At 35.8% G+C, this 137105-nt stretch overlaps 5 protein-coding genes and 1 pseudogene across 8 annotated transcripts; 3 read left to right on the top strand and 3 right to left on the bottom strand.

Moving 5' to 3' along the window:
- Nucleotides 1-11110: 11110 nt before the first annotated feature.
- On the bottom strand, nt 11111-30966 carry LOC121408371 (annotated as a pseudogene).
- A 7698-nt stretch (nt 30967-38664) lies between these two features.
- On the top strand, nt 38665-39240 carry LOC121406861. The gene has a single exon (XM_041597731.1). The coding sequence runs from the start codon at nt 38665-38667 to the stop codon at nt 39238-39240; it is 576 nt and encodes a 191-aa protein (XP_041453665.1).
- Nucleotides 39241-49716: 10476 nt separating this feature from the next.
- On the top strand, nt 49717-53171 carry LOC121408370 (protein CutA homolog). Its single transcript, XM_041599828.1, has 3 exons — nt 49717-49753; nt 49888-49986; nt 52878-53171. The coding sequence occupies exons 2-3, from the start codon at nt 49892-49894 to the stop codon at nt 53131-53133; spliced, it is 351 nt and encodes a 116-aa protein (XP_041455762.1). The 5' UTR covers nt 49717-49753; nt 49888-49891; the 3' UTR covers nt 53134-53171.
- A 6789-nt stretch (nt 53172-59960) lies between these two features.
- On the bottom strand, nt 59961-79467 carry LOC121408369 (anaphase-promoting complex subunit 7-like). The gene is made up of 15 exons (XM_041599827.1): nt 79307-79467; nt 75040-75162; nt 73976-74149; nt 72788-72903; nt 72170-72283; nt 71507-71594; nt 70811-70906; nt 69539-69627; nt 68814-68931; nt 67632-67773; nt 66469-66614; nt 64538-64650; nt 61743-61859; nt 61157-61325; nt 59961-60580 (listed from the first exon to the last, which is right to left on the bottom strand). Exons 1-15 carry the CDS (start codon nt 79376-79378, stop codon nt 60569-60571), a joined length of 1689 nt encoding a protein of 562 aa, XP_041455761.1. The 5' UTR covers nt 79379-79467; the 3' UTR covers nt 59961-60568.
- Nucleotides 79468-79783: 316 nt separating this feature from the next.
- LOC121408368 (mitochondrial RNA pseudouridine synthase Rpusd4-like) lies at nt 79784-90147 on the top strand. Its single transcript, XM_041599826.1, has 8 exons — nt 79784-79841; nt 82481-82904; nt 83711-83806; nt 84534-84578; nt 85354-85559; nt 86419-86656; nt 88038-88135; nt 88979-90147. Exons 2-8 carry the CDS (start codon nt 82529-82531, stop codon nt 89168-89170), a joined length of 1251 nt encoding a protein of 416 aa, XP_041455760.1. The 5' UTR covers nt 79784-79841; nt 82481-82528; the 3' UTR covers nt 89171-90147.
- An 11-nt stretch (nt 90148-90158) lies between these two features.
- On the bottom strand, nt 90159-136849 carry LOC121408367 (LIM domain kinase 1-like). Of its 4 annotated transcripts, none has more exons than XM_041599822.1 (16): nt 136734-136849; nt 133036-133141; nt 124669-124804; nt 112967-113076; nt 111536-111748; nt 108112-108205; nt 106698-106978; nt 101085-101235; nt 99962-100048; nt 98988-99075; nt 98179-98222; nt 97323-97382; nt 96804-96869; nt 96030-96204; nt 95347-95557; nt 90159-94486 (listed from the first exon to the last, which is right to left on the bottom strand). In XM_041599822.1, exons 1-16 carry the CDS (start codon nt 136747-136749, stop codon nt 94354-94356), a joined length of 1971 nt encoding a protein of 656 aa, XP_041455756.1. In that variant the 5' UTR covers nt 136750-136849; the 3' UTR covers nt 90159-94353. The 4 variants fall into 4 exon arrangements, with proteins under 4 accessions (XP_041455756.1, XP_041455757.1, XP_041455758.1 ...); XM_041599823.1 differs by having other exon boundaries at nt 133036-133138; XM_041599824.1 differs by lacking the exons at nt 133036-133141; nt 136734-136849 and adding an exon at nt 126538-127262.
- Between the last annotated feature and the right edge of the window lie 256 nt (nt 136850-137105).

Here is a 137105-nt window from a genome sequence, read left to right as displayed (position 1 = left end):
ACTGGCTCGTTCATTAACCTATTTTGTTAAAAATAAGCAAAACTTTGAAATGTCATAACTTTCTTATTTTACATCCGATTTTGATGAATTTTCAGCATTGTGCATGTCTTATATTTTTCTCTATTGATTCAAATCAACATTTTTCTGAGGTGGACTTGACCTTTATAAGTCACCATGGGTAAAATGATATTTACAACTTTAGAAATTCATAACTTATTGTTTGTCCGATATTGTTCAAACTTTCACCCATCAACTTGTCTGATTTTTTCTTTTCCTCTTAAAGCAAGTTTTCATTTGGTTTGGATTTCCCTGTAAATGCTAGCATGTAGTAAGTTTTATCTCTCACTTTTTCAGAGTCATGTTGATATCTCAAAGGAAATATGATCCTTCACATGTATGTATTATTCGTGCAATCCTAGCACATAGCAGTGTACTTATTTGTTCTCAGTTGAAAGATTATTGATATATATTTTTTTTATTTGGGAACCTCGAATTGAAATGGATTGCAAGTTTCTTCCACCGCCTCTACTATATACGTATAAATGAAGGGGAATCCATGTTGATGAATGTTTTGAAAGTATTCATTATGTATCGCAGTTTTTTTTAAGTACAACCTTTTGATAGATTGGATTTGACCTGTCATTTCTCTGCACAACATTATCACTCCTTTGGTTGTTGAGGATTAATCAATACGGACTGGTCTTACATGTATTTTGACCATCTTAGTCTGGGATTGTATTTTGTAATCTGCGTGTGGTATTATTGGTAGAACTATTACAACCAAGAACAGACTCCATAATCTTTGTAATAAAGGGTCAGAACATGATTTTTAAAACTTTATTTTGACTGAAATGTAAATATGATTTCTTCCACCTGAATTATACTGTGCTTCCATTTTTCGTTGCAAATGGTGCCTATAACAAAGTATGTGTGTGTACTGGTTAGGGCACAAAATTATGTTACTCCCGCAAAATCTTTTATAGATAAATGCAAAATATGTTTCTTTATGATTTACTTTGATAAATTTCCATCCCCTTAATATACCTTGAAGCATTTCATCAACATTTGTCATCTGACAGGTTGTCAGATCTGACAACTTTGCTCTAATTGGATTGCTGAGAAGCATTGTTCCTGTGGCAACTGCCAGATAAACATCGACATGTAGCCCCCCCCCCCTCCCCTTCCCCTGGAAACCTTCGCTGGTAGGTAGGGCATTGGCAAAAATTAAAAATAAAAAAAATTGACAAGAAAGGGGACATTAAGAGTTTCGACAACCACGCTTGATTTATTGAGAATTAGATATACTACGTTGTTTAGATCTAAAACACTTGTTTAAAACTTGATGACTAAGTTTTAAGGCCACAGCACACCTTACGACTGTTCGCGATCCGATTTTGGAACAAATCGCATTTTGCCCATTTTCTGAAAATGTAAATGGAACATATCATTTTATATGAGGATAAAATTAATTGAAAGATTGCAAGCCTTTATTTTGGAGTAAAGGCCAAATTAGTTTTCTAAATCGTAGCCAATCGTACGACTGCTATGTCGTCATTACGACTAGGTATTAAAATTCGCTTTTATTCTAAGAAAGACGATAGCATAGTCACAGATTTGAACATAAGTATTCGTACGATGATTTAGAACATTACATGTACAGTAAGATATTCCAAGTCTCAATGTTAGCATCAAATTCTACTACATTTTATCATGAAATTGGGTCGCTGACCAATCGTAAAGTGTGCGATCGCCTATAATTGGAGTAAACAGCGTATAAAAATACTGTGTAGGTTCTTTATGAAGAGTGAATCTAAATTCTATAAGCAAATTTCAACAGTTGAAATGTCCATAAAATTTTGTTAATATGATCTTTGGATTCTTAAATCATACTGACAATTGATCGCCTTACTGGAGATGTTTCGTTTGATACATCAAAATATTTCCTGCTATGGTAACTTAATTAGAAAACGGTTGATTAAAAAGTTTTCAGGCGAAATGAATTATGAAAACTGAACATTGTTTGATTTATTATTCATATCTACTATTTTGCTGGACTTGTATCTCCTTTGGTCGTTTGTATTACATGTGATTAAGACGTAACATTCTAATTTCAGATCTGTTATTTTTTGAGCCACAATGTCTTCTCCCACCATTTCTTATGTTGTTTAGTATCGCTCTTATGAATACGAATGAAACACTATGGCCCGTATTCTGAAGTCGGGTTTAACTTAAACTCAGGTTTAAAGTAGTGGTTTAAGTATGGCGAGCCAATAATATTGTTACATAAATCACTAACAGTAGAGATATCATACTTCAGCTCATTTGGCTCTCAAATCATCCATAATTGTCTCGGAAGTATAAAAAGATTATTGGCTTCACCATCGATGAATCAGGAAAGAGCACAGTAAACATAAGAAACATACAACAAATATAATACTTTTGGCTTCCCATACTTAAACCACAACTTTAAACCTGAGTTTAACTTAAACCCAACTTCAGAATACGGGCCTATAAGTATAGTTTATGTTTGCAATCTCTCCTCTGCATGACACCAAGCTATTTTTTTTTGGGGGGGGTGGATAACTTGAATCTCCAATTTGGTCGATAAGAATTCAGTGCATTATGTACTTAGTTTCACCCGTTTTCCTTTTGACGCAAAAAAATTGTTTGTTATCCAGTATGATATATTGAATGACAAACAAATAAATTCTTATTAACACCGGAGGCAAAGTCTAGGTGCCACAATCAATTTTGAAATTATATAAATTGCTATGGATGTTTGCTTATGCCATACGATGCAATGAATCATTCCAAGATGACAATGAAACGATCCCACTTTTATATTTCAAAAAAGTGCTGAAATTATTCTTTATGGAAAGTAAGCTCATTATATGGGAGAGCTCGGTAAATGTAATTTGAATTGAATAAAAATTCTCATTCAATTTCCAGTTTTAATGAATGAATGGTCACTATTGGTTCAACAATATCGTGAAATTTTGTACACTCTACTTAACAGCGAGATATTTCAAATTATACATTATGATATCGAGATATGTATGTGCTAAACTTTGTAATACAGTCGTATAGACCATTTTATTTCATCAAAGAAACAAGGGGTGTCTGTGATTTTAGGATTTTATATATTCAGTACTTATGCAAATTTAAGCGTAAATGATTGATGTAATTCATTCATAAAATGTTTATTTGTAAAGCGGTAATTTGCTTTTATAAAGATATGATGATTAAATCTGTAACGGTTAATATTATTTTGAAAAGATATATGCCTATATAGAGATTATCAACAATATTGTGTCAGTTCTCAGTTCAGAAGGTTCCATGCCGAAAAAGTGTATGTTGTGAACTTGAAAATGATTTGTGCGTAGTTGACTTTGTTCGCGTCGGGTTTGGTGTACATGACTGTGATTGCTTCAAAAGGGATTATCCACGCTGAAAATGATTGGAGTTAAAGGAGAATTAAACCTTTGGAACAAGATAGCTTGTGTGAAAATAGAAAAAATCAAAGAAACAGATCAACGAACGTTTGAGAAAAATCGGACAAATAATGAGAAAGTTGGTAGTCCTTTTTCCGTGTCTATCCAGTAGTACTTTAATACTACCACAAAACAAATTGAAGTTCCTATTTTGTTTGGACAGTGAGTTGAAAAGTGTTGTGAAAACTGCTGATTTTTCTAGCATGGAATCGCCCTTTGATGAAACCCCTTTTTATAGGAACCTCGCATTATTTTTTGAAGCGCGGAAAAGAGAAGTGTCACATTTTCTCACCTCACTGGATATGTAAACATTTTGACTTTCATTGCTATTTCAATCAAAAATTATATGCTAACCCATGCAGGCGTGTGTACCTGTCTTGCGAATTTATATGCTATTTCTTTTCACAGTGAACCATTTTATGTTCTAAGTGAAACTATCAAACCCGTCTATTTCTTTCTTCAATTATATGGAATGAAGCTGGAATAGAAAAAAGAAATGTACTTCTAAAGACTTGTACCATTTTGAAAACAATTATCTGCGACTGATGTACCTCAGAATACCCCCCCCCCCCTCCTCATTGATGGTGGTGTCGTTTACCTCTAGCAGGCCTGCCAACTACTCCTTTTTAAAAAGGAGTTACTCCTTTTTTGAAATTTTAATATCCATTATATCATAGGGAAAGAAAATTCCTCCTTTTTTTGTCCATATATTATGTACAGTCATCTATGGGAAATATGCTGTGACTCCTATTTTTGTAAATGAATCACTCCTATTTTGTATGTTTACAGGTTGGTAGGCCTGCTCTAGCATGTCTAGTGTCAGATGAGGTATTTATAGTCAGACTTGACATTAAATGCACGTATTGAAAACGACAAATAATGCATGAAATTCAGAGTGAGTTTGAGAATATACATATTCTCACCGGTAGAGATTTTTAAAGGCCATTAGATTAATCGAATAAAACCTCTGGAACAAGATAGCTTGTGAGAAAACAGAAAAATCAAAGAAACAGATCAACGAACGTTTGAGAAAAAATCGGACAAATAATGAGAAAGTTATGGGCATTTGAATATTGCTATCACTAATGCTATGGAGATCCTCAAATTGGCAATGCGAAAAAGATGTGTGATGTCACGTGAACAACTCTCCCCATTACTTTAGTATGTATTTCACTTAAATTCCCTCTTTTATCACATATATGAGTAGATCATGTGTAATTTCTAGAGGAGGACATGTAATGCAGATTTTGTAAAGAATACACCATGGATAAAGAGTTTGTATCACAATAAGAAAAAAGTAGAAAGAGACTTTTTGAGGGTATTTTATAGTCCATCAAAGGGAAAGTTGTTCACATGTGACATCACGAATCCTTGTCGCATTGCCAATAGGAGGATCTCCATAGCATTAGTGATTACAATAGTCAAATGCTCATAACTTTGTCATTATTTGTCCGATTTTTCTCAAGTTTTCTTTGTTCTTATTCTTTGATTTTTCTGTTTCGACACTAGCCTACTTGTTCCAAAGGTTTCATTCCCCTATCTTTCAAACTCAGATTTTCCGATAGTACAATTCAAAAGACCTTCACAATAATGATACGTCCTGCGTTTGTCTATAAAATTACATTGTTCTCGGTTGACGAGATTCCTATACTGACACAAAGGTCGTCACTTTTTCTTTCTTTAAAAAATACATCGCATAGCTTTTCAAGCGATTGTGTGCGTGTGTTTGAAGAGAGGGCACTGTAAAAATAGTGGATAAAAATGAGAGTAATCATGTGTCCAAAAAAAGGGGGGGGGGGGGGATTGGGGATATGTTATAGTTTGGGCAGTATTTTAACTATCGGGAAGCATATTGTCCAGTAATTAGGTTAAAAAATTAAGCAGCAATTACATTAGAATGGGCGATATTTTCATCACACGGATAAATAAAAATGCCCAAAAGAAATGCCCTATATGCAGTTGGACAGTGTCACATAAATATCCTCATGGATAATTTTTTACCCAATATTTTAGAGTGGGGGTGTACTGGGGGACAGAGGCGTCGATCCCGGGGGGGCAGGGGGCGATCGCCCCACCAATGAAAATATTGGGGGGGCAAACATATCGTTTTATCAGCAAGCGAGATTGAAATACACAACTCGTTCTTCATCTAAAATCGTGCTCAAAATGTCTGCTTTTCAGATTGGAATATAAAAAATTTTAGCTCGCGCTTCGCGCTCGCATCATTTTCCATAGCAAAACCCAAACTTTCATGATTAAATAGGTGAATAGTATGTCCCGTTTTCCAGTTTTTTAACCCCAAAAGAACTCCCACTTCGATTTGCAATAATCTTTTGTTGGATATATATCTTGTTCTTTATTAAAAACGTCCATTAAACTCAATTTTTTTCAGATCGAAATATCAAGATTTCCAGCTCGCGCTTCGCGGTCGCATTTAGTTTTTTTAGATACCCATCTTAATCATTGGTACCAAAAATGTTTAGAATATCAAGCTTTCAGGTCAGAATATAAAGAAATTTCAGCTCGCGCTTCGCGCTCGCATTTAATTTGTTGGTGAGATGTGTGTATATATGATATATATACACATATATTTGTGGTTGTGTGTGTGTGTGTGTTGCGAGTTTGTTTTGTGTGATCGAGCGCCTTTAGAAAGTTGATTCTTGTTTTGCCCCCCCCCCCATTCTGAAAAATGGATCAACGCCCCTGCTGGGGGAAAACAAAGAAAGTGAGAACAGAGGGAGAGCTACTCTTTTTATTCCGCATTTTTAACCAACTATAGAAATAATCATAACAGGGATAACATTATTAGCTTTATTACACCGAAAAATGGCGACCAATCTGCTACCTTATCGTATTGTGGAGTAAGCTTAATATTATTGTAGAATAAGCCAGTTCGTAGTTCCTTTCTGCGCATGATCAAAAGATTCTACGCATGATCAGAAGAAGGTCATTTGTACTAAAGTGACATGGTGCTTTAAAATCTAATGAGATAAGCACCAACTTTGATGTCTCGATTATTCATATATTCTTTTGAATTGTCGTTTTCATTTACATCCACAAAAAACAACAATGCTTCCACGAACAACTGGTATTTCACAGTTTGCAAATACATTGTGCAATATGCAAAGATTATGCATTTAAAGTAGGAATGCAACAAATGCCTTCATTAAGTGTTCATTTTTTGCGCTATTCTAGTCACCTGGTCTATTCAATTTCTTCATCCTGCTATGTAAGGCAAGCTTACGTAATATCTTGCTTTGATAATCTGCCTATCATGATGAAAGAAATGAAAGGTCATTTGACCAAAATTGTCCATGAAGTAACTACGAACTGGTCTATAGAGAAAATAGTGTAAACAAAACTTCTTTGATGAAATAGACCTTTCGTGACCTTTATTCATGTTATTTATAGTGGTGTACGCTTATTTTTCGCTTTCTCTCAATTTGTTAATTATTACTGTGTGCGACATTTCGAATAACCCCCATCACTATAGGGTTAGGGGAAGGGATGGGGTGAGAAAGGGGGCTGGTGACACCCCAATGATTTTCCAATGATAAATTGGAAGAAACAAGAGTGAAAATCAGTAGTTGAGGATAGAAGGGCATGAAATATATGACGAAATTCATACATATTTACAGAAAATAGTCTATTCTAGTTAGATCGCATATCAATTCTACTTTTCATTCGGTGATAATCTAACCCCTTCCCGTATACCATGACCTGCCCTCGTCAGATTCCCTTCCCAAGATGAGATATTACCATATGAAAATTAATATAATTATGGGGGCTTCTTTTTCTTGCTAAGATCAGATTCTAGTTTTCCCCTGTATTTTTAGCACAAAGTTGTTACAATCACACCTGGGGCCCGTAACACAAAGCTTAGCAATGATCGTAGAACATTTTTCTAGAATTGATTCAATTGGCTACAGGGTACAATCAACCGTAAAAGATCAAGCGTACGATCAATCGATACCTTGTATTCTTAAATGTCTACGAATAGCCGCCATGTTACATTAAAATATTTTATTAAGTAGCTAAACACTGTAAAGGTTATTTTCTGCGTCATTTCTATATATATTATTATTAATATTGAATGGTTTGTTTCAAATATTCACTAAAAATAGCAGAACAAAGGCTGAATTAAATTCAGTTTACAAATGGTATATACAGACATAAAAAAAATATACAACTTAGAATAAAATAGGCAAATATCAAAATGAAATTATTCTACAAAATAATTGTACATAAATATAAAAGTAATTGAAATACCCAGCATATGAGAAGGAAGCCTGAGAGGTACAATAAAGTACATGTATAGTGAGAACATGTTAGAAAGCAAGACAAAATGAAATAAGATGAAGAGAGGGAGACAGGAACAAAGTTAAAGAGATTGGGTATTTAACAAAGATGGAAGAAAATATCGGAAATAGTAATTATAATGCAACAGATGAAAAACTAATGAAGAAACAAATCATATTGGGATACATGTTTCTAAGTCAGTGCAAAAGGAATTCAGAACAGTTCAACAATTACGGAAAATGACATCTTGAGTAACATCATTTAGCATTGTTTGACATTCAAGTACTGTTTATGGAGGAAATAAGTATGAAATTATCCAGGTAGGTATGTTTTGTCATGAAATAATATTTTGTCATAAAGGAGTATTTGGATTAAAAAAGAAGTTCACGAGTAGTTTTATTAAAAGAGGATACATAAAACAGGTTAGTTCTTGGAGATAATTATTTTTATTTACCTATGTATTAATCAAAATAAACAAAATATGAATATCAAATGGACGTTCCAATAAAAAAAAATTGGGAACAGTCAATGGAAGCATTCAGTTGGTTGTGTAAATGATTATAAATTATTCAATAGATTTACAAGATAAGGTCTGCTATTTGCCAAATGTTATTTTATTTACAGATTATATTTATCGATGAATCGATTTGAATCATTTTGTTAATCAAACATAAAATAGAAATTCGATTTTTGTTGGGATTATTTTCATGTAAGTTTTAATAATGTTCCACGGGGCGGGCTTATATGTTTTTGATCACGTATTGTGTCATTAAGGTGAACAACAATAAACCAATACAAAAAAATACCAACACAAAGACAGACACTATATAGTTTGAAATGTTCATGTCACCTGAAACCGCATTTATTGGTTACATGTATAAGATTTTTATTAGCTTTCCATAGCCCTCTTTTACTGTTAACAAATATAAAACTAAAATTTTGCCTAGTAGGCCTACACAATTAGACTCTATACATCAGCAATACATGATGTACTAAATTCGCTCATAAGATTTCTCAAAGAATATGTAAATTGAAGGATGTGCACAACGATGCTCTTTCAGGCAGCCAGCTAAATTCTTACGTGCAGCATACCTTTCAAATAGACTTGGGATTTCAATCAAGCAGACCCGTATACGCACAAAATAATAAAACAAAAACCCGTGTTGTAAATACAGTAAGAAGACTTAAATGTTAGTTTCATTCAGCTGATACATTTAGTCACTGTGAAATATTGAGTCAGTTTCCCTTATTTCATTTCTGTTCTGGTAGGAAATCAACACACACCCACCACACAAAAACTACGCACACCCTCTCCACTCTCTCTCTCACACCCCACACACACCATCGCGCGCCAGTACATTCGCACATTTCGATTGTCACATGACATGTATATACGTGGCGAGTTACTTTTCCTAATTCGCAAAGATTGTTCTCGAATGCATCTAAATCTAAAACGGATTAATTCCGACATAAAAAACACAACTACAAAGCAAGCACCATCAAATCCATGTAGAAAAGCAAAAGAGCTGCTTTTTACAATACAAATTAAAACATAACTTTCTTTCAAAATCAGCAAGGTTATATGATACAAATAAACAATATCAAGATTGTCATTCCTTGGAAAGCTTTCACGAAATGAATATAAGATTTTTTTTACGAATTAACATAATGCCCATTCTTTTGATGGATCTGATTTTGATCATTGTTTGCTTTACTGATTGATTGATCATTCTTTTTATCAAACAATCTACTGATATCATTGGCTAAGCGTCCACCATTTTGACATCAAAATATTTACAAATCAAAAGACACATGATCAGATTGTCACATTGGAAGAAAGTGGGCGGAAATCGAAAGGTGGGGGGGGGGGGCAGGGGCTGGAAAATTTGACAAGCAAAAAAAAGCATCCAAAATGTAAAGTCATTTTGCCCCCCCCCCCAGGGTTTTCAACCAAAATGTAGTCATTTAGTATGAAAAAATGTATCATTTCAATTGTGAATGATGTATTTTACTCCTTCATAATAACAGATCAAAAATAGTAGGGGGGTATTTGATACTGTCCCCCTATTATTACTGGTAGGGGGCGCTTCCCCCGGGGATTTCCGCCCATGGCTGGCATATAAGTCTTCAGAAGCAATGTAGCATTAAAAATAATCGAAGATAAAATGGAGTTATCTCCCAACTTAATTGGAAATGAAATTGATTGTATTTTTAGTGGTATGATCTACCTCTTTTTATATAGGTCATACTCCGTGAAATGAGAGGTACATGCACACTCAGCACTCAAATATAACTGAACTGTCTTCTGCAAGCCCGTATCTTTCAAAATATTGAAAACAAATCAAAATTTGCTGCCTTCAAATCATGATAACGGGGACATTTTAACCACCTTTTGAATTCATGAAGATCATGATATGATAATTACTCAACTTTTCATTTGTATTGTGTTGCCCTCCATCTCCCCTGTGCATTATAGACATCTTCCGTTACAAAGTTAATTGAGAAATGTTAAAACACGACAGGGAAATGTGGATTAAAAGCACCGCATTGAAATACTCGTTTCATTTCAAAATCTTCCTGGAAGCAAACAGCTGCCAACAAAACTAATTGGGGTACTGCAATAATGCACCGTGTCCCCGATGCTGTTCAACCTTTCAATACAGATACGATACAGAGCAAAGTTGGCGACACTGAAGTTGCTTGTGGCATGTATTGAATATGTTGTGTGAGGACGATGTTTGAAGAAAGCTCTATGTACATGTAAAAGCAAACTTGATGGGTCTTTACACATTCCTCATCATGATGGCTGTAATTTTTTTTCAAAATTAATGCATGTCAATGAAAAAAACGGCAATGGATTAATTCTAAGGCAAAACAAGCATACACAGAAATATACAATTAACCACCATCAGATCCATATAAAAATATAAGATTACAAATATCTTAAAATTATAGCAAGCAATGCTATATTGTCTTTACAAAGAAGAGTAATTTCTTGGAAGATATCACGAAATGAATTTAAGACTTTATTACAAATTACTATAATGCCCATGCTTTTGATGCACTTTATTGATTAATTTTTGATTGATCCATATTTCCGTCCCTTTAGACGACTTATAACATTTTCTAAGTGTCCAACAGACATGACATAGAACAATTGAAATTATTGATGAATCAAAGATAAATGAACAGCTTGTCACATTTATTTTATAGAGCAGAAAAGGAGGTTGGCCCTTACTTCATTAGTAAATTAAATGAATGAAAAGAACATATGTTTTTCTGTGACTTGGACATTTTTTTAATTTTCCTTTTTTTTTGGGGGGGGGGTTAGGTTTTCTCCCCTTGTACTTAAGATCAGAGTCAAACGCACTCATTTAGCTATCAAATATTACTGCAGTCAACAAGTTCGTATCTTTCAACATTAGAAATCTGATTAAAATTGAAATCAGTACGTCTTTAAACACTTTTTCATTTCTTTCATGTCGGGAGGATACCGTAAAGCATTAATTAATGCAATAAATTTGATTTTATAATCATGCAATCTTTATTTCATAGATTTGAAATTATTCGATCTATATTTTGAATATAGGCCTATCGTTAAAACTAAAATATCAAAAAGATTCTATCCAAAAAAAAAAGATTGATTTATAAGATTCTCATTCCATCACATCGGTAAACTCGATTCGATAGTGATTCCGGGTCTACTAGCAATCTCCTACTTATTCAGATAATTGGAACAGATCTACACCATCTTCGCCACTAGTCGGCTATATAACTGACTCAGACTGCAACTTCACTTTTGTCGCCAATCCCACTCGCAACATCTGTATCCGATTTATCAACACCGTTAACCGCGTGAGGTAAATCAGCTGATGACGGTATCCTGAAAAGTCAAAACGATAAGGGGTACGTTAGAAATACGATGATTCAACAACCCTGCCCCACCCCCCCCCCCCCAGCAAAAAAAGAAGAAATATATATGTAATAGAAATAAGGAATGAAAATAAATAAAGATAAAAGTTAAAAAAACATTACAATGAAAAATAAGGAATAAATGAAGTGATGCAAAAATGTGAAATGAAATAAACAGATTAAAGTATTCAAATGGGTGATGGGAGGAAGAGACAGTTTGCTTCAAGGCAATGATGATAATAATTAGAAGTTAATACGCTGAAAGCGCGATAACAACAAATGCACTGGCTTACAGAAAGGGGGTGTTTAGGAGTTCTGGCCTCAAAAAGTTCCACGCTCAACATGCCCGAAGGGAAAAAGGAAAAGAAATATAAAATGAAAGAAAATTATAGGAAACAGAGAAATATAATCATTTGTTAAATATCATATCACGAAATAAGATCTTTGTTGTAACTAGGCGAAAATTTTCGCTCATTTACAACTTTTTCAAAATGTTGCACAAACACGCCTTGCTGTGCTCCCTCAAACTTTCTGCTCTGACCCGATAAAATTATTTCAGACGCACACGTTAGCACTTCGGGTGGACTTTGGGCATGGGTGGCCCAGGGGGACGCGTCCCCCTATCAAAAATAGTAGGGGGGACACAATATCAAATGTCCCGCCTACTATTTTTGGTCTTTTATGATGGAGAAAACTACATCACTTCACAATCGAAATGATACATGTGTTTTGGACTAAATAACCTTACATTTTGGGTGAAAAACCCTTTTTTTTTCCTGCTTTTCAAATTTTCTAGGCCCTTGTCCCCCTACCTTTGGGGACAGATTTCCGCCCATGACTTTGGAGACGGCCCAGATGGGTTCAGAATGAGGATAATGGTGATTAAAGAAACAAAAGCCCCAAAGATTACAACAAAAAATCTCAAAATGCAATTCTTAAAACCTTCACTTACTTTCCAAAGTGCAATTCTTAAAACCTTCACTTACTTTCCAAAGTTCTCGCTATCTTGGACGGTCTCCGGTAGTTTTTTGCCCCTAGTCTCGGGTAGAAAGATACACAATAAGCCGGATAGGACTGTGCAGGTACCGAATATGAGAAGTGGAGCATGGATCCAGTAGTCGGCTGTTAAGAGCACCATAGGGGATAAGATGTTAGCAATGCGCCCTGTCATTGAACACATTCCCAAACCAACGGCCCTGCATGGAGAGAGAAAATAACAATTTCGAAGATTTTTAAATGGTTGAAGAAACGTAATTTAGAATCCCAAAGTAATCCCAGTAATTTCGAAGATTTCTTTGATATAGCGTGCTTATTCACTCGGTCATTTAATACTTAGGATACCTTATCTCCAAACTAATTTTCATTTATTTCCCTCCAACACTGCAAAAATTTCGGTGTTACACCAGCGAAATATTGAACCGATGTTGTTTTGATACTATTGGTGTCACCTATCTGGTGTTCCAAAAAGAAAAAAGGTGTTGTTTTACACTTTTCTGGTGTGGACATAGGCCTATATAGATTCCGGGCTGGTGTTAAATCAACACCAGAGTTTTGCTGTGTAACAAATTGTAAATACGATCAACAAAATCGTTATAGTTGACATATATTCAGACCAATTTCCGCTTTTTGTATTATGCGTTACTTTTGTTAAATCTACACCTAATACTTTGTATATAATTCTATATTTGCTGCTGAACTTGGAGAAGGAAATATCAATAAATACCAATCATATTTGTGATTAGGTTACGGGGGTAGACAACAATGTTGGGTTCCGTTTCTTTCTTGGACGGACATAATTATTGATAAGACCTTTATCCCGGGGAAATACTATAGGTTTCCAATATAAAAATTGAATTTATTAAATAACTTGGTAACTTGCATATTATATTGTCTATTCACCTCAATGTGGTTGGGTATAGTTCTATGGTGAAGAGATAGATAAGAGCGAATGCAGCAGAGATTCCAAATTTCCCAATAAAAGCGACTCCAGCTCTGGAAGGACCACTCGCTTTTTAAAATGAGAAATGACGAACAAAACTAGATAAGCATTGATAAAGCGATAATAAATAACACAACCCCAAAATATGAATTTGTAGAGAAGCCATCTAATACATGCATGATAATATCGTTCAATCGAATCTTTTGCCGAAAACTGGCTAGCGAGGCCGAAGAATTCCCACTGCATAAATGAAATTTATGGGATATTTTATATAATGAATTAATAAACCAGCACGGAAGTAGATGCTCCGTGTTCCTATATATTTTTCGAAATCTTTAAGTTAATCATATATACCTTTAAAAAAAAGACCTTCATTCCACCAGGGCGAATTAGTCCCCTACTTCTCTAATAGTTCCTACCATCAAGACCGTTTGTGAGAACGGTTCATTATTACGAAACTTTAAAAATAACAATGTACTACTCCGAAAGTTCGAAATCGAAGTAAGGTTTGTACATTCAATTGTTTTCGTTTAAAAACATCATTTTCAGACCATCCAACCTCCAGATTAAAGAACTATTTTCAGAGTAACAAACATCACTGAATATCGGTGCAAGTTTCGGAGTATAACGAACCTATAATGAATAAACGAGCTTACAAGGAGACCCCTATTATGTTTATCTATTGTATTAGCTTACGTATGAAGATAGTCAGAAGGCATGCTAGCCCTCCAGTCAACAGTGTGATGACCGTGCTTTTCTTCCTGCCAAACCAATGGTGCTCCGCGATGAAGATGGATAAGGCGTATGCAGGGATCTCAATGGCGGCAGACACGAAGAACGAAAGGTACACATTGATACCAAGGTTGGATGTACTCAAGTTTAAACCGTGATAGACGACGGCACACACTGACCTAGCGGTGTACATAAAGGAATGTTCATATAGGGATAATAATCATAATATAATAATAACAATTCTAATAATAACAATATTAATAATAACCGTCATATTTCCCTAGGGAGACTGTTTTCCAAGTGGGCCTTGTTTAACATGATAAATATCAGTATAACCCTGCTTTATCTGGGATGCCAAGGCGCTTTAAAGCATTCTAGGATTTTCGTCCTACCTTGTACCTTGCCAGTCACCTCATCCATCACCTGGGTTGAGTGTAGCAAAATGTGGGTAAGTTTTTTTGATGAAGGAATCTTACCCCACCCCCACATGCACAGACTGAAAGATGAGAGTCATAACACTAGACGCCCCTACATGATTGCAACTTTTTGTTCACGGTTTACTGTTAAAGACTTCTTGAAGGAACAAAAGTATTATTATAGGAAGATAAAATTCATTGTATTTTACAATCTTCTTTCCTTTAGCTAAAGAAATGGGGGATTTTTGTTGAAGAGGTTAAGTTAATGATGGTTGAGACTTGAAGCTGAATAAGGGCAATCTTAAATAATAAGAGATTACTCTAATACTGAATTGTCGAAGCACTATAAGTGATTAACACGACATGGTGTCAGGGTAGCTGTATAACAAGCCATCCAATGTACGAGGCGAGGGAGATATACCCGACAGATTTTGTCCCTTTTCCCATTATCACTGAATAATAATGGAAGGTTATCGTCGAAGTTCTCTACTTATTTTCTTCCTATTGCCAACTCACTGCTAATCAGGATCATTACCCTTCCATTCAATGACAAGGTAAGCTCCCACCAAAAAACCAGGCTATTAATTTGTGGCGAATTTAATATTTTTTCTAAAGGGCACATTCTATAGCGCTCATGTCAGAAAGGGCAAAGTTTGTGAATAGCCCTTTGTCAGGGCCGGGACAATTATATCTACTTCATAAAAGGAAGGTAACAGAATAGGAGGAAATTCTGTTCTCGTAATTCTCAATATCTCTACAAAAAATTCATAACACGAAAGTTCTAACATGTCAAGTTGGGCCTATTCGTATAGAATTTTTCTTTATCATTCTCACGGAATAGTATGAAGTTCACAGTTTCGTTATTAACGAGACTGAAGATGTTGTTCGGCATTACAATATAATGATTTTTAAGTACAAAATGATAATATCTATATAAATATATACATTCAAACTCATTACCATGCATACATCATGATGAATGTGCGTCGGCGCAGACTAGGATGGCGGAATATCTCTGTGAAATTCGGCTTCCGTTCTTTGCTATCTGTCTCGGCCTTTAACTGTATATCACGACAAAATTACCCAGAAAAGTTATTGAAGTCATTCAAAAGAAAGGAAAAGGGAATTAGATCAAGTCGACCTGAACATCCTATTGTCATCATGCACTAAATCTCGCCATGACGCGCCCAGCTTCTTTGCAATAAATAGCCCATTGCAACCCGTTTGTGTGCCGTCTTATATCTTTCTTCCTGTCAATTTCTTTCTCTCCTTCCTTCATTATCGTCCTTTCCCTCTTTATGATTTCATTCAAAATTTTCCTTCTCTCTCTTCCTCTGATTGCAGGGAAATCATTCTATATTGTAGAGCTATAAACAATGCAAACTTAGATTTAGTAATTTAATGACTTCTACATCGTACTGAACCGGCATTCCAATCTGAAGATATAGAGTTTTTTCTGGATTTCTTCCTTGTGGCTTCCCACCCTTCTTCTCTCCCTATTTCCCCCTCTTCTCCTCATCTTCCCTCCTGTCCATGTCTGCTTTACTTTGATCTTATTCACATATCACGAATTCATTTTCTGCGCAAAAAAGAAGAATTACCGGTAATAGTAATCGTCAATGTTATGTACATTCACGTTAATCTTATACCGATATTATTTCTCTTTTTTGCGCGAAAAGAAACATCTAACAGAATTAATCATCAACGTTATGTAGGCCTACATGTACATTCAAGTTAAGCTTAAGCGGATTTGGTAAGGGTATATAACGTGATTAGAATCAAGAAACTAACATTCTAAAATATGAAAATGTTTAGTCCTCATTAAAAGTTGGAGGAGTTTGTATATATTGTTAATTGGTTCGATAACGTTTAGATTGTTGGATTCAGCTTTCTGCAAGGTTGGATATACCATTTTGAAAAGGGTTGTCACTCCTCCAACCTTTGATTTAATATTTCAGTTTTTAGAATATGTAGCACTCTAGTATTCAAATTGTTCTTGAAGCCATACGCGCGCGCAATGATATTTCTCAAGTTGCATGCCATGGAGAGTGCACTGTATTCATCTTACGTTTTGATTGGCATCTTCAAGTTCGTCGAGGAAATCTTCTGGAAGCTGGACCTTGTTAACCCTGGCAGCGTGTTCGATGATCTTCTTCGCTTTCTCATTCTCCCCTTGGCTTAATAACCAGCGAGGTGACTCTGGGAGGAAACTGATCAAGGATTGATTTTGGGGGCGTGGTTAGAATTAAGGTAGTTGATGAGGACATTATGGTTGGTGGGTGTGGCTGATATCCTGGTGGTCATTGGCGTACCTAGGATTTTCGAAGGGGGGGGGGGAATTTTTTATTTCGTCCGCGAAAAAATTGACAAGCAAAAAAATAATAAATTAAAGGTCTTCAGGTTCAAAAGAGAGGGTAGACGTCTGTTTTTATTGCATTTTTACATTACAAATTATTAATTTGGTTTCTCAATTCTCAAAGGGGGGGGGGATGTCCTGGATCAGTTTTGACTCGTCGGGGATGGGGGCAGGGATACGTCCCCTGCGTGAGTTGTCAGTATGCCCCCCCCCCGGTTAGGTACGCTAGTGCTGATGGTCATGGAACCATATCTCCAAATGGCTTGCAAGAGATGAAATGAATATGTTATACGCACTAAGGGTTTATCAGATTCACTTGGAATACAAACGGTTGGTCTTCCATCAATGTGGTTTGGTCGACACTCCACTTGATTGAATATTTACGTATGTCTTCCAATAATGTCCAAACATCGTTACATTTTGGCGTGAGCCACAGTTGATACCCCGCAACCCTGCAAATTATTTGTGCATGCGTTCTAGCATGAAAAATTCTTTTTCGTTTTGATCTAAGAAATTTCATTTTTAGCATATATCAATGAAAGAACATCTCGTTCATGATTATTTAGTGGTCAACTCTTATTTTTTTTTACAAATTGATTTCGGTTAAACTGGTATTTCGAGTTTTGAGTTAGGTGTTCATCTATTTGGTATCGATGACAGCCCGGGAAAGGTATGAGACAGGTGAACATTATTTAAAGTAACTCACTATAAGAAGATAAACCAAACGAATAGAGGTGTAACCATGGTGATATGAAGTATCCGCCAGTCTCGAATAAAGAAAGCTATTCCAGCGAACAGGACGTATGCAATTGCATATGGAAAATTGATGAACAAGCCTGAAATATTGCGTTTCGAAATGCCCACAAACTCGGTCCCTGTAAGGTTAAAGTATCATCATTCTTTTTAAATTAGATAATTACATGATGGAGAATATATCGAAAATGTAAGCCTTACTTGAGTCTCATTTGCCGTTTACTCGTAATTTAATTCAATTCAATTCTTTATTCCATTTCCATTCAAAACCTTATACAAAGTAATATAAATCAGATACAACTTTAATATGCAGATGAACATTCTTACTTCGTTAAAAAATGAATGAATGAATAAAATGACGGACTCATGATATTCATATACTGCCTGCCTGTCTCGTGGGCTGTTTACTCGTAATATCGAAATATTGGGCCATTATTAACCGATGTCGGTCTCATGTGAGCATTTACAGTCTTATATGTATACTCGCGGTTCTTCGGTTTCGTTATATAGTTTGGATCATATTTTGTTACCGATTTTTACATTCGCCCTTTTTCAATCCTTTCAATCAACACTGTTAAAAAACCCTGATTTTACAGAAAAATAAAAGAAGATTTTGCAGAAAGCAATACCAGAATCATTCTTTAAATTCATGAAACAGGAATTTTTCTGCAATTTAACAGAACAGGTCTGTTAGAAAAAGGGGAAAAGAGTGTTTTATTAAAGGAAATTTGTAAGATTCCATACACCAAATACCAATTTCCTGTAAGATTACGCAATCTGGTAAGATTACAGGTGCTCTCGAGACTCTGCTGCAGGAACTTATTTTATTTTAAAGATAAATTTTCTAACAGTGAAGGTATGAAAACAAGCTACACGATAATAAGTTCGCTGAGCTGAATGATCGTGAAGATATTCGCACGATATACAGAGAGCAATGTTTGTTAAATTCAGTTTAAATTGTATTTTACCTTCCGTTGCAAGTCCAATAAATCATGTTCTCACCCTTCCAGATTTTCTTTGGTGTAATAGCGTATTTATTTTAGTATCTTACCCGGGATCTTACCTAGAACAAAAGCGAGGAGATACATTCCCATTTGGTTCATGCCTTCGCAGAATCTCATCAAGGCGAAAACCCAATAGTTGTGAGCCAATACAAGACCATAGCCAGAGACGATCCGAAAGACGAGAGTAAATATGAGCATTCGGTGTCTCCCAAACCTATAAAAAAAAATCATAAATAAACATAGCAACAAACATTTAACAATCACGACTGTCGATCATGCCAATAGGCATGAAAAAAAATGGGGCGGGAAGACTATCAGTAGTTCTAAAACTTCATTCAAATAAAAAATGACAACCTATGAAAATTTGAAGTAAAGGTACCAAACCTACCTTTGATTTAAGGCAATTCCATGGCGCACAGATGAGAGAGAGAGGGGGGGGGGACACCCCAAAAAATAATTTTTACGAACAAGAAAAAGGACCCCAAAAATATGTAATGATCTGTCACAAACTTCGATTTTCAAAATTCCAACATGTTTTTTTGCAGCTCGCTTCCTTTGCTAGCATCTTTTTAGAAATTTGTACCAGAAGAAATGGCTTATCAATGGGGGGGGGGGGGGGCTCATTACGCCACTGCGGCGAATAAATTCATTGAAATTCGAAGCCTTCCATTTTTTTTTGGAAGAAAGGGTAACATTAATCTTATAAGCTTAATTTGTGTCATTTTTCCTAAGATTAAACAAAATGTTCTTGAAATGAGGATCGATAAAATGGCCGTGTTATGCCTGCGTCCAAGTCCCCCCCCCACACACACACACGATCATCCCCCTTTCTAACTATCCTTACCCATCTCCCATTCTCTCTATTTCTATTAAACCCCTCTCCCTCCCACCCACTGACCCCTCCCCTCATATACCTGTCTCCTAGCGAACCATATAAGACGCTTCCAACCAAGTAACCTCCGTAATAGAAAGACTGTGGAAACTGGACATACTTCGCGTCAGCACACACCAAATCCATCTATGATAAACAAAGGATAAAATAAAAACATTATCAAGAAGTTTTTCGCCTTTTTTTTCTTTACTTCGGAATGATTATGATTAACGCTTCGTTTACATTAATATTTTTTTGCCACGATCATTGCATAAGAGATTAGTCTACGATTTTTTTTTGTCTACATAATTTTAGCCATGGAATAAACCCATGAAGGTCATCTCCAATGGAACTGCGGGGAATCGAATGGGGCCTGTTGCGGAAAGAGTTGCAATCAGTCGCAACTCTAAAAATCATGCGTAACTTGATTTTCAACAAATCAACAGCGCGCATTTGGGACTTACGATTGATTTTTTGAATTGCGTTTAAACGCAACCCTTGATGCAACGGACCCCAGGTGGGTGTTTCATAAAACTGTTCGTAAGTTAAGAGCGACTTTAAGAACGACTGGTAAACCTTTCTTACGCGCTTAACCAAATCGCCAATGCAAATGCAAATCAAATCATATACCATTTACCGCAAGAAAGGATCACCAGTCGTTCTTAAAATTGCTCTTAACTTACGAACAGCTTTATGAAACACCCACCTGGGTTACTAGACGGACACCAGACCGACTACAGGGCACGCATTCCCCTTTTATGGCCGAAAACATGTTAAGGAACACAAAACCTTTTTTGCATACGAATTATTTAATTTCCTTACCAAAATACACTGTTGCCTGTTAAGGGTGCATAAATTATGTTAAAATCAATAAAGTAGTGTTTTGTTTCACTTAAATAACATATACTGATGTATACAGTTGTTATTTTTTCACCGATGTTGTCTTTAAGCCGGTCAAATACGACTCTAACGCTTTCAATTATGTTTGCAATTCCGAAGTAACTTGTCTTTACCTCTTGGACGAAGGTCCTTGTATATTGGCTTCGGTCATACTCCCAGCCTGCATCACAAGGTATCACATCCGGTTGATCAGTATCTCTTCCAAACCCCTGGGTCAATGGGTTGTATCCAGGTGTGGCTCTAGAAGAAGCCACCGAAACACCAGGGTAATCGGATATGTTATACCTGTTCAACAAAATGGAAATAATGATCATAAACACGTAAACCCGTATTCTGATAATAGGTTTCACTTAAACTCAGGTTTAAAGTTGTGGTTTAAGTATGGATAGCTAATTGTTACATGAATCAATAACGGTAGAGATATCATATTTCAGCTCATTTGGCTTTCAGATCATTCATATTTGTCTAGGAAGTATAATACCTATAAGCGATACTTCTATGGAATGCTTGGTTTCATAACATTTCTTCCATATTCACATTTTTTTGTATTTCCTTATATAATATTCTTCCCATTTTGTGATTCATTTGATTTTTTGACAACTTTTGGCAGCAGAATAAGAATAGTTTTCTATTAATAGTGAATGAGCTGACAACTTGCATTCCGTTAAAGCGTGGGCTAATTAAGTTAACTGCTTTATCTAAACCACTGCTTTTAGGTACCACCCATGGAAAATAAATTAATATGATTTCATGTTCCTATACAGGTCGAAACACTATTATAGACTAACAGCCTATGAACGAAAGTCCGACCGCACGGCCACGACCTTGCAGCAGACGATGAGACTCTCACACACGCTCTCAAATACGCAAACCCAAGAACAAAACACACACACACAAAAAAAAATACGCATAAAAAATGAAGCAATAACAAATTACCGATCTTGATCGGATAGAAGAGAAGGATTTTTTAAGTAATGGAGAGAAAGAATGTCTAGAAAATTAAACGTTTATATGAGCTTGATCACACCTGATAAATTTCACGATGTATCAACCTCAAATCTTCAAAAACAACTATATAATGGAATAAAAAATCTTTCTTTTTCGATTATTTCAAAATTTTAAATTAAACTTTCTTTAGCGTCAAAATTATGTATTGTCAGCTTTCACAAAATATGACAAAGTACCATTTCTCGATGAAGGACACGCCTCGAAAAGCAAACTGCCCCTTGAACTGAATCTGATTTATTCAAAAGACATAACAGGTGGGTGTTTCATACAGCTGCTCGTAAAGTTACGAACGACTTTACGCACGACTGGAACATGTTCTTAGGTCATAACTCAATTACATAGGGATATCGCAGAGCAAAAGAAAGGATCACCAGTCGTTTGTAAAGTCATTCGTATCTTACGAACAGCTTTATGAAACACCCACCAGGAAAGATATGGACATGGACAGTCAGTAGCGGACCGTGACCCGGAGGAGACAAAGCAGGGGGGGGGCACTGCTTTGTTTGTGAACAATGCTGTGCCCCCCAATGCTTTGTCTCCTCCGAGTCACGGTCCGCCACTGTGGACAGTGTAACGTCAGACTTTGCTCCAGTCGCTATAACCTTTCTCAAGATTCTTGAAATAGTAATAGCTACATGTATATACGAGTATTAGATAAGGAGATATCGGAAAATGGAAAGCTCGTAAAAAGTTTTACATGACATATAACCGGGGAGTTCAAGACCCAGCCGAATCAGACATGCTAATATGTTTGGTGTTCAACGATTTTTTTAAAGGGACAGAATTAAGCAACTTCGATCTGGCGCCGCTCAGTGGCCCCCGGGCCCTCGATCAATTGGACAAACTGAATTTTTGGAGGATTTCTATTTTGAAAAATAAAATATTGATTTTCATTTCATTTTCGTTCATTTCTTCAAACCTAATTATATCTGACCTTTTTATTATATGTCTTATTGAGACAATATCCAGTTACACGACTTATCCAAATCATCAATACACACATCTTTTCGCCCCAAAGGTGAAGACTTCTGCAACTACATGCCTACGCATAAAATCGCGTATTTCTCTCTCTTTTCTTTTGGAACTTATTGACATGATTAGAATCTTCTCCTACAAGAGCCACTCTCACACACGCATCCTTCGCGGATGAAAATCTGGTCGGCATGTTAATTCGAGGCAATAAGTATAAATTGACACCGTGCATGAATCCCCCTATTGGGAAGAATTTTTCCACTAACCTTGCACATTTTTGGAACTCTGTGCTACTTTTATTTGCATCTGTCAATGGAATGTTAAACATCTTCTTTGTGTCGAGATCACACGGTGCTCCATACTCCTCCTCGCAAAGTGTGTCATTCCACCATGGCACCTAATAATAAACAATGTCAGAAAGAAAGGGGTAGTATGGAAAATAAAGAAAGTGTATTGCGTGAAAGGTGGGGGGGGGGGAGGGGGGGGAGAGAGGGAGGGAAGGAGAGAGAGAGATAAAGAGTGATAGGGGGTGCATTGGGAGGGAGGGACAAATGATTAGGTTAACATGTAAATAACACACAAAAAACATTAATATGAAATATAGGATAAAGCACCCTCTATTGCATTACATTTTCATGTATTTGAAACAAATCTTCTTTTTATACTCGTCTGGCGTAATGAGCCAAAAAAAATGAAGGGCCAGATATGGCATACATAAGGCAAAATTTATTAAAAGTTGCATGCGAGAGAAGCGAGTTTTGTGCTTCTATTTCAAATACTTAATAGCAGACTTAATAAAATTAAAAGTATGACAAATATTGATTTTCTCTTTTATTCTTTTCTAAAACAAACAACCATATTTTGTATCAAAAGTAAACAGCTGGAAATAGTCATCGTACTAAGATGTGGAAATACTTATTTCATATTGCATTTTGATGACATTTCTATCACAAAAATATATATTTCACGACCTGTTTTTTTTAGGTCGGTACAATATAGCCAACAAATAAAAACCAGCCATTCAGCTATCATGAGATACGTGTCGTATCCAAAAAAGTGCTGAGGATATCCTTTTCAGATTAATATTTAATAATACTGTAGAATGGAAAAGTCTGATAATGTTTCTCAGGATTTCCCTTTCCGACACTCTCAATATAAATGCATTAATTTCTCACTGAGTGAGGAAAAGGTGAAAGATGTAAAAATGTTGAAACATAATTTCATGTGGGTTAAATGCATGCCCTATTCGATGGGGGATGCTACATGGCTTGACATCATGACAACGTATTCCATTTTGCGTCATCCTGTTCAACATGTTCGTTTCCCTCGCAATTTGTGTATATGATCATTAAATAAAAACGCGTTCTTGTGACTGGCAAAATTGAGGAGCACCAAGAGGCAATCATCGAACAGTATCCAGAATTGACAAAAGGCCCCCTCTCGTTACAGTTGCAGATGTTCAACCCCGGTGTTCAACTAAAACACGATAGGTAGTACTATGTCTATGATGCCAAGGGGGCGTTTCATGAAAGGACTTGTCGGACATTTTATCCGACAAGTCCCATTTTATCCGACAGTTACCATAGTAACAGTACCTCTCAGCCAATCAACGTCAGAGAAAGAAGTCAGATCTGACAACTTGTCGGCTGAAAATGTTGATGAAACACTCCCCTGAAGATGCATTCAGAGGTGCAAGCCCTTTTCCCACAGGTCGAGGCTCTTCTGAGACTATTGTTGGTTTGTCAGATCAAGCACGTGTGAAAGGAGCTTTTCTGCTCTTCGACGACTGAAGTCATGGCTTCGGAGCTCGATGACTCAAACACGCCTCAACTGCGTTGCAATGTGCCACACCCATCGAACAATCCTAGACAGTCTGAACATACAGGAACTCTGCGAGGAATTGCAATGAGGTCTGACATGAGGCGAAATATTTTCGGACAAAAATGAGACTACCTGAAATAGATGTTGTTCTATTTCACCCTTTTTGTTATTCAATCCCAGAAAATTTAAAGAAAAAGAAAAATGCCTTTGCGTTTCTCTAGTGTATAGGCTAATCACTTCATTTATTTGCCTGGTTATACACACTTTACCGATGTATGTCATGGTAGTATTGTTATATATTAAGTTTGGCATTCAGTAAACCTTTGAACAAGAAAATATACCAAAAGGAAGATGTGCACAAAACGAAAGTCACCCCTTCTTGTATATCCAAATACCTTGACTTGAACGATAAGTTTTGGTCAATAATATTTTGCAGGAGAGCATTGATATCCTCATTAACTATGTGGAAATGAGGTGCATAAATTCATGAAAGAGTGAGCCTATATCAAATGCAAAAATTTCACTTCTATATAAAAAGTCATAATGGTCGTTTGGTGATCAGTAGCTCATATGTATGGTGCTTTTGTTGTATGCGGTTGGATGTAATTAACCCGGGGTAATTAATAATAATCATTTTATCATGTGACCCCATCAGATACCTCTCATGAAAATATTGAGATTCAGTGAGCTCAATATGATATGATCATATTTTTACAATCTTTTAATAAGTGAAATCAATTAATTGTTTCAGAAAGAATAATCATTCATTTCTCTCTAAAGCGTATCTTCGGATATGAATATCGAATGTTTTTTTTCCCATGTTATTCTTGTTATTGTTATGGACTTGAATAACTAAACTTGATTGATTTTTTTCTTATTTTGGCAAAAAGAAATCTCTTTTGAGTTGGAAAGGGATGACAGTTTTGCATTCTATATGAGCACACTCATGTGGTACGTTAATTTCATATTTACATATATATTAGCTGATATTACACACTGATGGTTCAAGAAAATGTTGGAGAAATATCATAACATGACAGTTGAGTTTTGATTATAAAGCATTTAAAAAATATTAAAATCCAGGGTAAAAATCATCAAGTACAGTACACTGCAACAATAAAGGAATTTCCAAGAATACCATGCATATCAACCACTCCCAAATGTCCTAACTTGTGATTTTAGTGGGGGTATATAATGTTGAAAGATCCCCATCCACAAGAACATTTGTATCAACCATCCCCAACCAAGAACACCGATCGACACCCATGGACAAAGGAAGGAATGTGATTCTAGAATGTAGGCCTACACAAACCAATCTCAAACTAGATGACCTGCGTTTTTTGGAAGAACTAAGGAATTTCTCATACTTGAATTATTAGTACCTTTTGAAATGAATTCATAATTATGTCCAATGCAGATTGTTGAAATCGAACAATTACACCCCTTAGTGACAGATATGAAACCAATAGATATTCATTTCAGTAGTATTTCTTCCTTTGGAAATCATCTCTAGAGGTCACATAGCACCTAGCCTGTATTATACAAGGCCATGACGTTTATATTAAACGCCTACCGACTGAAAACAAAGACTAAAGAGTTGCAAAAAGCCGGATGGGTGCGAGCATCATGATGAGAGCGACTGATGTCGCTCGCCGTCGCGCTCACTCGGGATCTTCGCCATTGGTCCTATTTTTTCAACTGAATAATCCTTTATAAAAGCAAATATAAGAATCCCCAGGAGGAGCGCTCGGAAAAACCTCGAAAATTGTCTATATTAGTCGCGGTCGAGAGTACGAGTGGCCGGGACCCGGGACAGTAGATTCTACCTGTAGTAGTACTTCCACATCTTAGTACGATAGCAATTACGGTCATCGGAGCAATCCACTCCATGCACATCTAGCACACTCGGCATACCATACACTGTTTTTAAAAAAACCTGATTTTACAGAATAAAGAAAGATTTTGCAAAAAGCAATAACAGAATCATTCTGTAAATTTATAAAACAGGATTTTTTCTGCAATTTAACAGAACAGTTCTGTTTTAAAAGGGGAAAATGGTGTTTTATTAAAGGAAATTTGTAAGGTTCCATACACCTAATACAAATTTCCTGTAAGATTGCGCAATCTGGTAAGATTACAGGTGTTCTCGAGACTCTGCTGCAGGAATTTCTTTTATTTTAAGGATAAATTTTCTAACAGTGTACCTTTCATACATAGTGCATGTCACGAGGCCTTGTCAAAAGGCCATACATCTCACCGGACAATGCAAATAGGCTGAAAAGGCTATTTAGGAAACTAGGAGGCCTGTCCATCTCAAACAATTCCGAAAGAATCAATCAAAAGTGGCTATAGTGTACCGTCCTTTGTAATTTACCATGTTTACTACCAAAAAATATTATGCAAATACATGGTTAACCAAGCTTCCGAATCTATTTACTTGCATTTACTCCTTAAGAAGGATAAGTCCTGCGCGTATTAATATTGTATCATTTCCTATAATGAGCAGATTTACCAATAAAAATGAAAAAAAAATCATTTATGGGCCTAATGAAATACACAGTGCTTGTTTGTAAAAATTAAGGCAATTACTGTAATTGGGATTCAAAATGAATGAATATTCAGCGATTGGGCGCTTGGCATTGGCAGAAGTCCCAAGTCAGTCCAGCTAGATTCCCCGATGTGACTGATATACCTTTCAGGCTTCGTCGTTATTCAAAAGACGTCATCGTAATTATAATTTGTAAAGAAAACATGATAATTTTCCTCTAAAAATACAATAGAAGAGTAGGAGGAGAAAGCACTTAGATCTCCCTAAATACTTTTTTAAAACCCAAATTGCGATCGAGTGTGCTCACAACTGCCTTATCAGTGGCGGACCGTGACCTGGAGGAGGATGGGAAGGCATGGGCGACCGATTGAATTCTCGTGTTTTTTTTTTTTTTTTTTTTTTTTTGGGGGGGGGGCGGTCAATTACTGTTAAAATGTCATGAAAACAAAAAATTCCGAGCAGGTTTCTGCTATCATTAAACCATTAAGGTCCATGAATTAACTAAAGAATCAACACGAGCGCAAAGCGCAAGCTTAAGCATACTGACCAAGGGCCCGTTGCATAAAACTTTTTACCTGAGAAAACTCAGGTTGTTTTTACCGGAGTTTTTGCCCTGTGTTAAAGTCAATGGCAGAAATCAGACTAACCTTAGTTTTCAGTTTTTACCGGAGTTTTCTGAGGTAAAAAGTTTTATGCAACAGACCCCAGAAAACGAACCTGTTAAGGACTGCATTTAGTGACCTCTTTAGGATACATTATTATTTTACCAATCGAATAATGCTAGCGCAAAGCGCGAGCTGAAAAATTGTAATATTCCAGCCTGAAAATTCATCTAAAATGTATACTTTAAAAACAGTATTTTGAAAATAGGGAATTTCCCATTTTGAAAAAAAACCAATAGCGCCTCCCTGTTATTTATTACTGGGGTGCAAGTGCCCCCTGCCCCCGGCGGAGGGGGGGGGGCAAAGCCAAAAAGGTGAACTTATTTGCATTTTGGTGTAAACAGATATTTTCACCATGAGATTATCATCTACGTAAAGTTGCTTTGTCGTAATTAAGTTGAGCAAAGTTTTTTTTTAATTGATTTTTGGTTGATAAGGTTTGGAAAAAAATCAAATCTGAAGTTGTAAAACTCGCTTTTTGGTAAATAATTATGGACCTAATTACTGTTTAAAGGGCATCCTTGTGAGATATTGCGGGCAAATCTCGTGCTCAAACTTTGGAAATTTCTTGTAGGCCTAATAAGACATAATAATAATGGCAATAATAGTAATAATGATAATAATAATAACACTAATGTTGGTATTATCTACCAAGGGAAGCCACAGTACCACTTCAGTTCTGAAGACTGTTCTCCCAGTGGGCCCTGCTATTACCCCGGCTTTAGCTGGACTGCCTATAGGCGCCCAAAGGAAGGCATTTGATTAATTTCTTCCTACTGGGTACCCATTCACCTCACCCGGGTTGAGAGCAGCACAGTGTGGATAAATTTCTTGAAGGAAATCACGCCATTGCTGGGATTCGTACCTACGACCCTCTGTTTCATAGTCAGAAGACTAATCCACTTGTTTACAACGCCCCAAATAAAAAGTAAACAATCCGAGCATTTTTTGGAATCTTGAAAAAAGGATTAACATTGTTAACACTAAATAGGCGTAACGATCAATAAAATGTTGTTAACATTTATATCCGTTATCACCATTTTTATCGAAATCAAGCGTATGCTTGATCCAGCCGCCTATTCTTAATGCAACACATGTTTGGCCACAACACATGCATGTATTATCGTCCGTTATTTTATTATTGCATAATATCATGTTATCTTGTAAGGACAACATGCAGTTATTTTACCAAAATGAATTAATTTCATTTTCGGAAAAAAACGAACCTTATTTGATTTTCGGATTAACGAACCTTATTTCATTTTTGGACTAACGAACCTTCGGAATTACGAACCTCATTTCCTTTTCGGATTAACGAACCTTCGAAATTACGAACCTCATTTCGTTTTCGGATTAACGAACCTTCGAAATTACGAACCTCATTTTGTTTTCGGATTAACGAACCTTCGGAATTACGAACCTCATTTTGTTTTCGGATGAAGAACCTTCGGAAGTACTATCCTCATTTCGTTTTCGGATTAACGAACCTTCGGAAAAACCAACCTTCGGAATAACGAAGCTTCGGAATTACGAACTTATGCGGAAATTCAAGCGCAAGTCCCAAATACGGGTGCTTCATTGGCTGAAGATTAAGTTGCGAAAGATTTTTTTGAGTTGCGTTTGATTGCAACTCTTTCTGCAACGAACGCCTGAACACCCCGCCCCCTGCCCTCTACCCGCCTTCCACATCTCTCTTCTACTCCCTCTCTCCTCCTCCCTCGATCCCATCCTTTATATCTTTTCTACTCCCCGCCAGCTCTGTTTCCCCTCAAGCATTTGGTTTAAAATCTTAAGTTTCACAAAACCTCTGCAAAGATGTCCATAGCGACGTAAATAGTTCTTCTCTTTTGCACTCCATTGTCCCACATGATCTGAATATACAGAGGAATTTATCCTTGATAAAATAACAAAGGATGCCATTCAGTCTCTTGTATGAAAATAATTCATCCTATGAGTTTGTATATTCAATATATTGAGGTGTTTTTTATCAATCATTTCAACATGAAAGGAATACAATTGATTTTGAAAAGCTTATTCATCTGGTTTGCAATGGGTCTTTGCTTGAATGGTTCTTTAAACCATAGGTCCATGGTTAAACCGGTCTCTTACTGTTCTGGTTATGGCTGTGAAAAGCTTGATGTATATGCTCTCTTTATAGCATAGCTTGACACAGTAAGCCGTATAGGTCATACTCAACGCCGTGGGATTACATTGTCATGTACAATATCAAATCCTCCAATTTGTAGATTATTCCATCAGAAAACTAAAATGTGATGACTTAAAAAAAAGCATCTTGAACATGTTAGAAGTGTAGCATTACCCAAAAGGACCAAAATGCAAGCATTTTCCCATCAGATTCCCGAAATAGCTATATGTTGTGGAGATTTGTGAATTCTTAAAGATACTTGATAAATTTTCAAATCGAGCCCCACTACCAAAACTATTGGACAATTTGAGCGTCAAAACTGCCATCATCATGTAGATAACAAACTTGTGTTAGCAACATGAGAAAAATATAGTAATGAATGATCTACGTCTGTTATTAAATTTAAAGCATGTATTTATATGATTCAAGAAGAATAGACGCTTCCCTACATGAATTCAATACAGAATTAATTCACCATAAAGGATGAGAAAATAATTATGCGAGGCCTTCATTAACTATATACACACACCATGTTTTTCATGTCAGTGATTTTTATGTGTATTTTAATAAAGGGGACATGGGCAGAAATCACAGGGGGACATGTCCCCCTACTCCAAATAGTAGGAGGGGGGCACAATATCAAATGTACCCCTATGTGGTCTTTTATGATGGTAAGAAATACTTCATTCAAAATCGACATAAAACGTGCATTTTAGGATAAGATGAAAATACTATTTTGGGATGATAACCTTTTTTTTTGCTTGTCAAATTTTCCAGCCCCTTGTCCCCCTAACTTTAGGGAGAGATTTCTGTCCCTGAATGGGGATAAAGATGAAATGATTTAAGACAAAAAATAATAATTACCTGACACCAATGGTCAGACCGACCCATCGCGAAAATTTGGATGAGGGTAGCCCATGAGGAAGGTATGGCGAACAGACAGACTAGGGCGTAGGTTCTTCGCTGGTAAGGGCCGAACTCCCGAGGACATGGAGAATGTCGTCAAACTTCATCCTTGCAAGGTATACTTCAGAACGAACCTCTAGACAGGGTTGGAAGCAGCTAACTAAATGAGAGCTAGCTGCAATGCCGCGTTTGTGTTACGAATGCGTTACCAGCAGCTCAATGAATAAGAGTCGTTGTTCTTATCTGTGACCCGGTTCAAGCCGTGCCACACAATACATCACACTGTAGCTAAGGCGAGGCCCCATAGAAAATGGACTAAACCTTGTTTTTTTTTATGTATACATCTTTTTTTAAATGGTTTATTGTCAATTCGAGGGTTGCCGATTCCGAATCTGAATGGTGCATAGAGATATCTCTATGGAATGATGCCACTCGCGTAACCTTCGGAATTTTAAGGCGCAGATTGGCAAAAATCGAATATGGCCGTCAAAAATATGCAAATTGCTCATTGAAGTCATAAAAGAACTGATCATTTGACGATGAAATGAGTGTAATTACGTAGGCCTATGTTGCAGGAGTAAAATACTGTCTGTAAGCAAGATTTTTGACAAAATATTTATGTTCTTGATAAGCAAAATGGCCGCCATAGACCCTGTATATTCCATAGGCCTATATTAATAATGTGAAGGGGGGGGGGGGTAATAATGATAATGATAAGAGCACTAACTTGAGTGCATGTGATTAATTGTGATCTATGAGTGGACCTCTGCCATAGAGATGTATATACATCTCTATGACCTCTGCCTGAAAACAATCATTATATTGGCAAAATATGTCATTTCTTATATAATGATAAAAATGTATTTTTATATTCAAAGTGCGACTTCCATAAAACTTTGCGGCGGCCGCAGAAAATCTGCGGTGGCCGCAGGGTCGACGTACGGCGGATCCTACTTTTCACAGGCCGTAGGGGTGGCCGTAGAATTTTAACTCGGAGTTATAACATTTTTTCTTTTCTACACTCGCCGTAGAAATTAGACTAGCCGTAGGCATGGCGTAGAACGGTCTACAGCGACCGTACGTCGAGCGTACGGTGGCCGTGCGGCTGCATGCCCTCGTGTTCTTCTTCCCTCCTTTCCCCTTCTCCTTATTGTGCTATCTGCTCGGGAGCCACCAGGCGCGTATTTAGAATTTTGCACCTCGGGGACCCGACCTATGATTTTGGCCCATATGCATGTGTACTTTTCAAAAAAAAAACGACCTTTCCTCGTCAGGCAAACAGGTGCCTTAAATGCATGTTGAATTATCTTATTTCATAATCACATGAAAAGGGCAACTGCAGTCCATCTTTTTAATGATGACTTAATAAAAAGCAAACTGTCCATGAATACGATGTAATACCACTTTTTTAAAAGAACAAATGTGACCAGGAAGCACAGATATTGCCCTTTCACCAGCGGCTAACATGACGTTATTATCATTCTCATTATTATTATTATTATCATGGGGAGTTAAATGCTGATTTTTGTTGTTGTTTCCTAAGGTGTAGTTCTTACTTAAGACTAACGCGTTTATTAACATCTTAAATTTATTCATACAAACAAGTTAACATGGATAAAGGAGATTTATTTCATAAGTCCAAATAAACAATGCGAACGCGATTTTGATAGCTTGTGTATAGACCTGAAAATAGAATATTCTGAAAAGTTTTGTAAGCATAAGCAGGATGGGTATCTATCTGTCAGGGCGAGCTGAAAATTGTCTATGTTCCCGAATACCCAAAGTTTGGAAATTCTAAGCATTATTGGTAATCATGAACAGGATGGGCACTTAAGAATTATTCGATGCGAGCGCGAAGCACGAGTTGAACTTTTTTTATATTCCGCTGGCAAAACTAGACATCCTACGCAATTTAAGTAATCATTGACAGGATGTCCATCTAACTAATCATTCGATGCGAGCGCGAATGACCCCAAAGGTCGCCCCCCTTCCTAGGTCGAACATTACTGATCGTATAATATTCAGATCAGTGTCAAACATTAATTTGGCGACCACCCCCTTCCTAGGTCGAACATCAATTTGGCGCCCCCGCACTTTTATTACCCCCCCCCTTTTCTCTTCTCTCCTTTTCTCCTCTTCTTGTTTCCTTCTCTCTTTTTCTTTTTTTCTTCTTTCCCCCTCCTTTTTATCTCCCTTTTGTCAAATGGCTCAACTTGCCCCATATATGGGGTAAGTTGTGCTCCCCTCTGGGGTAAGTTGAGCCACAAAAACTATGTACAAGATCTATGCGGGAAGAACCAGCATGTCATTTTTTATTTAAAGTCTTTCACTTGCTAATTCGCTGTAAATACTAACATCCTCTATAAGTAAAAGAACTGTCATGTGCATTTGTTCCTTTCTGCCTGCATATCAATGACTTATTAAGGTTTGTTTGTTTTTCTTGTTATACATTACCATAAGAATGACCATGGCTCAACTTGCCCCATGTTGGTTGGCTCAACTTACCCCATTCCGAACTTCATGCAATATTTTCACATCCGCATATTTTCATATGCATCCATCTTGTATAAGACCATGACAAGAATGAGAATCTATACCTGGATTAACAATATTGTTCTTATTTCTTTATTATATTTAAAGACGTGTATGTGTAAAAAGCAATGATCTATTTCACACCCTTTTTTACTTTTTTGGCTGAAATTTGTATTTTTCCCTCTAAAGTACTTTTTGTTACAAAGTCGAAAACAATGTGGTGGAGTTAAGGGTTATGTAATGGGTCATCAATACACGACACCACCATAATGTCTGACTCATTCATTATTGGCCTGGGGGTGGTGGCTCAACTTGCCCCTATGCTCAACTTACCCCGCCTTGTCCTATAACATGCAACGTATAATTGACTGACCTCATGCACGGGGGAAAAGTTCATTGCCCGGAGTTCATTGACGACCTGTAGGATCTAGTGTTGAGATCTCCACATCACATCCCTCTCCGGGGGCGGATCCAGCATTCGCCGATTGATTTTTTTTTTTTTTTTATACCTAAATGGAAATTCTATGCACTTTTTTATTTTTTTAAGCTAAACAAAATAAGTAAACTACTAAGCAATAAATGATTCGAGCGGAAGGCGCAAGTTGATTTATTTGACATTTTGACGTAAATGGAAATACAAAGCACTTTTTTAAACTAAAACAGAATAGGTATATATTTCGCCTCAAATTTATTATGTTTGATCATGGACCAATAGGTCCATGGTTTGATCTATCCATTCACTACGTATCGCTACAGAGCGCATGGCTATGAGTAAACAACTTTTTTAGGCTTAGGCGGCGATTTGTGCATGGTAAGAGAGATAAGAACGCGTTAAGAAGATTTTCAGAATACCGAATTGCAATGATTAATAGCGTCTTCTTATCTCAGTGAGATAAGATAAAAGATAAGAACAAAGATAAGAACGTTTTCAGAATACCACCCCTGGCCACACCGCTCGAGCGTTGTTGGAGCGGTCGTGGAGCGGTAGGGAGAGAGGGTCGAATTTCGTTCACAAAATTGGGGGGAAATCGAAAACAAAATAAAAACAATCGAAATCGAAAATGGTGAACGTTAGCCAGCGGGGATGATTTTTTCTATCCGCTCCACGACCGCTCCAACAACTCTCGGGCGGTGTGACCAGGTCTTAAGGTGCAATTTTCGGAATAGGGCTTTCACATACGGCTCTTTCTCCCGTTATAATATCATGGAGCTAAGGGAATCGAGTGACAACGAAATGCAAATCTATCCCATAGCTTCCGATTTCTAAATAAGTACAAAGGAATGTAGCCTTTGGTGGCGACCTGTGATGCGAGAAAAATACAAGTGCATTGTGTTGAAAATAGATAACAGGGAATATTTCAAACTTTTTAATCATAACAATGTGGATATTAAACACGTGACGAAATATATCTCAAACCCTACGGTCCTGTAATTGGGTGAAATGTTATATGATAACCGGGATGATTAAACAGTTTCAAAATGTGACTAAAACCCACAGAATTTGACAATTTTATCAATATTTCCACACACTTAACGCACGTTACAAAAAAAGATTAGTTTGAGGGAATATATTTATTTTCGATTTTGTTTTCAACTTGCAGATGAAATTGGCAATGATATTATTCACAGCTCAAATCGATGGAAACCTTCAACTGGGGCCGATTGCACGAAAGGGTCTTTGCAAGGACCGTCTTTCGTGTCGCCCATTTATTATGATGCGCCATGTGAAACGCATTTCAAATTATTTATCTGCAAACATATTTTATTCGTCCGTTAAAATAAAAAAAATTTATTTTTATTAAATGATGTGATATCTCATGAAATTGTATAAAATTTGATTCAAAAGCAAGCTTAGGAAATTTATTTGTTTATCATAAATTTCAGAAATACCCCGCTTATAGCGCATCATAAAAGATGGGCGACACGAAAGACGGTCCTTGGAAAGACACTTTCGTGCAATCGGCCCTGATCACTAGGTGTTTGTGACTTCTTTGTTTGGCACATATTTGGGCCTCAATAGTTATGTCAGGAAAAGTTGTTACACATAAACTGGATGCAGATAGAACCGGAGATAGAATTGGAAAGCTGCGTCAAATGGGCAGGAAATAGGATGCAAAAATCACTTAAAAGCTGCGTATCCATTAATTCAAACTTAGGAAAAATATGACATCTCTATCATCTCTATGTGATAGAAGTGAAGAAAATAAAATGCGTAATCTGATGAAAAGCAATCATATCACCAAGTTTAGTTCTGTTTACAAAACTATCAGTGGAATCACTTCTTACACATTATGACCAATGGTCAACAGCACAATGACCCGAATTCACAAAAGTGATTTCGTTTTATAAACCACCTTTGTGAATCGGAAAATCAACAAAACCCACGGTTGAAACCATAGTTTCTGCAGAAACCACCTTTGTGAATTCGGGCCAATAATCTAGCTTATTTTCGAAGCCCTACTCATGTGTACCTCAAGTGTAAATGCATGCACCTTGCTTTTCTGTGAGGGACAGCGGAACGGCTTTGAAGGGGGGGGGGGGGCTGTAAACATCACAGTCAGATGGAAATTTTACGTGTAGTATACACGGTTTGGGAAAAATTTGGGAGAGGGGTGGGGCCGGGCTGAAGCCTCCACCAATGGGGTTCGCGGCCCCTGTATGTTTTGCACTTGCAATTTATTGGTATACGATTTGTCAATTCCACTTTTTGGTCCGGTCGGGGAGTTTAAAAACTTGAATGTTAGTAAAAAGATTTATAACAGAATAAGATAATAGAACAAGGGTAATTTAGTATACAGAAGGGTTTGAAGATATACTACAGTGCGTATCAAAAAAGTTTACACTTTGAAAAAGCCCTGGGGATTAAAACAATATACAACATGTGAGTAAATTTTCACATATAATCTTGAGTTTGGGTCTCATCTATCCAATGAAAGCAAAAGTTTTGGCAGAATGTTAAACTTGAGTGAGCACTGTCCATTTTTGTAAAGCTTGCAGAAATCTGTTTGCGCAGAAATGCTCGTTTTCACGCTGTGTCAAGGGGAAAGGGCGAAATCAAACTTACCCTGGAAACATTTCTCACACATTTCCCTTGCACTTTTAGTCAATTGAAATAAAACGGATACATTCAAGCATTTTGTAACAATTTTGCCACCCAAATTGAAATTTCAACACTTAGTAACCACAACCTTTACCCTTTTTGTGCCAGCTGGATATGAGGACATAACTGAATCTGAACAAAAGTTTATATCAGACATCTCCAGCATTTTTTCACTAAGTTTTTATCATTTAAAGTGGGTTTACATTTCATTTTTCGTTTGATACTTGTTTCTTCACACTTTTTCCAAGCTTGACAATGATTAACAAAATAAAAATCAAGCCAAAGCCATTTCATGTAAATCACAGCTCAATGTAAAGGAAATATCGTCACGATGGCCTTGGTGTTTGGGGGAGCGGTGTGGGACTCAAAGCACTCTTCGAAGTGTTTTGGGCAAGGAAAAAAGTTTAAAAAGGTAAAAGATATCTTCAAATCAATTTTAGTAGCTAAATTCCACGTGTTCTTTATGATTAAGGTCTACTTTTATTCGCATAACTATTTCAAAGTTCTGCGCAAATCATTTTTCAGTAACTTTTCAAAAGTAAGTGGTGTTCACTCAAGCGGATGATGTGTTAACAAACTAATACACAGTAAAACTTCTGCATGAAAGAAATAAAGAGAGGAAGAGAGCGAGAGAGAGGAAGGGATCATAAGTTGAGACAAAAACAACCCAGAAGGAAAAACCAGTTCCACTGGACCAGTTAGACCAGTATAATTTTAACTGGTAACTCTGGAAATTGGAACATCGGTTTACTGGTCTAACTGGTCATACTGGTCCAGTTAAAATTTTACTGGTCCAGTTAAAAATTAAACTGGTCTTGAAGTACTGGAATTTTATACTGGTCTTGTTTCTGGTGGTTGTTACTGGTCTCACTGGTCTTCATACTGGTCTAACTGGTCTTCAAACTGGTCGAACTGGTCCTCGTACTGGTCTTACTGGATCAGTTTATTACATGCATTTGGTTTGTTATATACCATGGCCAGTGAAATGTGATGGAAAAGATAGTTAGTAAATTAATCTTTCTGCTGTTATTTTGAATGTGATGTATGAAATTACACATTTTCATTGTGAATTAGTTCACACACTTATTTTGAAGGTTTTCAAACAACAATGAGTGCTATTGCAAGGATATTCCATTATAAATCCTGATTTTTCTTTAAAAAACAGGAAATATGCAAATGAGGTAAACCACGTGATCAGCATCATCAGAATTATTGGTATTACTGGGGCCCGTTGCAGAAAGAGTTGCAATCAATCGCAACTCTGAAAATCATGCGCAACTTGATTGTCAACCAATCAACAGCGCGCATTTGGGACTTGCGATTGATTTTTTGACTTGCGTTTAAACGCAACTCTTTCTGCAACGGGCCCCTGGTCTTGACCAGTTCAATTTCAAACAATGAATTACTTTAGAGTTGACTATATATCATGGGAATACACCTTGCTTTGATCTTAATCATAATAAGAGGAAATAATTATTTTAATGTTAATATCAATACTTGATAATTATGATAATATTAATAAAAATAATTACAATATCAATAACAATAATAACAGTAATAAGAATGATTACAACAATGATCATAATAATCATAATAATAATAATTGTGATAATCATAAGAGCAATGATGATAACAATGATAAATGATAACGATAATAAGTTTCTCTGAATTGCAAGATTCATTTTTCATAATTTGTATCAATGGTCTGATAGAGGTTGGAGAGGTCGGACGTGTTTTAAAAGTGCTCTGACATTTTGTGCAATTTTACCGTGTTTCCTGACATTTTGTGAAAAAGTTTTATATGGTTGCATCAGAAACTGGATAGTGAATATCAAGGATATACTCATTTTTCATTTGGATTACTTATTTGGATACTATCAAACATTTTTAACTTGAAATTTTGATCATTTTGGAGAAGAAAGTGTCAATAGACTTCTAAAACTAGCATCATTTACGCGTCATTGCCTAGCAACTCATCATTAAACGCATACTGGCTTGGATGGAACGCATGACTGGTATCTCTTTGCGCAACCATTCTTTGTGCGCTTAATTCTGATTGTTTCATGTAATTGTGACGTCACGATGTCTGGGAAGAGAAAGTCGTCGAAAAACAACTCTGGTGATATAAGAGACGAATGAAAACTATCTTCTATCACTGATCAAGAATGAGCTAGGGAAACTTTCCAATTCCTTGAATGCTAAGTTGACCGTCTTGGAACAGTCGATCGACAGTATACGAGAGGGACAAAGTAGTATTGTCAACTCGCTGTCGTTCCTCAACGAGAAATTTGAGGAAATGAAGTTGAAGGCCGAGAAGATAGAAAAGGAAAACAGAGAACTGAAGGAACAAAACATCTGTCTTCAGAAGAGATTCAGTGAGTTGACCTTCCAGCTTAACGAACTTGACCAGTACCACAGAAGAGTCAACTTGGAGGTGGCAGGTGTACCAGAACGACAGGGCGAGGTTCCTGAAAGGATCGTACTTAATATCGCGAAACACATCAGCCCTGAGCTTGCAGCATCCGACTTCGATGTGGTTCATCGGCTGGGTTCCAAACGCCAAGCTGATAACAAAGCCCGCCCAATCATCGTGCGATTCACCACAAGACGAGCTCGGAACATCATGTACGATGGGAGAAGGAAGCTGAAGACTCTCTCCACAAAGGATCTTGGATACAACAGCGATGGCAAGATCTACCTCAATGAAAACTTGATCGCTTCCACTAAGGAGCTAATGAAAGATGTCAACAAGGCCCGCCGAGATGCCGGATACAAGTTCTTGTGGACCCAGAATGGCCGAATCTATGTAAGGAAGGATGAGAAGTGTCAACCCATCATCATTCATTCCAGAGAGGACTTTTCTAAGCTGTAGAAGGACTATCCATGTTTTTCCATTTTCCAGTATTCTTTTTATTTCTTATGAAATTCACGTCACAAAATTTTTCGCATCGATCAATTTTGTGTTATTTTCCGTGGTATATTTTGCATTCTTTCACTGCCCTTTCAATAATGTTTCAATACCAGACATTTCATGGAGGTCATTTTACTTATTTTTGTGTGCAAATATTCTTCATCGACCGTTAATAATTGTATCAAATAATCTTTATTTTGTTAACTATTACAACTGCAGTATTTTTCAAACTCGAATTTGGGGTCATGACGGTATCAAATCTAAAAGATGCTTTATATGCTCAGCTTACAAAGATTTTGATTTAAAATGGCAATATATTCTATTTAATAATGGTGGATAATATGCGTGATTTCCCATTTTATCATCTGAATAATGATGATTTCTTATTACTAAATCATCCAAGTCAGGATAAAAGTAATATTATCTCAAATCATCATACTCCATTTGATAGATTTTCTACTGATATTCTTACAAATAATTTTGATGAACTTCAAGTTGAATTCGATATTCATGATAAAGCATACAATCTTTCCTCTTCTCCATATTATACAGAAAATTCATTCAAAGACTATGCTAAATTGATTGGAGAAGATGATGTTTTTATTTTGCATTTGAATATAAGAAGCGCTAACCAAAACTTCGAGAAATTACGATTATTATTAGAAAATACACAATTTGCCAATCCCCCAATCATTGCTCTTACTGAAACTTGGTTCACGGAAACACCTAATTCCTTATGCACCATCCCGAATTATGATATTGTTATAAACAATAGGAAAAATAAAATTGGAGGTGGACTAGCATTATATATTCCGTCTTCATTTGATTATGCAATTAGACATGAATTTGAATATATGAATGATATCATCGAATCCTTATTTGTAGAAGTAAAACTTCAAAAAGATAAGAAAACTCTAATAGGTGTCATCTACAGACCTCCTCAAACTTCTTGTATAGAAGATTTTTTACTTGCTACTAATGAACTTTTGCAAAACGGAGAATTGATAAATAACAATTGTATCATCACTGGTGATTTCAATATTAATCTCTTGACCAGTAATCACTCTGCAACAAACGATTTCCTTGAATTAATGTTAACTTCTACTTTTTTGCCGATTATTTCTAGACCAACCCGTATTACTGATCATTCTGCTACGCTTATAGATAATATATTCTGTAACTCTCACCCTCTTCCGAAAGCTGGCATTGTAACGACAGACATATCCGATCATTTTCTTATTTTTACCCATATCCAAACAATGCAATCACTCGCAAAAATGGAAAAGAAATATAGGATCTGTCGCAACTTTAGTGACAAAAATATTGAACGCCTCCAAGAAGATTTAAGCTCTGTTGATTGGTCTGACGTTTATAACTCGAAAGAGAATGTCGATGACTCATTTGACATATTTTTGAAATATTTCAATGATTGCTTAGATTCTTGTGTTCCTTTAAAGAAATATCGAAATTATACGACTATAAACGTGTTCCAAAGCTACCATGGGTTTCAAAAATGATATTAAGGTCTATCAATCGGAAAAATAATCTCTATGTTTCTTATATATCAAATCCAAATGATGTTTCACGGAATAGATACACGTCTTATAAAAATACCTTAACAACTACTCTCCGAATAGCAAAAAAGAGGTTTTATTCAGAAAAATTACAATCATATAAAAACGACCTTAAAAATACATGGAAAACAATAAATGGGGCTCTAAACAAAATTAACAAATCTAGTGCTGTTAATAAATTATGTGTAGATGGAAATATGGTTGAAGATACTCATTCTATAGCAAATGAATTTAATTCATATTTCTCTCAAATTGGACCAAAGTTAGCTGGAAATATTATCCCTGTAGAAAATTCGTTTAAGGACTTTTTGGACAAACAAAATGATAATTCAATATTTCTTACTCCAGTTCATAGAGAAGAATTACTTGAGATTGTATTTAATTTGAAAGCAGGAAAGACACCCGGATATGATGGCATTACAAATAAAGTATTGAAAAACATTATACATTCTCTTGCTGATCCCCTGCTTCATATATTTAATTTATCATTGCAGCTTGGCCAGGTCCCAAAGAAGATGAAAATAGCTAAAGTTATACCCATTTTCAAGAAGGGGGACCAATTAATTACTAGTAATTATCGCCCAATATCTTTGTTAACTTCGTTCTCAAAAATTCTTGAAAGGATCATTTATAAAAGGACAGTTGCTTTCCTTAAGAAATATAGTATTATATGTGATAATCAATTTGGTTTTAGAGAAAAACATAATACAACTCATGCTATATTGACATTAATAAATAAAATATCTACTTCTTTTGATAATTCTGATCATACTGTAGGATTATTCCTTGACTTCTCAAAAGCGTTTGACACAATAGATCATGAAATACTGTTATGTAAGCTATCAAATTACGGTATCAGAGGGACAGCTTTACAATGGTTTAGGAGTTATCTTACTGATAGAATTCAGTTTGTTACAGTAAATGAATCAGAATCTCCAACAAGGCCAGTTTCCTGTGGAATTCCACAAGGTAGTATTCTTGGCCCCTTGTTATTTATACTTTATGTTAATGATATGAAAAATTCATCTCATGTTCTCTCATTTATTCTCTTTGCTGATGATTCCAATATTTTCTATACACACCATGATCCACATGTACTTGTGAGCACTATGAATACAGAATTTAAAAAAGTAACAAACTGGATTAAAGCCAACAAATTGTCACTGAATCTGCAAAAAACTAATTATATGCTTTTTAGTCATTCATTGAAACATCTACCGCATCAAATACTTTTAGATAATACTGAAATCAAAGAAGTGCAAACAACAAAATTTTTAAGTCTTACTATTGATAACAAGCTTACGTGGAATGCTCATATCAACAATACTTGCAAAACTCTGTCAAGAAATATTGGAGTCATCAATAAGCTTAAATACGTTCTACCAGCACAGGCGCTATCCATGTTGTATTGTGCATTAATTCTACCATATCTTAATTATGGAATTCTGGCATGGGGTAATGCCTCTCAAACGAGACTGAATAAAGTCTTGCTACTTCAGAAAAAAGTACTGAGAATAATATGCAATATGTCCTTTAGAGCTCATACGGATGAATTGTTTCGTCAGAAACGTATCCTTAAAATCAATGACCTGTACCGCTTGCAACTATTCCAATTTATGTATCAGCTAGATAGAAATAGTTTACCTAATGTCCTACAAAAGAAATTTATGAGAAACAATACTTTACATTCATATAATACGAGACAATCAAATGACTATCACTTACCTAAAAGTAAAACAGTATTTTCTAGCAAAACTGTATTTTTCACAGGACCAAAACTCTGGAATTCTCTGGACAGAGAAATGAAAGAGGCAGCTAATCTTATACGATTTAAATTACTCATCAAAAAATTTCTCCTGAATTCTTATTGATTCAATCTAATATTTGTGAACTTCATACTTATCCACGGTAGTATTGAATATTTTTTTAAGTCAATATTTAATTTTGTATATAGTGTAAATACATTTGTGTTACAGTGTTTACATCTATATAATTTTATAGAATTTTGCTGATTATTTTACTCTTACCCTTGTATAAAGTTTTGATAGGGGGTCTACATTTTACAAGCTCTGCTTTTTAGTAGGCCCCTCCACTTTTTTCATTTCATTGCTACGTTTCAATCCTGCATATGTTATGCATTTTTTTTTCATTGTAAACATGATTACGAAATGTACTTTGATGATTGTGGAATATGAATATATCAATAAATAAATAAATAAATAAAGACTTGAAAGTCATTGGACCAATAACCAGAATGCAATTGTTTGAACTGGGGGGGTATTCTGAAAAGTCTCGTAAGTTTCCACTTAAATATCCTTTTAAGTTACCCATTTAATGGAGCGCTAATGTACCTCCAAATTCGTATTCTGAAAACTCTATTAGCGCTCAATTAAGTCCCTTTAGGCCACTCCCCAACTGAGCCCAATTAGCCAATCAAATGCGCTCTTACAACGTAAAATTTTCTCCTAGCGCGCAGTGTCTCTTCACTTTGCTGCCTTGCAGCGCAGCGCCCGGCTGCTGCAGGTGCACTGCACCTCGATCTTGATACAAAGATTTTTTTGCTGAAAAATAATGCTTAAGCATTTGCATCGGAGATTAGAGGTTCGTTATATTGTTGAAATTAACTGTTGTCTTTTCACTTTCTCTCTCATTTATTTTACCTTTGTGCTTTTCTCCTTTTTTTTCGAACGCGTTCTGATTTTCACAACCCCCTATTTGAATCCATTCGTAGCTTTCTTTCTTTTTCTTTTTTTTTACAATATTTTACTTGCCTCTGTCTCGGGCCATGATAGTGGGGGGGGGGTTCTTCTTTAATTTAATTCCTACTTATTTTAAAAACTACTTTCATTTATATGAGAAATCTTCTCCAACAAAATTTGAATAAACATATGATATTTTAAAAATCAAACAAGCATAATTTTAAAAAAGCCGAAATTTTATTGAAATTTTATGTGCAAACGTTATGACATTTATAGGTTTTTATAGGTGGGGAAAACGATGGCATCACTCACTATTTTTTTCTTTTGTATTTTATTCTACATTTGTTTAAATACTAAAGGGGGCTATGCTTATTTTTTCAATGTCAGAAACAAGGTTTAATTCATCCCTGCACATTGCTGCATCTACCGTGATTTGGCAATTTCATTATTGTCAAAAACAGTGTAAAAAAACAAAATAGTTCATGATGCTAATAATAAAAGAAAATGTAGAAAAAATAGTCATATTTTCCCTCATAAGTCATGTAAGTACACAAATATTTCTGTCTCCTTTCCTCCCCTTTTCTAATTTATTCATTACCAAATATAGTCCCTAGGCTATATTTCTTCTTTTACTTGTTTCTATACTTTCTTCTTTTACTTGTTTTTATACAACCCCTTTTTACCCTTTATTCTATTCCCTTTTTACCTCTCTCCTTTATTCTCTTCCTTCCTCCTAGTATTAAACCGATTTGATGATATTCATACGAAATGAAAGCCACATTTAGCAAGATATGATGAGACTTAATGGACCTCTTATCACACTTATCTTTCCCCACTGGAAAGTCCGCTAATTGAGCGCTATGAGACTTTTCAGAATACCAAAAGTCTCGTAACTACTCAATTAAGTCTTCGCGCGGTCATAACGCGTACTATTGCAAGTGCGCGCAACGCAACCCTGCCAAATAAGGAAAGGGGCACTTAAGTGACTTTTCAGAATACCAAAATGCTAATTGAGCGCTAATTGACCGCTAATTGAGCTTTCAGAATACCGCCCCTGGTCTCCAGTTCATTTTTACTGGTCCAGTTAAAAATCAATTGGTCCAGTACACATATACTGGAAACCAGTAAAAATCTACTGGAAACCATTTATTGGACCAGTAACACCAGTTTAATGAAAAACAATTTAACTGGAATACTAATTGCTTCAACTGGAATGCAATTGTTGGAACTGGTCTCCAGTTGATTTTTACTGGTCCAGTTAAAAATCAACTGGCCCAGTAAAAATATACTGGAAACCAGTAAAATTATACTGGAAACCAGTAAAAAAAAATTACTGGTTTAACTGGTTTTTCCTTCTGGGAAACTTTGCAAACATTCAATTTGCATGTGTTCTCCGACATCTAATTTAGAGCAGCTGGGAAAGACAGAGGGATCATGGTTCGAAGCACCCCTCCCCAGGATGCAATTGATGGGCAGGGGGGGGGCTACTATTCTTTGGTACAGAAGGGAACTTATGGAAGAGGGTCTTTCGTGGTATATCATGAGAGACATTTCAGATTTGGCACACCCAAAACATGGAGTTTATATCTTGCATGTGTGTGTGTTGGGAACGAGGTCGGGGGGAGCAAGGGCGCCGGAAGCGGGGGGGGGGGGGGGGGGGGGGCAGGGGGGCACTTGCCCCCCCCAAATAAAATTTTGGGGGGCAAAACGAGATTTTGCCCCCCAACGTGCCCCCCTGAAAGATGAAAAATGATAAATTATTTAAGGACAAAAGTAAATGAAGGCACTTTTCTGCATGAAAATTGTCATTTCCATTGTCAAAAATGAAAAAATTTTGCCCCTGACGGGGCAAATACATAGTAAATATAGCAAATATCATAGTAAGCCTCGCGTCTTTTGACGAACAGTTCCTCTGTGAAACATAGCTTTGATAAGCCCCTTTTCCATCTTATTACAGTGTGATAACGTTTAACCTTTTAATGAATCCATTTCAGACTAAAAGCGAATGGCAAATTGATAGTGGTCCACCAATGATTAGGTTTATAATTCTATGATGCTGGCTGTGTCGTCTAACAAACGCGCGGTCGCCCAGAAACGCTCAGACCGGACCCGATATAACTAACGCGCGTAAACACTAGTAATGTTACTCGAGCAAGATATGGAATCTATGTCATAGCTATCAAGCCCAGAAACCATAACATCTCGAGAAACTCGTTTCAATTATTTCATTTTCAACTAAATTTAAATTTAGTTAATACAGTGATAACAAGAAAGCGGTGTTGGAACGCGTCTGCCCGTCGAAGTCGAACCAAAGATCGTAGGTTCGAGTCCACCCTGGGCGGATGACTGAAGTCAGTGCGTTACATGAACAAAATAAAATCATCTGTGAAAGTGTCTTCTTGACCAGAAGATATTATCCGAGATATGAATAAAAATGTAAATAATATAAAAGAAAAAATAAGCGTTACAGTAGTGCTCTACTATAAAAAAAATCTTAAGATATTTTCACAGCCCCGTATTTCCTCTATTCCTTTTCATTGGCATGATTGGAAGGCGTTTTGTCTGATACTATTTCAGCTCATATATAGCACTTATGTATTTTAGATTCCAAAACTTATTCCCATTACCTGTTACTAGTCAGATCGAGATGGCAGCTATGTTCTCTGGTTCATCCCAGCTTTTGTTATTCATGGACGTTTGCAAAAATAAAAAAAAAAAACCCGGGAGTGGGTGGGGCTGCAAGACCTAAATTTTCGAAGAAACGTATGAGCGAGGGGATTTGTGACGGGGGAGCTTTTGGGCATTTTCTAGAATGAAATTGAAGGATTTCGTGCACACTTTTGGTGAATTTTTTGAATTTTGCCCTCTCGATCGGCGGCCCCCGGCTGCGTACGGTCATGTTTGAAATCTTAAAGTCTTTAAAAGGCCTATATTACACTGGTTTGAAACAATTTCGTTTGCAATAAGGCTCGTAATTTGCTGGAACTGCGACCCTGGTCACGAAGAAACACCAGGCTGGGTCAGGAGGGCCGGCCGGCCGGAGGAAACAGAAGGAGCAAAAAGAACTCCAAGACTGTTTAATTCTCAAGAAATTTATTTTTGAATGCACTTAGAAACGCAATTTTTATACTCCATTTTACACAAAATCCTTACCGTGGGGGGGGGGGGGGGTCCATAGCCTCTCCCCCTCGATCGCTTCGGTATCTCACGTTGTCAAAAATATTGTGCCCCCTTCGGGATTTTGCCCCCCCAAAACTGAAAGTGTTCCGGCGCGCCTGGGGGGAGGGGGGCAGCCCCGAGGGAGCTGCCCCCCTTCTTTCTTCTTTCAGGACTGTGCATGTAGGCTTACCTAAAACAAAAGGGGATCAGGTAAATTTTGTAGTTTGGTGCTCTCAGTGGCTAATATCAAGGGCTATACTTGAGTGACATCGCAAGAGAAAGCTTTATAATCTTTATATATTTGTTTTTAAGCAAAAAAAAAGCCTTTAAATGGGAGGACCTTCAGACCTGAGGAACGTTTAATCAACATTTTTGTCGGACAAATTGTCAGATCTGACAACTTTCCCTGATTTTTAGTGGATGAGATCAAAGATACTACTTATGAGATGCACTGTTACTATGGTAACTGTCGGATAAAACGTCCGACAAGTCCTTTCATGTAACGCTGCCCTGTTGTGATGCACGAAGTAGAGTAGCATTAACTTCTAAGGCTAATTTGTACTAGTTTTGTATATAGGGTAAGAGAAATTATGAGGATAGATTTTTAAAATGATGGTGTTGGGACGGATCTGAGTATTTTGGAGGATTTGGTGGAGAAAATGTTATGTTTCTTTCTAAAAGCAAAGACAAATCAAACACACCAATCAATCAGACTAGGAAAAAAAGGGAAAAAACTAAACAAGCAACAACAAGCACGGCGACTCAAACATCCCAACTTTTTAGCTATACGTGATCATTCAAGAAAAATAAGCACTTGACAAAATAATTACGGTTCGATGACTTCAATTTATAATTAAAATGATTCGAATGCTTTCTTTGACAATTTTACAGAGTGTTTACAACTCAAAGAAATGCCTGTATGATTTATCCAATAAATTGAAGACAGTACAAGTTATGTCGAATATTCAAAGAAATATATAGGAGCTCTATCAGTTTAAAACAGAGTAATTGATTAAGTGACAAAATAGGATATAAACTCCAAACTAGGCCAAAGCGTTGAGAAGTTGACTGTCTACAAAAGTTGGTGTCTACTTGGCGAATTGAGTTGTTCGACCTGAACTTGGAATGATGAAATACGTAGCTAGGCCTGCCGTTTACATCGGAGAGTGGAAACGAGATGAATCATCGATATCAGGACAAAACTCGTCAATGGTGAGGGTCTCAGTGGAACCTGACAATTATCAAAATAAAACAAACGGTGTCCTAATACACTTATCGTCGTCGAATACAGATAAACGACCTCAAAAAGTGTAACATCTCATAAAAATGACAATGAGAATTGTCTATTTAGCAACAATTCTAAGAAAATTACAAGTACATCATGTAAAACTAGGCTATATGCCTTTAAGAAATTCGACAAGAATGACTTTCATAATGTCAAGGTCGAATAGCAATGTTCACTAGTACATTGGAAAACTCTCTAAAATACCAACAAGTGAAGATCGCTTAAATACTAAGCTGTCTACAATGACATAATAAATCAACCTTAATAATTTCAAAGATCTATATATTTTTTTTTTGCTTATGATATTCGACATTTCATGTGGATGAAACTTTATACAAAAATAAAGTCTACAAACGTACTCAGCATAATTTCTTCAATACAAATACTTTGTCAAGAAATTAGTTATATCAAATCTCTTTTCTCTTTTTACTAGAAACGTTATTATAAATATCAGAGTACATACCCGATAAATATCAGGAAAAAGACGTAGGTAAAAAGTCAGCTAAAACAGGAGTCCATTTTTCCTCTACAAAAAGACCAGCCCAGACAGCATCGGTGAGGTACGCTGTTTGGGAGCTAAGCCGACGATCTCGGGGATCGAGATATTGGTTCAAATCCCCATAGAGAAAGATGTAACCAAAATTGAACACTGACGACTCTACTGAAGTATCAGCAACCGGGCTTTTTTTTAAGAGTCCCGTATCGTCAATTAAGAACGCACGAAACGCCCTTACAGGGCGAGATCTAATTGGTCATTTTGCGTAACCAAGAAAAACATGATTTACATATTATTACTAAGTTCGTGTCTCTTAGGGTTCAAGACGTATTGGAAATGCTTTCTTTTGAAAATTCACCTGCTGTTCGGAAATACTGTCTTTAAAATCAACAGGTGGATATTTCTTTACGTCCAACTAAAAAAGCTAAATTGCTTTTGATTCTTTTTTTTACACAGTATCACATAAACGAGATAAACGTTTTTTTTTACACAGTATCCCAAGAACGTATTTCAGGCTTCTTTGATATCCTAAAATAAACTCAGAAATTGTCACTACAATGGGTTTGAGTTTTAAAGGTCGTGGATATATATAGCCACATCGATTTATGTCTAGGGGCACAACATTGCGTGAGTAAATTTCTAGCATAAATTTCTAACTTGCGAAATTTTTCGTGTTTTCTAATTGTGACCGATTCGACATAATATTAATAAAAGAATAATAAAAAAAGAAAAATAATATCATATTTCATTATGATGCCTTTCTCATTTCCCCTTTTTCATTTTATTTAGTTATTTTATTTCTTGGTAGGTGACGGAATCTTCTGCGGGTGGGGGAGCTCTGTACTGCGGTGACTATGGGCGGACCTGGGAATTTGGTCGATCCCAGGTACCGTTATCCCAGGGGCGCGGCAGCGTTGAGCCTTATGGAACGCCGCAATTAAATGAAACAAAGTGGGAATTTTTTTATTTTATTTTTATTTTTTTTTATTTATGTCAGTTTATCTCCCAGAGAGTAGTACATATAAATTCTTTCCCTAATACTTTGGTATTATTCATTGTACCGTATGGTAGACCTACTTCTAAATAATAACACTGTGGTACATTTTACCACAGTGTTGAAGCATTCCATTCTTTGAACGCATGCCGGATCGGATTGAAGGCTCGCACGTCGATCGATTTGGGGCGGCTGCGCTGGCGCCAGCTACGCCTATACGGCCGGCGGCCGGAGGCGGTATTACTCGCTTGATGGTATTTGGCCATGGTGAGATATACTGCGACCATATTTCCAATTTTGATTGGCTTAACAAGTTTCGTGTGTATTTCCCTGATGTTTCGAAGTGTATTCAAGATATTACTCCCATTTAGATTGAATTCTGTTCTCTTATCAACATCAAGGAAAATGGCAAGCAGCGAGTCGAGTACGGAGATCGCGAGCAAGTTGACTGCTGCATTTGTGACAGTCCCTGACAAAGAAGTTGGTGAAAAATTAGCCTCGTGAGTACGGTACACTCGTCCAGTAGTTGTAATATATAAGCCTAGAATCTAATTATGAATGCGAGGAAACCTTGCACCCAGTGTGGGAGTGTGGGTCTTATCAAGTCAACTTGAACTATCCTGGGCATTATCGTGATATAGGGAACCACCGTTCACTTCATACAGCAGCGCTTTATTCAGTCAATCACACGCACGGTTCTCTATTTCCACCTCCATTCACTTTGTACACAATTCACAAGTGCGCGTACACAAATCTACGAGTGGTTCTTAAAACCACGATTTGGCCCTATCCTGAGACTAAACCACTGTTTAATTAATGCGTGTAGGCCTATGTGTATTTCAATTTTCATTTCACTCTAACTTTAAGTTTTATTTTTTACACTTGGCAAAATTTTAAGTTTAACAGTTTATCATCCAAACCTTTGGCAAATCACCACATGATGTGGATTTCAAGAGGACTGATTCGCCTTCTTAAACTGTTCAAACTGTTCTCTGCTCTGGGAAGCGATTAGACCAAAAGCTTCAGTCTCTGTATTTTGGTTGTTCCGCTGAACTGCGTTGGCTCACTCACCAACACACAGGGATAGTAAAATGTCAGAAATTGTTGAATAACTCCCCAGAAACGACGGTTATACCTGTCTAGGAAGCGATTTGAATTGTGAAAGACCCTGTCCCCGCCCTGTCCATCAGACCATGAATTGGTAAAAACCATTTGTTCAAGTACCACCCTGCGTATGATGAATCTCCAAAATATCGCATTTGTAACCAAATTATTTCCATACCTACAGTTGTGATTTATTTTTCATTAGTAACTTGGGGGATCAATAATTATTTGTCTCACCTGCATAGCAGAGTGAGACCACAGGTGCCGCTTAAAATTCTGACGGTGACAATGAAATCTTGACAAAGCCAGTTTTTGTCTCACCTGCGAAGCAAAGTGAGACTATAGGCGCCGCTTTTCCGGCGGCGGCGGCGTCAACATCAAATCTTAACCTGAGGTTAAGTTTTTGAAATGACGTCATAACTTAGAAAGTATATGGACCTAGTTAATAAAACTTGGCCATAAGGTTAATCAAGTATTACTGAACATCCTATTAGAGTTTCATGTCACATGACCAAGGTCAAAGGTCATTTAGGGTCAATGTACTTAGACCATGTTGGAGGAATCAACATCGAAATCTTAACCTGAGGTTAAGTTTTTGAAATGTCATCATAACTTAGAAAATATATGAACCTAGTTCATGAAACTTGGACATAAGGTTAATCAAGTATCACTGAACATCCTGCATGAGTTTCACGTCACATGACCAAGGTCAAAGGTCAATGAACTTTGGCCGAATTGGGTGTATCTGTTGAATTCCCATCATAACTTTGAAAGTTTATGGATCTGATTCATGAAACTTGGACATAATAGTAATCAAGCATCACTGAAAATTTTGTGCAAGTTTCAGGTCTCATGATTAAGGTCAAAGGTCATTTAGGGTCAATGAACTTTGGCCGAATCGGAGTATCTGTTGAATTACCATCATAACTTTGAAAGTTTATTGGTCTAGTTCATTAAACTTGGACATTAGAGTAATCAAGTATCACTGATCATCCTGTGCGCATTTCAGGTCACATGACCAAGGTCAAAGGTCAATGAACTTTGGCCGAATTGGGTGTATCTGTTGAATTACCATCATAACTTTGAAAGTTTATGGATCTGATTCATGAAATTTGTACATAAGAGTAATCAAGTATCACTGAACATCCTGTTCGAGTTTCAGGTCACATGATCAAGGTCAAAGGTCATGTAAGGTCAATGAACTTTGGCAATGTTGGGGTTTTTTGTTAAATAACCATCATATCTCTGTAAGTTTGTTGGTCTAGTTCATAAAAAGTGGACATAAGAGTAACCATGTATCACTGAACATCTTGTGCGAGTTAGAGTAGTATTCAAAGTAAGCACTGCTGCTATATTGAACCGCGTGATGCAGGTGAGACGGCCAGAGGCATTCCACTTGTTTAAATTTATATTGCTTTTGATTAAATTAGTCAGATACTTTGTAATGATATATCATTTTGAATAGGGAGAATTTGAGCAAATATTGAAAATTATATTTTAACAATATCAGTATTTGATTCTTACAATAGGAGCATTTGATTTTCCATTCTCTTAGGTAACCTAGCCAAAGCATGTCATTACTGTTTGTTGTGTTCAGTCTACATCCTTAGAAGACAAGTCCACACCAACAAAAAGGTTGATTTGAAAAAAAGAGAAAAATCCAACCAGCAAAACACTGAAAATTTCATCAAAATCGAATGTAGAAAATTTCACAAAACAGTTATATGCGCATCCTAGTCGGTATGCAAATTGGTAGACAGATGACATCACCCACTCACTATTTCTTTTGTATTTTATCATATGAAATATTCTAAATTTCTCCTCCTTGTCAAGTGAAACAAAGTTTTATTTCTCCCTTAACATGTGGATTTACCATTATTTTAGCAGTTTATGGTTAAGTTAAGTTGGTCCTTATTGTCAAATCTGTAAAAATTGAAATATTGTATTATTCAAACAATAAAAAAAAAGAAATAGTGAGTGATGGACATCATCGACCCGCAATTACATATCGCTGAGTTGTGCATTAAACTGTTTCGTGAAAAATAAGCAAAACTTAAAAATGTCATAACTTATTTTACATCCGATATCAATAAAATTTGCAGCGTTATGGATGCTTGATTTTTCTCTATCGATGCAAATTCAACAATTTTCTGGGGTGGACTTGACCTTTAATAATTCACGCTGATTTATACTGCATGCTCATAATATCCTTGCTATATTTCTAAACTTTTTGTTGTTTGTCACATCATTTTTTTAGAAAATTTGATATCTTCTCTTTTTTTTACAGAGATATTGTTAAACAGAAGTTGGCAGCATGTGTCAACATGATACCAGGTTTGACGTCTGTCTATGAATGGGACGGAAAGATCGAGAAAGACCAAGAAGTGTTATTAATGATCAAGACTAGGAGGTCAAAGATCGATGAACTCTCAGAATATATGCGAAAGAACCACCCTTATGATGTTGCAGAGGTCATCAGTCTTCCCATCGAAAATGGAAACCTGCCTTATTTGCAGTGGGTAACTAAATCTGTACCAGAATGAGATGATATCTTTCGATATCAGGATATTCAGGTTCAACAGTTAAGTGAACAAAGGAGTCCCATTGATCAGCAGGAAATTTCGATGTATGTGAGCTTTTTAACTGAAAAGAGCAGATGGAAAATGATTAAGAGATACATACTGAAATAAGGAAGAATTCAACAGATTTTTCTGCATTATTGTTTACTCTTGACACAACAACAACCATTGACCCAGTCAAGCTCTGAGATTGACGTTGATTTGATTCATAATAAACTCTTGAAAGATAAACTCCCTCATGAGTCAGTTGTAGATTTGGGATGTAATTTCTGTGAAATGTTTACCTGGCCAAAATACTGCTATTCACCTTAAGTCAATGGGCAGCTGTTTTGCGAAAGCGCATAACAATGCTTGACCCTAATAACCATGCTCCAGTATCACCCATCTAAAGCTGCCCATTTGACGTAAGATTCTAAATAAATAGCCCAGAATCCAGGTTTGACTCTATAGCAGGACAGTGAAAATTCACGTAGACACTAGTGTACTTTGAATTTGTCAATTTCTTTTAAAAGAAAGACAAGTTGGTTGTAGAAGTACGTGTAGGTAAACATGTATTTTTAATTCAATCTAACTTGTAAAAAGCACCAGCTGAAGATGTGAATTATTCACATAGTTTGTTAATGCTTGATAAATAAAATTCTCAATATTCATGCCTAAATAGTTGCCAAGAATCAAATTGATGTAGTATAACAGATCAAATGAAGTTATATTTTTCAAGAAGAAAAATATAATGAAGAATCACACTCTTTCCACTGCTTTATGAAAGGGGGAGAAGGGCATATGGTAGGGATATTAGTTGTGATCTAGCACTCCTTGGAATTGAGTTCACATTAAAGGCAGATATTGTAGTTGCATCCTTACACTAGGTTCAGTGAAAAATTGTGCTTACATACATGTATGTATTCTGAAAAGTTATATTTATTATAGGTGATAAAAATGTAAGCAAAGTTGTTGAATTGGGAATGAAAATCACTTGACAGGTCGTATAATAAGCCATTTCGTAGTTCCATTATTAACAGAAGGTCATTGGTACTAAAGTGGCACAGCAGTTTGATATTTAATGAGATAAGCACCAACTTTTGAGGTCTTGATTATTGTTCTATTTTGAATTGTGTTTTTCATTAGATCCACAAAAAAACAATACGTCCACTAGTACTGAACTGGTATTCCACAATTGGCCAAGTAAATTGTTATAGAAGTAATAACATGCTAATGCATTCAAAGTAGAAATGCTGCCTTCATAGGCCGGTATTCTGAAGTCGGGTTTAACTTAAACTCAGGTTTAAAGTTGTGGTTTAAGTATGGACAGCCTATTGTTCCATAATCACTAACAGTAGAGATATCATCCTTTCGGATCATTCGGCTCTAAAATCATTCATAATTGTGTAGGAAGTATAAATAGATGATTGTCTTCACCATCAATGAATCAGGAAAGAGCACAGTAAATATAAGAAACATACAACTTAATGAAAATTATACTTTTGGCTCACCATACTTAAACCACAACTTAAAACCTGAGTTTAAGTTAAACCCGACATCAGAATTCGGGCCACAGTGTTCATTCATGGTGTGCTATTCTAGTCACCTGGATTATTCAATTTCTTCATCCTGCTATGTAAGGCATGCTTACATATTATCTTGCTTAGAAATGAAAGGTCATTTGAACAAAGTAGCCCATGAAGTATCTTGGAAATGTTATATTAACCCAAATAACTGTTCCAGAACAAGACTAGAGTATTTTAGTTTTCATTTGTAGGAGGTAATATTAGAAGAGTTGAAAATTGCAGGTTTTAAAGAGGCTGTGATTTAGTTTTTGAGAAAAAAAATTTACCCAAACAGTTGGTGGCAGTGAATATATTGGATATTATAAGCAATGGTAAGGTCATTTATTTGTATTTAGGATTAACTTCTTGCAAGTTTTGGCCAGCCTTTGGAGAAATTCAATTATTTTATGTACTTACACACAAGAGTTTAGGGAAAGAAACAGGAAAGACATATTCTTAATCCAAAGATCTGGATTTTATTCATACTTTTTATTTCAACTTTGCCATAAAATGTGTTATATACATAGAAATTTACAGCTTTGACATACATGGATATTGAACTAGCTCATTGTGGGAGACTACAGTAGATAACAACCAATGCATGTATATTTACACACCAGTAATAAAGCATTTTAGTAGAAATGGGGAAATTCATCTGAAAGTTAAGGAATTAAAAGATGAGGCTCTATGAAATCAATGACTAATTTTACCTTTATTTTCACTCATAACATTCTACTCTTGATTTGTCTCAGACAAGGGCAGATGCCAACAGGTGGGTTTAATAAAGATGTCTGAAAGTTAAGATTTACGTAATGCACGATGTTATTGGATGATTAAATTCGTTATGAATCCTGTGGATCAAGGTTGAAATCTATTAACATTTGAATGCAATGTTACAATGTATTTTTCAAAATAAGCACAAAGAACAAGTAACAAGACATGTGAAGAGTGCCATTTTCTTACAAACTGCTTAATTATGAAACAATCTTTGGGCATATATCTTCCAAATTCCATGAAAAATGCACAATAATGTTAAAGTATATGGCATTGTACAAGTTGACAAAAATTGTAATTAACTTGTCAAACTTTACTGTTGTAATCATTTAAGATACATATTGGCACATCACATTTATTTCTTTCTTTCATAATTTCTTAATGTATTTTGTTATTAAGCTTTACAGAAGACCATTTCATGAAAGCTGTCTGTAATTCAGTTTAATAGCAACTGTGGGAGCATAATGCGTGTCAGCCTGTTATGGAAACGCCAAACAAATGATCTCATACCACTTATTGCCATGTATAAAAATCATTTATATAGCATTTATTTACTTCGTAATTGCTGACAAACTTTCAAGAAAGAAACTCTTAAACTACACATATTAAAGTGTTGTGAACGTATAATTCAATTTCAGGGGATTCTCTTGCATTACATATGATGTGGGTGGTGCTAGTGGTGGTGACTTCTGTACCGATTGCAATTGATGAGGACAGTGATGGTTCTCATACCGTACTCATGGATTGTGGTGATGTTCATAACTGCAATAATGATGATCCTATTGTTAGTGATGATGATTGTGGTGGTGATGATGGTTGCATTGGCAGAGATGTTGTATTGGCGATGATGATGCTGTAGATGATGCTTGTGATGATGGACCTATTGGTAGTGATGATAATGAGGATGTCACCACCATGATGATAGTGGTGGTGATTGTCCAATCGGTAGTGATGATGATGATGATGATTTGTGATGAAGGTCCTAATGATATATCTTTTTTGATGATTGTGAACATAATGAATTATGACAGTTCTGGTTGTGGGGATACTTATTTTAATGCTAACCAAACCTCTTCAAACCCTTTGAACTATGTCTTTCATTAAGATGTAAATAATCGTATTATTACTATCAAATATTATTTTCATCATTATAATAATAGCAATATAATTAATGAATATTGTCAATATCAAATTTGTAAATCAAAATAGAGGAAGAGAATTTTCATGAAATGGTGCTCTGGGCCCCACCTTACAAAGAGTTGTGATTCATCAGGTCAATCTCAACATTTCGGTAATGCACCCATCCTTTTGCAAACAGACAGGAGCCTGCAAAATGGGGACGTCTGCATTAGTATGCAAAGTTGCCAACCTGAAAAAGAACATTTCAGTATTTCTTAAGTTGAAAATCAGTATTTCGGTGAGGAAATCAGACAACACATAAAACTGAATCTTTAGAAATCAGTATTTTACATTAAACTATCAGTATTTTTCTCACTTTTCAGTACTAAATACTGAAAATCAGTACTACTTGGCAGCTCTGATGTATGCATCACATCAATAAAATGCATTTTGGTTCTTAGCATCGCTGACTTGCCAGAACTATTCCAGAACAAGACTAGAGTATTATAGTTTTCATTTGTAGGAGGTAATATTAGAAGAGTTGAAAATGCAGGTTTTAAAGAGGCTGTGATTTAGTTTTTGAGAAAAAAGTTTACCCATCACATCAATAAAATGCATTTTGGTTCTTAGCATCGCTAAGTTTTTGAGAAAAAATTTTACCCATCACATCAATAAAATGCATTTTGGTTCTTAGCATCGCTGACTTGCCATGGTTGTGACTTATTGGCAACTCTGAGTATGCATCACATGAATAAAATGCATTTTGGTTCTTAGCATCGCTGGCTTGCCATGGTTGCTACTTATCAGATCAATCACAGTGACGATTCGTAACATGGACCCTGATAATGTAATGCAGTCAAACCAGTCTTAGTGGTTACATCAGTGGTTATAGTGAAAACAGTAAATTGCCAATTTGTCCACTCACCACTTGGTCTACCTTCATTTAGTCTACTGCCATTCCATCCAACATTTCGTCTAACAACCATTTGGTCCAATAACCATTTGGTCCAATCATCACTTTGTCTAATCACCATTTTGTCCAATAACCAGTTTGTCTAATACCCATTTTGTTTTCATTCATTTTGCATTATTAACACTTTACATTAACCCTAAAAAGACTGGGGGGCTGATTCAGCCCCCCCCTCGACATTTTTCGCGATAAATCTGCCGCGCGAAATTTTTTGACCGCGTCGCTCACAGACTTTTTAATTTCAAGTCTCGCGCAACTTTTGAGACCAAAATTGTGACCCCCGGATACGCGGTTCCAAAATTACGCAACATTTCGTAAGTGCATGCAGACCCAAAATTACTCAAAAACGTGAATTTTTGTACAAATCCAATGCAAATAGTGTTCTTAGCCAAAATTCATAAATGTATCACTATTTTTCCTTTTACTGCTTAAAATCAATTTATTTTATCTTGTTTATGGTCAAAATAAAGTCCCCGACAATTTCCATTGAAAAAACAATAAAAAACAAAAAGTCGAAAAACAAAGAAATACATAAGAAAATAAATGTGATTTTGAATTTTTTTTAAAATCAATTTGATCAGATGCCTATCTAGATTATGTGAAATAAAAATTAGCATTTCAGGGGCATTTATTTAATTAGAGCAAACTTATGATTCTACGAATAAATTAGCATAATTAATGAGACATGAGTTTTTTTGCAGAATTTGATGTTATAGTTTTGTAGATAATGTAGATAAGGTAACGCGTGTGCCAATTTTCGTCGCGATCGCGCGATCAACGGCCGAGATCATAAGGGGGGGGCTGACAACCAGTCTTCTTAGGCGTCGAAATAGCCCAGTCTATTTAGGGTTAAACCAAATGGTATATGGACCAACTGGTTATTAGACGGATTGGCATTAGACTAAATGAAAATGGACCATGTAATGAGTTGATGAACTGAAGATTGACCAAATGGTAATAGACGAGTTGGCAATTGGAAGAATTGGCATTAGACAAATTGGAAATAAACTGAAAACCTGTCTCTAGTGGCCACTTTTTCTGTTTCCTCTAGGTGGCTTTTCAAGAGACAGGTTTGACTGCATATTTACAGTGCTGCTCAGAAGTTAGTGAACCCCACCACAAAATTAAAGTGATGCTCCGGGCTGATAATAATTTGATTTAAACAGATAAAGAAAAATCAGACAAATAAAACACTGAAAATACTTATCTAAATCGGACAACGAAAAACAAAGTTATGGCATTTTGACGAATTGAAATATTCAGGAGAAATATCCCCACTTGTTCTTTTGAATTTTATTACATAAAATTGTATTTTGTATTATTCAATTTTTTTTACCAAGAGCTGAAAAAATTGGGTTGACAATGGATTTAGTCCATTGGATAATCATTGTTGCAACTTATTTCATTATAGAGGAGATAAATCATTCACACATGTATGAAAAAAAATGGAGCAATTATGATTTCATGTAATAACAAGAGAAAGAGGACAGTGGGGATGTGACATCATCAGCCCACCTAATGAATATTCATGATGACGTGCATAGACTCTATGGCCCGTATTCTGAAGTCAGGTTTAACTTAAACCATGGTCTAACTCTGTGCTTAAATTATGGGAAGCCAAACGTTTCAAACTTTGGTTTACAGTGATTTCTTCTCATGTTTACTGTGGTCTTTAATAATTCTTTAATGGTGAAGATAACTCAAACTTATCCTTCCAAGGCAGTTAATAATGTTTTGGGAGTCAAATGAGCTGATACATTGGCTTTCCATAGTTAAACTACAACTTTAAGCCAGAGTTTGATTTAAACCCAAGTTCAGAATACGGGCATATAACTATTTTCACAAAAATAATGCTAAACGTTAAAATTTAATAACTTCATTATTGGTTATCCGATTTTGCTGAAATTTTCAGCATTTTGCTCTGAATTTTACAGTATATATTCAGATATAAATGTTTCCAACCCGGAGGACCCCTTTGAAGCATTCAGGTTCTGCCAAGTTTTAGATATTTGATTGTGAAGTCAAGTGATAAAATATATTCAATAAAGTTTGTTTCCCTGAGCATGCCGAACATTTTAATGATGTTGTCTACATTCAGGACTCGGCATGAAGGAGTGCATTTTGTAATGGGGTTCACTAACTTTTTGAGCACAACTGTATATCATTGTAAACTAGAACTATACCATGACTACAAGTTGCAGAGGACACAATGGGTGATTTCAAATTCAGTGTTGACCTTTTGGTGTTGGTGTTGGGTCAATTTTTGCACGATTATAACACCAAACATAAAATGACGATGGTCCCGAAAAGTCACTCACTAGTTGTTGAGATGTCAATAATGTGATCTGGATCAGTTTTACAAACTCTGAATAAGTTTTGGAGCTAGGGGAAGCAATCGAAATTTCAACACTAACACCAACACCAAGGTCAACACCGAACTTGAAATCACCCAATGGGAATTCATTCTCAGGTTCAATAACACCAGTAGGGGGACTTTTCGATTTTAACATTGACTAGGGGACTGATAGCCAAGTACCTGAACGTCACTCAGAATAGCTTCCTTTTTGTCTCCACGGTATAGAAAATTGTTAGCAACATGATACACCATATGCGCAAGTACTTGCTGCCTGTCCATTATTTTGTCTAGCGAAGGATTGGGGAAAGCCGTGTCATCATGAGCAGGTGATATATCAGGCAATGTCAATCAGTCAAGTCTGGGCATGCTCAATGTATTGCATTGCTTCTCTCCAATGACTCTTGTCTGCATCGATCACAAAGCAGACCACTATGGTGTATTTACGTAGCAGTTCAATGGTGAACATGTAACTTGAAGAAAAGTCCCTCAAAGTACTTTAATCACTTGGTCCATGTCTTTTCACTGAAATATAAACACTACCAGCATCCTTGACCATTAATGTCTGATGTTTGAACTTCGGTAGAAAAGATGGCTTCCACTACAGCTCCCTCTCTGATTACAGCAGCATGACTCACATCAGCTTAACCACTGCAAAACAAGAGAAAGACATGATAGAATCAAGGCTCTCATTCAGAAATTTTTTGTGACTTTTCTATTATCATTTGTCTTTAGTCAATAAGATGATTTTAAATTCTCTTGAAATTTGGTTCACAGTTTGCTTTACAGGTAGGTGTAGCTATGAAAGATATATATTTCATGAGGGGCATTTGAAAATCTTTTATAATCAAATCGAGGATTCCTTGGACTAAAACTTCACTTTTGCATTCAAGCACCTACACACACTTAAACACAATGGGAATTCCAGTTACCGGTACCCGCATTTATAACAGAAACCCTTTGTCATTTATTGCTAAGCTTACAGGTGTGTGGGCATCTGAGCCTATTGCCAAGTGGCTGTTACATTTCATTCCTCTAAGACAAAAGCAATAACCTCATCAGAATTCATTGAAAGAACATCACACAATTCATAGGCATATTTTTATCCATTGAAAGTAATATAACTGCTGATCACAGGATTTTTTTGCCATAACCACTGAATTCTATCCCTTTAAAAACAAAACACAAAAAAGTAACAAAGAAAGATAAAAGACTGATGTGACTCACCTCATTGTCTACCCATGATCCTTCAGGGTCACTGTTTTCATACTCCCCTACATCCTCCCCACTCTCCTCTATAGCATCCATATCATCTTCAGCTGTTGCTTCTAGACTATCGCTTGACTTCTCAACCTTGTGCATCCCTTGCATCGCTTTGTCATTGCTGGGATCCATACTGAAAAAGAATTGGAAATTGAAATGATAAACTGCTACTTGATTTGAACTAAAAAGCAATTAATAATAACCACCTCTTTAATTTCTTCCTTCCTTGAGTGGTCTTTAAAACAAACTCAACTAAACTCAATTTCTGGAAAAGGTTTCACTGGACTTTGTGGAAAAATTATGGTGTAGTGGTTGTCTTTGAATCAGAGGGTCATAGGTTCAAAACCCTACACCATGCGTTCATTTCCTTCAAGAAATTTATCCACATTGACTGTACGTGACCCACGTACGGTAAATGGGAACTCAGTAGGATTAAAAACTTGAAGGCTTCAGCACCTACAATAATAGCAGACAAGCTATGTAATGACAATATATTGTCCAGCCCCATAGATACTGCACTATTTAAATGAATATTGTTGATAGTATTTACCTGAGTGCTATACTATACTGATCAAGTGCTTCCTGTGGTTCACTATTGAGTGCTAGACAATCGCCTAACATCTGATGAAGCTGACTTGTACTCTGCTGCTCAAGCTGCTTGCGAATTCTGAAAAATAACAACAGTAAAGAACGGTTAATTGACACCTGATATACTCCCACTGGCTTGCATACTGAAGCTGAGTTCAGTTTAACTCAGACCATGGTCTAACTCAGTGCTACAATTCTGGGAAGCCAAACGTCAAAATTTGTTAACATGGTATATTTCTTATGTTCACTGTGCTCTTTCCTAATTCTTTAATAGTGAAGACAACAATCTTATTTACCCTTTCCAGTCGGTTAAGAAATGAGCTGATTCGTTGAACCTCTAGTGTCAGAGATTTTTGTTGACAATTGGCTGTCTAAAGTTATACCACAACTTTAGACCAGAGTTTAAATCAAACCAGACTTCAGAATATGGGCCACTTTGCCTACTTTGATTAGGACAAAGACAGGATGAATGGACGGATTGCCTCTGCCAACCATCTTCAGTGGGCAAAGGCATAACTAGTACTGCTTTCAAATCAACGATCCTGCCCGATCTACCTATGAATTTTTCATAGGCAGACTTCACACAGCAGTTGCTGTGTTACCCTTATGGTATTGATAGAGTAAAATGAATATCTTATTACTAGTACTGCATTATATCACACATGGATGATGTTTGGGGAAAGGGGAGAGCGATCTTTTAAACATTTGAATGAAACTAACTAGATGGATTCTCGACTGCACACGTATGCCCCCATCATTGCCACACCAAGAATATACCACTCATCTAACTTTTAAAATAAACAAATAGTGAAATCTGATACCCCAAAACTAATCAAATCATTGCCACTCTTATCAAAATACTTAGATCCAGGTTGAAGTTGATCTGTCAAAACATTTTTTAGTTATAATGAGATAAAAAACAGGACAGATGGACAACCCATAAACATAATGGCCCGTATTCTGAAGTCAGGTTTAACTTAGACCATGGTCTACATGTAACTCTATGCTAAAACTATGGGAAGCCTAGTGTCAAAATTGTTATTAAGTTATATGTTTCTTATGTTTGCTGTGCTCTTTCCTGATTCATCGAAGGTGAAGACAATCATCTATTTATACTTCCTAGACTATCACGAATGATTTAAGAGCCAATATGAGCTGAAATATGATACCTCTACCATTAGTGAATTATGTAACAATTGGCTTTCCATACTTAAACTACAACGTTAAACCTGATTTAAAGTTAAACCCAATTCAGAATACGGACCAATGCCTCCTGCAACCACCTACAGTCGGTAGAGACATACAACCCAGACCTATTACAATGTCTTATCTGACAATTCATGAGAAAAATGTTCAATAGTGAAAATGAGAAAAAATGAGTAATTGCATTATTCATGTAATAGTTCTCTACACATGAACAAAAAAAATAAACAAAAGATGATTACAAATCCATACACATCTACATACAATGAACCAAATGGATAAAAAAAACAAGTGGAATGCCTCTGGCCGTCTCACCTGCATCACGCGGTTCAATATAGCAGCAGTGCTGACTTTGAATACTACTCTAACTCGCACAAGATGTTCAGTGATACATGGTTACTCTTATGTCCACTTTTTATGAACTAGACCAATAAACTTACAGAGATATGATGGTTATTCAACAAAAAACCCCAACATGGCCAAAGTTCATTGACCTTACATGACCTTTGACCTTGATCATGTGACCTGAAACTCGAACAGGATGTTCAGTGATACTTGATTACTCTTATGTACAAGTTTCATGAATCAGATCCATAAACTTTCAAAGTTATGATGGTAATTCAACAGATACACCCAATTCGGCCAAAATTCATTGACCTTTGACCTTGGTCATGTGACCTGAAACGCGCACAGGATGTTCAGTGATACTTGATTACTCTAATGTCCAAGTTTAATGAACTAGACCAATAAACTTTCAAAGTTATGATGGTAATTCAACAGATAACCCCGATTCGGCCAAAGTTCATTGACCCTAAATGACCTTTGACCTTAATCATGAGACCTGAAACTTGCACAAAATTTTCAGTGATGCTTGATTACTATTATGTCCAAGTTTCATGAATCAGATCCATAAACTTTCAAAGTTATGATGGGAATTCAACAGATATCCCCAATTCGGCCAAAGTTCATTGACCCTAAATGACCTTTGACCTTGGTCATGTGACGTGAAACTCATGTAGGATGTTCAGTGATACTTGATTAACCTAATGTCCAAGTTTCATGAACTAGGTCCATATATATTTCAAAAACTTAACCTCAGGTTAAGATTTCGATGTTGATTCCTCCAACATGGTCTAAGTTCATTGACCCTAAATGACCTTTGACCTTGGTCATGTGACATGAAACTCTAAAAGGATGTTCAGTAATACTTGATTAACCTTATGGCCAAGTTTTATTAACTAGGTCCATATACTTTCTAAGTTATGACGTCATTTCAAAAACTTAACCTCAGGTTAAGATTTGATGTTGACGCCGCCGTCGCCGTCGCCACCGCCGCCGCCGTCGGAAAAGCGGCGCCTATAGTCTCACTTTGCTTCGCAGGTGAGACAAAAAAGCAGGCACATTTCGTGAGGCATCTCGACAACTCTTCTCAGCCAATCAAATGAAAGAATTTCACAAAAAATCACTGAAAAAATGCTCTTTGAAACAGTCCTCATTTGATCTCCAAACATTAGAATTCAATACATAATTCAGTGTTAAAAGAGTTTAACTTACAGACTGATGGCATCTGCATATTTTTGTTCTTGATTGAGTATATCCACCATGAGATAGATTGCTGGGAGGTAGTTAGGATCCTGGAATAACGTCTTATCAAGAAGAGATTTAGCCTGTTGACAAAGAGAATTCATATGTGGTGTTTAGCTCTAAAAAACAACTTATGAATCAACATAATAAAGGACAATTCCACTCCTAAAAAAGTTGACTTGAAAAAAAAGACCTGAAAAATCCAACAAGTACAACACTGAAAATTTCATCAAAATTGGATGTAAAATAAGTTGTGACATTTTAAAATTCCGCTTTAATTTCACAGTTATATGCACATGCTGGTTGGCATGCAAATGAGGAAACTGATGACGTCATCCACTTACTATTTCTTTTGTATTTTATTATATGAAATATTCTAATTTTCTCCTCATTCTCAAGTGAAACAACAATTAATTTGTCCCTGAACATGTGGAATTAGCATTGTTTATATTATGTGGTTCATTAAGGTTGGTCCTTATTGTCAAATCTGTAAAAAAATGAAAAGTTGTATAATTATTTCAAAGTCAATAAAAAACAAAAGAAATAGTGAGTGACATCATCGACTGTCTCATGTGCATGTCAAGTGCATCTCAACTGTGCATATCACTGTTTGTGAAAAATAAGGTAAACTTTAAAATGTCATAACTTTCTTATTTTACATCCAATTTTGATGAAATTTCCATTTTTCTGCTAGTTTGATTTTTCTTTATTTATTCAAATCAACATTTTTCTGGGGTCAACTTGACTTTTAAGGACTGATCCTAACCATTTGTGTGTTACCTACTGAACACCCCCCCCCCCCATTGCCCTTAACACAATAATACAGTGCATTTTATTGTACCATCTACCTAGTCTAACCATCATTTGATGTATAAAGATCAAGAGAAAAAAAACATGTGAAAGATAAAATTAAAACAGGTTCACCAGTACAGGTTCTAATACATACAATTTACATACAAAACACTTGAGGAATGTGAAATCTTACTGTATCATAGTGGTAATGTATGTCATACTTTACCTCACTACAAAATATATTAATATTATAGGGGTTTGACAACTCTAAGGCCAAAATTTATAAAGGAGGTTTTGAATTGGGGGTTTGAAACCATGGTTTATGCAGATTGCATGCATTAATTATGTTTTACTTCAGTATGTATATTGAGAAAGTAAATTGCTGCTTTTGCAACAGCACATTAAGTCATGATTGCTACAACCATTACAGCATATAAACAATATGCTAAATATTGCTCATTCATTCAAAATAGTGAATTAATACTGGATCTTAGCTACACAATGACCATGAATTTGGCATGATGTGACCACAATTGACAATATTTATTGGACAATTAGCAAGCTGGAATGAAAGTGTTTTGAGTAGAAAACAACATATTTTCACCATATTCTGATAATATATATCAGTGCTGTATTTTTAAGGAAAAACAATCATAAGATAAATATAACCTTGAATGAGCTAAGAAGTATTTTTGATATATCAACATTTTGATATCCCCAAGAACCTACGAAAATGGACCTAAAAACTATCATGAGATGCTACAAAAAAGAAGGAAAAGTCAACATTTCCATAAATGTGTTGCCTGGCTTACTTTTCTCCTAAGCATGCTAATGTAGTAAGTACAGGCCCTTATTCTGAAAGTCCAGCTGAACTTAGGCACAGTCTAACTCTGTTCTAGGATTATGGAAAGCCAGAAACTTCAAAAACTTTGTTTGCAATATATGTTTCCAAGACCCTTATGGATAATTGGAGTGTTGAATGAGCTGATACATCAACCATGTACTGTGAAGTATTTATGTCACAATTGGCTTTCCATAGTTAATCAACAAATTTAACCAGAGTTTAGAATATGGGCCGTAGAGTGTGATGATCGATAATGAGTTCCTACCTTGTCCATTGATGGTCTATCTCTGGCAAGTAGAGAAGCTAGGAAGGTGATTGTACGAGGGTTGTTGCCTAACACCTTGACTGAGTTGGTAAATGTTGTGATGGCATCTCGTATCCTGTTGGCCTTCACATAGCACTCAACCAAACCTGCTCAAACAAGGACAACACATTTATGATTCACAAAAGTTTTCTTTTTCATAATAAGATTGTTTCAAAAGAAACAACGTAAAATAAGAAACAGAAAAGTATCTCAAATTTGATGAAAGTCGGTTTTTTGTGTTTTTCATGAGCATGATAAAATAAAATTTGTAAGTGATGTTCTGTCCAAATTCAAGCTCTATACCATGATTTGTTTTTATAGACATTATACCATGAGCATCAGACGATATCACCACTTTTTATATTTAGAGTTATCAGTCACCACTAGTAATCAGTTACACGACATTCTCATATCATCACCACTTACGATGAGTAACGTTTTATAATCCTTATTGGCAGCTTGGTGAAGTATGATGCACCACAATGCAGAGAGCACATTTTCCATGTTGATGCATAATACTTCACAATGCAAATCATAGCATTCTGTGCATTATGCACAATCTAAGGGCCGTTCTGTTCTAATCAGGGGTGATCATTAACACCATTTGTATATTATTGCAACTTGTTTTCCACATCAAAAATTGTGATTAATGTCTACCTGTGATAAAGGAGCATTCCTTTCAATGATTTCTTGTAATTTTTCCCACTGTCTCAACATTTTTTCTTGAATTTTCAAAGTCTTTGGACCACTTGTGTGACAGAAGCAATCAAACTCTGTGACGAGGAGGGAACAAATTAAATCCCCTAGCCAGTTTTAGAATTAATGTCATGATTTCTGTGATCTTGTGTTTTCACTAACATAACACTTTAAAGTGAGAAATGACTTGTAAGTATTAAGAAGACTGGAAATAACTAACCATGCAGAAAGGGAGCTCCTATAAGTTGTATCTCACATGATTTTTTTCTGACTAATCAATACTTCAAACTTTTTATCATCTAGCCTAACAATTTTGCACACAATCACTGGAGTTCCGTTCAAGGTTTGTCTTTGACAGCACTGCCAACAGACTCCTCATCACTTTAATCTCTGTTTCACCAAATAAGAATATAAACTGGAAACCTTACCTTCATGAGCCTCAAATCTACTAGGAGCACACCTGACAGCCTCTCTGAAGTGAAGAGTAGCTTCAGGAACCTTGGTCATCTCTAATAAGCCTTTACCCTTGAGCAACAGGGCTTGTACCTTGCCCCCTTTCAGTGGATAGGCCTAAAGATAAACATAAGGGTTAGAGTTCTCGTATTTAATGCCATATTTTTAAGGATTGCAAGCTTTTTACCTTTTTACCAACTAAAATTTGTAATGACTGGAACTGACTATAATTTGTTGTAATTCATTTTGTAATTTGTACAAACTTATCTTGCAGTCTGCAGGGAAAATAATTGAAAACATCAAATTCCCAATTAATTGAGAATAAAAGAACATGAACACCAATGGAATTTCAATGTATTACTCCTGACATGAATATTGAATAAGGAAGCCGAACCTAGCAGTACATCCAGGTTTAACAAGCAAAAGCAATTTCAGTCCACATTTCTATGGAAAGCTAGGTGTCACCTTCATCACTAAATATTCATGAGAAAGATTACTGACATTCGAACACTCTAATCAATTTTATTTAGTAAATGAGTTAGCATCAAAGATTTGATCACACAAGATGGTATGTCTTATGCAAATCCCCATCTCCAAAAAATCAAATCAGTGGGGAACTTTTCATGAAATAAATTGTAATTTTCACTGACTGTTTGTTATAAGCTCCTGAAATACTTACTTCTGATTGGTTCAGACAAATTTGCTCTGAGCCAATGAGATGCAAGGATTTCAGTAGCTTATTACATTTGTCACTATTTGTGTCATGACAGGCTCCCCTGTTCTGCAATTCCAGAATCATTGATCAAAATCTTTTCCTTTTTATGTATCAACATCAAAACTTGCCTGTTCATGCGAAAAAGTAAAATAAACAAGTAAAACAAACAGTATAATTACAAGAAACATTTAACATGTTTCGAGTCTATTTGCATCCATGACAAAAAGTGCAAGTGGCTTGATAGTGCCTGATAATTCATAATAAAAGACGGATGTAAAAGAAAACGATAAGCAGCAAAATTGGTCTGATTGAGGAAGAGTCAGTTACCCTTTGTACAAGAGAACATGTTGACTGAAAATACATAAAAAAAGCAACGAGCAACTGTTGGATTTTGCGTCAGCTCAGAACAAATGCATCAAAAGTCTGCAATGGATATTTGTACCTTTTCTGCAAAGTATACAGATCTTGCATATCTTGCTGTCGGGTAAAGACAGTAGTAACCCATGGCAACCCAGGGTTCACCTCTCTTATCTGTGACTTCCATAAGCTCTGAGGATAGGCTGTAAAGAGAAGGGGCGACAAAGAATACCTATAAGCATATGATTGACAGAGGATGGCATTCAGATAATTATAATGTCAAGGAATAACATTGCCTATTGGTATGATTGTATGCTGTTTAATTGGTAACTTTGGCAAAAATACAATAAACTTACATTTTGAAGAGCTTATGGTTGTATTACAACAGTGACAGCATTTCTAAGTTCACCTAATCCAAAATCTTAGAAATATCAGTTCACAGAATATACAGAAGCTCCAATGGTAAACTGTTGACAATATGCACTTGGATATAAACTAAAGTTTAAGAAAAGTATTAAGCGATCATTATCAACATTTTCACAATTCATTACCCTCCTCCTGACCATATAATCATCATCATTATTATCACCACCACCTCCATCATCATCATCATCATAACCAACATCATCATCGTCCTCGTCATCATCATCACCATCACAATCACCATCATCATCATCATCATCATCTCCTTCACCACCACTATCACAACCATCACCATCATCATGATCACCGTCATCATCATCACTGCAATCATCTATAGCTAAACTTCCAATTCTCCATACACCCTATTCTTCTTAATAATGAGCCTACCTCTGGAGTTGCTTTACTTTCTTTTCTTTGTAAAGAATGTAGGAGTAGATTTCCATTCCTCTCAAATGGTGCGGGTCCAGGGAGTGAACCTAAAATTTCACATCAATACAGGGACAATAATAGAATTAATTAATTCACTTTTCCTTTGAATGGGAACTTACTTCCAGCTTGGCAATACTTGTATCTGCTCAATTATTATTATTTTTCATTGAAAACCTCCCCAACACATTGTTACATTTGTTTCATGTCAAAAATATCCCTTGAGATTACTGAATAACCTTTTTACTGCAGAGGTAACTCTCAAGACATTACTTTATTTGTTACTACAGTTGTAGTATGGAATGTAATAAAAATAGGCCTCTCTGCATAAGAATGATTGTTTTGATTACAATGAAAAACACCTCAGCTATTTCTTTACTGTGCAAGCTTAAATCAAAACAATAAATCATTATCACCAGAGCTCTACACTCTGTGTGTGGGTCAACATCATTTTGTAAGATAACATGCACCGCAAGTCAGAATGAATACATTAAAGAAATATGTAACTGAAAGAGGGATCCAAAACACAGGGAATATGGATTGGAACGAGCAATAAGATCCCAACAAAACCATTGGCCTGATTTCACAAAGGTGGTTTTGAAAACCCACAGTTGAGTCCATGGTTTATGTAGATTTCCTGTTTAAATTACGCTTATTTTACTGCGTATATTGAAAAATATTCAATGCTGATGCACGCTTTCGTCACAGTGCACCAAATTGACGCCTGTTGCCGTGGTTATCCAAGCTATTTCATTCATGAGTCCACTGTTTTGAATTAATGAGTCTACTCTTCAAACAGTGGACTCATGAATATATCTAACCATGGTAACAGGCGTCAATTTGGCGCACTGTGACAAAAGCGCGCATCAGCATTGGACAATTTACATACACGCGCCCGAAACGCATAAATCAAGCGCAATTTACACAGGAAATCCGCATCAATCATGGATTCAACCAAGGGTTTTCAGAACCACCTTTGTGAATTTGGGCCAAAGTGTTTAAAAGATCTTGAGGTCTGCAATCTCTTAGAATAGGAGCCTCATGCAGGTTGTTATGTAAACTGCTGTAGAACAACCCCTCAGGATTAATGTGCAGAGTGACATCACAAGAAGGGCACAAGGACTGTGAAATGTATTTAATCCTTGGTAGATGACCAGTGATAAACCTTAATTATTGATTTGTTTAAATGAGCCACCACACTATGTGATGATATGACGTGATACATGTACATACCCTTTGGTAGATGGTAGATGCTGTAGCCATATCACCTGACATGAAATAATTCTCTGCCAAACAACACAGGACATCTGTGTTTTCTCTCAACACACTCTATAATATAAACAAGAAAGGTGGTAATAAAAAAAATTATTTATCAATGTAGAGAGAGCTAAACATAATATACATTAAAAGACATACTGTATACACCCATCTAGAAATGGGAACAAAATGGTTCTAATTCAATGTATGTTTTTTTTCTAACATCACATTTTTAAAGGGAATTATCGCTAACCATTGAAAGAAACCGATTATTTGGTAAATCAAAACAGTTCAGGTTTGACAGGAGTTTGGAGAAAACGCCATCTACAATCTTAAAGAATTTCACTTGATTGGAAAGTCTGAAAGTCTGACATTCAAAAAGCTCATACACATGAAATCAGAGATTGAAAGAACAAAACTTATTGAAGTTAAAACCCAAAATTAAGGAAAGCCAATTGTGAAACAAATCTCTAACAGTACAGGTTTGATTCATCAGCTCATCTTCCATTCACAACTGCCTGAATCAGTTTTCTTCACCATTTTAGCATAATGAAATAGTAGAGTGAATATATTAAAGAAACTACAATATAAAAAAAAAGACCCAGCCTAAGTTAAACCTGACTTCAGAATATGGGCCAGACAGTGTAGGTGACCACTGTAAAAGCTACTTACCCCACTCTCAAGAGCTTTGAATGTACTGATTGCCTTGCTGTACTCCTTACCAGCGCTGTAGGCATGGCCTTTCAACCAAAAGGATAACCTGGAAAAAATAAAATACACCGGCTTACTATGTCAGAACTTACTATATCCAGATCTGTTGATCTGACGACAATTTAAAAACCCTACATTGATTTTGAGAAGTTTTCCTGAAATACATTTCACTTCAGCTCTTATGAAGCCTTGAGCCTTGCAAATCATGAAGCTATTATAAGCACTGTCAATTCTTATATGTTAGGCTGTATTCTTACATTTCTATGCTTGCTACTCTGGGCATGTTATTGACCGTCTTTCTTACCATTCCATGCTTGCTGTGCATGCATGTTATATTTATTGTTTTTCTATCATCCCATACTGCCTACACTGGACATGTATTGACCATCTTACTAACCATTCCATTTTTGCTATGTTGGGCATGTCATATTGACTGTCTTTATTACCATTCCATGCTTGATATGTTGGGCATGTAATATTGACTTTTTTTCTACCATTCCATACTTTTTACATTGGGCATGTTATATTTTACTGTTTTTCTACCATCTCATAATTGCCTCACTAGCCATGTGATATTGACCATCTTACCGTCCCATACTTCCCATTATTGACTGTCTTTCTTACCATTCCATGTTTGCACCGCTGGGCATGCTATGGACTGTGAAGGCAGCTATCTCTGTTCCTCTGACCCCAAGAGACAGGACACCAAGAACAGCTTGTAGAGCCAGAGGACATTGCCTGTAGCAGTAAATATGCATATATGTAAAAAAGTATATAAGTGTATACTTGGCCAATGATTGATGAGGATACCTTAATAATACTAAATTACATATACTCTTTTCTTTTTCATCAGAAGAATGAAGCGCTTTCTAAAGAAAAACAAATCATTCTTTTCATTTATTGTTCTCAAGGAATGGAAGATTCAGTCTCATAATATCTGTACATCATGATGAGCTTTTAATTCAATGAAAAGAAAGATGAATGTAAAACTTTCCTTTGAAATTCAGCATACAACATTTGTTATCCTCAACTTTGGTTCTAAATGAAAATAGTCCAGAAGATGAGAATTTTGTGATGCTGGCAAATTTTGTCATGAAAATAAAACTAACATAGAATTCCAGCTGAAACAATATCACTCAATCAAAAATATAATTTTTTTTAATAGCAATTCATCGAAACTGATAATGAATATTCACCATCTACATCATTAGCATCTACATCATTCACCATCTAAGTCATTACCTCAGTACTTCTTTGTAACCATAGATAGCAGATCGCTCCATTCCAATCTTCTGATAGAGCTTAGCCAGGGCCATGTTCACTTTGGGTTCTCGCATCTTAGCAGGGATACTCTCAAGCTTAAGAGGAAGAGAAGACAAATTCTAATCACAGGGTGCTACATAAGCACTTGCCCGACTGCCCGGGGCAAGTAAAAGTTAGAGTCGGGCAAGTGTTTTTGAAACAAAGACCAAAACTACTTGCCCGAATTGGGCAAGCAAAATTCACACAGTAGAAAGCAAAATTCTCACAGTAGGACGAAAAATTAGGGTCGATATATGATATTGGCCATAAAACCACAAAACTTTCTTTTTTGAGGGTTAAAATTTTTTTCAAGGATTTTTTGAGGCAAGTGAAACAGATTTCTGGGCAAGTATATTCCAACTATTTAAAAAATTACTTGCCCGACTGGGCAAGCACTTCTAAGTAGCACCCTGCAATCATAAAAAATGTAAAATGAACAGGAAATAAAGTGATCATAAACTGTAAAAGGACTTGGCTATTTAACTGAAGGCTGTCATTATGGCTCCCTTCACATCTCAGGAACAATCCAATCCTACATGTACTTCTATAACTATGTACTTCTAAACACAGAGAACTGTTCACCAACATGCCAAAGCTAAATCAGTTAACTTGGCTGAGGTAGATCAAGCTATGGGAAGTAAATGAGTTGCAAATGTTGGAAACCACCTCACAGCTTATAAACAGTGGCCAAAGAGTATGTTTTGCTGACCATATGTATAGAATATTGTAGCTATTGAACTTGTAACTTGTAACATTCTTGATTTAAAAAAAAAAGGAAGCACAGCTAGATAAATGTGGGCACCAGTGTATGCAGACACTCACAAACATCCACAAAGGGAAAATACTGACCAAAGACAAACAGCCCGAATCAAGGTATTAGTAGGCTGAGTGATTATTTTGATCTTGAACAATCAGCTATCAATTTGATAAACATAAATAAATATCATTCAGATAGTGAGATGATGTAATCAATTACATTCTTTCATATCCCTTTTAAATTCATGTGGGTTCTTAAGATAAACAAAGAGAAAGAGCAAGGATTCTTGATACAAATACTCAAAAGAAATGACGATACTAAATAACAGAATTCGCTAGATGCACCTGTTATACAAAGATTTAATGACTCACCACAGCGAGGGCCTCTCGATGGTTTTTAAGACTGTTGTGACACTGGTAGATACGAAACCTGACATCTAGCTCTGAAGGTAGGTTATCATCTGATTGTTGACTGCTTTGAGTTTGACCTTTGACCTTGGACTTGTTGATCATCTTTTTTAGTTGCAAGGCTTTCCGGTACATTCCCTGAATCAAATGAATGAAACTCATCACAGTAACAAAAAAATACACATTTCTGGATCACACCGATACATATATCCCAGACCAAAGATTTATTTTTCTTTATTGGTTCCAGTCTGATTCTTTCAAATTGCTCTTTCTTTGAGTTTGCAAACTGTGACCCATCTTTTAGAAAAAAAATGTGATCCATAAAAATCAATTCAAAGTATGGAGAGCTAACATCACCATAATTCCTCATCTACATATACAAATGGCAAACACCTTACCCCCTACATGTACATCAAGCTGATTGATAAAATCAATGATGCACACATAAGTAAACTTCAACTTTCATCTCATATCTTACCTTGTTAATTGCTCTATTTTATTATGGAATGACAGTTTGTATATTTTTATTGAAATTCAATGGATACAGAATTTTTCAGTGAATATTCCAAAGACATAGCAATGTGCTTGGATGAAATTGCCCTACATTTATAATGTTGCTGGCTTTCCTTACCCGATTGTAATCAATTGCACTCTATACAGACTTGTAATTCAATAGACTTTATGCATATGACATTGTACTCTCACAGTACCCCCCCCCAAGTAAGGGATGAGCCAGCTAAAGATCACCAACACATATGCAAGGTAAAGGCTTCAGCCTATAAGATGGCAGCACGATGACATTAATACATGAGATCTATTACAAGATAACCCTCGAATGTTTAGGCTTTGATATAATACACATGTAAGCAGGGTTGGTACATTTATACACTTTGTTTAAAAATGTGTTTCAAAACATGTTTTTAAAATCATCTAAAGTTTTCAAACAAAGAAAAAAAATCCAATCTTTTCAACTAAAAAAATACATTTTTAAAATCAAAACCCTTGCAGATAAGAACAAATGACTGTACCTCAGCCCTCTTGTACTCCTGTTCTTCATACAGTGCATCTGCATAATAGACCAATAGTTGATATCTCTCTGCCGCAGTCAACAATTCAGTATTCTGTTCACTAGCAGTTTTCACTAGGTTTGCCTGGAACAAATGTAAAAGAAACATGAAACAAATTGGGAAGAAAGCATAAAATTTAGTCATTTTCCTTTTTAAGCCTTTTGCTGTTCTTGTAGATTGAATAAGGAATTATGGCCATGCATTTTTAGTTGGGCCCATTTTCGTTACAACTCAAATTTTCCTCCAAAATCACACCGTTTCATACAATTGCATATTTTTCTTATGTTTGACATCCTATACCCATAAAAGTATGTACACTCTGAAAGGAATTCAAAAATGCAAAAATGCAAAAGGCATGGAGTAATGTAATAAAAAGTTAAAGGTCAAAATATGTGGAAAATAGTGAAAAATATATATTATATACTTCCCAATAAATCTGAGAATCAGATAAACTTAACACTCTATAGGAAAATAACATGCATATCTCAACTCTTTAGAGTGAGACCTTTCCAATGATATATAACTTGTTTGTTAGGGATAACTCTGACCAAAATAACTTGGCGTGATCATCTTTTAAGACAAAATTTCATATCACAATTTTTCGGGTAAATATGTTACAATGCTTAATTTACCCCCAATATATTATGCAGTCTTGCCTTTAGTTGCATAAATACACTTGCAAACACTAACCAGTTTATCATAATACAGTGCGTCCAAGAAAAAATGAAACCGAGATTTAGCGATCATTTATCATTACTTAATCATAAATAAAATAGACAAATGACCTACCAATTTAAAGCTTGGAATCTCCTCTTTCATCTGATATTACTAAGATTATTTTTCATTCATGCATGAGTGAGCAAATACAATTTGAAGAAAGGATATCAAAAACTCATTTGGTGGGGGGTATCTGGGTTTCAAAAAGAAAAACCACATTTTTGAAAAGTTCAGTATCTCCTCTTTAATTTGATACCTAAATTACAGAAAATGGTCAAGAAATAACAAAGTTCTGGTCATTTGAAATAAGGCTTGAATTTCAATAATTTCATAAAATGAAGAGGTTCTCCAGGCTGGCTTTCAAACTCACTCGACACTCCGTTTTGTTGACGATCAGCCATGCATTAAATCTTTTGTTCAACATCCGAAAGCTACTGTGGGAAACCGGTGAAAACACGTTTATCTTGTGAAATTATGGAAATACAAGCCTTATTTCAAATGACCAGAACTTTTTTATTTCTTGACCATTTTCTGTAATTGAGGTACCAAAGTAAAGAGCAGATATTGAACTTTTCAGAAATGTGATTTTCTTTTTGAAACCCAGATACCCCCCGCCAATTGAGTTTTTGGTATCCTTTCTTCAAATTGTTTTTGCTCACTCATGCGTGAATAAGAAATAACCTAAGTAATATCAGATGAAAGAGAAGATTCTAAGCTTTAAATTGGTAGGTCATTTGTCTATTCTATTTATGATTAAGTTCTGATAAATGATCGCTAAATCTCAGTTTCATTTATTCTGGGACGCACTGTATATTTACTAGGGTTATTATGAATAAAAAAATGATTTCATTTGACTCAAATCGTGGGATTTCTCATCTCTCGGCTCAAAGACCGTTGGACTTGGACCAAAGGTTGACAACTGAGAATCAGGTTTAACATAAATATAGTTAAATGTGAATGCACAATGAAAACTTCTCATTTTGCTTTAGCTTATTTAAACTTAGTGTGAACAAAAACAACTAACATGTTATAAATAAATCCATACGCCTGGCAAAAATACTTTATGTTATTTTATAGTGCTTAATATATATTTTTAATATATCCTCTTGCTCGACATTCTGCAGGACATGGTCTCTTGGTACTGGGTTGAATGTCAATGCACAAAACACATTCTATGGGTACAATTGCCTCTGTTTAGTGCAACCTTTGTAGTTGTACCACTACCAGTTTTGTTCTCAAGTAGTTTTTTTTATAATTTTGAAAAAAATATTCTCTGAACACTTTTGTGCCAGCAAAATATGTGTCATCTACTGACTCATAGATGCAGTGTGATGTATCATTAAGAAAAGAAAGTAAATAGCATCAGGGCTTTATTGCTACAAAGTAGTACAAACAAGTTTTCAGAAATTAAAATTGCATAAAAGGTGTACTGGCTTGTGTAACCCACAACTATAAAATTTTATCTCTCCTCATTTTCTATACATCAGACAGCCACAATTTCAATCATGTTAATTTCATGATTTACATTAATTAATTATACTAATTAGCTTAATCAGGTATCCTTTAAAATTAAAAAAGTTCACATTTGACCCACTTATGATTGAAGTGAGCCCCAAAACTATTACATATTTAGGTACTGTGATGTTACATTTAGTTTCTCAAAAAATTTATGCTCCCCTCGTCTACCACCATGCAAAAATAGCCAATTGATGTTACATAATTGCTAATTACTGGTAAATGAAGTAATCTCAAGCAGGGTGCTACTTAGCTTTTTAGAAGCACTTGCCCAGTCGGGCAAGTGAATTTCTAAATAGTTGGAAAATACTTGCCTGAAAATACATTTTACTTGCCCGAAAAAATCCTTCAAAACAATGTTTCACCGCTTCAAAAGAAAGTACTACGGTTTTAAATACCATTGCCCCTTTTCCTCTCTTTTGAACGTGAACTATTGTACCTTGTAATATTTTTTTTCAAAGTTATTTTACCTCCTATGACAGATCGAAATTGGTGTCAATATGCCATTTCATTAGTTTTCTCTCTCATATATTTTCATGTCCTTTTGTATATGACCATGACATAAAATAAAATAAAAAGGGAATCACTGAAAATAACTAAACAAGAGTCAAGAAGAAGAAGGAAGGAAGGAAGGAAGGAAGGAAGGAAGGAAAGAAAGAAAGAAAGAAAGAAAGAAAAAAGGAAGGAAGGTAGCAAGTAAGGATTAAAGAAGGAAGAAATAGAAAGAAAGAGGAAGAAAGCTCAAATTTGAAGAAAAAAATGCAATCATCTAACAAAAAATCTTGCTGATATTTGTTTAAAATTTATTTTTAAAATACATGTAGAACTTGGAAAAATAAAAGTTTTAGAAATCAATAAAATTTCACAGAGAAACATTGAGAAACTTAAAAATCATATTCATCACGGCATCATGGACTTGCACGTAGTTTTCTTCCCACTACACCGATCACAACAAATTAAACATCAAATGAATCATCTCAGCATCGTGGACTTGCGTGCATCTTTCTTCCCACTACACACTGTACATCGATCACAACACTCAAAACGACACCTGAAACTAGTTATGAAAACTCAATAACTTGCTCCTCCGATCACATAACCAAATCAGTAATCTGAGAATCCATATAACATAAATTATAAGTATAAAAATTCCCTGCCAATTATGTGATTATTTTGTTGGAAAAACTATTTTTCATGTGAGCTTGATCACTTTGATTCGGACTTTGATCGGGGTCTGTGAAGTTTGGACATCCAATCACATTTATAATATGTCATCATTTTTTCTTTTTCTGTGCTCATTTGTATACATCATGCCCCATACTGTACGCGCACGGCAAGCTGCAAGTGCAAAGACTTATCGAGTAATGGCGGCCGGTCTAAACGTAATCACTGGGATTGGACGAGGTAAGCCCTCAATATTAGTATAAATAGCAAAGTTCCCCCAAGTCTGCACTCACGCGTATCTGCGCTATTATACGAAACAAACACAAACTTTACAGTATGATTGCAACACATAGACCAGACAGAAAAAGAGATATTCATTAAAAAATCTGACTCAAAATGGTGGGAAAAATAATGAATTTTGGGCATTTCATGTGACGACCTGAAAATGCGGCCTTTCTCATCAAAATACCCCAATCGTGTGCAAAGTAAATGGGTGCGCGGACATGGGATAGGACCTACCATTTTTTTTTTTAAATCTGAGAAAATGACTGCCCGAAGTTTTTCCAAGAAAATCCTATTTTAGGCCTATTTCTTATAAATTTTTACAAGATATTTGGTACACTTACATGACTATGAGAAACATTATTAACTGAAATTAAAATTTTGTGAAATAAAAAGAAATTCATATTAAAATAAATCTGAACTCAAATCGTTAGGTGCGCAGACTCTATGATCATGATGATACAGACACATCACAAAAAATCATGAATGGGACTGAGGATGCTTCCTAATCCTACTGGAGACGGACTTCAGAAACTTCATCATGCCTTACCAAAATAGACAAATTTCCAAAGAGTCCTTCCTTTCGCAGGAGGCGAATGTGATCCATCAACCAGACACCCATTCTGACGGTTTTTTCTTCCTAACGTTACACTTCCTGTGCTAAACTTGTAAACAATTGTAGATCGAAACAAGATTCACTCTCCCAAATTAAATTCAAACGGCAGGCCAACCATGCCAACCAAGAAGAGTTACCTTACGATGTTTTAAAGAGTTGGAAAAGCAAATAAAGTCTAACACAGAATTTTAAAAGCTGCATTAATGATTTTTAGCTTTAAATAATAATTTTAGTAGCAGTAATTTTTTATTGATAAAACTGGCAAAATATATTTTTAAACTTAAAAATATGAAATTCAACTGAGTGTCTTATTCTTATATGAATGAGCTTCATCATGGCAGCCCCCTTGCCCATGAACTACGGAATCCCCTACCACTGAGGCCTTGTCTAGATACAAGTTTTGAACGACTCAGTCTCAGAAACAGAGTAATTCCCGGTGGTAGTTAGTCCATTGGAACACAACTTTCTGGTACGTTTGTGAGGTCCATGGTGAGACTGATCAGTGAATAGACCTAACAGTAACACGTAGGCCTACAACAAGTTAACTCACTCACTTTTTTATACTCGACTCGCAATCGCGCCTCGGCCGGCTCGCTCGCGGCGTGATGGCATGCCATGCGTCCGATGTTCGTGACCGGTACGATCGGACCAGGCAGAGGCAGAGTCTCGTTCAGGCGCCCGGCCGTTCTCGGCGCTGGCCGAGTAGGGGGGGGGGGGGGGGGTATGTACTAAGGCCTAGCCTTGACTCTTGAGGACTCCATGGGCCTGTTACATGACGAGATGAGCTATACGTAGCCTATGTAGGAACGTCCTAGGATAGGACCATTCTTCCAAGATAGGACGATTGGCGACAAGTCAAGTACGGTAGTGCTTTGCAATGATAATTAAAACAGAAAAAGACGTGAATCAATTAATCCACAATAGAAAAAATACTACACTGTACTTACAGAAATAGTGCAAAGAATGACAACGATCATAAACGTTGGTCATATTCAAAGTTGATCACTTATTGTTTATCGAAGTTTATTTAAGAATATACAAAATATGTTAAACAATTCAAAGTTCAGGAGTAGAGACTACATTATTGCTTTAACATGACATAGGGGCCCGACAGGGACATATATCCAACAATTTTCGTATGGACTTTCCATATAATCTTTTCTTTAATGAACTTATCTTCATTTGTAATGATTGTGATGGATTCGTAAGCTATAGGCATATTCTGTATCTTAAATTCAATAAGCTACTTTGTTACTGCAGATTTTTTGTTTTGTTCCCTGTTTCACATCTCAATGTCATTGATTAAATTTAATCTCACTTTATGATTATAATGAAAATGAAATAAAAATAAATAAATGATTTAGCATGTTTAACATCTTAGTTTTATTGTATCATGTTTTTTTTGCTGAAAATTATAAACACAGGTACCTTACATAATTTCTTTTAAAGAATTTTTTTCATGTTTATAATGAGAAAGCATGAGAGGTCAGAGAGATAGTGCCGCCCATTTCGATATTTCAAGTTTATTCTTTTTAATGGAAAAGGGGTGGGGATAAGACGGAGGGAGATTAAAAGGAAACATATTTTTAAAAAATATGTGGGCCTACATTAGGTACTACCTAGCCTGGAGGCGTCTGGGGGTAAAAATCATCTGGGAGTAAAAATCATCTACTTTACGTAGGCTTAAGTAAGCCTAGGTAAAGTAGATGATTTTTACTCCCCAGACGCCTCCAGGCTATTACTACCCCCGGACATAAAATCCCAGAGAAGTAAATGACGTCCGTTTTGGGTCGTCTTTCTGTGCAAAAAGACAACCTGAAATTGATGACAACTAGCCCCCATAAAATCCCAGATAAAATGCATCAGAGACAGAGTGCAACCCCCCAAAATGTTTAAAGGATGCCAGTGTGGCCGCTTGCCGTAAACGCATTTTCTCTCAATGCCGACAGTGGTGGGTGGTGTCCAAAGAAGATCATGCCTACGTAGGACATGTCTAGAGGTGTCTTTCCAAGGACCATTCTTCTTATCGCCCAAATCGGCTTTGTGAAACAGTTGAGCGATATCTCTTTCTTACATAGAACGGTTCTACGAAAGACCATTTCATGCAACAGGCCCTTCGTCTGATATTTTTTTGATATTTTGACATATACTTCTTCAGACGTGGAGCCTTGAACTGCCTGCAATATGTATAAGAGACACATGTAAACAAAGATGGATTTCCCTAGCCTAGGAAATCCATCTTTTAATTCAGATAAAAATCACATAAATTTTTTTATTTTATTTATTTTTACACCTTCAATCATACACCTAATGGCTGAATGCGTATGAAGGTTTCCAAAATTGGTTAATGAAAAAGCGTCTTACCAGACCGATCTCGTGTAGACTAATATAGATCCCGATCCGTTTGTCAACAAAGCAAATACAATAGGTCTGACCCTTGAACCGCTTCGTTATGACGTAGCAATGTTACAAACTGCCATTTTGAAGAACAAATTTAGATAAAAATTATTATTTAACAAATACTAAAATTTAATACATGATTATAAATAATTATTATTTATATTGCTAAGAAATACCTCCATGATTTATTTCTATGTAGCCCAGAGCTACCTATCTCAACGTCTGCATGTGATTTTGAGTCATGAAATGAATTACAATTGCATTTTCAAAGTAATTGAATCCTCTAGTCTTCATGGTTTCAGTACCTATGATGCATATTTTTTCCTCTGCTATGCAATTTTAAAATAGTTTTGCTTTTTGAAAATTAGGCAGTTTCGTGGCTGAGGCAGTGTCTCATCTGGTCTTCCTGCCGACAGTATAGATATCAAGAGATATAGTTAGGAAGCCTTTCTTGAACTGTTTTGGTAAGATTGGAGCTAATCGTGTGGTTGTATACATGACTAACTTGTTGTTAGCTTCCAGAAACGTGACCCCAGGGTTCAGTCATTTTCAAAATTGGTTAAAAACCAGTACATGTACCTATTTTTTCCTGTTAAATATTCATTGCTGATGTGAAACTTTCAAAATCGCAGGTATCATTGTGGCGATGTAGTTTAATAAAATTGTTTAGTATGAATTTTCACCCTGGATCTGTTGTCTTTATTGCAGAACTTCATAACTTCTCTTTAGCATCAGGCTGCAAAAACTCAATCCAGAATGAACTTCAGTAGAATGTTAGATGTTTTCAGCAGGGCATTCTCCTTGACTCGTGCTACATGTAACAGCATTCAAAGCTTTCAGGAAGTCATCATATTTTCACCTGCAAAACGAAGCCTTTATGGAACGACTGTAAAACCATCTCAAGAGCCTTCAAACCAAGCAGACAGTGTTGCTTCTGGCCAGAGAGATGTCTTTGTTGATGGTGATGCCAAAGAAAAGAGAACGTTGAGACGTAAATTGGAAAAGTTGGCTCTATCCCCCGATGCAGATCTGAGTCAATCTAGTGTCGTTGCTGCTAGGATAAGGAAACAGCTTCAGGCAAGCATAAAGGCACAGAAACCAGTCAAAGAGAAGGAAGACATTCTGAAGAAGAGTAAGATTATGTATAATCCTGGCTTTGTATTGGTCAGGGTATTTATTATAACTACTTTTTACAAGCTCAGGTTAAATGGAAAGTCAGGGAAAGTCTGGAAAAATTATTTGTTAATGGAAAATCACTGATAATCATTTACTCATGAATTGTTTTAATGATGCTCATAGCCTCATACCCAGGGGGAAGCGGTTCATTTTTAATGATGGGGGGGGGGTAGCAAACATGGAGGTCTGTGATATTAATTCCCCTCCATTGTGTAAGTCGACTTCACACGAAAACATGCAACTGAAACCAATGAAACTCAACATTTTAACGTCTGCTGGATTGGAAAATTGCCAATTAGAATATTTTGATTTTCCAAAGTTCTGATAGCCTTACATGTAATTGTGACTGTTTGTACTGTCACCTGTATAGTGCTTACTGCTTCTACATGTACATGTAGGCAAAATCAACAAGTTTTCCTTGCAGTAACCCCAGTGAAACCTGTTGACTTTAATTTGTTCATTAAATAATAAAAAGATAGGTATATATAATACTTGTTTTAATATACAAAAGGATTATGTATATAAATGGAACAGCCTTGATGACCCTTGATCTTCAATTTATGTACAGCTTGCCTGTGCAAGAAATAGGAGCTTTTACAATGTACAAAAAAATACAATTCTTTTACATATTATTAACCAACCCAATTGTTTCTTGTGTTATGGCAAATAGCTATTTTTTTGTGTGTGTTGTTATGAGAATTGAATACACATGTAATTTAGAATTCGATATGTTTAACAGCATGATGATATTCATATTTGCAGAGAGACGCGACTTGAGATACCAGACACGTGACCTCAGTAGACTGAGTGTCAACGTGGTTGCAGAGATTTTGAGGGATAGAGTCATCTTTGAAAAAGGTAAGACATGGAGAGTGAGATAAAGGCAGAGACAGATGACATATAGACAGATAGAGAGAGAGTGAGGAAGATAGTGAGAGGGGGAGAGAGAAGGAAATGGTGACCAAAACAGAGAGACACAGACAGATGGAGCAACAGAGAGAGAGAGATGGAGGGGGGAGGGGGATGAGATACATGTATGAATCATTCAAGGAAGAGCAAGCGAGAGATGTTAAAAGTTTGAATTTCATCATTTCATTCATATTTTTTCCAGAATGGAAAAGGATGAGACAATTCAGTGTAGGATTCTTTTTTCCTGATTTGAAAATTACAATTGAAATAAAATACATGTATAGGGTTTTGAATTCATTACAATCTCCACAAATTGAGTAAATGAATACAAACAAACATCAAAGTACATACCATTATATAAACAGTCACAATGTATCAAACTTGTATTAGAGTGTTATTTGTTCAAGATCCTCTGTATTCAGAAAACCTCTCAGTAAAGATTAACCATTCCTCACAGAATATTATGTTGTAGTTTCACTCCTGTGTAAACATTTGATATAATATTCATCCAACCTTGAATTTTTGTACATTGAAGATTTGACGTCCAGTTTGGCAGAATGCTTGGCGATCCTCAGACTGGGTAGGGTCAAGATCCTCTTTACCACTGCCCAAAGCAAGGCAATGCAATTAAATTATTTATGTTTGTTTTGTATTTGGTTTGTTCTTTCCATTTCAGATGATATCATTGCATTGGACAAACCTTATGGGCTACCTGTACATGGTAAGAGAAAGCTAGATACCACATGTTATAATCTTCATATCTCATTATTGTTGGATTTTTGGTGTGCAAGATTTGCCTGTGCAGTATTAAAGCATATTGCACAAAGCCCCAAAATCTGACAAATTCTCCTTAGTCTTGTGTACAAATCTTGCTGCACAATATTGTGTCCCATTGTATGGTCAAAATAATGCACAGTGGAGAATGTATTTTGGGGGATGTATAGCACTTGAGGGTATTCACCATGTGCAACAAGCTCAAGATACTCGCCAAATTCTTTTGCATAATAATTAATATTGTGAATACCCAAGCTGCCTGCATTACCACTGACATCATGGCAAAGTCAAATATGTGTTATTATTTGTCTCATAAAATGGGCAGACAGTATGAAATGTAGTAGGAAATCTTTTAAAATCTCGATAAATTCCCTAGATCTTTTTTTTTTATTATGACATCACAAGTGTAGCCAGTATGATGCCTTTGTACATGCATTGTGAGTCAGTGCATCAAAATCCTTTCCATATAGTCTTCTCTTTGACAGAATGGGCAGATCATGGCATCTTAGTCTTCACGTACCAGATATGCATTGATGTACCCAAAATGCATTGTTCATAGGTTGGGTAGAAAATTGTGACTTTATATCAATTATTTATAAGTCAATATATTTTCTCCTCTCTAGAGGAGTTCAATTTGTGTGAGTAGACTGTATGTCTTGGATTTTAGCGTTGCTTCTGCTTTGGAAGTTATGTTTATTTTCTTTATGATTATCACGTTGCAGGAGGGCCTGGGATGAAACACAGCATAGATAGTCTTCTACCCAAGCTGTCTCATTTACTCAACAAAAAAGGGACCACTGAAGAGCTACATCTGATACACAGGCTGGATAAGGAGACTACTGGTGTGATTCTGCTAGCAAGGACTGAAAAAACGGCAAGGATACTCCACGAGATGTTCAGAAAACGACAGATTATCAAACAATATTTGGTGAGTGGACACTTTGGCCTGAATTCACAAAGGTGGTTTTTGAAACCCACGGTTGAATTCATGGTTTATGAGTGGACTCCTGAATACAATAGCGTGGATAATCACAGCAACAGGCGTCAATTTGGCGCACAGTGACAAAAGCGCGCATCAGCATTAGAATTTTTCATATACGCGGTAAATTAAGCGTAATTTATACAGGAAATCTGCATAAACATGGACTCAACCTTAGGGTTTTCAAATCCACCTTTGTGAAATCGGGACATTAAGATTGGGATATTCAAAAAGATCTTTGCAAAGCATTTCTCGAAAGCACTTTTCTGATGTCTTACCCTTACATGTATCTCTTAAAGTCTGTTTCATCCAACAATTCCCATAGGAAAAGTCAGACCCGCATGCTTCTCTGGTCAAGGAAAGCTGTCAGGTCTTACTGCTTGTCAAGCAATAAAAATTGATGAAATGCTATCCAGACAAGTAAGGACAGTAATTGCTTCTACTATATTTGCAGTAACTTTACCAAAAAAGAAATCTCTCTTGTGTCTCTCTTCTCTTTTCTTTCTCGCATTCCTTCTCTCGCTCTCCTCTCTTTCCATCTCTATCCCTCTTTTGTTTATTTATTCATTTGTTTATTTATTTATCTATCTATCTGTCTGTCTATCTATCTTTCTATCTGTCTGTTTGTGTCTGTCTGTCTGCCCATCTGTCCGACTGTCCATCCATTTTTTGATATATTTATTTCTGACTTTTTGTCAGGTTAGCCCCTTCACTAATAAGTGTATTGGTCTTCCATGGGGGCCTGAATAAAAACAAACATATTTACACCAAAATGCACTCACTTTCTTTCTCTGTACTTGATTCATAGGTTATCACAGTTGGAATACCTAGCCCCAAGGAGGGCATCCTTGACATGCCGATGACGGAGAAGGAGATTGATGGCAAGCACAGGATGGTGATCAAACCAGACATGGCTGATCTTTACCCCAACAGTGTTGGGGTTAGATCGGGGAGAAGAAACAGAGATAGTCAGGAAGCTATAACTAGATACAAGGTGTTGAGTGAACGAGGCAACTGTGCCCTGGTTCAGTTGGAACCTGAGACAGGTGAGTGGTACAAAATGATAATGATTATGATAATGATGATAATGATAACACTACTACTGCTAAAAATTATAATAATAATGAATATTTAGATCTTATGAAGTGCTCATGTTTGTGAGACATGACATTTGCCAAATAGTTAAATTATTCAATTTTGCAGCAGATTTCATGATTATTTTGTCTACGAAGCAATTCATGAATTAATAATTTCAACCCAACACTAAAGGTCAGTTTGTAACTTTATCTGGGGTTAAAAATCACAATTGAAATGATTTATCTGCTAATTCAATCATAATTGCAATCAATTAAGGTTATACAGGAATGGCCCAAGCTTTGTAACTCCACAGCCAAGCAGTCAGTTATTCATCAAGATACCAAACAAAAGTAGCACTGTACCTTTTAAGAATTTAATCTCTGTATATCCTATGCTGCTGCACTGGGCCACCTGCGCAGTCTGCCAACTGGGTGTTCTCTGGCACAGTGTATAAAGCAAACTTTATACACACAATATTTGCTGCCTTTTAAATAATAACATTTCATCTAAAAATTCAGGTAATGTTTATTATACACTAGAGAGAGATCAATACCTGTCATTTCATCAGAATCAATTGTATTTTTTTCCTCAAAGTTAATTCATTACTTTAAAGGACAAGTTCATCCCAACACCGTTAATTTGAATAAAAATAAAAAAATCCAATGAGCATAACATTGAAAATGTCATCAAAATTGGATGTAAAATAAGAAAGGAATGACATCTAAAAATATTGCTTAGTTTCACAAAACAGTTAAATGCACATCCTGGTCGGAATGCATATTAGGAGACTGATGATGTCATCCACTCACTATTTGTTTTTTATTATATGAAATATTCGAATTTTCTCCTCATTGTCAAGTGAAACAGATTAATTTCTCCCTGAACATGTAGAATTAGCATTGTTTTTGCTTCAGTTAAGTTGGTCCTTATTGTAAAATCTGTAAAAAATGAAATATTGTATAATTCAAGCAAAAAAAAGCGAAAGAAATAGTGAGTGATGGACATCATTGACTGTCTCATTTGCATGTCACTGAGATATGCATATGACTGTTTTGTGAAAAATAAGCAAAACTTTAAGATGTCATTCCTTTCTTAATTTACATCAGATTTTGTTGAAATTTTTAGCGTTTTGCTAGTTTGATTTTCCTCCATTTGTTCAAATCTTCATTTTTCTGGGATGGACTTGACCTTAAAAGGCACTCTAATTGTATGACTTGTCTAGTACTGCTATGCAAATCTAAAAGTAACTGCTATCCAAATGTAACTCGCTTCAATATGTTTTCCTAATTTCCACTCTAATCATTTTTTAAAGACTTGTAACAAGCTTTTGTTGTGATTTTCTTTTCACAGGTGTAAAGCATCAGATTAGAGTTCACCTAGCTCAAGGGTTAGGTTGCCCTATCCTTGGTGATCACAAGTATTCGCATCATGATAGACTAGCCCCTCAGGTAAGCCCTTCCTCTAATATGTGTTAAGCTAGATACATCATGATAGTTACAAAGTATTGAACAAAAGAGGCCCCAGAAAATAATCTTGTTGCACACCTTTTGGTTTTCACATTATAATAGATAAATTGCCTCTCAGGTAAGCTCTTTTCTTTAAAAAGGCTTTAAAAATGATCAAACTAAAATAACATCATTTACAACAGCAAAATCACAGAAAAATACAGTATCAAACATCATAGGGCTGAGCAATATGGCATACTTCTTAATGTGATAATCGAGAGCTGGAATAATCATATGGCATTATATTGTGAACAATATCAAGGAGTGTTCACATACTTTTTTATCAGCTCAGTGAAACAGATGGGGGACATAATATATGTTAGAGATGACGTTTTTCTGACCATTTCCCTGGGAAACTGGCGAGATGGATTGGGGTGATGTGGATGTCTGGGTTTTATAGCATTTCGAAGCAGATTTCTGGGTCCCGTAACACGAAGGTTAGCGATTGATCGTACACTTGATTTTCACAATTGATTGTGCATTTTAGTCAATGCAATCAATCGTAGAAAATTGTTCTACGATCATTGCTAAGCTTGATGTTACAGGCCGCTGGTCTGAAACACATGTAGTATCCATCATTATCCATAAACGGGATGGATATCTTTTTACATCATCATGGAGAGGATATAATATGGACCCATCATCCTCTCTCCATTGAAATTTCAATGTCACAGTATTATCATTGTGACACCCAAGTTAAAAACAACTGTGCCTTCAGCACAATGTCAATAATTTCTATCATTTTGATTTATTATCCCTCCTCTTTTTTTTCTTCTTTCTACTTAGAAACTGACCCCGGGTATACTACAGTCATTAGGAATCAGCCAGCCTAAAGCTAGGACGGTACCAATGCACCTTCATGCCAGACAGCTTGTCATACCAGAGATCTTTGATAAACATAACTACTTCATATCAACTAGAGTCCCTTGGTTCTTCAGGGAAAATATGAAGAGATTAAAACTAAAGTATAATACATGAAAGGGGGTGGGGGGGGGGGGGGTAATCTACTGTGCAAATCCTTCACTCGTGTTAAAGGTCTGAATTGCAGCCTACTCGTGCCTTGTGTACTGAAGGCCCCTGAATTGAAACAGCAAGTTTTGTATGTGCTAGTCTTTGCATGGAGACACACTTGTTGATCAAAGTTTCAATCAGGGTCTGTGCCTGCAGACTAAAGGGGAGGGGACAGAAAATATTGGCAAGATGTTGGCTAATTATGTTTAAATCGACAGGCATTATCGTAAAATAAGTCATCAGTCCATTTACTTCCGTTCATTTTGTCAGTGCTGGTGGCATCTTTCTATGCCCATTGACTTTGTTCACAGCAAGAGCACAGAAACCGACACCCAAGGCAAGAGACGCGACAAATTTCACGATAAGGCCCACTGACATGAAATCTAACTCATTTATGGACCTGATATAATTATTTTGTGCCATATCGACTCTCAGGCAGACACTGGGATGAATGCATTTAAGAATTTGGGTGTCCCACTTCATGAAAATGGATCGATACTGATGATGTCATTGCCGAATTTTATGTGTCTAATTTTGCCAAAACCCTGCAGCATGAATTCTTTTGCGCAGGCTGTATTTCCATGCATTTAGCCATGCTAGTAAACTGTGACAGCACTGGCCGTGTTGATCCAGGGCCTCTTCATATTACACTGGCATTCATTGTCTTTCTTGCTGCCAGTTTTTTCAAGAAATGAAGTGGGGATAATTTGTTGTGCCAGTAGGGTGGGTTATTTGCACAAATACCCATTCAAGAAGGGCCACTATTATTGTGAAATTTGTTATTGTGGAATTGCCCGTATACAATATATAAAGGAGGTATTGTAATATAATGGGTACCCATAACTTATGTATTGTCACAAGCCTTCCTATATCAGCATTCAAACATCTTGTTATTCGCTCTCATTCATTTATCATTTTATGTAAAATAAAATAGTAAAAAACCTACACAAGTATACTGGGTGATAATTCATTTCATAAGATAATTGAATTTATTGAAATGGTGCATGGTACATAATTCCACACAACACAGTGCTTTGAAAGACAACATCTGGAATTTCAATGGTATATTAAAGGGGCATTTCATTTGATCCTCGTAGCTCAACTGTACAGAAAATACCACACTGATGACACATTAATACAGATTTCAACAAACAGACCTTTATATAAAGGTTTATTTGGATTTCTTTTACTTATTTCAACGAGGCACAAGCCAAATCGGTCAGTCCACAAGTGTAACACTGATGCTACTTTCTTCAGACTGGTATGCTGATAAAACAGAAAATCAGTGTCAGAGACTTTTTCCTACAAATTTTATAATATATTCAGGATTCCCGCAGCCATGCAAAATCCTGGAAAAGTTTGTGGTCATAGAAAGTCAGGGAATTTGGAAAATTTGAAAAGTCATGGAATTGCATTTACCATATGGCTATAGCAGCTTTCCAGTTTGTCGCATCTCGCAACTTTCATTCTCTGTGGTCATACTCTGATATTATAATTGGTGTCCATGATTTCCATTTATCCCAGTTTTGTGACATCCCACATTCTACATTACTCCCGGGAAGTCACAGAAAGTCATGGAAAGCAGCAATTTAGTCATAGAAAAGTCATGGAATTCTGTTTTCAAATTTCTGTGGAGACCCTGATATTAGATATTTCAATCTACCAAGTGAGATAATAAATATGAGGTTACTGTACCCTGCAATATTTCTCCATTTTTCGACAGGAAGTCAATGGCCAGTCAGGTTACAAATATCTAGATGGGCAAGATGCAGTATTTGATTCTATGCTCCTTGTCTCAGGACAGCACTAAAACACCAGCAGAGTAGTTACAAACAAAATGAGCCAAAATAGCCGTGGCCATGATACATAATGCAACAATATTATAATATTAAAGCCTGATAAACTCAAGCAAGAAAATTGAGACATCCTACTCGGCAATCCTTTTTCAAAAGTTAATTACTGGTACACTGTAGATATGAAGCTGATTGTGCATGAAATTTTTTTTTACATAATCTGGGAATGTTTCATGAAGATATGAATAAACAGGTATGACTAAAAATTGCACTTGAATTCCTAGTCGCATGAGGTTGATGCATCACTATAATGACCAGAAACACAAGGAATGTGCACTATGTATCCATCCATGAGACTACGCATTAAATAACATGTGGGCATTGGCTCCCAATCATGCATTGAAGTTGAACTTTGTGAAACACCACCCAGATGAAGCAAGCATACATAAAGTTGTCATCCCAACATTCCTATGTTTTTTAGATAAATGATATCCACATCAAAATCCTCTAGATTTATTTTTCTCTTTTCTTTCTCAGTATTAAAATAGGTCTTTCCCTTCAATAAAGCATCCGCTATAAAGTAGGCTGAACAGACACAATTTTCTACTTAGATTTACAAATGTAGGATAGATTTAGAATGACGTGAATAATGGACATACTGTATAAATGGTCCAAAATATTACAGCATGACAGTTTCACAAAGCCTACATATTCTCTATCCGTTGAATGATCAGAAAACTGGCAAAACAACAGTTACTGTTTTTGTTGAACAAATTAAATTGCAATTTCAGTTGTATAACATCTTTAGAAACACAAAATTTACATGAAAAATTAGCTTTCAACAAAATAACAACATGAATAGAGTATTTTGACAAAAAAATTGCTTATGAGTTGATTATGCTCTGAAATATAATTTTCAAGGGGGAAAAACATGAAAATGAAACATAATTTACAATTGCACATAAGGAATGTATTTTTGATAACGGATAAATCGGCACCTGAAATAAACATACTAGCTTTTTATTTTTCTCTAAATTACTTTTGTGCAAAGCAGCAGCTAAATATACTCACACAAATCATTTTAGTTAATGAGACAGTTTAATTAAATATATTCATTCTATGAAAGCATTTAGATAAACTTAAGCATTAAACCAATAAATTTAAAGTGTATATCCCAAATAAAGATATCTATAAAGATTTTCATTGAAAGACTGCAATTAAAATTTCTATCAGAAAGCATAAACCATAAATCTCATTTTTGACATTGCACAATAAATAAAATGAAAATCTACAGAAAAAAAATTCAGCTCTTAGTGATGCATGAAAAACACACACAAACTGTAAGAAACATAGAAAATCTTGAAAAGACAAGCATATGTTTGTAAAAATTTGGCAAAGTTTGGCCCCATCAGTAGTTTACAGTGATTGTCATATATACATGACATTTGCAAGAAATATTTTCTCACAAATACAACCATGATACATGTGACCATATAATACACATACAAAACAAAGTAAACTAACAACATATGCAGGGAGGATCATTTCCAACTGATTATATATTAATGGCAAATTATTTTGAACACCAAAAAGATAAGTAGATTAACTGCAGTTAAAAGGCTGACATTTCACAGGAATTTCAGAATTCAAATACTTTCAAATTTTTCTGTATCTCTATACAATTATATTCATTTGGCAAGTAGTGTGGTCAGATAATCTAAAATAAACTATTAAAAACTCCTCTTGTACCATGTACTTATTCTTCAGTTTTAATGTATGGATAGCCAATTGTTACATAAAACCTTTTAAAGTTGACTTCAATATTTCTTACTTTTCCTATTTGTATCTGCAGGCTTCTCAAGACTAGCACTGACTCATCGTAGGTGGGGTAGTATCGGAAGCGCGGCAGTTCGAGAGAATGGGACATCCCATGAACAGAGACACTGGACAATACAAATCATCTCCTTCGTACATTCCCATTCTCAAGGACTGCTGCCCTGCTGATACTACCCCCTCTACGGCGAGTCAGCACTAGTCTGAAGAAGTCTGCATAAAAGAGTAGGCAAAAACAAATTTGATTGAAAAAAGATTAAAGTTTGTTTCAATAGTGTAGTGGCCATTCTTTAAATGTTATTCTTTGTGAAAATTACATTTAGATTTATTAGGTATCTAGCACCTTTTCTCAGTAATTATTTCTTTTTTTTCTCCAAATTACTTCTCTTGCATATCTAGTGATCAAAGTAAAGTTGCAAAATTTATCCACTAAAACACACTTATTTCATATCTTTCATATTAAAGTGTTATAGGGCATACACATTCATTTAACAGCATACATGTGGTCGTGAACGATCATGACTATTCAATTTTTTTTTTGAGAGCAAGGTCGGATGGTTACCCTACATTGTGCACTCATTTTACTGAATACCTGCAGAGATTCCTGAATATTACTTGAGCCGGGCTAAGCTAAAAAAAAAAACCACCAAATTTGGCAACTATTACATCCCCTTGATTAAGTGAATGGAGATATACACATAAATATAATGTATCAAAATTTATGATTCTAATGTTTCCAAATCTAGTTGGAAGTAGTACTTCTGTGTTCAAGATGATTGATTAATCTTAAACCATGCTAGTGCTTTGTGAAAAAAGCTAATGATAACATACACTGTATTCCATAAAAATTTTAAGATATTTTATACAAGAATGGTATAAAAATAAATATCCCAAATGCACATCTCACTTTAATAACCCTGCTCAATGGACAAAAATGTTGCACCATATACTGGAAATGTTGCACCCTTCTTATAGAGTTATTTTACAAATTACCTTGTAATAATATGTAAAGTATAAAAGAGAATTATCTTTAATAACTGGGAGCAGAAAAATAGTCTTAACAAATACCTATTCTTCACAAAGAGCTGTAGTCATTTGAGGTTCTATCACATATTGAAATTCCATTTATTAGAAAAGTAATTTCAAACTTTAAGTCTTAATCTAAGCTATTTTTTCATGCTCTCAGAATTAAATTGAAGATGCAGAAATCTTCCAGTGATATCTATTGTCATTGATCAACTTTCTACTGATAACAATGGACAATGGTATCTATGCATATTGTTCAATTCATCATCTGACACTTGAAACAAGCAAAATAAATAACAGAAATTTTAACCAACTGTTTTCCAGATAATGGAAAAATGTAAGATAATGTCCAAATGTTTGAGGCAGCAGCAAGTATAAAAGGCGGGATAAAAGAGGTCATCTTGAAACTTGTTCAAAATGTCTTCCTCCGCATACAGTGACATTATTGTCCTTGATCACAGACTGGTAACCATTCACTTCTTATGTCCGGCTTCTTGTTCAGGTGTTTGATGACGACTCTATACCGGGAGGTGAAATATGGTAACTTTCTTGATCTTTGGCACGGGGTGAAAGTCTCTCAAAGTGAAGAGAATAGGATGTCAGTCTCTGCTCCAACTCATCAAATGAAGGCCTAACAAAAATAAACAAAAAAAAAACATTGAATACACACATGCACCTGTAGGCCAATAAGCAAATAATCAGTGTTGGTGAAGGTGATTGGCAAATTATCACTTACAGGCAAGCAAGCTGGATGGAGCTGTCTTTCTGAAGTAAAGCTGAGGAAAGATAGCGAGTACATCCAGCTTGCCGAGCAATTCATAACACGTTATGATCCTATTGGCTGAAAAGATCAGCGAAACACAAAAATTCCATCACTGCGATTGATGGGGAAACTACCCTCTATCACATGACTGATTTCTGACCAATCCTAGAGCAAGATTCTTAGTATGTACATGTATACTATAATGCTGTATATCATTTATATGGGCTCATTGATTAATGTTTGACAAAATCATGATTATATTACAACCTACCATTGCTAATATACATGTACATAAAGTTTAATGTCTGATACCATATCAAAATTGTTATCCAAGCTTTGCAACTTATGGATTCAAAAGAAGAAGTTGCCAAGATTGCTGACAGAATCATAAATGCAAATATTAACCCTCCTTACCCCCCCCCCAATAACAATATATCCTTCACACATGTTTGAACTGTCAGACAATTTTTTTTGTGATAGGACCTTTCATGCTAAAGTTTTGAATGGGGTTTAATTTTAACCCCATAAATGACTTTAAGCTTTAATTGGATCTTGGGGAAGATTTTGAACTGACTCAGATGTTCAGTGTAATAACTGCAGTACATATCCAAACACTACTTTGTAATGGGAATTAATGAAATAGCAACAAACTAATTAACATCAGCCAACGACTGAGAAAAGAGCACTTAAAAGAAAACAACTAAAATCCACAACTTCTTTTTACGAACCTTTCATCCGATTCCATCCTAACACACATGAGCATAATATGGTGGAACGTCTTGGGACAGTTGTGACAACATTTCTTCATGAAAGCCTCTTCATCCAGTCCAAAGTCGTTCCTGCGTGGTAAGTCATCCGGGCAGGCATTCACTCTCCCTATCAATTCACCCATGACGATTCCAAAGGAAAACACATCTACCCTCTCATTGTAGTCTTTACCTGCGAGGACATCAAACCATAGGGTTTTTGATAGACGCTTATTTATGCTGAATGAATAAACATCAACCCTTTCATTAAAGTCAGAGTTAACAGCTGAGGGTTTATTGAAATATAAATATCTCATGCTAACTCCAAAATATGACACATTCGCATTCACTCTCGGTCAGCTAAGAAAGTGACGCCAAATGATAATATCATTAAGTCACTTCTTTCATGCTTTAAATTCCTAATATCACCAAATACCAATTTATGAACATGCCAATGTCAATTGCATTGAATATTGCAACTATTTAGCATCTTATGAACAGATAATGGTTTAAGAAAACATGGTCCTCTCCTTTTTTTCTAAATTTTTTGCTTTTCTCAAGCATAAATATTACTGATATTACAAGAAATAATTTTGCAAACCAGTAATTGTATAAGGGAGAAATGTTGAAACAAAGAGGCATACAAGCTGAATTCTGAATGATACCTTTTAACATCTCCGGGGCCATCCAGTATGCTGTGCCCACCATGGTATAACGCTTCTTACGACCCGCTGCTTGGCGTCTATCCTTACCGGGACCCAGTGAGTTCGGACATCGACTGTCAGTCTCATCGATCAATACCCTGGCAAGACCAAAATCTGCTACAACTACAGAGCCATCCTGAAAAAGAGATGCAGATGAGTTGAGGTCATTTCCATGAAACAGCATCCTTGTTTTTGTCCATATTTACTACACTTCACAAACCATAATTTGAGAGCATTACAACTTTTCATATGATCTAAAACAGAGAGACTAAACATTTCAGGAAGTGCCCACATATAGGGAGGAGGGCAGGAAATAATTGCCCTTACGATAAAAATAATGCTTCAGGATAAAAAAACCCCCTCTAAAATATTAAATTCAGCATTATTCAACTGACAGCAGATACCGGTATCTATAGAACAAGCTATTTCAATGATGAGCAAGTTTTTGTGATGGTCACAAATTCTATAAAGTTCAGATTCCCATTAAAAAAAACAATAATAATTCTGAGAATGTCCTTGGAAATATTTAAAGCTTTATCAATTCTAATATTTTCAAATTTCCCCTATGCTCCTATTTTTGTCTTCTTTTTGTCTTACTAAAAATACAGGAAAATGATTAAATGAATCATATTCAAATTGGAAACATTGGTATGTTTTTTTCACTGCTGCATTCTCTGTATTTTGTATTATTTATGGCTATGCATCAAAAGAGTTAAGATCTATACACATACTTACATCCCTAACAAGGCAGTTATTTGAGTTAAGATCTCTGTGGATTATCCCCATCGAATGAAGGTAAGACTGTGAGTACAACAGAACATAAAAAATACTATCATAAACAGACAAGCAAGGAATAGGGTGCTCTTTGGGATTATAGTGTACATGCAACATCCTTCATACAAAATGTGATATAATTCAAAGCTTTAGACTCCACTTTAATACTCTGCGTCATTTAAAGATAACCAGAAAATGAGAGTAAAAAAGATAGAGAGATTTAAGCACATGAGATTTATATACATTTATATCATATGACATTTTATAGTTCATTTCTCTAGATTTATAAGTATGCAAATTACTGAAAAGGTATTAATTTTAGATACCCACAGACCATCGATTTCGGCAAGCACACCACTGCGAATTTCATGGTGTTGCATGGCAGTATGAGATATACGTAACCCACTCGCAGTGTGTCATAGAATATGTTATGGACTGTAATTTTTTCTTAAATCAGCGATATACCCAGAAAATACGCACCATTCCTGAAGCAATGTCTCTTGCAGCATTTATTCTTTGCAGCCATGGGAAAGGTTTCTCCTGAACAATAAAATCAAATTTGTCATGAAAATAAAATCATTATTGGAATGAAATGAAATAAAATAATCACTTGTCAAAATTACACAATGTGCATAAAGCTCTGTCTCAAACTTAAGAATCAACATTATTATCATTTGGGTACAGGGCATTCAACATGCAGTCCCTCAAGTATGAAGAAAAATTTCTTTCAAATTTTTATATTTGGTACACTTTATGATATAAGGAACAGTATTAACAAAGATTTTTTGAACTAAAAAGAAATTCATGTTAAATCTAAACTCAAATTGTTAGGTGCACAGACTTGGGGACCACCGTAGAAAAACCCATTGGTTTATTCGCCATTTAACACATTACCATTTTGTATAATATCCATTAAGGCTAAACCCATTTCATCTAATATTCACTTGGTCTAACACCACTTATCATGTATAATCACATGAACTGTATATTAACCAAAATAACATATGCAAAGTGCAAAATCATATGTAGATGAGTGGAAATTAGACCATCTTGGGCATTAGACTATATAATAATTAGAACAAGTCAGTATTAGGCCAAGTGAATGTTGGTCCTAATTAATGACTTTAGCCATGATGGTGTTAGGCCATCTTCTGGTAGACCAAGTGGGTGTCACTGGCTTTCCGTATTGATTAATTTTCATCAATTGAGTCAATTAATAAAATGAGACACTTGAGGTGATCACCAGGAGCTTAAAATTAATTCTAAGACCAATAAAAGGTTATCAAATTGATTTCATCTTTTTTTTTCAAAGTAATGAAATTGAATCTAAACTTACCAGATCAGAGATAATGTTCTCCAGTGCCCCTCCTCCAATGAACTCTAAAGAGGGAATTAAGAGGTACATTAACAGATATGTTATGCAGGTTACCTTTCCCTACAAAGTTATTATTATGGGACTGCAAAAATCTGTTCAACTAAGGAGAATTTCGACTTAGAAGAGGTCAATGACACATATTTTGCATATTCTGGTTTAAAAATATTGTTTCAACTCAGGAGAATAAATCAACCTATAAAACGTTGACTCGTGAAAGTTCATGAATTTTATTTCATCAACAACTAAGTAATACTTAGAAGCAGGGATGCATTGATAAAGTAGCTCAGCCCCCCCCCAAAAAAAAAAAAAAAATAATAATAATAATGAAATAAATAAAATGATAAATAAAAAAATTAACAAATAAAATTTTAAAAATTGTAAAATATAAATTACAAAAAGGTCAAGGAACACTGAATTGTACATTATGTAATTCTCACATTTCACCATGGGCATAACAATGGAGAATGCAGGAAAGCTGCTATGGAAAGACGCAGTGCTTTAACAGCATTCCTGCTAAAACCAAGGCACAGACTTTTGGAAAGTGAGTTTTACAGAAAGCTTGTAGTTGTGTAATATTTGGTACTTTTTTATAATTAACTTTCTCATAATATGATAGGTTCGTAGTGGCCCAATACAGTTGCCCCCGAAATGATCCACAATTATTAGATTTTGCTAATTATGTATTTCAGGATCATTTGAAGTAGAAGATAAGTACTAAATGTGACATTTATTTAATAATGGATTATAAAATGACTTTCTGTATGACTCACCAGTAACAAGGTTGAGCTTCTTGTCTCTGTAGAGGACACCTATGAACTTGAGGACATGGTAATGATCTAAACTCCTTAAGACCTTGACCTGATGAACACATTCAGAAAATAAAAATATATACAAATGATTACTTATATGAATAGAAAGACAAACATTTCAATATGAATGAAAATTAAAGAAGTCAGGGGATGTTACAAAAAAAACCCACAATGACCACTAATCTACAAGTATTTTTATGTTTCAATTGATTGAAATGGGTATTTCCCTCAAGTACATACCAATTTTTATCAAGATCCTTGATCGAGCCGAGCAGCAGATAGGATGCTTTATTTTATACACAGAATTAATGATAAGGTGATATAATTGACACACTTTTCTCAGAGTGAACTGAAAGACAATATTTCCATTAACTTTATCAAACATTGGACTTCCTAAGAAAATAGTGTAAAAGATCTCCAGAACAATATCAAATGACATTTCACCCACTTACCAGGGTATTATTATTTTTTTCTCCAAATGCTACATGCTTCCTGCTACATTATACACAATCTTGACAATGAAAGTGATCAATACTAAATGAGATCTGAGTTTTACTATCCAAAGGCCTATTTATAAAATGGTATTTCGGAATCATTATGTGGAAAAAGGAAGCCGCAATAAAAATGATAATAAACATGAAAATAGAAAACATGAACCCATGAAGATACCACAAAGAACTCAATATGAAATAATATCTGTCTTAATTTCCTATTTGGAAACAACAAATATTTCCTCCCAAAACTATACCCAGTAGCAGAATGAAAACCAAATGTGACATCACAGGAATAGTTTTTTCCATTTGATAGCGAAAGGGAAAGTTGAGTACAATGACAATTACACCAAGACACAGTACATGGAATAATTGTATGAAGTAATGTTAAGTATGAAAGCATAAGAAGAATGTATATGTTTCAAGAGTACATAAACGACTCACCTCTTTGAGGAAGTCTCTTTGTGCAGCCTCACTGTATCTGAGGAGCTCTTTTATAACCATTACTTCACCAGTATACCGATGAGTTACCTGGAAAACAATATATACATAAAAGATGTTAGTCAGGGCATTATTACTAAGAATTATACATACATGTATATAGGTACCATTCACATACCTGAGGCATACAGCCAAGGGTGTTGGGTACTGTTTATAAGGTGTGGGTAAGGTGTATTATTGGGTGATAAGAATGTGATTTGTACCCTTCTTAGCAGTATTTGATAAACCACTCTCATCTACATATATACTAATACTATGTTTATTACTGCTCATTATTGGCCCTTATACCATTGGCTTGGGAAAATCATCATCAGAAAGTTCCTGAACCTATTGTCTATTGGAACTTGGGGTGATTCCTGTACGAAGCCTAAGGATATACATAATTCAGTGGTCAACAGGTTCCTAATCACAACTGGAACTGTGCGATCCTTATAAAAAACTTACAAGAATTACAAAATTTAGTAGTCAACAGGTTCCTAATGCCTACAGGAGTTGGTGATCCCTGTACAAAGCCTATATGAATTGCAGAATTTAGTTGTCCACATGTTCCCAAAGCCTACAGGAGCTGGTGATCCCTGTACAAAGCCTATGGGAATTACAGAATTTAGTAGTCAACAGGTTCCTATTGTCTTCAGGAGCTGGTCATCCCTGAACAAAGCCTATGGGAATTACAGAATTTAGAAGTCCACAGGGCCGGTATTTTGCTTAAATCAAGTCAGCAGTCTATCAGACTTAAGTCTGGCTTGCGTGCAGTTTACAAGCGTGATTTGCGTAGTCACACATTAATTCTGCGCACAGATGGATTCATACATTGCATGTTATTGGGCTCAAACTTCATGACATGACAATCATATTTTGCTTAAATTTAGTTTGATGAAGTAAATTACTTAGATGTGATCTGAATACGAGTTTTATTATTTTACTTAGCCAAGTAAAATGATAAGTAAAATACTTTTACAAATTCAATACTAAGGATTAAATACCGGCCCTGGTTCCTAATGCCTACAAGGTGATCCCTGTACAAAGCCTACATGAATCACAGATTTAAGTCGTCAACAGAACTCACCTTGACAGCTTTTCCAAAGAACCCTTGTCCGAGGATTTCTCCCTTGATAAGATCTGCGGGTCTGAATATCCTCTGATTCTTAGAGATACGGTAGGACTGAGTCCTTGACAACGGTGAGGTAGGACTACATACTCCAGGATAGTTACTGCGTCTGAAAAGAATCAGTACAAAGGGGAAAATATTGTACTCATCAATTCACTGAAGTGGAAGACCTTAATGAAAACATTGTAAAAAGTGCTAACAAATTTACAGACAATAATTTTTTTCTAAAAGGTCAATCACTCAGATGGTGCACATTGAGATTATACTTACGTTTCAACCATGTTGCATGAAGAAGCATTCATAGCATTTGACCCAATGCTAGGGTCATGGGATTGGCTTCGGAAATAAATATCAGCACAACGCATGGTTGATACAAAATAAATTATCATTAAATGCTTAGAACAATCCTATCTTTCTGTAGCAAGTCCTATCAATGCGATGGTATTTATATTTCAACTGTGCATTTTTTTTCTGACTGATGAAAACAGAATCTTTGAGGCGAGAGTTTAACAATCCACTTCTGTTTTACTGCAAATCAGGAAAATTAGAACTAATTCATTAGTTCTCGCGAACAAAACATTGAAATTTCAGCGGAGGATGATGCTGTGCTGTTGGCGAATCCTACAGAAATGGTCCATTGTTAATATATATCCCACAGTGCATCATCTGTTAAACTTCCATTTTCAAAATAATACATGCTCTTGACATGCAGCCAGTCATCACATCCTCTGTAGACTGTCATATTTACAACTACTACTGGCACACACACATCAGAAAAAGCCCTCAGTTTGTTTTGGTAGAATGAAACAATCTAAACAGTGACTTCATTTCCTTCCTCGCAGTGAATAGGTATCCGCATTGTTTTCAATACTTAAAATAAAAACATATATAGTTGTTTAAAATCATAATCCGACCTTTGCTATTACAGTTAATCTTAAACATATAAATCTATCCACTTACGAAACTGAAAGGCTTAATAATTGAATTGAAATAAAGAAAGCTTGTCTGGCTGAAAAAAAATGTTTCTCATTCAATCAAACTTACAGCTACTGGCTACTGGAAAGTTCATTGTGAGTATCACAACAAAACAGTTTCATGCTACAAAATGAATACAAAAGGAATATAAGCAACAGTGTTAATGAAGCAAAGGAATAATGCAAAATCTAAAACACTTTAGCTTAATGAAAGTGGAAGTAATTTTCCTACAGTTTCTCCTTTAACCATTATAATGTCAAGTCAGGAGAAAGGGAGAAGGAAATGGACTTGATATATTATTTCCTCTCTGTATATACTCATGATAAGAATAGCTCTATATCGGTATTAGGCTGTCACACCCAGACATTTATAAGCCAACATACATGTACTGTAATTCGGTGGCTTCACAATACGGTGCACCACAGATTTGTTGCAGCGGACAGGCCAAAATTGCTATGTTTCACAGGAAAAAGTTAACATCTATGTTGCACGTGCTAGTGCAGCGCATGCAGGCGATTATGCTGTTTACTGAGGTCCAGGAGATGGCCGAAGAGGAATTTCACGCTGCAATTTTAGACCGTTCTCTGTGAATTCTTCCTCTGCTTTTGCAATATTTTTTTTCTTCGAAGCATTGACAGTCACCCTAGCACTGTGCAATGCCTGCGCCTGTATGCTGCAACTGATAGATGGCACACTGTATTGTGAATCCATCGAATTATGGCACTTTGAGCTGTCTTCTACTTTCATTCAATCTCTTGACATCAAGTATAAAAATAATAATATTCCGCATTTATATAGTGCTTAATACATCGGAACGACGTCTCTAAGCGCTTTACAGACATATTATTACCCCGGTCATCGGATCCTTGCATGCCCGCATACAATGTATGCACCTTCTCCACTCCCTGGGGAGCATTCCAACAAGAGTTCCAATACTCAATTGCTAGGCATACTACATATAGGCTTTCACATCCTACCGGGTACCTATTTAACACCTGGGTTGAGAGTGGCAAAGTGTGGATTAACGCCTTGCCAAAGGACGCTAGACCATGGTGGGATTCGAACACACGACCCTCTGATTACAAGGCGAGAGTCAGAACCGCTACACCAAGGCGCTTGGTTTAATGGATAGAATACTTCACGAGGTGAAAGATGAAATGACCCATTCAACGAGACACAGCCTCGTTGAATGGACCATTCATTTCATCTTTCTGTCCAGTGCACAAATGAAAATAAAATTCATTTGGTTAATATGACACCTAAATATTTATCCTTTTTCATATGAAATTTATTAATTTCGAGGCAAACTATGCTCATGGAGTGCGAGCTCGGTCTGTTGATTGTTGCGTACATACTACATGCGTGCTGCAAACACGAATTGATTACTTGTGATACCTGCAGTATTGGTGTACGCTTGCAATGGACAAAACCGTATGGATCCAAAATTGCATGGTTGATTACGTCATTATAAAATGGGCAGAATGATCGATATCAAACAACCAATAAAATGACAAGGGCCTATATCAATGTCCTATGACAAAATCAAGCATTCCATTCTTGATAATAGAAATGCATTTTGTTATCAACACAGAATATCAAATATCCAACTTCTTGATATACGAAGAATCATTTTGGTTGTTAACCCTATAACAAAGGTCGATTTTCAATATCAAGAAATTCTCCTCTTGTTTCATTTCTTGATAAAAAACATTCCATTCTTGATAGATTTACATTTTGTTAACAACACAAGATATCAAATATCTAGATTCTTAATACAGTATAAAAAGAATCTTATTTTTTATGAATAACAAATGGCGATTCTTAATAGGCCTATATGTAGAAAATTAGATTAATGAAATGGCCTGCCACAGCCTACATGTACATACATACATGCATGTTGCAATACGCTGGCTAAAACATTTGGGCGTGACAACCACTTTGTTTTATCTTCATGTACATACGTATGTTGCAATACGCTGGCTAAAACATTTGGGCGTGACAACCCTTTAACTAACAATGTTATCTATAGATAGTTAGAATAAAAATAACCTTAAAACCTCATGGTTGCTTTCCAAATATTCCAGATAATGTACTGTTAGAGCAAGTATTCCATTTCCTTTTCTAAATCTCAGCCATTATAGCACACATCAATGACTTGCTGCTGGTAAGATATATGCGATTTTTTATTAATTCTCAAATAAAGAAGAAAGATGGATTTCAATGATGCTCACACATGAACAGAACGATCACAGATTTGCACTGTGCTCTTAGTTTCTTGTATTTGGAGCCAAGTACTGTCCTAAATTATAGGACAGTACTTGGCTGCTATTGTTAAAAAAATTCTCTGTTGATATATTGCTAAAAATATCTTATCAATATTGATAACTATCAACAAAAGAATATAATACGCATTTTTTATGCATTATAGCGATGTCACAATACTCGCGTTGGTCAAAATTTGTATCTCCCACTGTACCAAGAATGCTTCGAAATCCACATTCATCGGATGTAAACGATTACATAACATCTTTTAACAAACATAGTTAGCTAAAGTACATCCTCACCTTTCACGTTATTAGCATTATTTTAGAGTTTTATCAATAATTTTGAGGCTTTTTGGACATCGTTCTGAGCAGTCAACGTCTTTCGCTTATCCGACATTTTGTTATCATGCTGTACATCTTCGAACATAGAAGGCAGCAACACACGCCCATGTGCTGCCTTCTACGTTAGTTGGTACTTTGCTAAAATTGAGCTTGCACATGCAATTGATTTCGATATACGATCGAATGGAGTCGAGTGCAGTCACGATGTTTGGATTGTCATGATTATAGCGAAGTAAGTGAGAACGTGTTTTGTGGCTAGTAAGTATTTATAATTTGTTGAGATTTTGGAGTAATTTCTGTTGCTATTCTGTGCATTTTGAAGAAAAATATGTTTTCCCTGATTTTCCGTTTCAAAAGCCACTTTCAAATGGGTGTTTCCGTGAATTCTGTGAAATCACTAAAAATCACTGTCATGTCCCTACAAAATAGCGGGTAATATCGTCAACGAAAGAAAGATTATCGATATCGGTAAGTGGCAATAAACAAGCGATTATCAACAAGACTAGAGATAAAGAGGTTATTGATAACAACAGCACTACTAAATATATAACTAAGACTTCTTAATTACTGGGAAAGAGTTTATGAAAATTCATTTGAAAATAATAAAACTTGTTTTCAAATATATGCAATACACACAAATATAAAATCACGTCATTAAAGTGGGGCAAATTTTCTTGCTAATATTATGCTTCTTAAAATAATGCTCTAAATGCATCATTTTCATTGTTCCAATATCTTTCCATCAAAAACTTTCACCCAAATGACCTTTGACCTTTTACTGGCTTACATCAGACCATGTGTTTCTTTCCTTTTTAATAGCTTTTTAATTCAAACTAACCCTGGAATTATAATCATCAATATCAATATATGGCAGGGCACTTCAATAGGAGAATCAAATAGGGTATTTCTAAACTAGGGGTATTTCCAAAGTGCCTAACCTCGGATTTTCAACATCAGTATCAAATACAGTGCTGGGGAATTAAAAAGGGTATTTCCAAACTCAATTTGATAAGGAAGTCAAAACATCTGTGTAGAAGGTTTAACTGTCAAAGCCAGCATGCTGATCGTATGGGCGTGTGGAAATATGACTCAAATGAGAGTGAAACCAGCAAACTATAAAAGCATGATGACATAGTCAAAAGCCAAAAGAAAAAAAAATCAATACTCAATTACATATAAAGAATTTCAGATATTTGATTTTATATCAAGAGGTTTTTTTCCAATGATAAATTGTACTATCAGTTGGTGATTTTATTTATAGACCAAAGGAAAGAAAGAACAACTTTTCCCAAAGTTCTGATTCAGAAATACATGTATAGTAGTGAGAGAAGGGAGAGAGAGAGAGGGAGATTTTTTTCTACAATTCTGTGGCACACTTTTTTATCCATTATTCTTTCTGAAACTCAAGTCAACATTTGTCATCACTGGTACATATATATATTTTTCTTTTAGCATAAACAATGACTTCATGTAAGTTAGAATGTCATTCAAAATACTTCCTACTATTCATGTACATATACAATGTTCAACAAACTTTTTCTACTTTACATTTATTTATATAGAACAAAAAACATGTCAAAGATGAAGTGACCAGGCACTGACGTAGCAAACAAAATCCATCTGAAGTTACGGACCGTTAATCACGTTTCTGTCTATACCAGGACTTCGATCGAAACTAATCTCTCATCCGCTACTTCCTATTAGTCTATATATCCCACACATTTCCTTTCCGGTGGCTTGTTCTGGCCAGGTTCCTGTTGATCTAGTGTGAGGTTTGTATACCGATATCATTGCCAAGTGGTGTGCATGATTCATGGTGATTGAAGGCTTAGGTTCAGGCTAAATCATACCTCACTAGAAGCCTGTAAAGTCATAATCTAAACAACCTATATAAAACCAGTTTTATACAATTGAGAAACTTGTAGTTGAATAAACATAGAATAGTTTCAAAATAATCGGTGAAAATTAAATAAAACAAATAAATACTCACCCTTTAGGTGCTGAGCCATGCCTGTCGAGCTTTATATGTCTGCCGTCATAGCTGAACATACCTAACCGTCCTTTCTCACCGGGTGAACTATCAGATAATGAAGTATGAACGTTGTTATTGAAGGAAGGAATCTCAGGTGCATGGGAGGTGGATGGTGAGTTACTCTCTTCGCTGCTGGATCGACTAAAGATCTCGCAGACATCGGGGATTGGATCGGAGGATGGGCCGTGTTCGACCGTGAGGCGGAGCTGGGACGTTCTTTGGCACAGTATCCTGTCGATCTATACAGAAACACAAAAGAATTACACTAGATATATCTGTAGATGATCATGGTGGGTGTTTTTTGAAGTAATGCACAGCTTGACAAATGACCGAAGACCCTTCCTTGGGCACTTTATTATATTCTCAATCATTTTTATTCCCATCAACCACAGTTGAAATTGGATCTTCATAGATTAAAATTCACAGTTTTAACAAGGATCTGCATGGAAGATTCAATATTTACAAAGTTTAGTGTTACAGGGAATGCTAAGTGTTAGTTTGGTGGTGGTGGTAGGAGTAGTAGTGTTGTTGTTGTTAGTAGTGGTGGTAGTGGTAGAAGTAGTAGTAGTAGTAGTAGTAGTAGTAGAAGTAGTAGTAGTAGTTGTAGTAGTAGTAGTAGTAGAAGTAGTAGTAGTAGTAGTAGAAGAAGTAGTAGTAGTAGTAGTAGTAGTAGTAGAAGTAGTAGTAGTAGTAGTAGTAGTAGTAGTAGTAGTAGTAGTAGTAGTAGTAGTAGTAGTAGTAGTAGTAGTAGAAGAAGTAGTAGTAGTAGTAGTACTAGTAGTAGTAGTACTAGTAGTAGTAGTAGTAGTAGTAGTAGTAGTAGTAGTAGTAGTAGTAGTAGTAGTAGTAGTAGTAGTAGTAGTAGTAGAAGTAGTAGTAGTAGTAGTAGTAGTAGTAGTAGTAGTAGTAGTAGAAGTAGTAGTAGTAGTAGTAGTAGTAGTAGTAGTAGTAGTAGAAGTAGTAGTAGTAGTAGAAGAAGTAGTAGTAGTAGTAGTACTAGTAGTAGTAGTACTAGTAGTAGTAGTAGTAGTAGTAGTAGTAGTAGTAGTAGTAGTAGTAGTAGTAGTAGTAGTAGTAGTAGTAGTAGAAGTAGTAGTAGTAGTAGTAGTAGTAGTAGTAGTAGTAGTAGTAGTAGAAGTAGTAGTAGTAGTAGTAGTAGTAGTAGTAGTAGTAGTAGTAGTAGAAGTAGTAGTAGTAGTAGAAGAAGTAGTAGTAGTAGTAGTACTAGTAGTAGTAGTAGTAGTAGTAGTAGTAGTAGTAGTAGTAGTAGTAGTAGTAGTAGTAGTAGTAGTAGTAGTAGTAGTAGTAGTAGTAGTAGTAATAGTAGTAGTTGTAGTAGTTGTAGTGCTACTAGGATTTTAAGGGTTAATACCTCTGATATATTATGATCAGTGACAGGTGTACCATTAACTTCTAGAATCCTATCCCCAACTTCAAGAGAAACCGTCTCAGGTGTTGTCTCCAAGCTGTATAAAGAGTTACAAAAGAAAACAAGCTTGACAGTTGATTCATCAAATGAAATTGCTTCCATATTCTACCTCATATGTCTGTGTAAGATAGAAAAACCAAATGTGACTCACAATAGATCCTTTGGCAAATTTGTCTAATATAAAGCCTACAGTGGTTGCTTAGATCAAAATTTAAAACACTGAATCTACTAAAGATGTAATTATTCTCACTGCTTTAAAAGTATGAAGCTATGAAACTCAACACAAAATATAGTACAAACATTTTTTTAAAGATCATTATTTCTTAAAAACTACATCTATCCATCAAAACTTGTATCCATGTTTCATGCTTGAGCCTAAACTTAAATTTATGTTTTCCTTTATTCGGTATGCCGATCTCATCTTCAGATCTTACATCATCAACTTTGACCAAAGAACAATTCTGATTCTTTTCAAAAGTTCTGTAATAAAACAGAAAAAAACTGGCTAATTAAAAGTTTTAACACAACAAATAATTAGTAAAGATGCCCAGTACAAATAATCGAGTAACACAAACTTTTGATGTGACAATGTTTTGTCTGTCCTATTAATTACAAAACCATCTATACATACAATGGTTTCTTTTTTTTCAAATTAGCATAATCCTTTTTTGCAAGGGGAAATGGTTATCTTTTAAGAAATAGATGGCGTTGATGGTTGATCTTTTTCCTTTTCTGATCTACAATAAGTAAAACTCTTAAACGATACACAGCAGCTGTTATATTACGTGAGAGCGGTTCTGCCTGTAGTAGGCCATTTGCAATTAAATGATTGTATTTGATATTTAATTAGCCCACTGTTTGCTCATTAATGCATCAACTTTATCAACAAGCATGAAATTAGTGGTCTGTGACAAAAGCGTACATTTATCATTGGAATCTTTCTCAATAGACACCTTGAAAATTAAGCAAAAGTGAATGAAATGTGCATGAACCATTGCTTCACACCATACTCAAAACCACCTATGTGAGTGATTTCTGGCCAATATTTGTTCAAAACCTAATGAGGGATAATTTTCACCTCATAGTATGTAGACAAATACAATATCATTCTTTCAATGAAGTTTCAGTCAATTGTCATCACGGATATTACGCAGCCACCTTCCCCTTCTGCTTCTCCCACTACTTTCCCCCACTTTCAGTTGTTAGATGTAGCACAAATGCAAAAACACACACACACACAATGGCAAAATGAAGGACACTGATAATGTGAAAGAGGTTCATCATGGCGATGAAGTAGAAGAAATAATTGGTTGTCTCATGATGGATCAAACACATTTATTTTAATACATAAATGAGAACTTGTGTGTTAGTAGGAATCTGGGCAACTGGGGAGTACATGAAATTACTATACAACTGAGGACATCTTTTAGTTATGAATCAAAGGCTTTTCACTGGTACTCTTTTTAAACATGATATGATTCCATTCTGTTTATATTTCAGAACCAAGGTCCTTGATTTGCTGTGTGTCCTCATTATAAATGTGAATTTTAAGTTTAAGTCGTAGGTTGCCAGTGTTAGTACTAGTACTCACATGCCCCCACACGTAAATGAATGTAAGTAATTTAGGAGGAAATCAAATGCAAACACAGCAAAACAAAAATTGAACCATGTTGCAAGATATTGTACATATACACATGTGTAGTATGTACATCTATCAATTCCTTTACAACTAATAAAGAAGGGCAACAGAAAAACTCACCTAAACTACCACTGGGGTAGATTGGACTGTAAAATATAATTACCGTAGCGAGACCTGCGATAGATCCCGGGGCATTAACCAAGACATGGGAGAGGAAATTTAATTAGGAATCATTATTGATGAGATTGGTGGAATGACGAAAGGAACCAACACGCACACCTTATAGGAAGCAATACAGGAGGCTATTCATTAGGTATGGGAAATGCAACCCACACAGTATAATAGAATAATAACAAAATAACAATATGAAATGTTCTTAGAAACGCGTAAGATCATATACTCTAAAATGAATTTTTTTGTTTTAATTTTGCAATAAGGCTATATATTATCGCCCGTATTCTGAAGTCAGGTTTAAATTAGACCATGGATTAATTCAGCGCTAAAATTATGGGAAGCCTAAAGTGTCAAAATTTTTATTAAGTTGTATGTTTCTTATATTTACTGTTCTCTTTCCTGATTCATCGATAGTGAATGCAATTATCATCGTTTATACTTCATAGACAATTATGAATGATTTGAGAGCCAAATGAGCTGAAATACATGTATGATATCTCTACCATTAATGATTTATGTAACAATCAGCTGTCCATACTTAAACCACAACTTTAAACCTGAGTTAAGTTAAACCCAGGCATACAGGCCTATGTGTCTAAAAGGTTATGTTTTTAACAGATTTGAATCAATTGTGGAAGTCTGTTATAACACAGAGAAGGTTTTGTTGTTTCCCTTGACTTATTGTACAAACACAACACAAAAAACGATAAAATTACACGTATTCAAAGTACATATGGTGTAAAAGGGTATGGAGGCTAAAGGGGGTGGGGAAATAGTGTATAATGATCTAGAGATTTTGTTTCTTTCTTTTAATAAAATATGAAAAAATATTGCAATACCATGTGTTATTTGTCTTTCACTAAGAATGATATATGCAACTATAAGTTAATGAAACTGGTCAGTCCCTTTTAAACTCTGCATCAAGTGTAAATTAGGTTTCTGTCTATCAAATTGTCCAGTACTTAGGATATCGACACCTTGAGGAAATTGCATTATTGATCTTTAATTCAGAGAACTCACCCACCCCCTCATTAGTTTGTATCTCTCTCTCTCTCTCTGTCTTTCTGTCTCTCTCACCCTCTCTTTTTTCTCTCTCATTCTCACACATCCAATTCTGAAAGACCTTGCAGAACCTCTTATTCATTCTCTCCAGGTCCTTCCATACCCACTCAATCACAGGAATACCTGTAAATTATGGAAACTTAAATTTGTTTCGCGAGTTCAAATTGACATGAACAAGGAAATGTTCCTATGGTTAGAATCAAGTGACAAGACCCTAGCATTTCTTACAAAGGACAAGCATTCTCCTAGTCTCTCATATATCTTAAGTTCTGTCATTTGCTTTTGTGTGTAATAATGGACTCTTTCCTTCAAAAGTTCTTGCAATTTTGTAAAAAAAAAAAGGTACCTACTATTAGTTGTGAGCATTCCCTTTTGGGGTTTTATGGGTACTTTGCTTTTCCTGATCTGGGTAGAATTCCCCAATAGACAATACCGATTGACGGAGTGGATATGAAAGCCCCTTATCACCCCTTCCACCTCAATCCTACTCACTCTGATATACAGATACTCTTGCCTGGAGCAGTTCCATCTTCACTCGAGCTTGATTCCTTGCCCTGAATTTCTTCTAGCGACAGCGAGAATCTTTTCTGTCCCTCTGGCGTCGGTGGTATGTTGATCAGCTGCACGGTGTGTGCTGGCTTTTTCTTCTTCCTGGTGCTTCTCTTCTCCCTTTGCAGGACAGTCAACTTTTTGTAGCACTGGCCACTGTGCATGAAACAAACAAATTTGTATATTAACTACCCAGTTCCCAATTTATAGAAGACATGCCTTGAAAGATCAAGCACCTGTTCATGGAAGCCAGTACTCCAAGGTTAATAATGTTCATGCAAAAACATAATCTTGGGCTTATAACAAACTGCAAAGGTATACATTTTAACAGTAATGTAAAATACATAAAAAAAAAATATCCCAGCTAACAGCTATAGATTCAGAATTGAAATAACATGAAAATTCTAAAAATTTCACATGCAACATTCTGCACAAATCCTGCTGAATTATTTTCTGGTATTCCTCTGGATGTGTGTAATTCACACCTACCATAGTTTCCATTCTTGCTAATGGGGCTTTGAATGAGTATTCAACAATTATTTACTTTACTAGCTTTACAAATTTTAAATTCATAGGGACAAACTTATTTTTTCCCCAAAATAAATTAAAAAGAGAAAGAAAAAGCAGTACTACTGGCTTTAAATATACCATACTGTCAAATATAGATCACTGGATTGCATTTTTTTTACTGTTTCAAACCATTCATAAAAAAATTCAGATGAAAAGGGGAAAGGTCAAAATAATCATTTTCATTTAGCCCATGCAAGACAATAACAATTACTTCCCAATTTAAGAATACAGATCTACATCCCCTTATAAGGATAACAATCTGCAATGTCAAACAGATCAGAGAACTCCAATCATAAACGTATTCATTGAGAGAAAATAGAACAGCAAATCAAAACTTTATTGTTGCTGCTCGTTACGAGGTCAAAGCAATAAAAGCTGAACAATGCACTATGGAATTCTGTTGTGATGCAAATAATAAAGGAGAATGTATGAAAACATAGTTGCAGAGTGATGTGGCAAATCATGCTATTTGCTATGAAAGTATATTGCAGGCAGTCTGGACAGAGGACCATATTGGAAGGTGTAAGAGGAAATCTCACCATTTCTTTCTTTTACCTGTTTTTATTTCATGAAAGTTTAAATTCATTAATCAATCTGCACAGATAATGACAAATTAAGATACATGTAACTGGACACCTGCCAGTTTCATACAAAGAATTTTGTTCTGGTGTACTTTTCAAAAGACAAGTTATAATATCCATATTGACATGCATGTGAAACGCAACGACCTATTAAAAAGATTTACCAATACATGTATATGCATATTGATATGCATGTGAAATGCAATGACTTAAAAAGATTTACCAGTATAATTTTGATCTTTCCACCAAGGCGTAGTTGTCCCCATCTCCGATATAGGCTTGACATTTGGAGCAGACAAAACAATCGGGATGAAACTTGTGTTCACCAGCAACCTAAGAGAGGGCAAAATTGTTACGGTGATAATTATGGTATCAAACTTTTTTTTTCAATGGATGAAGTTTTGGAAAATCAAATGTAGAACTTTGATATGAAGTTTGTTGTCTCAGTTTAAGTAGGAATCTCAATGACTTTAATACTGATATATTGTATGTAATTCCCCACTCCTGTATAACTGCGAAATCCCTAATTTGCATAGCACCTAGAACGTGCTATATTATTGTTGTGTGAAAATTAAGTTATAACCTGTTGGGGTGGACTTTCACCTTTACTTTGAGTAAAAAAAATCCTCAGTTGCAATCAGTTATGGCCAAAGTCAGTCTGTCTCTGGCTCTGTAATTTGCATTCAAAATCCTTTATCATTTATTAAACTACATCTACTCCTTGTCAGAAAATATATCAAGTCATACATAAATCAAATGAAGGTTTATGACTACCTAAATGAAATCTCTTGATTTTAATCTCTTATTATGATATTATAATAACAACAACACCACTTAATATAATAATAATAAAAAATGAAATTTATAAGGAGCCATGGAGATGCTCAACAGGGCACACAAGGGGTCAAAAATGTACAAAGAAATACTATACTCAAATCATTGATAATTTTTTTTTTTTAAGTTTTTAGTTTAAAATGACAGACTGGCTATCATGCATCTCTGTGTGAGGGAATTCCATAGCAATAGCACTGCATATATACGATAACACTTAAAATCATAAATGCCATCACCAAGTAAAAAATATTGACATTACGATTATCATTTTATGAATAAGATATCTCCCAGGTTAGACATCATTTCTGAAAAGTGGGAATATGTAGATAACGACTACATACCATAGGAAATGGGGCACTCAGATTCATTTTGGTAAAAAAGGTACCTTCTGCTTTGATGACAGGACCATTTTACCTTTTTTAGTTCCCCATTTCTATTCTCCAGAGTCTAGATACCAAGTTTCCCTCAGAAGCTGTTCAGCTCTACTCCAAAAGTGCAGCATTATCTTAGCACTTTTTTTTTTCTTTTCACATTATGATCAGTTCCATAGACCCTGTTTTTCACTCTGCCCAGTATGTGTAGATCACATCTCATGACCTTGTAATTTACACTTTGTAGTCAGTTCCTCAGACCCTCTACTTCACAGTATTTACTTCCTGCCCTTGGCCTGTACAATTTAGATTGTATGAGAGGAAAACATGCAGGCATCAAAAGGATCTAGGTCGCTAACCACTAAATCAAGTTCAATGATAACACAGAAAATTTGAACTCAATTCTCACAACCTTCACTTTTAGTAACTGTGCAGTAAAAACAATCATTCTTTTGTTCACACAGTTGATGATGATTAAAGATAAATTCCAGTTCTGGTAACGATCTCAAAATGACTTTTTACAGAATCTAATATAATGACCACCCAAGTGTCTGTTTGTATGAATAAAAAAATATGTGCCAAAGGATTCTGGAAGAAATTGTGTAATTGCTGAGAAATAAGCAAAATAAGCGCGGATTCGGTCACTTCCGTCAGGTCTTTATTCTGGACAGCAATCTTCAGTGTGATCGTATTTCAGCTTACATTTTATTAATTCACAAAGTAAAGTTTATGTAAATGTACCAGATCTAGATCCACGATGATATACATGTAGTCATACTTAACCTTGGGTTTACAGACTTTCTCACGACACTTACTGCACCTTCTATCAATTAGCTTTAATGGAAAGTGAGAGAGTGGGAAGTAATGAGAGCAGAAATCATAAATTTGAAACACTAAAACAGTCAATGATCTATGAGCCGTCTACTTGATAGATTCAGGGTTTCCCATACGTGGTTGAGATCCCCTTGTAACCTCTGTGCCATAATTAATAGTAAAGTCAGTTACAATGCAAGGCTCTAATTTCTCAATAAATTTGTCTATATTGTTTCATCAGGCTAATAAACAGGATGTTTTTAAGAATATAAAAACTTTTAAGTTTTAACAAAAGAAATCTTTTTTAAAAAATGTACAGCATCATTGTATTAAAGCTTGCTGTTTGTCATATTAAACTAGCCATAAAGGGTACATCTCTGGCCGGAAATTGAATCAGTTCCAAAACACTGAGTGATTGTATCCGATTTAGTGAATGGCATCAAAGGGGAGGAGTCCAGTGGCCACTTGTTTCAACCTTTCAAACTCAGACAATACAAATGTTGCATACGAGTATGCAGAGCTCTGTACTACATGTATGTGTTTTGCAGACTAATAGTGAATCACTCACATTTGCTTGTAGTGAATTCCCTCCAAAATATGCTTTGTAATGTACATCAAATAGAACAGGGATACCTGCTTTGTCATTTTAACAAACAGATCACGCTCTGGATATCAATATTTGAAGGGCATGGCCCGGGGGGGCCACTTACATTGGCGAGTGGATACCATGCGCAACCAAAAAAACACGTAAAAAGGATGTCTTTTTCACAATAGGGCATGTTACGTACGTAACGTGATAAGGGTGTCAAAAACACAAAAATAATGAAAAAAGGGTATCTATTTCGCTAGGAAAATTACGTGTTTAGGGTCGAATATGCGGGAATGATAAAACAAAATTAAAATGTTTTATAAAGGATGTTCTTTTTGCCCCAAAACTTCGTGTTTAGAGTCCGATTTGCGCGAGGTGTAGAAGGTGGGGTCGTACTAAACCAAATAAGGTAAAGCCGATGACCGAAGGACCCGTAACAATAAAACATTCCTGTACTTGTTTAGGGGTTCATTTCAGGGAATATTTGCCAAGACTATCATTTTGTTTCCAATACTTGTTAAGGGTAGGGTTTCACACGCCAATACTTGTTAAGGGGTGCATTTTCAGAAAATGGAAATTACGTGTTTAGGGTGCTTTTCGAGACCCCATGGTCGCGCATGGTATCCACTCGTGAATGGAAGTGGCCCCCCCCTCCCCCCCGGGGGGGGGGGGGGGCATGGTCACTTTTTTTTGCAAGTATACAAATATACATCACATCACAAATGCGAAAAATGTAAAGGTAAAAAAAGGCAAGGCAGATTTCAACAGCATACATGAGAATTTTAAGGGGTACTCCAGGCTGTAAATAATATGACTTGAATAGTACATGTAAGTAAAATCAGCCAAACAAAACACTGAAAAAAATCATCAAAATCAGACAATAACCAAGTTAAAGTAAAGCATTTTTTTAAAGTGAATTCATTTCATTAAGATCAGACAATAACAAACTTAAGAATTATTTCAGTGAAACAGTTCTACAGATATATATGAGCAAGCTGATGTTGTCATATCCCCATTTATTTTTTTGTTTTTTATTATTAGATGAAATTATATTCATTCAAATTTTGTCCACCAGGAATGAAGAAATGGACTGACAATTGATTAACAGTGTAAGATATACATTGCCATATCAAACTTATTCTGTAATAAGTGAATTATCATATACATACACATTTTGATATCAAAATATGACAAAATTCTGATTTCAAGTAAAATTTAAAAAACAGTAGAAAAAGCAAAGTGGGGGCATGAAATCATCAGCCACCCATTGAATACCAGTATTCATTTACAACGTGCATACATGTAGGCCTGTTTTATTTTTCATTTCGCTAACTTCAACGTTATCAGTTTGATAACATTTTGCTCAATGCCTTTTATTCTATTTATTCATAATGGTCAGGGTTTGGGTTGTCATGGGGTATTTGGTCCAGAATAATGTAATGAAACTGTTAACATATATAAGGTTTAGGGGTAAAGTTTTAGTTTGGTTTAAATGCTGATTTTTTCAATAGGAGCTATAGTCATCACAGTATATATCTTGATATAATATGCTGCATTATGGTTACATGGAAACATTAGTCTCATTTTCTCTTTTTTTGCCATTATTGTCTGATACAAAAGAAGCACAGTGCACAAGTGCAATCCATGGTGATGATTTCCTTTCATGAATTCAGATAGATATGTCAGGCATAAATTACTTTAATATAGGCAAACACAAGATGTTTCTACAAATTACGGGAATATAATTCAATTAAGTGGTTGCTAGACGTCACTGTGCATTTTTAACGAATGGTTGTATTTCTTTTCTCCATATTGTCACTCAATGTTTATCAATACACCAATTTTCTTAAATCTGCACCGGCGCATGATGCCATCAATCGGACCGAGATTTTAATATCGATTCCACTCAGGCTCGCTGTGGGTGTTAAGCTGGTGAGCAAGTACTCTAGCTTCTTTCAGAGTTATAGGTGAGCAGAAAGGCAAATTAAAAAAAAAAAAATTTTAGTAAAGAAAATATTTCTTAAACACCTTACCTGCTTCCAGAAGAAATAGCAGCAAGACGTAAAAAACATGGCCGCTATCCCAACACATAGCAAGAGAGGCAAACTTTAGGCAACAAGCCTTACTGCAAAATTGTATGCAACGTATGTATTTCCTGTATGGTTACAATAATCCAATGTTTTATCCTATGATACGAGTCAGGGTTGGGAGAGAGCCCCCATACTGCAGTTACTCACACTGACAGACTATCCTGAAGAATGATGATAAGACTGATAGTCTTGTGTTTACGTGTGCAAGGGGCTTTCCTCATACGAAGGGGGAGTATTTTTAGATCAGTGTGTAAAGCTAGTAATCGTATTCGTGAACAATTTTCAAAATGCCTGGATTTTTACGGTCCAAGGTTGATTAGACTTCGTCACCAGTTGTAAATGCATAAATAATGATACAGACACACAGTAAGTAATGAAATAATAAATTGTGATATACAGGCCAACCCCCAGGATACTGTATAACACAGGGTTAATTACCTCAAGTCAGGTTATCCATAGAGCAGAGCTTCAATTTGAGTTCTATCAAGTAGAATGGAGATTGAAGCTTCCTGACTCTTTGAACCAAGATATTTTTAAATCTTTTTAAGTTTTTATCAATCCCCACAGAGATATATTACTAGTAGTACAAGTTCAGGAGGACAAATGTTCTGTACAGAATGTGATTTCCCTAAAATTCTGATTACCATGTTGCAAACACACACACACAAAACATAATAAAAAAGGACCCAATTGTTCTATTAATATTGCTAAATTGGGATATTCTCAAATTTTTTTTTTACATTTTGTATATTTTCTTGGTTGCCCTTCTTTTTTTTATCTGATTTGGAAAACATTTTGTTGTAACAGTTAAATCAATTGTGCATTACACCATTTTAGAGACCCAAGTCCTGGGTGAACATGTCAATGCCATGTTATTTGGTGTTACATGTATACATAAAAAACAACATTTTGTGTTCTTTGGTGGAATATTAAACAATCGTAAATATAGTCAAAATCCGAGATAAACATCTATCGGCCTATTAAGGGCTTGGTAAACATACATGGATATGGTTACACTTCGTAATTCCGATGGTTCTTTATTCAGAAGATTCGTAATTTCGAAACACATAAATTGCCTATACCTCGATGTTCGTTAATCCGAAAACATAAAAGGGTTCGTTAATCCGAACATTTGTGGCGTTATTCTAAAGGTTCGATAATCCAAAAACGAAATAAGGTTCGATGTTCCAAAGGTTTGTTAATCCGAAAACGAAATAAGGTTCGTTAGTCTGAAAATGAAATAAGGTTAATCATTTAGTTTTCGAAATTATGAACCTCATTTCTTTTTCGGATTAACGAACCTTCAGAATTATGAACCTCACCTCGTTTTCGGAATAACGAACCTTCGGAATAATGAAGCTGCTGAATTACGAATGTATGCACATGGATATATGATGCTAAAAACTTTTTTTTTAGTGGGATTTTGCTTTGATTTTCATGATTTTAACAATATTTTTTAATGGGGGGGGGGGAACTAAAAACTGCGTTCTTTGTGAAATTCCATGAATTCTTTGAACATTTTCTTTCTATGTCATGGAAAAATGTGGACTACACCATTTTCTCAAATCTACATGTATTAAACTACTGTACATGTACACTGAAAGATGCTTCATCAAAGGTTATAAAGAAATCAATTCAGCCAAACTTTTGACAAAACTCCTGGTGTAGCAAGCCTGCAAAACAGGACCCTGCACCCCCTTCACATCCCTCAACGGAATAAATAATCACATCTTGCTTCCTGACTGAAGAGAGGATGGGGCTACCTGTTTTTAGGAGGGGGAATAAACTTCCACCAGCATGATGCCTGGGACCTCTTGAGAGAAATACTGATATCAATTTTGTGTTTACAATTGAATTTAATCCTGATTATTTTGAAATTTTTGTCCTCTGTTCAGTGCATGTCACATTTCCAATGGATGGAGTATACCATGGACCCTTTGTGGTAGGGTCCATGAGTATACATACATGTAGGTCGATATGTATAACCAAATATAAGTAGTTTAAAATGTGAATGATTCTTAAATCAGACTTTAGCTTTGACTTGTTATTCAAGTCCTTAAGTATTGTAAATCACTCAATTCTGTATGAATCATGTATGCCTGAGTTCAAATAATTTTCTTTGTTGACAAGTTATCACCATTTTTCATTTTGCTCTGTGTATATTGTATCTACAAATGTGTAAACCAGTAAAAAAAAAGGAATTTCATTTATTGACAATAAAGATATTCAATTAAAAAATGCATGCCTCCTATAAAACAGTTTTGATAAGGAGGATATGAAATAAGAAATGTTTTAATGGACGATTTATCATCTTGATTAGGTGCCTAGTTGTCCACACAAGATGAATTATCTGCATTTTTTTCTTTTGATATAAAACCACTCTCATGCAAAGACAGGACTGAAAGTGGTCAAAAGGCCATAAATATTAAAGAAAGAGAAGATGCTAGATATTCAACTATGTAAAATGTACATGTAAGTTTTCATAAAGAATCAACAGATGCAAAAGCCACAACAGCAGGTTACATACCAGAGCCAATCAGGGCCCCCTTATTAAACACAAAGGTTAGTGATTAACCATCAAATAAAATGGCCAATCGAAATTACCATAGCATGCACGTTTTACTCATTAGACCGACTAGGAACCAATCAGAATTGCTCTTTCAAATTAGCGATGAATCACTAACCTTAAGTTTGTGAATACAGGACACTGGACTTTATTCAAATCCATGGCATTTAGGGTGAACTATCTAGGCCTTCACTTATTAGATTACCTTTTTACCAAACAAGTTCTTGCTTACCTTGGCCAAGATTTGAACATCAACATGAGATCCCAACACATTCAATAAATCATTCACAGATATCCTGTCTAGACAAACCTTTACATGCTAAGGGTTGAAATTGATAATGTCATCCCTTCAAAAGGGCCAAGAACTTACATAATTTTTTAAGGTCAAGTCCACCCCAGAAAAATGATGATTTGAATAAATAGAGAAAAATCAAACTAGCAAAACATTAACAATTTCATCAAAATCGGATGTAGAATAAGAAAGCAATTTTTAAGTTTCGCTTATTTTTCAAAAAACAGTTATGCTCATCTCAGTGGCATGCAAATTAGAGAATCGATACTGTCCATCACTTACTATATCTTTTGTTTTTTTTGTTTGAATCCCTTCAGATTAAAGTTGAGGCCAATTGAAATGTTTCCTTCTTTATTTTGGTCATGATCTTTCTGACAACTAGTATTTTAAATAATTCATTTCATGCCCTTTTAAATGTCACCTATGTGCCATTTGTCTAACGTTTGGTCCCTCTGCTGCCTGCATGGCAGTTAATAGCCTGTTACAGGCTTACTGTTTGAATGCGTCCTTTGCTTTTACAAACTGGAGAATAGGTGGGAAAGTGTTAATTCCTGACTGCTGAGAGGTAATTCTGTATCCTTCAGGGTAAAAGAATTAAAGTTCTGTTCTCTTCAGAAACAAGCACACACAAAAAAATACAAAGTAATAAAAACAGCAAAATCAGTTTTAAAAAATTGTTGTCAATTACAACCAAAATGAATAAATCCAAAAAAAGACTAAGAAAAATTATATTTAAGAGAAAAGAGCAAAGAGGTTGGCCTAAAACTTGAGAGCAGAGATACAAGTTTAGATAACAGCTTAAAGATTGTTGCCAAGCCATGATTGAGCAGTCTACTTGCTTCAATATGATCCCAATATTAAAGGACAAGTCCACCCCAACAAAAACTTGATTTGAAAAAAAAGAGAAAAATTCAACTAGCAGAACACTGAAAATTTCATCAAAATCGGATGTAAAATATAAAGAAAGTTATGACATTTTAAAGTTTCGCTTCATTTCACAAAACAGTTATATGCACATCTCGGTCAGTATGGCATCACTCACTCACTATTTCTTTTGTATTTTATGATATGAAATATTGATTTTCTCGTCATTGCCATGTGAAATGAAGTTTCATTCCTCCCTGAACACGTGGAATTCCATTTTTTTTAACATTTTGTGCTTTAGGCAAGCTGGCCCTAATCATCAAATTTGTAAAAATTGAAATATTGCATAATTCAAACAATAAAAAACAAAAGAAATAGTGAGTGAGTGACATCATCGACTCTCTCATTTGGATGTAACTGGCTCGTTCATATAACTATTTAATAAGCGAAACTTTGAAATGTCATAACTTTCTTATTTTACATCCAATTTTGATGAAATTTTCAGCATTGTGCTTGTCTGATTTTTCTCTATTGATTCAAATCAACATTTTTCTGAGGTGGACTTGACCTTTAATAATGCCTGTACTGTACATTATAAAAATGCTTATAACCGTGCATGAATTGAATTTATGACTAAATATTACCCTCAGGTACAACAATTATGCAATGCTGATGGTTGCACATCAAAATGAAATCATAAATGGGAGTCAACTTGTTTCAGTCAATGATTTTTCATCTTTTATAGGCTACTTCACCAGAGTATTGGGCCTATCTCCTTCTCTATGGCATAAGGAGGCTACATGATAACCACTCCACATGGCACATACATGTACAGTAAACGAAATATGCAAAAAAAAAAATCTTGTAGAATGCAATACATACATTGTAACTAGTGGACCCCCCCATACCCAAGTATTTGCCTCCACAGAGCTCACTAATACCAAAAAGGCACTCAAAAAAACAATTCTAAGTTTGTTTACCATGGAAATTATCCTAGAATCATCAAAATGGCAATTCTTACAAGACCATACCTTTTATTCATGGACTCAGTGTGTATATTTAGTATCATTTGACAACTTCAAGCATTTGTATCACACTTTTCTGGGAATTTCACACAAAATGCTTGTTTTGAAATTTCAACTTTAAATGTCAATGGGTATGCATCCAGACAAAATCACAAAAAGGCTTACAAAATGTTCGAGGCCATTATGGTGAACGATGTCTCACAGTACTCTCAATAGACTTGTAGCACAGCACATGTACTTATTTACATGAAACTAAAATGAAACATGATACAAATGGGATTTAAAAAAAAAAACCTCGGCCTCAAAGAAAAATCACTTCGCCTTGCCTGAGCATCTATCAGAATTCATAAATTACAAAAGAGCAAAAATCATATTGCTAATACTATTAGCAACAATAAAGATTGTTTTTTATGTACAAATAATGCAAACATCATTGATTCCTTTTGGTTTTATTCATTTTTTCTGTTAATTAATTGATTAGCGGTGAAGAACAGCAGAGAATAAACCATCACTACACAGGATGAGAGTAAAACCCAAATCAGAATACCATTAACAACTTGTATTAAAAACTTTATAGGGCTTTGTACAATCTGGACAGGGAGGTAGGTGTTGGGAAACAATCTGCTTTACTTTGACCCCATGTTAGAAACCACCAACAAATCTGCATCTTTTTTTTTTAACTCCTGCACCAGAAAATCACATTAGCAACTGTTTGCTGTTCCACAAGCTCTCATTAATGTGTAATGCATTTCACAAGCATCCTCATTTTTTGTGATTTTATACTATTTTCAAATGCAAAAATGCTCAACAACAAGAAATGTGGAAACATGCACTAAGCAAATTTGTGAATCAGAAAATGAGGGGATATCACTTCAAAGTGTGCGAAAATAAACATAGCCAAATAATAACTGAATGTTTGTAAGGATCTCATTTTTCTTTGATGGACTATATGATGGACATAGTCTTTTTACACAGGATTTTCTTAACCCCGTACTATCGCTAACCCCGTACTATCCTTAACCCCGTACTAATTATTTTCCTTTTCACACATGCCGAATCGTTTTTGCTAACCCCGGATAAGGAATGCTTGCTTTTTACACACGAAACTCGCTAACCCCGGACTATTGGTAGCTCATGAATATTCACGAGCGCACTGAGGGGTCATATCCAAAATCGCTGACTTCTGGCGCGCGCTTTTTTTTCATCGCCGTGATCGCTGTTCATGAATATTCATTATACTTACCTCTGATTGGACAACAGGGCCGGCTCTGTTGCGGGACATGAATGGGAGCGCTTAGCCCACTTTCGTTTTACACATGCGATCTTAACCACGTACTATTGCTCTTAGCACCGCAATTGGTGGGATAACCCTGCTTTTTTGCAGGGCCAAATAATCCCGTACTATAGGTGGGGTTAGCCCACTTTGCAAAAACGCTGTGTAAAACGAAAGTGGGCTAAGCTTAACCCCGTACTATAGGTGGGGCTAAATTGCCATTTAGCCCCACCAATAGTACGGGGTTAAGGAAATTTTAGCCTGTCTAAAAAGGGTAATAGTGTCTTATTCGTAACACAAACCATTCATGCTGTACTTCAACCAATTATTTAATAACTTTGAAACTGATACCAGGCTTCAGAAAATCACTTCAGCAGAAAAATGGCTTGCTGCAAGGAACTAAGGAACTGACGGCAAGTTGGAATGTTATTACCATGATTACCATGTTAAATTAAATGTCTGAAGTTCTGAAAGCCTCTTTATATAACATACATGAGATCTAAATAAGCAGCTTGAGATCGCCAGAAGATCCATATTTTCTTCCTTGTGTTGACATACACTTCTTGAAATCTTGGTTGCGATCGACAAAGCGGCATTAGACACCAACAGCAAATGTTACAGACTTGACTTAACCCTAATTTTCTGGTAATCTGTAGTCACAGTCAGAGAAAGTGAAACTATAATTATCTCAAGCCAACACTTGGTTGTCATTTCATAGTTTGAAATCAGTTTCAGAACACTACCACAACTGGCATTTCATGTTCAAAATCAATCTGAGACAGAACACACCGCAGCAAACTTATCCCTCGCTACAAAGTGCAACTGAACTTCCATTTTGCACAAATACTCCAAATAACAATTTGCATTCATCTCCACGCACCTAACCTAATACAAGTGAAAGCAGAGCTGGCCTAGCAAAGAAAATGTGTCCACTTTTAATGTCTTAAAAGTGACTGTGAAGTTGAATTAATTATTCAAAGTGCCCATGAAGCTTTTTGTTCAATCAACAATTTTACAAACACTAAATATAAATTAGATTTTGGTGACTTGTATAATGACCAGAGGCCCATAACACAAAGCTTAGCAATGATCATAGAACATTTTTCTACTAATGATTGCAATGACTATGAATGTACAATCAATCGTGAAAATCAAGCATACGATCAATCGCCAACCTTTGTGTTATGGTACCCAGCATTATTGCTCACCATCACAGGTCCAGCGATAAGTTGTGCACATCCTTGGCAGGACTCTCCAAACTGAGCCCAATAGTCCTTCTGACAGTAGAGCTTTTTATCCCTCTCAAAGTACCAAGAAGAAAGACGTTGCTTGCACTGGCTGCAACTGCATAACGTGAAGATAAAAATAAAACTATATTGTAATCCTGAATCATATGAAAACTAGCACATCAATGATGTGGAGCTCATCCGGCATCTCGCAACACAATTAAACACAATTTTAATTTCAGCCCAGTTGACACTTTAGTGAATTATATTGGTGACATAAATTGAGGATATAGAATTGAAATTGATGAAGAAATGACATAGAAGCATTTTTTGTGATCTATGAATAAATTTCGTATGAATTAAGTATTAATTATTATCTAGTCGAAATTTTTTAACTTTTAACCAGATGGAAGAAAAAAAATCAAAATCGGTCAACAAATAAAGAAGAAGAAGCATTTTATGTGAATTTTCAAAAATATGCATAAATTAATTTCGCATAAATTTACATAAAAATTGTTCTGGTCAAAATTTCAAAATTCTGTGTAGAAGATTGGTGAACCTCATGAAGCTCTGCCAGATGGAAGCAAAAATATCAAAATCTGTCCACAAACAAAGAAGAAGACGCATTTTCTGTGATTTCTGAATAAATTTTGCATAAATTAGCATAAAAATTGTTCTAGTCAAAATTTCAAAATTCTGTGTACAAGATTTGTGAACCTCATGAAGCTCTACCAGATGGAAGAAAAAAAAATCAAAATCGGTCAACAAATAAAGAAGAAGAAGCATTTTATGTGAATTTTTAAAAATATGTATAAATTAATTTCGCATAAATTTACATAAAAATTGTTCTGGTCAAAATTTCAAAATTCTGTGTAGAAGATTGGGTGAACCTCATGAAGCTCTGCCAGATGGAAGCAAAAATATCAAAATCTGTCCACAAACAAAGAAGAAGACGCATTTTCTGTGATTTCTGAAAAATGCGCACAAATTAGCATATTTAATGAATTGCAATATTCTGTGTAGAGGTTTTGAATGCCCCACCTAGTGCTATCATATAAAGCAAACAGAATTGAAATCGGACTTGAAATGGCGAAGTAGTAGCATTTTGAAATTGTGGATGGACGACAGACGACGGACGCCACGCCACAAGCTCATCTTGCCCTTCGGGCCGGATGAGCTAAAAATGAGTAAATATATTTAGCTATAATTTAATATGTAGTAGAATCAAATTAAGAAAAGCAGGCAATATACATGTTGACCATTCCTGTTATTGCGTTTGCCCTGTTCAGGAACATTAAAAGGGAGGTTCACTGTGACCATAAGTTAGTTGTAATAAAAGCAAATTTAAAAAAATAGAGAAAGATATTGATGAAGCTTTGATAAAATTTGTCAAAGAATAAAAAAGTTATGAATTTCAGAATTTCCACTTTGTGATGTAACAGATGAGCAGCTCCTCAATATGTTGTGTGATACAAATAAAAAAATAAAATGTCAGGTGCGGATCCGGGGGGGGGAAACGGTGGGCACATGCTCCCCCCCCCTTTTGAGAAGCAAAATTTGTAATGTCGAAATTCCATGAAAACAGAGGTGTGCCCCCTCTTTTGAACTTGAAGACCTTTTTTTTTTGCTTGCCAATTTTTTTCTGATACGAAAAACCCATAATTTGTGGTTGAAAACCTTTTTTTTGGGGGGGGGACGAAATATCCTTTATTTGTGGTTGAAGACCTTTTTTTTTTTGCTTGTCAATTTTTTTCGGGGATGAAATATCCTTAATTTTGTTGGGGATATATCACCACACATCATTTCATAGCCTCTTCTTTAAGAAAAATATTTTATTTCTTCACACACTACCTTTCAGTGTCTATGGACAAGCCACATTCACACGATGCAAGTCCTACAGATTCCATTCTCCACCTACTTCATTGGCATGACACTTTTATGATCCATTTGCAACACAGTACTCCATCAGACGACACAAACATCCAAGTCAATCGTTGCATTTTACAGACAAAAACTCAATTCCATATGAATCACATTTTAATTCCTATCCAGAGGATAATTCATCCAAGGAAGTAATTTCCAAACAATGGAAGATAATGATAATGATCTCCCCTCTTAAAGCAATCTTCAAACTCTTCAAAATGATAATTTCTACATCGGTCCCAAGAATCTACAGAAAAAGACTTGTTTAAGTCCAATACAAGGAAGAAGAACGATGATTTGCCGATTCCTAGTACCATGGAGCTAATACGCTATAAAAACCTTATAAACACAACTTTATGTAAACATGCACTGCAGTACAGGTACTTACATAGTGAACCTACTAAGTTTACTAATCAAACAAAACTAAGGTTGATATAGGGCGTTTTTTTTATTGTAAATCCATCACATCTTTTATCTCTTGACAGTGATGACACAAAGAATAGAAACAGATTTAGTTTCTGGCTGCATGCTTATGTCAAGTTTTAATAGTCATAATGACCTGCATTATGTACACATGCAGTAGAATGTGACGGACAACAAAACCAGATTAATATAAGGACTAAAAAGTTAAAGTACCATGTTGCTTACACATTTTCATATATGCCATACAAATATGTACATAATTTGCCTTTAAAAAGATAGAGATAATGAATACTGAACATGAATTCGATGGAATAAAGTTTGCAATATTTTCCCCCAAGTTCAAAGACGAATCCAAATCAGGGTATCTGTAGGAAATACTTTTTCATTTTTAGGGGCAATCTTTTTTTCCACATTAGGGGCTATTTCGTTCATTTTAACTTTTTAAGGGCTTCTTTCTAGGGGTAACAAGTAATTTAAGAGCAGAACACCAAATATCATTATTCTGCCAGAGTTAGAATATTTTGAACAATCTTGAATATTTTATGTGACAGATCTTGGGGCGACTCTAGAAAGAATGGTCGCCCCTAAGTATGCATTTTGGGGAAAGTTTAGGGGCTATTTGGGCTGTCATGAGCGCGAAATCAACCGTCGCCCTCATGTATTCCCTACGCTGATCCAGATTATGACAAAAGAGCTGTGAACTCTCTGTTTTACATAAAAATATGTAATTTTGAATGTAACAAAGAGAGAAAAGGTGTTTCACAGAGATTGAAGTGGGACTAAAAATTTTACTTTCATTACCAGTGAGGTACTGATTGGCCAGAGGCTTCAGCCAATCACAGCGCGGCTCACACCGAGTGGAGCCAGACAATAGCGTCCAGCTGGGCACGCCAGCCCTAGCTCGCCCACTCTATATAACCCATGCAGGCGTGCACATTGCTCAGCGTCTTGCTCATTGCCTGGCGAAGTCTAGCATCCACCTTTTCTTGAAGTGGAGTTGGTACAGCAAAGCTTACAAACCATGTTGCCAATTTTAGAAAGTCGTACCATGCTCTATTACAAATAGCTCCAAGACTGCTTCGACCGTTTACATTACACGTTAAACTAGTTTCCAGCAAACTAGTTTCAGGGCAGTAATGAGAACAGGGTCAATCTCTAGGTGGTTTCAGACCGCCTCGAAGTTCGTCAGTTCCAGGTATTCTCTGATCGGGAAATTTACCCCGATCAGAAAATACCAGGTATTTTGGTAATGTGAAAGCAAACTACGCGTAATCTCCCCGAAAGAAAATACCCGCTAAATAGTAGGTACTTGGCGAAATTACGAGAACTTTCGCGGGGATTTTTCCAAGGTCGCAGGTATTTTGGCGATGTGAAAGCAAATTACGGGAACTTTTAGCCCAGCGTGTCGTTGGGCGCGGGAGCTGTGGGTGGCTGCTGGGCTAGTGATTTTGAATCTCGCGGATGCCTGATTATCAGACCATACTATGCGCATGCTCGTAACTTCAGGAACTTATCCCGAAGGGTATGTTTCGGGGCGGTGTGAATGCAGGAATAATTAATGGGTATTTTTTTAGCCGAAAACAGTTCCTGTAATTTAACTGGGATTCTTGTGATCGAGGCGGTTTGAAACCACCTATTGTCCCCAGTGCATGAGTTTTCAGTTCTATATCTTGAAAATGTGTGCATATATTTGATTTTTGTTTTCTTCCTGGGCATTTTTTCTTCAATACGAAATACATGTACAAGCAAGAATGATATTTAACTACAACCAGACCTTCACGTTTATAATTTCGTGGAGCTCAATAAATCGCTCTCCTTATTTTTTTGAGGAGCTCAATTGAGCTCCTCAGAATCGCTCTCTGTGAGGAGCTCAAATCAATTCATTACAATACATGTATGATAGATTGTAGATTTTTCTTAACATTGTATATGCAATAGCTGTGTTAGCTATTAATTAATCTGTGGTGAAACTAGGCCTGGGTCACGTCAATACGTTTACAAGATGTCGTACGCGCTCCTGCTAAAAAAAATTGCTAAAATTTCACATTTTTACATCTTTTAATGCCCGACGCTTGACCCGAATCCTGTGCTTATTTGCTAATTTCTCAGCAATTACACAATTTCTTCCAGAATCCTTTGGCACATATTCTTTATACCAACAGACACTTTGGTGGTCATTTCATTGGATTCTGTACGAACTCATTTTGATATCCTTACCAAAAACTGGCATTTACCTTTAACTCTTCATGCGTTACATTCGCATTATTGCACATCCGTAGGCGTGTTTCGTTCGCATTTTTCCACAACCACACATTTCCCATAGACGTCCCCTGTCCCATTGTTTTTCGAACAATTGCATGCCCCGGAGCGTGCCTAGCTACAATATATAGCCTGGCGTTTGTGTATACCGTACATGTGTACATGAACTGATCGATCGCGCGTGCGACATTAGTTTAGCGTTCGACGGATTATCGCAGTTTATAAATTACAGAATCATTGAATTTTCCCAAAAAATCAATACATCCTGATCATAGCCAAGAAGTTCATTGAAAAAGGATAGGAGAAAATCAATAAAACCCTCCTCACAAACAATACCATGGCCAGGTTTATTATTAGGAGTCTGTGACTCACGGCACAAATGTGAATGAGACCCTTTCAATGGAGTACAGTACCTTGACCAGGCAAAAATTTACTCTCTTTTATTTTCCACTATATATGGGCTATTTTTATCAGATTATCATGACTTTGGTATCAATACAAAGCTTATGTAATGAACAGTCCAAGTGGATAAAAAAAAAAATCATGCCACTAACACAAGAACCAAAGTAAAGGGGCGGGTGGTAAATTTTGTTGGAAGTATTAGGAGAAAGCATTCAGAAAATGTAATTTACTATACATTTTTCCATAATTTATCCAATAAATTTATATACGATAAGAAAGCCCAAGAAACACTACAAGTTTGCTCTCAACATTTTCTTTCAAAATGATCAGATAAAAAGTTATGGCACTCTAAATAACAGAGTCTATCATACTGCGTAGAGGGGATCACTGCTAAAATAATGCAACACACAGGGGATTTACAGGTGAACGCATGAAGAGTTAAACAATAAACTAAATCACAATATTGTACATCAAATTCAGTATTAATTCTAATATTACTGATACAGAAAATTGCTGTCATCTTTAATGAACATATTTATACATTTACTGAAAAAATATCTTCATTATTCATGAAAACCTTGTAATACAGAAATTACCTATTCTACTAAAGACAGTATACCTACATGTAATTAATAATATTCTTCCAGCAGCATTAGTTTTCACAAATAGTTAATAGTTTAGTAGTTAGTTTTAATAAAGAGTTGCCATTTTGCAAATTTCACACTATACATTGTAGTTCCTGAAAAAATGCATTACCCTGTTAACCTAAGAAAGAGTTTTTATCATAAAAATACTTGATTGACAATCCAAAGAAACAAATCTAAAAACATGAATAACAAGAGTGTGGCTAAGGCGAGCACATAATATGCCTGCCTGTAACGCGGAAAATATAGTTATTGGTCAAGCAAGAAAAGTGGAAGGTGGCGACTTCACCTTTGGCTTTCTGACCTCAAAATCAAAAGAATTCCTGGGATCCATGCCAGTATCATACACACCAAATTGTATGAGCCTAGATTAAGTTAAACTAAAGTTATTGCATTTACAATGTACAAGGACTTCAGAAGGGTAAGATAAAAACAAGTCACTGTGACCTTGACCTTTGACATTTTGACCTAAAAATCAATAGGCTTCCTGGGATCCATGCTAGTATTAGTCTGCTATGCAGACTCTGAATGGCTTGTGAGGTGGGATCTGCTACTGGTTTGCTTCCAGCCTGAAAGGGCGAGCGAAGCGAGCCATTTCTGCAGCCTCAGTAGACCTAGTCTGCTATGCAGACTCGTTGAATCAGCTGAGGTACACACACTGCAGATGTGGGTCTACATTTGTAGACTATGCTAGTATCATACACACCAATTTATATCAGCTTATATGTAGGTTAAGTGAAAGTGAAAATATCGCATTTTATACAAGGAAAAGTAATAACGGACAGACGGACGGACACCGAGCGTGATACCATAATACATCCTGTAGGATGGGTGTATAAAAATGTCGTAACTATTGATGTCAAATAGATGACTTTATTTTGACACACTGTTTTTCTTTTTTTCATCTATCAACCAGCAAAAAGATCCAACGATGTGATAGAATATTTTCTTTAGTTGTCTTAACATCAACATTAACATCAAAAATATATCATGACTTTTCTATCACGATTTAAATAGTTTTCCAAAAATGATTCAGAAAAGTTTAGACCACTGTTATCCCTTTAAATTGTGCATGGATGTCTCCGATTTGGGGGCTTAACCCCATCCCTAACTCTGTTCCCTGAATTATTCATTCAGTCATCTTTTATTTATAGCGATTAGACCCCCTCCCACCACTTGAAAAAAATGTCACACACCCTGAGACTTTAGCCATCTTTTGCACCCTTTTTCTTAGACTTCAACCTGCTGTCCTGCCCCCTGAAAATTTCTTACATTTTCTTTTGCACCCCCCCCCCCGCCACACTTTCTGGACATTTTATATCGAGTCATCTTTATCACTCTCAAATGACCCCCCCCCCCCTATCCTTGATATGCTGTGCATAATGTGCTCTTTCTTGATGGCAAGGCATGTATCCCTGACTCCCCGGAGAATCTCAAAATGGCAAACACTTCATGTGCCTCTCATGAGGTGTCACTTTCAGCAGACGGTGGATTTTTCTCATTAAACAGAGCTGTTATGATACTCCATTGTCCCCAGATGCTGAGTATCAGCTGCCTAATTAAGCTCCAAGTGTTGGGCCAGACGTACCTAGCCACACCAATCTTCTTAATTGTTTCTATATTCACAACTCTTGCTCTAGAATTTCACACCATCATACATAGCCTACACTTTATTTATTAAGACTCCAATGCCCACTTGAAAAATTGAAATTTGCCATTTGCATCCACTTGTAATACAATGTAATACAATTATTGAGTGAAGTATTAGTACATTCTATGAAAAGATCATCTTATGGATCATTTTGCAATTCCTTTTTTTAGACTTCAATCTTATCCCCACTTGAAACAAAACTTTGTAATATTTTGTTACCCACTTACAAAACAATGAAATAAAAAATAGACATAAGTACATTATTTGAATAGTTTGTAAGAGTTTTTTGAAAAGCAATAGAGATAATTTCTCATTTACTCTGTTGAACATAATTGAGTCAAGAGACTTCACTGTGTACATGAAAGTATATCCTGTTACAAAAAATGTATTTTATGACAATAAATGAATCAAGAAAATTGAATAATATGAATTAGGGCAGCTTATCACAATACATTTTTTAATTTATGACATACATCTAGAAAATTAAATGTTTGGTTTTGCATGATTACACAATGTGACACAAATATTTTAGAAATAAAAACAGCTGCATCAGTGAGCAGGTTGCCAGGTACAATAAAAAAAAAGTCATAAAATAGAGACAGTATTGGATATGGACAACCCATCAGGACCCAAATGGAAAGATCTACAGATATCAAAAATATTTTACCCTGGTCTAATGTGCTATTAAAGCGAAGATAACAATATTTTGTACTTTGACGACAATGGAAATGCAATATCTCTAGGCAGATTCGAATCAATTTGACACATAAATCATGCACATTTCAAATAAATAATTTTATAAAAACAGGAATACAATTAAATTGATTTTCATTGAACTGTGTACAGAATTCATCTTGTAATGATGCTCGGTAATAAGGAAAGCAAGCAACACATTTTCCTTCACCCCCCCTCCCTTCCCCTACCCTTCCTTTCTCTTTTCTTCTCTTCCCTCCCCTCCATCCATCTCCTTTCCCTTTCTAGTTTACCTCTTTGAAGGGTAAATGTCTCCCAATAAGCCATTAAAATATGTGTACTGAGGGAACTCACGTGAAGCATAATGAATGCCAGTCTCTCTCCAACGCCTGCACATATTCTGCATCGGTGATTCTCTTACAGCACAAGGCACATATGGGACTACCATCTGGGATATCTACTGAGAGATGATTAACAAACAGAAGAACATGAGTGAGATGCTAAAATCTAACATTTATTTCGATCATACAGTAGTAATACTACCAAAAATGCAACCCAGTATTTTGAATTCAGATGTGTTTGCAGGAGACCTGTATGAGATTTTTTCATGACTTTCGGGTCAAAATTTGCTATAAACAATATTTTTTTTTAACTCAATTATTACTACCAGTAATACATGAAGAAACATGTAAAGGCAAGGGTGACAATTTATACTTGTTTTGGTACCACGAAGCAGGTGCTTTCAAACGGTAAATTGCCAATTCGTCCAACGCAAACTCGTCCACTCATCACATGGTCTCCATGTACTTTAATTTCAAAGTATAATGCCATCTGTCCATCAACATTTCATCTAACAACCATTTGGTCCCATCATCATTTTGTCTTTGTCTAGTACTATTTCGTCTAATAACACGTTGGTCTAATACCCATTTTCTTTTCATTCATTTTGCAGAATTAACATTACTTTAATTAGACCAAATGGCAATATGGACTAAATGGCTATTGGACCAACTGGTTATTAGACGGAATGGCATTAGATAAAATGAAAGTAGACCAAGTGGTGAGTGGACGCACTGATGGTAGACTAAATGATAGTAGACGAGTTGGCAATTGGACGAATTGGAAATAAACCTTTCAGACCAACTCAATCAAAAACAGGCATATTTAATACCTGATAAAACACAATCTGAAGGACTTTTTTAAAGGTTTTTTATTGAAAAATATTTCTTTTAGACTCCACCCCCCCACCCCCCGTTCCGTTTTTAAGGCAATAACACTACCTGCACAATGGATCAATCGTAACTATTAGTAAGACGGGGCCCGACATCCTTCCCCGATGTTGATTGGCTGAGAGGCACTGTTCCCATGGTAACTGTCAGATACAATGTATGACAAGTCCCATTTTATCCGACAGTTACCATAGTAACAGTGTCTCTCAGCCAATCAGAATCAAGGAAAGTTGTCAGACAATTATATTGATGGAACACTCCCCAGGTAAAAAAAGTGAGCATTAAGCTACATGTATTATGATTCTGTAAACATTTTGATAAACCGTCCATGGCATTTGCTTTTCGACCCACTCCCTTCCACCCCCCCCCCCCCCCTCTCTCTCTATCTCATCCTTCCCCTGAAATATTGCAGGAATAGTGTTCATTTGGGAAGAACATTAAATACACATAGAAAGAATACCTAAACAAAGGGCTTGAATATGCACTATGCCAACAGTTATAACACGAAGCAAACTTAATCCCAAATGGAATTTTGGAGACCCGATCTACATGAATCCTATGATTACCTTATTCTTACACTTTGTTTTATATCATCAAGTGAGTTTTTCATCAAAACTCAAGATTGGATACAAAATAAGGTTGTGAACTTTCAAAATTCAGCTTATTTTAGTTGCCAGTCACTTGCCAAAATAACACCAACACCTGATTTCAACACTGTATGATAGTGGATCCACTATGTATTAAATCTAAAACTGGCCATTTTGTGCATATTATTTGCCAACAGATCATTGCATATTGCTAATGCTAAACATGGGAAAGTACATTTATTATGAATTAATTACAAGATCACGGTGATAGAAAAGAAGAAAGATGGAAATTCACATAGTTTATTGAAATTACAATAATCCCACCTGAACCCCACTTCAAAACAGATGTTCATATCATAGTCAGATCCCTTCTCATAATACGATATGAGAATGAGATGGTTTTCAAACCAAAATAAGTCTATTTTTTACATGTTTTCATGACTAGATCTATGATCTAATTGCATACGGTATGCTAGTCTCACTGCAAACAGCTCTAATCTCACTTTAACCATATAGATCTAGATCTATATTCATTATAATGTGCCATGACAAGAATTCAGAATCTACCATAAAGTGAAATGGACCGAGGGTGAAATGTGAATGTTGGTCATTGCCGGCGATATCTGAATTAAATTATAGATCTAACTTAGATCTCTAGACTAGTCTAGATCAAACTCAAAGTTAAAATTAAACTAGCTGCATTTTCATGACTTTCTTCAAATGCAAGATGATATTTAAGTTAAACATTAATATTTTCGCAGATCTGGATCTGGATGTAGTACAGTGCAGGACCGTTAGGTATAATGCACCGGGTTAGGAGAGGGCGCAAATGAGTCTAGTCGAAACGTAGGTGGCTTTCCTCGATCTTGGCTTTAAACACCTCTGGTGATGTACTGCTGATAACTTCGTTAGGGAGTTGATTCCAGGCCAACGTTGTATTCACAAAAAAAGAATTTCTTAACTGCTCTGTGTTACAATGTCTTATTGAGAAACACTTGGAATTATTTGTAACTTGTTTCTCTACCACATTAGTAGCATCAAAGTTTACAAATTTCTTAGCTTTGATATTACGTTTGGGTCTTGCTTTAATAAGAAATTTATCAACAGGAAGGGCAGGAACCAACCCCTCGACCACTTTGAAGTAGGATGTAAGTTTCAGGACTTGGCGTCTTGAGGCAAGAGTAGGCAGGTTGAGATTCTCTCTCATCTTGGTAATCGAGCCTGGTTCTCGAGAGCTGTAGTCGCCACAGATGAACCGTACTGCTCTACGCTGTGTTTTCTCCAGACATTGAATGTCCTTCTGAAGATAGGGATCCCAGACACATGCACCATATTCCAGGATAGATCTGACTAGTGCAATGTATGCTGTGCGTTTGCAATTCTGTGGGCAGAAACTTAGATTCCTTCTGAGTAAAGCAAGGACAGAGTTTGCCTTCCTCACAGCTTTGTTGATCTGGGGTGACCATTTCAGATTATCGGCTAGTGTTACTCCAAGATATGAATGTTGAGATACATGTTTGAGTATACTGTCATTTATGGTGTAGAAGTATGAGGTTTTGGCATTTATACTCATAACTTGGCACTTGTTAGCATTGAACCTCATTCCCCAGGTGGATGCCCAGCTTTCTAATGCAGTAAGGTCCTGCTGCAGCTTATGATGGTCTCGTTGAGACTTAATCTGCCTATACAGCACACAGTCATCTGCGAATAAGCGAACCTGTGACTGGACGACATCAGGGAGGTCGTTGATGTGGCATAGAAATAACAAGGGCCCGAGCACTGTCCCCTGCGGCACTCCTGATGTTACTTCTTCTGGGTCGGAATGCTCTCCATCAACTACAACCGTCATCTCCCTGTGTGTTAGGAAGGATGTGAGCCACTTGTGTATCGAGCCATCTATCCCATAGTTCGCTAGTTTGTGTAGGAGTAGAGATACGTGGCTAAGAAAATTGGGTGGTTGATAAGAGGGAGAAATCGCCTATTTAACATATTCAAGCAATAGGTTGGTCACTCAACGCATTTTGAACAGGAAACTCGTGCTCTGCCACCCTACAGTTCCGGCTATGCTATGGGCCGATTACTCGCTAAACGCCGCAGCTGCCAGTTGCAAGCTGCAGAGAGTGCAGCTGCTGGCTGCTTTCACTTTTTTACAATGCATTTTTAGTGCATTGTATTGGCGGCCACTATTTAAAACAATTGATGGTCGATTACATATCAGTTCATAAATAATACCTACCATTTTTTGAAGTCATGGTTGATCAGAAGGAAAAATCCGATAGAAAACAAGCTAACCGCTTCTCTACTTACTCGCTCCAACATTTTACTCCATCGGTATTAATAATGGATCGCATCATCCCGCGCCGCGCGCATCAACATGGTGGGGTGATGGCACGTGAATGAAGGGGGCAGGATCTAGGAGCACCAAATTATTATGAGTCATCATAACAATAGGACAAATTCACATAACCTGGAGCCCGTTGCAGAAAGAGTTGCGTTTAAACGCAAGCCAAAAAATCAATCGCAAGTCCAAAATGCGAGGTGTTGATTGGTTGAAAATCAAGTTGCGCCTAAATTTGTAGAGTTGCGATTGATTGCAACTCTTTCTGCA

Source organism: Lytechinus variegatus, chromosome 2 (genome assembly GCF_018143015.1).
Source record: "Lytechinus variegatus isolate NC3 chromosome 2, Lvar_3.0, whole genome shotgun sequence".
Taxonomy (NCBI): domain Eukaryota; kingdom Metazoa; phylum Echinodermata; class Echinoidea; order Temnopleuroida; family Toxopneustidae; genus Lytechinus; species Lytechinus variegatus.
Note: the sequence above shows the minus strand (reverse complement) of the source record. Positions and strands in the feature narration are given on the sequence as shown.

Coding starts and splice junctions, on each gene's coding strand:
- LOC121406861 (XM_041597731.1), top strand. CDS start 38,665: ATGAAGTTGAAGGCCGAGAAGATAGAAAAGGAAAACAGAGAACTGAAG.
- LOC121408370 (XM_041599828.1), top strand. CDS start 49,892: ATGGCAAGCAGCGAGTCGAGTACGGAGATCGCGAGCAAGTTGACTGCT. Junction 49,987..52,877: donor GTTGGTGAAAAATTAGCCTC/GTGAGTACGGTA, acceptor TTTTTTTTACAG/AGATATTGTTAAACAGAAGT.
- LOC121408369 (XM_041599827.1), bottom strand. CDS start 79,378: ATGGGTGTCTGGTTGATGGATCACATTCGCCTCCTGCGAAAGGAAGGA. Junction 75,163..79,306: donor TTGGAAATTTGTCTATTTTG/GTAAGGCATGAT, acceptor CATTTGTTCCAG/GCAAACCTAGTGAAAACTGC. Junction 68,932..69,538: donor AAAGTAAAGCAACTCCAGAG/GTAGGCTCATTA, acceptor TTCTCTTTACAG/CCTATCCTCAGAGCTTATGG.
- LOC121408368 (XM_041599826.1), top strand. CDS start 82,529: ATGAACTTCAGTAGAATGTTAGATGTTTTCAGCAGGGCATTCTCCTTG. Junction 84,579..85,353: donor TTATGGGCTACCTGTACATG/GTAAGAGAAAGC, acceptor ATCACGTTGCAG/GAGGGCCTGGGATGAAACAC. Junction 88,136..88,978: donor ATGATAGACTAGCCCCTCAG/GTAAGCCCTTCC, acceptor CTTTCTACTTAG/AAACTGACCCCGGGTATACT.
- LOC121408367 (XM_041599822.1), bottom strand. Junction 108,206..111,535: donor AAGAGTATCTGTATATCAGA/GTGAGTAGGATT, acceptor CTCTTTATACAG/CTTGGAGACAACACCTGAGA. Junction 96,205..96,803: donor ATAACTGCCTTGTTAGGGAT/GTAAGTATGTGT, acceptor TCTCTTTTTCAG/GATGGCTCTGTAGTTGTAGC.